The sequence below is a fragment of the Monodelphis domestica genome, chromosome 4 (assembly GCF_027887165.1).
Source record: "Monodelphis domestica isolate mMonDom1 chromosome 4, mMonDom1.pri, whole genome shotgun sequence".
NCBI lineage: Eukaryota > Metazoa > Chordata > Mammalia > Didelphimorphia > Didelphidae > Monodelphis > Monodelphis domestica.
In genome coordinates this window covers 38361795-38505973 of record NC_077230.1, presented here as the reverse complement: position 1 = coordinate 38505973, position 144179 = coordinate 38361795, and the positions used below count along the sequence as shown (strand labels likewise).

The 144179-nt window shown below is 39.9% G+C and overlaps 1 long non-coding RNA gene across 1 annotated transcript; it reads right to left on the bottom strand.

Moving 5' to 3' along the window:
• Positions 1 to 74416: 74416 nt before the first annotated feature.
• LOC103103985 (uncharacterized) lies at positions 74417 to 142633 on the bottom strand. Its single transcript, XR_474027.3, has 3 exons — positions 117891 to 142633; positions 89173 to 89262; positions 74417 to 76712 (listed from the first exon to the last, which is right to left on the bottom strand). It is a non-coding gene; the product is annotated as an uncharacterized LOC103103985 (long non-coding RNA).
• Positions 142634 to 144179: the final 1546 nt, after the last annotated feature.

The following is a 144179-nucleotide window of genomic DNA, read 5'->3' as shown; positions in this document are numbered from 1 at the left end:
GGTAAGGGCTAGGCAATGGGGGTCAAGTGACTTGCCCAGGTTCACACAGCTGGGAAGTGGCTGAAGCCGGATTCGAACCTAGGACCTCCCACCTCTAGGCTTGGCTCTCAATCCACTGAGCTACCCAGCCGCTCAATCCACTGAGCTACCCAGCCGCCCACCCACCCCCTTAGGATTCTTTACAATATCTAATGATAAATGGTTCTCACGATCAATTTAAGTGTTCATTGAGGAACTTTGTATGGAAATTGAAGTTATGGATCACGAACGAAAGCAAATAATCTCAAACTACAACTCTGCTGTGACTCAGTAAGAGTCGCCTTTAGATATTCCATTTTCAAAGAGCCATCATGGAAGTGATGAATGAGACACAGTGACTCCAAAAGCAAATGTTGACAGCAGTAATAGAAAGTACAGATTTTGGTTGGCTTGTAGTACTTGCCCAGAGTTAGAAAATGAAGAAAAGTCTGGGGTCAGATTCGAACCTACGACCTCTGGACTTGAGGCGCAGCTCTCTGTCCACTGAGCCACTCAGCTGCGCTCCAACTTCCTTTTCCTGAACTACTCAAGGGTTTGCAACTTTCCCAGGGTTGGTTGGTTTCGTTGTTTGGTAGCTAGGAGCCTGACTACATGGCTTCAAGGCTAAATGGCCACAGGTGCCCAGGCTATTTGGCTTGCTGGAGGCTTCATTCATTAGGACACTCAAAAAGCCTGCTGATCTGAACCATGGACTTCAGGAGAAGCCTGAGCTTCACAAAGCTTCCTTTGACAAAGGGCACTCCATCAACAAGTGCCTTCTTCTTCTGGGACAAGCACAATGGAGAAGCTGGGGAAATGGCTAATCGGTGCAAGTCCCAGCTGATTCAACCCTTTCTGCTGAGCCTCTCTTCCTTCCCTCCGTGGCCACAAAAAGCTCAGCTGAAAACAAGCCATAACCCTTCATGAGGAAGCTCTTCAGTGGGTTAATTTCCAAAGGTGCTGCCTGAGGATAGAAGGAAGGACTTCCCCAAAAGGTCCCCAGGGAGGTACCTGAACTAAAGAAAGAGTCCATGCTGTATCCACACCTGCTCTTACCCAGCTCTCTTTGTGGTCCCAGGATGGCTCCGATCTGAATAGAGCTCAACAGGTGGAACTGCATAAGGAGGATACCAGCAGAGACCAGCTTGACAATAGGAAAGAACTTCCTTGGGGAGCAAAATTGGAACTGCCACCTATGGTCATAGAGCCAGACAGGTAGTGGAGAGATTTCTATCATTTCCATTGCCTGAGAGGGATGTCCAATAATAATTCCTTTCTTGGCTTCTATTTTTAATATTAAAGGGATTTCTCAACCCCAGGACGAATATTTTTTTCTTTTAGATGTTAATTATATTGTTTTAAAATGTTAATTCTGTTCATCGATGCCAGTCAAGTTATTTCTTTTTTTTAAACCCTAATATATATACTGTATATTATATATATGTATATGTATATGTATATATACGTATATGTATATGTATATATATGTATATATATATATATACTGTGTATTGGCTCCAAGGCAGAAGAGTGGTAAGGGCTAGGCAATGGGGGTCAAGTGACTTGCCCAGGTTCACACAGCTGGGAAGTGGCTGAAGCCGGATTCGAACCTAGGACCTCCCACCTCTAGGCTTGGCTCTCAATCCACTGAGCTACCCAGCCGCTCAATCCACTGAGCTACCCAGCCGCCCACCCACCCCCTTAGGATTCTTTACAATATCTAATGATAAATGGTTCTCACGATCAATTTAAGTGTTCATTGAGGAACTTTGTATGGAAATTGAAGTTATGGATCACAAACGAAAGCAAATAATCTCAAACTACAACTCTGCTGTGACTCAGTAAGAGTCGCCTTTAGATATTCCATTTTCAAAGAGCCATCATGGAAGTGATGAATGAGACACAGTGACTCCAAAAGCAAATGTTGACAGCAGTAATAGAAAGTACAGATTTTGGTTGGCTTGTAGTACTTGCCCAGAGTTAGAAAATGAAGAAAAGTCTGGGGTCAGATTCGAACCTACGACCTCTGGTCTTGAGGCCCAGCTCTCTGTCCACTGAGCCACTCAGCTGCGCTCCAACTTCCTTTTCCTGAACTACTCAAGGGTTTTCAACTTTCCCAGGGTTGGTTGGTTTCGTTGTTTGGTAGCTAGGAGCCTGACTACATGGCTTCAAGGCTAAATGGCCACAGGTGCCCAGGCTATTTGGCTTGCTGGAGCCTTCATTCATTAGGACACTCAAAAAGCCTGCTGATCTGAACCATGGACTTCAGGAGAAGCCTGAGCTTCACAAAGCTTCCTTTGACAAAGGGCACTCCATCAACAAGTGCCTTCTTCTTCTGGGACAAGCACAATGGAGAAGCTGGGGAAATGGCTAATCGGTGCAAGTCCCAGCTGATTCAACCCTTTCTGCTGAGCCTCTCTTCCTTCCCTCCGTGGCCACAAAAAGCTCAGCTGAAAACAAGCCATAACCCTTCATGAGGAAGCTCTTCAGTGGGTTGATTTCCAAAGGTGCTGCCTGAGGATAGAAGGAAGGACTTCCCCAAAAGGTCCCCAGGGAGGTACCTGAACTAAAGAAAGAGTCCATGCTGTATCCACACCTGCTCTTACCCAGCTCTCTTTGTGGTCCCAGGATGGCTCCGATCTGAATAGAGCTCAACAGGTGGAACTGCATAAGGAGGATACCAGCAGAGACCAGCTTGACAATAGGAAAGAACTTCCTTGGGGAGCAAAATTGGAACTGCCACCTATGGTCATAGAGCCAGACAGGTAGTGGAGAGATTTCTATCATTTCCATTGCCTGAGAGGGATGTCCAATAATAATTCCTTTCTTGGCTTCTATTTTTAATATTAAAGGGATTTCTCAACCCCAGGACGAATATTTTTTTCTTTTAGATGTTAATTATATTGGTTTAAAATGTTAATTCTATTCATCGATGCCAGTCAAGTTATTTCTTTTTTTAAAACCCTTATATATATACTGTATATTATATATATGTATATGTATATATATATATACGTATATGTATATGTATATATATGTATATATATATATATATACTGTGTATTGGCTCCAAGGCAGAAGAGTGGTAAGGGCTAGGCAATGGGGGTCAAGTGACTTGCCCAGGTTCACACAGCTGGGAAGTGGCTGAAGCCGGATTCGAACCTAGGACCTCCCACCTCTAGGCTTGGCTCTCAATCCACTGAGCTACCCAGCCGCTCAATCCACTGAGCTACCCAGCCGCCCACCCACCCCCTTAGGATTCTTTACAATATCTAATGATAAATGGTTCTCACGATCAATTTAAGTGTTCATTGAGGAACTTTGTATGGAAATTGAAGTTATGGATCACAAACGAAAGCAAATAATCTCAAACTACAACTCTGCTGTGACTCAGTAAGAGTCGCCTTTAGATATTCCATTTTCAAAGAGCCATCATGGAAGTGATGAATGAGACACAGTGACTCCAAAAGCAAATGTTGACAGCAGTAATAGAAAGTACAGATTTTGGTTGGCTTGTAGTACTTGCCCAGAGTTAGAAAATGAAGAAAAGTCTGGGGTCAGATTCAAACCTACGACCTCTGGTCTTGAGGCCCAGCTCTCTGTCCACTGAGCCACTCAGCTGCGCTCCAACTTCCTTTTCCTGAACTACTCAAGGGTTTTCAACTTTCCCAGGGTTGGTTGGTTTCGTTGTTTGGTAGCTAGGAGCCTGACTACATGGCTTCAAGGCTAAATGGCCACAGGTGCCCAGGCTATTTGGCTTGCTGGAGGCTTCATTCATTAGGACACTCAAAAAGCCTGCTGATCTGAACCATGGACTTCAGGAGAAGCCTGAGCTTCACAAAGCTTCCTTTGACAAAGGGCACTCCATCAACAAGTGCCTTCTTCTTCTGGGACAAGCACAATGGAGAAGCTGGGGAAATGGCTAATCGGTGCAAGTCCCAGCTGATTCAACCCTTTCTGCTGAGCCTCTCTTCCTTCCCTCCATGGCCAGAAAAAGCTCAGCTGAAAACAAGCCATAACCCTTCATGAGGAAGCTCTTCAGTGGGTTGATTTCCAAAGGTGCTGCCTGAGGATAGAAGGAAGGACTTCCCCAAAAGGTCCCCAGGGAGGTACCTGAACTAAAGAAAGAGTCCATGCTGTATCCACACCTGCTCTTACCCAGCTCTCTTTGTGGTCCCAGGATGGCTCCGATCTGAATAGAGCTCAACACGTGGAACTGCATAAGGAGGATACCAGCAGAGACCAGCTTGACAATAGGAAAGAACTTCCTTGGGGAGCAAAATTGGAACTGCCACCTATGGTCATAGAGCCAGACAGGTAGTGGAGAGATTTCTATCATTTCCATTGCCTGAGAGGGATGTCCAATAATAATTCCTTTCTTGGCTTCTATTTTTAATATTAAAGGGATTTCTCAACCCCAGGACGAATATTTTTTTCTTTTAGATGTTAATTATATTGGTTTAAAATGTTAATTCTATTCATCGATGCCAGTCAAGTTATTTCTTTTTTTAAAACCCTTATATATATACTGTATATTATATATATGTATATGTATATATATATATACGTATATGTATATGTATATATATGTATATATATATATATACTGTGTATTGGCTCCAAGGCAGAAGAGTGGTAAGGGCTAGGCAATGGGGGTCAAGTGACTTGCCCAGGTTCACACAGCTGGGAAGTGGCTGAAGCCGGATTCGAACCTAGGACCTCCCACCTCTAGGCTTGGCTCTCAATCCACTGAGCTACCCAGCCGCTCAATCCACTGAGCTACCCAGCCGCCCACCCACCCCCTTAGGATTCTTTACAATATCTAATGATAAATGGTTCTCACGATCAATTTAAGTGTTCATTGAGGAACTTTGTATGGAAATTGAAGTTATGGATCACAAACGAAAGCAAATAATCTCAAACTACAACTCTGCTGTGACTCAGTAAGAGTCGCCTTTAGATATTCCATTTTCAAAGAGCCATCATGGAAGTGATGAATGAGACACAGTGACTCCAAAAGCAAATGTTGACAGCAGTAATAGAAAGTACAGATTTTGGTTGGCTTGTAGTACTTGCCCAGAGTTAGAAAATGAAGAAAAGTCTGGGGTCAGATTCAAACCTACGACCTCTGGTCTTGAGGCCCAGCTCTCTGTCCACTGAGCCACTCAGCTGCGCTCCAACTTCCTTTTCCTGAACTACTCAAGGGTTTTCAACTTTCCCAGGGTTGGTTGGTTTCGTTGTTTGGTAGCTAGGAGCCTGACTACATGGCTTCAAGGCTAAATGGCCACAGGTGCCCAGGCTATTTGGCTTGCTGGAGGCTTCATTCATTAGGACACTCAAAAAGCCTGCTGATCTGAACCATGGACTTCAGGAGAAGCCTGAGCTTCACAAAGCTTCCTTTGACAAAGGGCACTCCATCAACAAGTGCCTTCTTCTTCTGGGACAAGCACAATGGAGAAGCTGGGGAAATGGCTAATCGGTGCAAGTCCCAGCTGATTCAACCCTTTCTGCTGAGCCTCTCTTCCTTCCCTCCGTGGCCAGAAAAAGCTCAGCTGAAAACAAGCCATAACCCTTCATGAGGAAGCTCTTCAGTGGGTTGATTTCCAAAGGTGCTGCCTGAGGATAGAAGGAAGGACTTCCCCAAAAGGTCCCCAGGGAGGTACCTGAACTAAAGAAAGTGTCCATGCTGTATCCACACCTGCTCTTACCCAGCTCTCTTTGTGGTCCCAGGATGGCTCCGATCTGAATAGAGCTCAACACGTGGAACTGCATAAGGAGGATACCAGCAGAGACCAGCTTGACAATAGGAAAGAACTTCCTTGGGGAGCAAAATTGGAACTGCCACCTATGGTCATAGAGCCAGACAGGTAGTGGAGAGATTTCTATCATTTCCATTGCCTGAGAGGGATGTCCAATAATAATTCCTTTCTTGGCTTCTATTTTTAATATTAAAGGGATTTCTCAACCCCAGGACGAATATTTTTTTCTTTTAGATGTTAATTATATGGTTTTAAAATGTTAATTCTGTTCATCGATGCCAGTCAAGTTATTTCTTTTTTTTAAACCCTTATATATATATACTGTATATTATATATATGTATATGTATATGTATATATACGTATATGTATATGTATATATATGTATATATATATATATATATATATATACTGTGTATTGGCTCCAAGGCAGAAGAGTGGTAAGGGCTAGGCAATGGGGGTCAAGTGACTTGCCCAGGTTCACACAGCTGGGAAGTGGCTGAAGCCGGATTCGAACCTAGGACCTCCCACCTCTAGGCTTGGCTCTCAATCCACTGAGCTACCCAGCCGCTCAATCCACTGAGCTACCCAGCCGCCCACCCACCCCCTTAGGATTCTTTACAATATCTAATGATAAATGGTTCTCACGATCAATTTAAGTGTTCATTGAGGAACTTTGTATGGAAATTGAAGTTATGGATCACAAACGAAAGCAAATAATCTCAAACTACAACTCTGCTGTGACTCAGTAAGAGTCGCCTTTAGATATTCCATTTTCAAAGAGCCATCATGGAAGTGATGAATGAGACACAGTGACTCCAAAAGCAAATGTTGACAGCAGTAATAGAAAGTACAGATTTTGGTTGGCTTGTAGTACTTGCCCAGAGTTAGAAAATGAAGAAAAGTCTGGGGTCAGATTCGAACCTACGACCTCTGGTCTTGAGGCCCAGCTCTCTGTCCACTGAGCCACTCAGCTGCGCTCCAACTTCCTTTTCCTGAACTACTCAAGGGTTTTCAACTTTCCCAGGGTTGGTTGGTTTCGTTGTTTGGTAGCTAGGAGCCTGACTACATGGCTTCAAGGCTAAATGGCCACAGGTGCCCAGGCTATTTGGCTTGCTGGAGGCTTCATTCATTAGGACACTCAAAAAGCCTGCTGATCTGAACCATGGACTTCTGGAGAAGCCTGAGCTTCACAAAGCTTCCTTTGACAAAGGGCACTCCATCAACAAGTGCCTTCTTCTTCTGGGACAAGCACAATGGAGAAGCTGGGGAAATGGCTAATCGGTGCAAGTCCCAGCTGATTCAACCCTTTCTGCTGAGCCTCTCTTCCTTCCCTCCGTGGCCACAAAAAGCTCAGCTGAAAACAAGCCATAACCCTTCATGAGGAAGCTCTTCAGTGGGTTGATTTCCAAAGGTGCTGCCTGAGGATAGAAGGAAGGACTTCCCCAAAAGGTCCCCAGGGAGGTACCTGAACTAAAGAAAGAGTCCATGCTGTATCCACACCTGCTCTTACCCAGCTCTCTTTGTGGTCCCAGGATGGCTCCGATCTGAATAGAGCTCAACACGTGGAACTGCATAAGGAGGATACCAGCAGAGACCAGCTTGACAATAGGAAAGAACTTCCTTGGGGAGCAAAATTGGAACTGCCACCTATGGTCATAGAGCCAGACAGGTAGTGGAGAGATTTCTATCATTTCCATTGCCTGAGAGGGATGTCCAATAATAATTCCTTTCTTGGCTTCTATTTTTAATATTAAAGGGATTTCTCAACCCCAGGACGAATATTTTTTTCTTTTAGATGTTAATTATATTGTTTTAAAATGTTAATTCTGATCATCGATGCCAGTCAAGTTATTTCTTTTTTTTAAACCCTTATATATATACTGTATATTATATATATGTATATGTATATATATGTATATGTATATGTATATGTATATGTATATGTATATATATATATGTATATATATATATATATACTGTGTATTGGCTCCAAGGCAGAAGAGTGGTAAGGGCTAGGCAATGGGGGTCAAGTGACTTGCCCAGGTTCACACAGCTGGGAAGTGGCTGAAGCCGGATTCGAACCTAGGACCTCCCACCTCTAGGCTTGGCTCTCAATCCACTGAGCTACCCAGCCGCTCAATCCACTGAGCTACCCAGCCGCCCACCCACCCCCTTAGGATTCTTTACAATATCTAATGATAAATGGTTCTCACGATCAATTTAAGTGTTCATTGAGGAACTTTGTATGGAAATTGAAGTTATGGATCACGAACGAAAGCAAATAATCTCAAACTACAACTCTGCTGTGACTCAGTAAGAGTCGCCTTTAGATATTCCATTTTCAAAGAGCCATCATGGAAGTGATGAATGAGACACAGTGACTCCAAAAGCAAATGTTGACAGCAGTAATAGAAAGTACAGATTTTGGTTGGCTTGTAGTACTTGCCCAGAGTTAGAAAATGAAGAAAAGTCTGGGGTCAGATTCGAACCTACGACCTCTGGACTTGAGGCGCAGCTCTCTGTCCACTGAGCCACTCAGCTGCGCTCCAACTTCCTTTTCCTGAACTACTCAAGGGTTTGCAACTTTCCCAGGGTTGGTTGGTTTCGTTGTTTGGTAGCTAGGAGCCTGACTACATGGCTTCAAGGCTAAATGGCCACAGGTGCCCAGGCTATTTGGCTTGCTGGAGGCTTCATTCATTAGGACACTCAAAAAGCCTGCTGATCTGAACCATGGACTTCAGGAGAAGCCTGAGCTTCACAAAGCTTCCTTTGACAAAGGGCACTCCATCAACAAGTGCCTTCTTCTTCTGGGACAAGCACAATGGAGAAGCTGGGGAAATGGCTAATCGGTGCAAGTCCCAGCTGATTCAACCCTTTCTGCTGAGCCTCTCTTCCTTCCCTCCGTGGCCACAAAAAGCTCAGCTGAAAACAAGCCATAACCCTTCATGAGGAAGCTCTTCAGTGGGTTAATTTCCAAAGGTGCTGCCTGAGGATAGAAGGAAGGACTTCCCCAAAAGGTCCCCAGGGAGGTACCTGAACTAAAGAAAGAGTCCATGCTGTATCCACACCTGCTCTTACCCAGCTCTCTTTGTGGTCCCAGGATGGCTCCGATCTGAATAGAGCTCAACAGGTGGAACTGCATAAGGAGGATACCAGCAGAGACCAGCTTGACAATAGGAAAGAACTTCCTTGGGGAGCAAAATTGGAACTGCCACCTATGGTCATAGAGCCAGACAGGTAGTGGAGAGATTTCTATCATTTCCATTGCCTGAGAGGGATGTCCAATAATAATTCCTTTCTTGGCTTCTATTTTTAATATTAAAGGGATTTCTCAACCCCAGGACGAATATTTTTTTCTTTTAGATGTTAATTATATTGTTTTAAAATGTTAATTCTGTTCATCGATGCCAGTCAAGTTATTTCTTTTTTTTAAACCCTAATATATATACTGTATATTATATATATGTATATGTATATGTATATATACGTATATGTATATGTATATATATGTATATATATATATATATACTGTGTATTGGCTCCAAGGCAGAAGAGTGGTAAGGGCTAGGCAATGGGGGTCAAGTGACTTGCCCAGGTTCACACAGCTGGGAAGTGGCTGAAGCCGGATTCGAACCTAGGACCTCCCACCTCTAGGCTTGGCTCTCAATCCACTGAGCTACCCAGCCGCTCAATCCACTGAGCTACCCAGCCGCCCACCCACCCCCTTAGGATTCTTTACAATATCTAATGATAAATGGTTCTCACGATCAATTTAAGTGTTCATTGAGGAACTTTGTATGGAAATTGAAGTTATGGATCACAAACGAAAGCAAATAATCTCAAACTACAACTCTGCTGTGACTCAGTAAGAGTCGCCTTTAGATATTCCATTTTCAAAGAGCCATCATGGAAGTGATGAATGAGACACAGTGACTCCAAAAGCAAATGTTGACAGCAGTAATAGAAAGTACAGATTTTGGTTGGCTTGTAGTACTTGCCCAGAGTTAGAAAATGAAGAAAAGTCTGGGGTCAGATTCGAACCTACGACCTCTGGTCTTGAGGCCCAGCTCTCTGTCCACTGAGCCACTCAGCTGCGCTCCAACTTCCTTTTCCTGAACTACTCAAGGGTTTTCAACTTTCCCAGGGTTGGTTGGTTTCGTTGTTTGGTAGCTAGGAGCCTGACTACATGGCTTCAAGGCTAAATGGCCACAGGTGCCCAGGCTATTTGGCTTGCTGGAGCCTTCATTCATTAGGACACTCAAAAAGCCTGCTGATCTGAACCATGGACTTCAGGAGAAGCCTGAGCTTCACAAAGCTTCCTTTGACAAAGGGCACTCCATCAACAAGTGCCTTCTTCTTCTGGGACAAGCACAATGGAGAAGCTGGGGAAATGGCTAATCGGTGCAAGTCCCAGCTGATTCAACCCTTTCTGCTGAGCCTCTCTTCCTTCCCTCCGTGGCCACAAAAAGCTCAGCTGAAAACAAGCCATAACCCTTCATGAGGAAGCTCTTCAGTGGGTTGATTTCCAAAGGTGCTGCCTGAGGATAGAAGGAAGGACTTCCCCAAAAGGTCCCCAGGGAGGTACCTGAACTAAAGAAAGAGTCCATGCTGTATCCACACCTGCTCTTACCCAGCTCTCTTTGTGGTCCCAGTATGGCTCCGATCTGAATAGAGCTCAACAGGTGGAACTGCATAAGGAGGATACAAGCAGAGACCAGCTTGACAATAGGAAAGAACTTCCTTGGGGAGCAAAATTGGAACTGCCACCTATGGTCATAGAGCCAGACAGGTAGTGGAGAGATTTCTATCATTTCCATTGCCTGAGAGGGATGTCCAATAATAATTCCTTTCTTGGCTTCTATTTTTAATATTAAAGGGATTTCTCAACCCCAGGACGAATATTTTTTTCTTTTAGATGTTAATTATATTGTTTTAAAATGTTAATTCTGTTCATCGATGCCAGTCAAGTTATTTCTTTTTTTTAAACCCTTATATATATACTGTATATTATATATATGTATATGTATATATACGTATATGTATATGTATATATATATGTATATATATATATATATACTGTGTATTGGCTCCAAGGCAGAAGAGTGGTAAGGGCTAGGCAATGGGGGTCAAGTGACTTGCCCAGGTTCACACAGCTGGGAAGTGGCTGAAGCCGGATTCGAACCTAGGACCTCCCACCTCTAGGCTTGGCTCTCAATCCACTGAGCTACCCAGCCGCTCAATCCACTGAGCTACCCAGCCGCCCACCCACCCCCTTAGGATTCTTTACAATATCTAATGATAAATGGTTCTCACGATCAATTTAAGTGTTCATTGAGGAACTTTGTATGGAAATTGAAGTTATGGATCACAAACGAAAGCAAATAATCTCAAACTACAACTCTGCTGTGACTCAGTAAGAGTCGCCTTTAGATATTCCATTTTCAAAGAGCCATCATGGAAGTGATGAATGAGACACAGTGACTCCAAAAGCAAATGTTGACAGCAGTAATAGAAAGTACAGATTTTGGTTGGCTTGTAGTACTTGCCCAGAGTTAGAAAATGAAGAAAAGTCTGGGGTCAGATTCGAACCTACGACCTCTGGTCTTGAGGCCCAGCTCTCTGTCCACTGAGCCACTCAGCTGCGCTCCAACTTCCTTTTCCTGAACTACTCAAGGGTTTTCAACTTTCCCAGGGTTGGTTGGTTTCGTTGTTTGGTAGCTAGGAGCCTGACTACATGGCTTCAAGGCTAAATGGCCACAGGTGCCCAGGCTATTTGGCTTGCTGGAGCCTTCATTCATTAGGACACTCAAAAAGCCTGCTGATCTGAACCATGGACTTCAGGAGAAGCCTGAGCTTCACAAAGCTTCCTTTGACAAAGGGCACTCCATCAACAAGTGCCTTCTTCTTCTGGGACAAGCACAATGGAGAAGCTGGGGAAATGGCTAATCGGTGCAAGTCCCAGCTGATTCAACCCTTTCTGCTGAGCCTCTCTTCCTTCCCTCCGTGGCCACAAAAAGCTCAGCTGAAAACAAGCCATAACCCTTCATGAGGAAGCTCTTCAGTGGGTTGATTTCCAAAGGTGCTGCCTGAGGATAGAAGGAAGGACTTCCCCAAAAGGTCCCCAGGGAGGTACCTGAACTAAAGAAAGAGTCCATGCTGTATCCACACCTGCTCTTACCCAGCTCTCTTTGTGGTCCCAGTATGGCTCCGATCTGAATAGAGCTCAACAGGTGGAACTGCATAAGGAGGATACAAGCAGAGACCAGCTTGACAATAGGAAAGAACTTCCTTGGGGAGCAAAATTGGAACTGCCACCTATGGTCATAGAGCCAGACAGGTAGTGGAGAGATTTCTATCATTTCCATTGCCTGAGAGGGATGTCCAATAATAATTCCTTTCTTGGCTTCTATTTTTAATATTAAAGGGATTTCTCAACCCCAGGACGAATATTTTTTTCTTTTAGATGTTAATTATATTGTTTTAAAATGTTAATTCTGTTCATCGATGCCAGTCAAGTTATTTCTTTTTTTTAAACCCTTATATATATACTGTATATTATATATATGTATATGTATATATACGTATATGTATATGTATATATATATATGTATATATATATATATATACTGTGTATTGGCTCCAAGGCAGAAGAGTGGTAAGGGCTAGGCAATGGGGGTCAAGTGACTTGCCCAGGTTCACACAGCTGGGAAGTGGCTGAAGCCGGATTCGAACCTAGGACCTCCCACCTCTAGGCTTGGCTCTCAATCCACTGAGCTACCCAGCCGCTCAATCCACTGAGCTACCCAGCCGCCCACCCACCCCCTTAGGATTCTTTACAATATCTAATGATAAATGGTTCTCACGATCAATTTAAGTGTTCATTGAGGAACTTTGTATGGAAATTGAAGTTATGGATCACAAACGAAAGCAAATAATCTCAAACTACAACTCTGCTGTGACTCAGTAAGAGTCGCCTTTAGATATTCCATTTTCAAAGAGCCATCATGGAAGTGATGAATGAGACACAGTGACTCCAAAAGCAAATGTTGACAGCAGTAATAGAAAGTACAGATTTTGGTTGGCTTGTAGTACTTGCCCAGAGTTAGAAAATGAAGAAAAGTCTGGGGTCAGATTCGAACCTACGACCTCTGGTCTTGAGGCCCAGCTCTATGTCCACTGAGCCACTCAGCTGCGCTCCAACTTCCTTTTCCTGAACTACTCAAGGGTTTGCAACTTTCCCAGGGTTGGTTGGTTTCGTTGTTTGGTAGCTAGGAGCCTGACTACATGGCTTCAAGGCTAAATGGCCACAGGTGCCCAGGCTATTTGGCTTGCTGGAGGCTTCATTCATTAGGACACTCAAAAAGCCTGCTGATCTGAACCATGGACTTCAGGAGAAGCCTGAGCTTCACAAAGCTTCTTTTGACAAAGGGCACTCCATCAACAAGTGGCTTCTTCTTCTGGGACAAGCACAATGGAGAAGCTGGGGAAATGGCTAATCGGTGCAAGTCCCAGCTGATTCAACCCTTTCTGCTGAGCCTCTCTTCCTTCCCTCCGTGGCCACAAAAAGCTCAGCTGAAAACAAGCCATAACCCTTCATGAGGAAGCTCTTCAGTGGGTTGATTTCCAAAGGTGCTGCCTGAGGATAGAAGGAAGGACTTCCCCAAAAGGTCCCCAGGGAGGTACCTGAACTAAAGAAAGAGTCCATGCTGTATCCACACCTGCTCTTACCCAGCTCTCTTTGTGGTCCCAGGATGGCTCCGATCTGAATAGAGCTCAACAGGTGGAACTGCATAAGGAGGATACCAGCAGAGACCAGCTTGACAATAGGAAAGAACTTCCTTGGGGAGCAAAATTGGAACTGCCACCTATGGTCATAGAGCCAGACAGGTAGTGGAGAGATTTCTATCATTTCCATTGCCTGAGAGGGATGTCCAATAATAATTCCTTTCTTGGCTTCTATTTTTAATATTAAAGGGATTTCTCAACCCCAGGACGAATATTTTTTTCTTTTAGATGTTAATTATATTGTTTTAAAATGTTAATTCTGTTCATCGATGCCAGTCAAGTTATTTCTTTTTTTTAAACCCTTATATATATACTGTATATTATATATATGTATATGTATATGTATATATACGTATATGTATATGTATATATATGTATATATATATATATATATATATATATATATATATATATATATATATATATATATATATATATATATATATATATATATATATATATACTGTGTATTGGCTCCAAGGCAGAAGAGTGGTAAGGGCTAGGCAATGGGGGTCAAGTGACTTGCCCAGGTTCACACAGCTGGGAAGTGGCTGAAGCCGGATTCGAACCTAGGACCTCCCACCTCTAGGCTTGGCTCTCAATCCACTGAGCTACCCAACCGCTCAATCCACTGAGCTACCCAGCCGCCCACCCACCCTCTTAGGATTCTTTACAATATCTCATGATAAATGGTTCTCACGATCAATTTAAGTGTTCATTGAGGAACTTTGTATGGAAATTGAAGTTATGGATCACGAACGAAAGCAAATAATCTCAAACTACAACTCTGCTGTGACTCAGTAAGAGTCGCCTTTAGATATTCCATTTTCAAAGAGCCATCATGGAAGTGATGAATGAGACAGCGTGACTGCAAAAGCAAATGTTGACAGCAGTAATAGAAAGTACAGATTTTGGTTGGCTTGTAGTACTTGCCCAGAGTTAGAAAATGAAGAAAAGTCTGGGGTCAGATTCGAACCTACGACCTCTGGACTTGAGGCCCAGCTCTCTGTCCACTGAGCCACTCAGCTGCGCTCCAACTTCCTTTTCCTGAACTACTCAAGGGTTTGCAACTTTCCCAGGGTTGGTTGGTTTCGTTGTTTGGTAGCTAGGAGCCTGACTACATGACTTCAAGGCTAAAAGGCCACAGGTGCCCAGGCTATTTGGCTTGCTGGAGGCTTCATTCATTAGGACACTCAAAAAGCCTGCTGATCTGAACCATGGACTTCAGGAGAAGCCTGAGCTTCACAAAGCTTCCTTTGACAAAGGGCACTCCATCAACAAGTGCCTTCTTCTTCTGGGACAAGCACAATGGAGAAGCTGGGGAAATGGCTAATCGGTGCAAGTCCCAGCTGATTCAACCCTTTCTGCTGAGCCTCTCTTCCTTCCCTCCGTGGCCACAAAAAGCTCAGCTGAAAACAAGCCATAACCCTTCATGAGGAAGCTCTTCAGTGGGTTAATTTCCAAAGGTGCTGCCTGAGGATAGAAGGAAGGACTTCCCCAAAAGGTCCCCAGGGAGGTACCTGAACTAAAGAAAGAGTCCATGCTGTATCCACACCTGCTCTTACCCAGCTCTCTTTGTGGTCCCAGGATGGCTCCGATCTGAATAGAGCTCAACAGGTGGAACTGCATAAGGAGGATACCAGCAGAGACCAGCTTGACAATAGGAAAGAACTTCCTTGGGGAGCAAAATTGGAACTGCCACCTATGGTCATAGAGCCAGACAGGTAGTGGAGAGATTTCTATCATTTCCATTGCCTGAGAGGGATGTCCAATAATAATTCCTTTCTTGGCTTCTATTTTTAATATTAAAGGGATTTCTCAACCCCAGGACGAATATTTTTTTCTTTTAGATGTTAATTATATTGTTTTAAAATGTTAATTCTGTTCATCGATGCCAGTCAAGTTATTTCTTTTTTTTAAACCCTTATATATATACTGTATATTATATATATGTATATGTATATGTATATATACGTATATGTATATGTATATGTATATATATGTATATATATATATATACTGTGTATTGGCTCCAAGGCAGAAGAGTGGTAAGGGCTAGGCAATGGGGGTCAAGTGACTTGCCCAGGTTCACACAGCTGAGAAGTGGCTGAAGCCGGATTCGAACCTAGGACCTCCCACCTCTAGGCTTGGCTCTCAATCCACTGAGCTACCCAGCCGCTCAATCCACTGAGCTACCCAGCCGCCCACCCACCCCCTTAGGATTCTTTACAATATCTAATGATAAATGGTTCTCACGATCAATTTAAGTGTTCATTGAGGAACTTTGTATGGAAATTGAAGTTATGGATCACGAACGAAAGCAAATAATCTCAAACTACAACTCTGCTGTGACTCAGTAAGAGTCGCCTTTAGATATTCCATTTTCAAAGAGCCATCATGGAAGTGATGAATGAGACACAGTGACTCCAAAAGCAAATGTTGACAGCAGTAATAGAAAGTACAGATTTTGGTTGGCTTGTAGTACTTGCCCAGAGTTAGAAAATGAAGAAAAGTCTGGGGTCAGATTCGAACCTACGACCTCTGGTCTTGAGGCCCAGCTCTCTGTCCACTGAGCCACTCAGCTGCGCTCCAACTTCCTTTTCCTGAACTACTCAAGGGTTTGCAACTTTCCCAGGGTTGGTTGGTTTCGTTGTTTGGTAGCTAGGAGCCTGACTATATGGCTTCAAGGCTAAATGGCCACAGGTGCCCAGGCTATTTGGCTTGCTGGAGGCTTCATTCATTAGGACACTCAAAAAGCCTGCTGATCTGAACCATGGACTTCAGGAGAAGCCTGAGCTTCACAAAGCTTCCTTTGACAAAGGGCACTCCATCAACAAGTGCCTTCTTCTTCTGGGACAAGCACAATGGAGAAGCTGGGGAAATGGCTAATTGGTGCAAGTCCCAGCTGATTCAACCCTTTCTGCTGAGCCTCTCTTCCTTCCCTCCGTGGCCACAAAAAGCTCAGCTGAAAACAAGCCATAACCCTTCATGAGGAAGCTCTTCAGTGGGTTGATTTCCAAAGGTGCTGCCTGAGGATAGAAGGAAGGACTTCCCCAAAAGGTCCCCAGGGAGGTACCTGAACTAAAGAAAGAGTCCATGCTGTATCCACACCTGCTCTTACCCAGCTCTCTTTGTGGTCCCAGGATGGCTCCGATCTGAATAGAGCTCAACAGGTGGAACTGCATAAGGAGGATACCAGCAGAGACCAGCTTGACAATAGGAAAGAACTTCCTTGGGGAGCAAAATTGGAACTGCCACCTATGGTCATAGAGCCAGACAGGTAGTGGAGAGATTTCTATCATTTCCATTGCCTGAGAGGGATGTCCAATAATAATTCCTTTCTTGGCTTCTATTTTTAATATTAAAGGGATTTCTCAACCCCAGGACGAATATTTTTTTCTTTTAGATGTTAATTATATTGTTTTAAAATGTTAATTCTATTTATCGATGCCAGTCAAGTTATTTCTTTTTTTTAAACCCTAATATATATACTGTATATTATATATATGTATATGTATATGTATATATACGTATATGTATATGTATATATATGTATATATATATATACTGTGTATTGGCTCCAAGGCAGAAGAGTGGTAAGGGCTAGGCAATGGGGGTCAAGTGACTTGCCCAGGTTCACATAGCTGGGATGTGGCTGAAGCCGGATTCGAACCTAGGACCTCCCACCTCTAGGCTTGGCTCTCAATCCACTGAGCTACCCAGCCGCTCAATCCACTGAGCTACCCAGCCGCCCACCCACCCCCTTAGGATTCTTTACAATATCTAATGATAAATGGTTCTCACGATCAATTTAAGTGTTCATTGAGGAACTTTGTATGGAAATTGAAGTTATCGATCACAAACGAAAGCAAATAATCTCAAACTACAACTCTGCTGTGACTCAGTAAGAGTCGCCTTTAGATATTCCATTTTCAAAGAGCCATCATGGAAGTGATGAATGAGACACAGTGACTCCAAAAGCAAATGTTGACAGCAGTAATAGAAAGTACAGATTTTGGTTGGCTTGTAGTACTTGCCCAGAGTTAGAAAATGAAGAAAAGTCTGGGGTCAGATTCGAACCTACGACCTCTGGTCTTGAGGCCCAGCTCTCTGTCCACTGAGCCACTCAGCTGCGCTCCAACTTCCTTTTCCTGAACTACTCAAGGGTTTGCAACTTTCCCAGGGTTGGTTGGTTTCGTTGTTTGGTAGCTAGGAGCCTGACTATATGGCTTCAAGGCTAAATGGCCACAGGTGCCCAGGCTATTTGGCTTGCTGGAGGCTTCATTCATTAGGACACTCAAAAAGCCTGCTGATCTGAACCATGGACTTCAGGAGAAGCCTGAGCTTCACAAAGCTTCCTTTGACAAAGGGCACTCCATCAACAAGTGCCTTCTTCTTCTGGGACAAGCACAATGGAGAAGCTGGGGAAATGGCTAATCGGTGCAAGTCCCAGCTGATTCAACCCTTTCTGCTGAGCCTCTCTTCCTTCCCTCCGTGGCCACAAAAAGCTCAGCTGAAAACAAGCCATAACCCTTCATGAGGAAGCTCTTCAGTGGGTTGATTTCCAAAGGTGCTGCCTGAGGATAGAAGGAAGGACTTCCCCAAAAGGTCCCCAGGGAGGTACCTGAACTAAAGAAAGAGTCCATGCTGTATCCACACCTGCTCTTACCCAGCTCTCTTTGTGGTCCCAGGATGGCTCCGATCTGAATAGAGCTCAACAGGTGGAACTGCATAAGGAGGATACCAGCAGAGACCAGCTTGACAATAGGAAAGAACTTCCTTGGGGAGCAAAATTGGAACTGCCACCTATGGTCATAGAGCCAGACAGGTAGTGGAGAGATTTCTATCATTTCCATTGCCTGAGAGGGATGTCCAATAATAATTCCTTTCTTGGCTTCTATTTTTAATATTAAAGGGATTTCTCAACCCCAGGACGAATATTTTTTTCTTTTAGATGTTAATTATATTGTTTTAAAATGTTAATTCTGTTCATCGATGCCAGTCAAGTTATTTCTTTTTTTTAAACCCTTATATATATACTGTATATTATATATATGTATATGTATATGTATATATACGTATATGTATATGTATATATATGTATATATATATATATATATATATATATATATATATATATATATATATATATATATATATATATATATATATATATATACTGTGTATTGGCTCCAAGGCAGAAGAGTGGTAAGGGCTAGGCAATGGGGGTCAAGTGACTTGCCCAGGTTCACACAGCTGGGATGTGGCTGAAGCCGGATTCGAACCTAGGACCTCCCACCTCTAGGCTTGGCTCTCAATCCACTGAGCTACCCAACCGCTCAATCCACTGAGCTACCCAGCCGCCCACCCACCCTCTTAGGATTCTTTACAATATCTCATGATAAATGGTTCTCACGATCAATTTAAGTGTTCATTGAGGAACTTTGTATGGAAATTGAAGTTATGGATCACGAACGAAAGCAAATAATCTCAAACTACAACTCTGCTGTGACTCAGTAAGAGTCGCCTTTAGATATTCCATTTTCAAAGAGCCATCATGGAAGTGATGAATGAGACAGCGTGACTGCAAAAGCAAATGTTGACAGCAGTAATAGAAAGTACAGATTTTGGTTGGCTTGTAGTACTTGCCCAGAGTTAGAAAATGAAGAAAAGTCTGGGGTCAGATTCGAACCTACGACCTCTGGACTTGAGGCCCAGCTCTCTGTCCACTGAGCCACTCAGCTGCGCTCCAACTTCCTTTTCCTGAACTACTCAAGGGTTTGCAACTTTCCCAGGGTTGGTTGGTTTCGTTGTTTGGTAGCTAGGAGCCTGACTACATGACTTCAAGGCTAAATGGCCACAGGTGCCCAGGCTATTTGGCTTGCTGGAGGCTTCATTCATTAGGACACTCAAAAAGCCTGCTGATCTGAACCATGGACTTCAGGAGAAGCCTGAGCTTCACAAAGCTTCCTTTGACAAAGGGCACTCCATCAACAAGTGCCTTCTTCTTCTGGGACAAGCACAATGGAGAAGCTGGGGAAATGGCTAATCGGTGCAAGTCCCAGCTGATTCAACCCTTTCTGCTGAGCCTCTCTTCCTTCCCTCCGTGGCCACAAAAAGCTCAGCTGAAAACAAGCCATAACCCTTCATGAGGAAGCTCTTCAGTGGGTTAATTTCCAAAGGTGCTGCCTGAGGATAGAAGGAAGGACTTCCCCAAAAGGTCCCCAGGGAGGTACCTGAACTAAAGAAAGAGTCCATGCTGTATCCACACCTGCTCTTACCCAGCTCTCTTTGTGGTCCCAGGATGGCTCCGATCTGAATAGAGCTCAACAGGTGGAACTGCATAAGGAGGATACCAGCAGAGACCAGCTTGACAATAGGAAAGAACTTCCTTGGGGAGCAAAATTGGAACTGCCACCTATGGTCATAGAGCCAGACAGGTAGTGGAGAGATTTCTATCATTTCCATTGCCTGAGAGGGATGTCCAATAATAATTCCTTTCTTGGCTTCTATTTTTAATATTAAAGGGATTTCTCAACCCCAGGACGAATATTTTTTTCTTTTAGATGTTAATTATATTGTTTTAAAATGTTAATTCTGTTCATCGATGCCAGTCAAGTTATTTCTTTTTTTTAAACCCTTATATATATACTGTATATTATATATATGTATATGTATATGTATATATACGTATATGTATATGTATATGTATATATATGTATATATATATATATACTGTGTATTGGCTCCAAGGCAGAAGAGTGGTAAGGGCTAGGCAATGGGGGTCAAGTGACTTGCCCAGGTTCACACAGCTGAGAAGTGGCTGAAGCCGGATTCGAACCTAGGACCTCCCACCTCTAGGCTTGGCTCTCAATCCACTGAGCTACCCAGCCGCTCAATCCACTGAGCTACCCAGCCGCCCACCCACCCCCTTAGGATTCTTTACAATATCTAATGATAAATGGTTCTCACGATCAATTTAAGTGTTCATTGAGGAACTTTGTATGGAAATTGAAGTTATGGATCACGAACGAAAGCAAATAATCTCAGACTACAACTCTGCTGTGACTCAGTAAGAGTCGCCTTTAGATATTCCATTTTCAAAGAGCCATCATGGAAGTGATGAATGAGACACAGTGACTCCAAAAGCAAATGTTGACAGCAGTAATAGAAAGTACAGATTTTGGTTGGCTTGTAGTACTTGCCCAGAGTTAGAAAATGAAGAAAAGTCTGGGGTCAGATTCGAACCTACGACCTCTGGTCTTGAGGCCCAGCTCTCTGTCCACTGAGCCACTCAGCTGCGCTCCAACTTCCTTTTCCTGAACTACTCAAGGGTTTGCAACTTTCCCAGGGTTGGTTGGTTTCGTTGTTTGGTAGCTAGGAGCCTGACTATATGGCTTCAAGGCTAAATGGCCACAGGTGCCCAGGCTATTTGGCTTGCTGGAGGCTTCATTCATTAGGACACTCAAAAAGCCTGCTGATCTGAACCATGGACTTCAGGAGAAGCCTGAGCTTCACAAAGCTTCCTTTGACAAAGGGCACTCCATCAACAAGTGCCTTCTTCTTCTGGGACAAGCACAATGGAGAAGCTGGGGAAATGGCTAATTGGTGCAAGTCCCAGCTGATTCAACCCTTTCTGCTGAGCCTCTCTTCCTTCCCTCCGTGGCCACAAAAAGCTCAGCTGAAAACAAGCCATAACCCTTCATGAGGAAGCTCTTCAGTGGGTTGATTTCCAAAGGTGCTGCCTGAGGATAGAAGGAAGGACTTCCCCAAAAGGTCCCCAGGGAGGTACCTGAACTAAAGAAAGAGTCCATGCTGTATCCACACCTGCTCTTACCCAGCTCTCTTTGTGGTCCCAGGATGGCTCCGATCTGAATAGAGCTCAACAGGTGGAACTGCATAAGGAGGATACCAGCAGAGACCAGCTTGACAATAGGAAAGAACTTCCTTGGGGAGCAAAATTGGAACTGCCACCTATGGTCATAGAGCCAGACAGGTAGTGGAGAGATTTCTATCATTTCCATTGCCTGAGAGGGATGTCCAATAATAATTCCTTTCTTGGCTTCTATTTTTAATATTAAAGGGATTTCTCAACCCCAGGACGAATATTTTTTTCTTTTAGATGTTAATTATATTGTTTTAAAATGTTAATTCTATTTATCGATGCCAGTCAAGTTATTTCTTTTTTTTAAACCCTAATATATATACTGTATATTATATATATGTATATGTATATGTATATATACGTATATGTATATGTATATATATGTATATATATATATACTGTGTATTGGCTCCAAGGCAGAAGAGTGGTAAGGGCTAGGCAATGGGGGTCAAGTGACTTGCCCAAGTTCACATAGCTGGGATGTGGCTGAAGCCGGATTCGAACCTAGGACCTCCCACCTCTAGGCTTGGCTCTCAATCCACTGAGCTACCCAGCCTCTCAATCCACTGAGCTACCCAGCCGCCCACCCACCCCCTTAGGATTCTTTACAATATCTAATGATAAATGGTTCTCACGATCAATTTAAGTGTTCATTGAGGAACTTTGTATGGAAATTGAAGTTATCGATCACAAACGAAAGCAAATAATCTCAAACTACAACTCTGCTGTGACTCAGTAAGAGTCGCCTTTAGATATTCCATTTTCAAAGAGCCATCATGGAAGTGATGAATGAGACACAGTGACTCCAAAAGCAAATGTTGACAGCAGTTATAGAAAGTACAGATTTTGGTTGGCTTGTAGTACTTGCCCAGAGTTAGAAAATGAAGAAAAGTCTGGGGTCAGATTCGAACCTACGACCTCTGGTCTTGAGGCCCAGCTCTCTGTCCACTGAGCCACTCAGCTGCGCTCCAACTTCCTTTTCCTGAACTACTCAAGGGTTTGCAACTTTCCCAGGGTTGGTTGGTTTCGTTGTTTGGTAGCTAGGAGCCTGACTATATGGCTTCAAGGCTAAATGGCCACAGGTGCCCAGGCTATTTGGCTTGCTGGAGGCTTCATTCATTAGGACACTCAAAAAGCCTGCTGATCTGAACCATGGACTTCAGGAGAAGCCTGAGCTTCACAAAGCTTCCTTTGACAAAGGGCACTCCATCAACAAGTGCCTTCTTCTTCTGGGACAAGCACAATGGAGAAGCTGGGGAAATGGCTAATCGGTGCAAGTCCCAGCTGATTCAACCCTTTCTGCTGAGCCTCTCTTCCTTCCCTCATTGGCCACAAAAAGCTCAGCTGAAAACAAGCCATAACCCTTCATGAGGAAGCTCTTCAGTGGGTTGATTTCCAAAGGTGCTGCCTGAGGATAGAAGGAAGGACTTCCCCAAAAGGTCCCCAGGGAGGTACCTGAACTAAAGAAAGAGTCCATGCTGTATCCACACCTGCTCTTACCCAGCTCTCTTTGTGGTCCCAGGATGGCTCCGATCTGAATAGAGCTCAACAGGTGGAACTGCATAAGGAGGATACCAGCAGAGACCAGCTTGACAATAGGAAAGAACTTCCTTGGGGAGCAAAATTGGAACTGCCACCTATGGTCATAGAGCCAGACAGGTAGTGGAGAGATTTCTATCATTTCCATTGCCTGAGAGGGATGTCCAATAATAATTCCTTTCTTGGCTTCTATTTTTAATATTAAAGGGATTTCTCAACCCCAGGACGAATATTTTTTTCTTTTAGATGTTAATTATATTGTTTTAAAATGTTAATTCTGTTCATCGATGCCAGTCAAGTTATTTCTTTTTTTTAAACCCTTATATATATACTGTATATTATATATATGTATATGTATATGTATATATACGTATATGTATATGTATATATATATATGTATATATATATATACTGTGTATTGGCTCCAAGGCAGAAGAGTGGTAAGGGCTAGGCAATGGGGGTCAAGTGACTTGCCCAGGTTCACACAGCTGGGAAGTGGCTGAAGCCGGATTCGAACCTAGGACCTCCCACCTCTAGGCTTGGCTCTCAATCCACTGAGCTACCCAGCCGCTCAATCCACTGAGCTACCCAGCCGCCCACCCACCCCCTTAGGATTCTTTACAATATCTAATGATAAATGGTTCTCACGATCAATTTAAGTGTTCATTGAGGAACTTTGTATGGAAATTGAAGTTATGGATCACGAACGAAAGCAAATAATCTCAAACTACAACTCTGCTGTGACTCAGTAAGAGTCGCCTTTAGATATTCCATTTTCAAAGAGCCATCATGGAAGTGATGAATGAGACACAGTGACTCCAAAAGCAAATGTTGACAGCAGTAATAGAAAGTACAGATTTTGGTTGGCTTGTAGTACTTGCCCAGAGTTAGAAAATGAAGAAAAGTCTGGGGTCAGATTCGAACCTACGACCTCTGGTCTTGAGGCCCAGCTCTCTGTCCACTGAGCCACTCAGCTGCGTTCCAACTTCCTTTTCCTGAACTACTCAAGGGTTTTCAACTTTCCCAGGGTTGGTTGGTTTCGTTGTTTGGTAGCTAGGAGCCTGACTACATGGCTTCAAGGCTAAATGGCCACAGGTGCCCAGGCTATTTGGCTTGCTGGAGGCTTCATTCATTAGGACACTCAAAAAGCCTGCTGATCTGAACCATGGACTTCAGGAGAAGCCTGAGCTTCACGAAGCTTCCTTTGACAAAGGGCACTCCATCAACAAGTGCCTTCTTCTTCTGGGACAAGCACAATGGAGAAGCTGGGGAAATGGCTAATCGGTGCAAGTCCCAGCTGATTCAACCCTTTCTGCTGAGCCTCTCTTCCTTCCCTCCGTGGCCACAAAAAGCTCAGCTGAAAACAAGCCATAACCCTTCATGAGGAAGCTCTTCAGTGGGTTGATTTCCAAAGGTGCTGCCTGAGGATAGAAGGAAGGACTTCCCCAAAAGGTCCCCAGGGAGGTACCTGAACTAAAGAAAGAGTCCATGCTGTATCCACACCTGCTCTTACCCAGCTCTCTTTGTGGTCCCAGGATGGCTCCGATCTGAATAGAGCTCAACAGGTGGAACTGCATAAGGAGGATACCAGCAGAGACCAGCTTGACAATAGGAAAGAACTTCCTTGGGGAGCAAAATTGGAACTGCCACCTATGGTCATAGAGCCAGACAGGTAGTGGAGAGATTTCTATCATTTCCATTGCCTGAGAGGGATGTCCAATAATAATTCCTTTCTTGGCTTCTATTTTTAATATTAAAGGGATTTCTCAACCCCAGGACGAATATTTTTTTCTTTTAGATGTTAATTATATTGTTTTAAAATGTTAATTCTATTCATCGATGCCAGTCAAGTTATTTCTTTTTTTTAAACCCTTATATATATACTGTATATTATATATATGTATATGTATATATATATGTATACGTATATGTATATGTATATATATGTATATATATATATATACTGTGTATTGGATCCAAGGCAGAAGAGTGGTAAGGGCTAGGCAATGGGGGTCAAGTGACTTGCCCAGGTTCACACAGCTGGGAAGTGGCTGAAGCCGGATTCGAACCTAGGACCTCCCACCTCTAGGCTTGGCTCTCAATCCACTGAGCTACCCAGCCGCTCAATCCACTGAGCTACCCAGCCGCCCACCCACCCCCTTAGGATTCTTTACAATATCTAATGATAAATGGTTCTCACGATCAATTTAAGTGTTCATTGAGGAACTTTGTATGGAAATTGAAGTTATGGATCACCAACTAAAGGAAATAATCTCAAACTACAACTCCGCTGTGACTCAGTAATAGTCGCCTTTAGATATTCCATTTTCAAAGAGCCATCATGGAAGTGATGAATGAGACACAGTGACTCCAAAAGCAAATGTTGACAGCAGTAATAGAAAGTACAGATTTTGGTTGGCTTGTAGTACTTGCCCAGAGTTAGAAAATGAAGAAAAGTCTGGGGTCAGATTCGAACCTACGACCTCTGGTCTTGAGGCCCAGCTCTCTGTCCACTGAGCCACTCAGCTGCGCTCCAACTTCCTTTTCCTGAACTACTCAAGGGTTTTCAACTTTCCCAGGGTTGGTTGGTTTCGTTGTTTGGTACCTAGGAGCCTGACTACATGGCTTCAAGGCTAAATGGCCACAGGTGCCCAGGCTATTTGGCTTGCTGGAGGCTTCATTCATTAGGACACTCAAAAAGCCTGCTGATCTGAACCATGGACTTCAGGAGAAGTCTGAGCTTCACAAAGCTTCCTTTGACAAAGGGCACTCCATCAACAAGTGCCTTCTTCTTCTGGGACAAGCACAATGGAGAAGCTGGGGAAATGGCTAATCGGTGCAAGTCCCAGCTGATTCAACCCTTTCTGCTGAGCCTCTCTTCCTTCCCTCCGTGGCCACAAAAAGCTCAGCTGAAAACAAGCCATAACCCTTCATGAGGAAGCTCTTCAGTGGGTTGATTTCCAAAGGTGCTGCCTGAGGATAGAAGGAAGGACTTCCCCAAAAGGTCCCCAGGCAGGTACCTGAACTAAAGAAAGAGTCCATGCTGTATCCACACCTGCTCTTACCCAGCTCTCTTTGTGGTCCCAGGATGGCTCCGATCTGAATAGAGCTCAACAGGTGGAACTGCATAAGGAGGATACCAGCAGAGACCAGCTTGACAATAGGAAAGAACTTCCTTGGGGAGCAAAATTGGAACTGCCACCTATGGTCATAGAGCCAGACAGGTAGTGGAGAGATTTCTATCATTTCCATTGCCTGAGAGGGATGTCCAATAATAATTCCTTTCTTGGCTTCTATTTTTAATATTAAAGGGATTTCTCAACCCCAGGACGAATATTTTTTTCTTTTAGATGTTAATTATATTGTTTTAAAATGTTAATTCTGTTCATCGATGCCAGTCAAGTTATTTCTTTTTTTTAAACCCTAATATATATACTGTATATTATATATATGTATATGTATATGTATATATACGTATATGTATATGTATATATGTATATATATATATACACTGTGTATTGGCTCCAAGGCAGAAGAGTGGTAAGGGCTAGGCAATGGGGGTCAAGTGACTTGCCCAGGTTCACACAGCTGGGAAGTGGCTGAAGCCGGATTCGAACCTAGGACCTCCCACCTCTAGGCTTGGCTCTCAATCCACTGAGCTACCCAGCCGCTCAATCCACTGAGCTACCCAGCCGCCCACCCACCCCCTTAGGATTCTTTACAATATCTAATGATAAATGGTTCTCACGATCAATTTAAGTGTTCATTGAGGAACTTTGTATGGAAATTGAAGTTATGGATCACAAACGAAAGCAAATAATCTCAAACTACAACTCTGCTGTGACTCAGTAAGAGTCGCCTTTAGATATTCCATTTTCAAAGAGCCATCATGGAAGTGATGAATGAGACACAGTGACTCCAAAAGCAAATGTTGACAGCAGTAATAGAAAGTACAGATTTTGGTTGGCTTGTAGTACTTGCCCAGAGTTAGAAAATGAAGAAAAGTCTGGGGTCAGATTCGAACCTACGACCTCTGGTCTTGAGGCCCAGCTCTCTGTCCACTGAGCCACTCAGCTGCGCTCCAAATTCCTTTTCCTGAACTACTCAAGGGTTTTCAACTTTCCCAGGGTTGGTTGGTTTCGTTGTTTGGTAGCTAGGAGCCTGACTACATGGCTTCAAGGGTAAATGGCCACAGGTGCCCAGGCTATTTGGCTTGCTGGAGGCTTCATTCATTAGGACACTCAAAAAGCCTGCTGATCTGAACCATGGACTTCAGGAGAAGCCTGAGCTTCACAAAGCTTCCTTTGACAAAGGGCACTCCATCAACAAGTGCCTTCTTCTTCTGGGACAAGCACAATGGAGAAGCTGGGGAAATGGCTAATCGGTGCAAGTCCCAGCTGATTCAACCCTTTCTGCTGAGCCTCTCTTCCTTCCCTCCGTGGCCACAAAAAGCTCAGCTGAAAACAAGCCATAACCCTTCATGAGGAAGCTCTTCAGTGGGTTGATTTCCAAAGGTGCTGCCTGAGGATAGAAGGAAGGACTTCCCCAAAAGGTCCCCAGGGAGGTACCTGAACTAAAGAAAGAGTCCATGCTGTATCCACACCTGCTCTTACCCAGCTCTCTTTGTGGTCCCAGTATGGCTCCGATCTGAATAGAGCTCAACAGGTGGAACTGCATAAGGAGGATACCAGCAGAGACCAGCTTGACAATAGGAAAGAACTTCCTTGGGGAGCAAAATTGGAACTGCCACCTATGGTCATAGAGCCAGACAGGTAGTGGAGAGATTTCTATCATTTCCATTGCCTGAGAGGGATGTCCAATAATAATTCCTTTCTTGGCTTCTATTTTTAATATTAAAGGGATTTCTCAACCCCAGGACGAATATTTTTTTCTTTTAGATGTTAATTATATTGTTTTAAAATGTTAATTCTATTCATCGATGCCAGTCAAGTTATTTCTTTTTTTTAAACCCTAATATATATACTGTATATTATATATATGTATATGTATATGTATATATACGTATATGTATATGTATATATATGTATATATATATATACTGTGTATTGGCTCCAAGGCAGAAGAGTGGTAAGGGCTAGGCAATGGGGGTCAAGTGACTTGCCCAGGTTCACACAGCTGGGATGTGGCTGAAGCCGGATTCGAACCTAGGACCTCCCACCTCTAGGCTTGGCTCTCAATCCACTGAGCTACCCAGCCGCTCAATCCACTGAGCTACCCAGCCGCCCACCCACCCCCTTAGGATTCTTTACAATATCTAATGATAAATGGTTCTCACGATCAATTTAAGTGTTCATTGAGGAACTTTGTATGGAAATTGAAGTTATGGATCACGAACGAAAGCAAATAATCTCAAACTACAACTCTGCTGTGACTCAGTAAGAGTCGCCTTTAGATATTCCATTTTCAAAGAGCCATCATGGAAGTGATGAATGAGACACAGTGACTCCAAAAGCAAATGTTGACAGCAGTAATAGAAAGTACAGATTTTGGTTGGCTTGTAGTACTTGCCCAGAGTTAGAAAATGAAGAAAAGTCTGGGGTCAGATTTGAACCTACGACCTCTGGTCTTGAGGCCCAGCTCTCTGTCCACTGAGCCACTCAGCTGCGCTCCAACTTCCTTTTCCTGAACTACTCAAGGGTTTGCAACTTTCCCAGGGTTGGTTGGTTTCGTTGTTTGGTAGCTAGGAGCCTGACTACATGGCTTCAAGGCTAAATGGCCACAGGTGCCCAGGCTATTTGGCTTGCTGGAGGCTTCATTCATTAGGACACTCAAAAAGCCTGCTGATCTGAACCATGGACTTCAGGAGAAGCCTGAGCTTCACAAAGCTTCCTTTGACAAAGGGCACTCCATCAACAAGTGCCTTCTTCTTCTGGGACAAGCACAATGGAGAAGCTGGGGAAATGGCTAATCGGTGCAAGTCCCAGCTGATTCAACCCTTTCTGCTGAGCCTCTCTTCCTTCCCTCCGTGGCCACAAAAAGCTCAGCTGAAAACAAGCCATAACCCTTCATGAGGAAGCTCTTCAGTGGGTTGATTTCCAAATGTGCTGCCTGAGGATAGAAGGAAGGACTTCCCCAAAAGGTCCCCAGGGAGGTACCTGAACTAAAGAAAGAGTCCATGCTGTATCCACACCTGCTCTTACCCAGCTCTCTTTGTGGTCCCAGGATGGCTCCGATCTGAATAGAGCTCAACAGGTGGAACTGCATAAGGAGGATACCAGCAGAGACCAGCTTGACAATAGGAAAGAACTTCCTTGGGGAGCAAAATTGGAACTGCCTCCTATGGTCATAGAGCCAGACAGGTAGTGGAGAGATTTCTATCATTTCCATTGCCTGAGAGGGATGTCCAATAATAATTCCTTTCTTGGCTTCTATTTTTAATATTAAAGGGATTTCTCAACCCCAGGACGAATATTTTTTTCTTTTAGATGTTAATTATATTGTTTTAAAATGTTAATTCTGTTCATCGATGCCAGTCAAGTTATTTCTTTTTTTTAAACCCTTATATATATACTGTATATTATATATATGTATATGTATATGTATATATACGTATATGTATATGTATATATATGTATATATATATATATATACTGTGTATTGGCTCCAAGGCAGAAGAGTGGTAAGGGCTAGGCAATGGGGGTCAAGTGACTTGCCCAGGTTCACACAGCTGGGAAGTGGCTGAAGCCGGATTCGAACCTAGGACCTCCCACCTCTAGGCTTGGCTCTCAATCCACTGAGCTACCCAGCCGCTCAATCCACTGAGCTACCCAGCCGCCCACCCACCCCCTTAGGATTCTTTACAATATCTAATGATAAATGGTTCTCACGATCAATTTAAGTGTTCATTGAGGAACTTTGTATGGAAATTGAAGTTATGGATCACGAACGAAAGCAAATAATCTCAAACTACAACTCTGCTGTGACTCAGTAAGAGTCGCCTTTAGATATTCCATTTTCAAAGAGCCATCATGGAAGTGATGAATGAGACACAGTGACTCCAAAAGCAAATGTTGACAGCAGTAATAGAAAGTACAGATTTTGGTTGGCTTGTAGTACTTGCCTAGAGTTAGAAAATGAAGAAAAGTCTGGGGTCAGATTTGAACCTACGACCTCTGGTCTTGAGGCCCAGCTCTCTGTCCACTGAGCCACTCAGCTGCACTCCAACTTCCTTTTCCTGAACTACTCAAGGGTTTTCAACTTTCCCAGGGTTGGTTGGTTTCGTTGTTTGGTAGCTAGGAGCCTGACTACATGGCTTCAAGGCTAAATGACCACAGGTGCCCAGGCTATTTGGCTTGCTGGAGGCTTCATTCATTACGACACTCAAAAAGCCGCCTGCTGATCTGAACCATGGACTTCAGGAGAAGCCTGAGCTTCACAAAGCTTCCTTTGACAAAGGGCACTCCATCAACAAGTGCCTTCTTCTTCTGGGACAAGCACAATGGAGAAGCTGGGGAAATGGCTAATCGGTGCAAGTCCCAGCTGATTCAACCCTTTCTGCTGAGCCTCTCTTCCTTCCCTCCGTGGCCACAAAAAGCTCAGCTGAAAACAAGCCATAACCCTTCATGAGGAAGCTCTTCAGTGGGTTGATTTCCAAAGGTGCTGCCTGAGGATAGAAGGAAGGACTTCCCCAAAAGGTCCCCAGGGAGGTACCTGAACTAAAGAAAGAGTCCATGCTGTATCCACACCTGCTCTTACCCAGCTCTCTTTGTGGTCCCAGGATGGCTCCGATCTGAATAGAGCTCAACAGGTGGAACTGCATAAGGAGGATACCAGCAGAGACCAGCTTGACAATAGGAAAGAACTTCCTTGGGGAGCAAAATTGGAACTGCCACCTATGGTCATAGAGCCAGACAGGTAGTGGAGAGATTTCTATCATTTCCATTGCCTGAGAGGGATGTCCAATAATAATTCCTTTCTTGGCTTCTATTTTTAATATTAAAGGGATTTCTCAACCCCAGGACGAATATTTTTTTCTTTTAGATGTTAATTATATTGTTTGAAAATGTTAATTCTGTTCATCGATGCCAGTCAAGTTATTTCTTTTTTTTAAACCCTTATATATATACTGTATATTATCTATATGTATATGTATATACATGTATATGTATATGTATATGTATATATATGTATATATGTATATATATATATATATATATATATACTGTGTATTGGCTCCAAGGCAGAAGAGTGGTAAGGGCTAGGCATTGGGGGTCAAGTGACTTGCCCAGGTTCACACAGCTGGGAAGTGGCTGAAGCCGGATTCGAACCTAGGACCTCCCACCTCTAGGCTTGGCTCTCAATCCACTGAGCTACCCAGCCGCTCAATCCACTGAGCTACCCAGCCGCCCACCCACCCCCTTAGGATTCTTTACAATATCTAATGATAAATGGTTCTCACGATCAATTTAAGTGTTCATTGAGGAACTTTGTATGGAAATTGAAGTTATGGATCACCAACTAAAGGAAATAATCTCAAACTACAACTCCGCTGTGACTCAGTAATAGTCGCCTTTAGATATTCCATTTTCAAAGAGCCATCATGGAAGTGATGAATGAGACACAGTGACTCCAAAAGCAAATGTTGACAGCAGTAATAGAAAGTACAGATTTTTGTTGGCTTGTAGTACTTGCCCAGAGTTAGAAAATGAAGAAAAGTCTGGGGTCAGATTTGAACCTACGACCTCTGGTCTTGAGGCCCAGCTCTCTGTCCACTGAGCCACTCAGCTGCGCTCCAACTTACTTTTCCTGAACTACTCAAAGGTTTTCAACTTTCCCAGGGTTGGTTGGTTTCGTTGTTTGGTAGCTAGGAGCCTGACTACATGGCTTCAAGGCTAAATGGCCACAGGTGCCCAGGCTATTTGGCTTGCTGGAGGCTTCATTCATTAGGACACTCAAAAAGCCTGCTGATCTGAACCATGGACTTCAGGAGAAGCCTGAGCTTCACAAAGCTTCCTTTGACAAAGGGCACTCCATCAACAAGTGCCTTCTTCTTCTGGGACAAGCACAATGGAGGAGCTGGGGAAATGGCTAATCGGTGCAAGTCCCAGCTGATTCAACCCTTTCTGCTGAGCCTCTCTTCCTTCCCTCCGTGGCCACAAAAAGCTCAGCTGAAAACAAGCCATAACCCTTCATGAGGAAGCTCTTCAGTGGGTTGATTTCCAAAGGTGCTGCCTGAGGATAGAAGGAAGGACTTCCCCAAAAGGTCCCCAGGCAGGTACCTGAACTAAAGAAAGAGTCCATGCTGTATCCACACCTGCTCTTACCCAGCTCTCTTTGTGGTCCCAGGATGGCTCCGATCTGAATAGAGCTCAACAGGTGGAACTGCATAAGGAGGATACCAGCAGAGACCAGCTTGACAATAGGAAAGAACTTCCTTGGGGAGCAAAATTGGAACTGCCACCTATGGTCATAGAGCCAGACAGGTAGTGGAGAGATTTCTATCATTTCCATTGCCTGAGAGGGATGTCCAATAATAATTCCTTTCTTGGCTTCTATTTTTAATATTAAAGGGATTTCTCAACCCCAGGACGAATATTTTTTTCTTTTAGATGTTAATTATATTGTTTTAAAATGTTAATTCTATTCATCGATGCCAGTCAAGTTATTTCTTTTTTTTAAACCCTTATATATATACTGTATATTATATATATGTATATGTATATATATGTATATGTATATATATACTGTGTATTGGCTCCAAGGCAGAAGAGTGGTAAGGGCTAGGCAATGGGGGTCAAGTGACTTGCCCAGGTTCACACAGCTGGGAAGTGGCTGAAGCCGGATTCGAACCTAGGACCTCCCACCTCTAGGCTTGGCTCTCAATCCACTGAGCTACCCAGCCGCTCAATCCACTGAGCTACCCAGCCGCCCACCCACCCCCTTAGGATTCTTTACAATATCTAATGATAAATGGTTCTCACGATCAATTTAAGTGTTCATTGAGGAACTTTGTATGGAAATTGAAGTTATGGATCACGAACGAAAGCAAATAATCTCAAACTACAACTCTGCTGTGACTCAGTAAGAGTCGCCTTTAGATATTCCATTTTCAAAGAGCCATCATGGAAGTGATGAATGAGACACAGTGACTCCAAAAGCAAATGTTGACAGCAGTAATAGAAAGTACAGATTTTGGTTGGCTTGTAGTACTTGCCCAGAGTTAGAAAATGAAGAAAAGTCTGGGGTCAGATTTGAACCTACGACCTCTGGTCTTGAGGCCCAGCTCTCTGTCCACTGAGCCACTCAGCTGCGCTCCAACTTCCTTTTCCTGAACTACTCAAGGGTTTTCAACTTTCCCAGGGTTGGTTGGTTTCGTTGTTTGGTAGCTAGGAGCCTGACTACATGGCTTCAAGGCTAAATGGCCACAGGTGCCCAGGCTATTTGGCTTGCTGGAGGCTTCATTCATTAGGACACTCAAAAAGCCTGCTGATCTGAACCATGGACTTCAGGAGAAGCCTGAGCTTCACAAAGCTTCCTTTGACAAAGGGCACTCCATCAACAAGTGCCTTCTTCTTCTGGGACAAGCACAATGGAGAAGCTGGGGAAATGGCTAATCGGTGCAAGTCCCAGCTGATTCAACCCTTTCTGCTGAGCCTCTCTTCCTTCCCTCCGTGGCCACAAAAAGCTCAGCTGAAAACAAGCCATAACCCTTCATGAGGAAGCTCTTCAGTGGGTTGATTTCCAAAGGTGCTGCCTGAGGATAGAAGGAAGGACTTCCCCAAAAGGTCCCCAGGGAGGTACCTGAACTAAAGAAAGAGTCCATGCTGTATCCACACCTGCTCTTACCCAGCTCTCTTTGTGGTCCCAGGATGGCTCCGATCTGAATAGAGCTCAACAGGTGGAACTGCATAAGGAGGATACCAGCAGAGACCAGCTTGACAATAGGAAAGAACTTCCTTGGGGAGCAAAATTGGAACTGCCACCTATGGTCATAGAGCGAGACAGGTAGTGGAGAGATTTCTATCATTTCCATTGCCTGAGAGGGATGTCCAATAATAATTCCTTTCTTGGCTTCTATTTTTAATATTAAAGGGATTTCTCAACCCCAGGACGAATATTTTTTTCTTTTAGATGTTAATTATATTGTTTTAAAATGTTAATTCTGTTCATCGATGCCAGTCAAGTTATTTCTTTTTTTAAACCCTTATATATATACTGTATATTATCTATATGTATATGTATATACATGTATATGTATATGTATATGTATATATATGTATATATATATATAAATATATACTGTGTATTGGCTCCAAGGCAGAAGAGTGGTAAGGGTTAGGCATTGGGGGTCAAGTGACTTGCCCAGGTTCACACAGCTGGGAAGTGGCTGAAGCCGGATTCGAACCTAGGACCTCCCACCTCTAGGCTTGGCTCTCAATCCACTGAGCTACCCAGCCGCTCAATCCACTGAGCTACCCAGCCGCCCACCCACCCCCTTAGGATTCTTTACAATATCTAATGATAAATGGTTCTCACGATCAATTTAAGTGTTCATTGAGGAACTTTGTATGGAAATTGAAGTTATGGATCACCAACTAAAGGAAATAATCTCAAACTACAACTCCGCTGTGACTCAGTAATAGTCGCCTTTAGATATTCCATTTTCAAAGAGCCATCATGGAAGTGATGAATGAGACACAGTGACTCCAAAAGCAAATGTTGACAGCAGTAATAGAAAGTACAGATTTTTGTTGGCTTGTAGTACTTGCCCAGAGTTAGAAAATGAAGAAAAGTCTGGGGTCAGATTTGAACCTACGACCTCTGGTCTTGAGGCCCAGCTCTCTGTCCACTGAGCCACTCAGCTGCGCTCCAACTTCCTTTTCCTGAACTACTCAAGGGTTTTCAACTTTCCCAGGGTTGGTTGGTTTCGTTGTTTGGTAGCTAGGAGCCTGACTACATGGCTTCAAGGCTAAATGGCCACAGGTGCCCAGGCTATTTGGCTTGCTGGAGGCTTCATTCATTACGACACTCAAAAAGCCTGCTGATCTGAACCATGGACTTCAGGAGAAGCCTGAGCTTCACAAAGCTTCCTTTGACAAAGGGCACTCCATCAACAAGTGCCTTCTTCTTCTGGGACAAGCACAATGGAGAAGCTGGTGAAATGGCTAATCGGTGCAAGTCCCAGCTGATTCAACCCTTTCTGCTGAGCCTCTCTTCCTTCCCTCCGTGGCCACAAAAAGCTCAGCTGAAAACAAGCCATAACCCTTCATGAGGAAGCTCTTCAGTGGGTTGATTTCCAAAGGTGCTGCCTGAGGATAGAAGGAAGGACTTCCCCAAAAGGTCCCCAGGCAGGTACCTGAACTAAAGAAAGAGTCCATGCTGTATCCACACCTGCTCTTACCCAGCTCTCTTTGTGGTCCCAGGATGGCTCCGATCTGAATAGAGCTCAACAGGTGGAACTGCATAAGGAGGATACCAGCAGAGACCAGCTTGACAATAGGAAAGAACTTCCTTGGGGAGCAAAATTGGAACTGCCACCTATGGTCATAGAGCCAGACAGGTAGTGGAGAGATTTCTATCATTTCCATTGCCTGAGAGGGATGTCCAATAATAATTCCTTTCTTGGCTTCTATTTTTAATATTAAAGGGATTTCTCAACCCCAGGACGAATATTTTTTTCTTTTAGATGTTAATTATATTGTTTTAAAATGTTAATTCTATTCATCGATGCCAGTCAAGTTATTTCTTTTTTTTAAACCCTTATATATATACTGTATATTATATATATATGTATATGTATATGTATATATACGTATATGTATATGCATATATATGTATATATATATATATATATATATATATATATATACTGTGTATTGGCTCCAAGGCAGAAGAGTGGTAAGGGCTAGGCAATGGGGGTCAAGTGACTTGCCCAGGTTCACACAGCTGGGAAGTGGCTGAAGCCGGATTCGAACCTAGGACCTCCCACCTCTAGGCTTGGCTCTCAATCCACTGAGCTACCCAGCCGCCCACCCACCCCCTTAGGATTCTTTACAATATCTCATGATAAATGGTTCTCACGATCAATTTAAGTGTTCATTGAGGAACTTTGTATGGAAATTGAAGTTATGGATCACGAACTAAAGGAAATAATCTCAAACTACAACTCTGCTGTGACTCAGTAATAGTCGCCTTTAGATATTCCATTTTCAAAGAGCCCTCATGGAAGTGATGAATGAGACACAGTGACTCCAAAAGCAAATGTTGACAGCAGTAATAGAAAGTACCAATTTTTGTTGGCTTGTAGTACTTGCCCAGAGTTAGAAAAAGAAGAATAGTCTGGGGTCAGATTTGAACCTACGACCTCTGGTCTTGAGGCCCAGCTCTCTGTCCACTGAGCCACTCAGCTGCGCTCCAACTTCCTTTTCCTGAACTACTCAAGGGTTTTCAACTTTCCCAGGGTTGGTTGGTTTCGTTGTTTGGTAGCTAGGAGCCTGACTACATGGCTTCAAGGCTAAATGGCCACAGGTGCCCAGGCTATTTGGCTTGCTGGAGGCTTCATTCATTAGGACACTCAAAAAGCCTGCTGATCTGAACCATGGACTTCAGGAGAAGCCTGAGCTTCACAAAGCTTCCTTTGACAAAGGGCACTCCATCAACAAGTGCCTTCTTCTTCTGGGACAAGCACAATGGAGAAGCTGGGGAAATGGCTAATCGGTGCAAGTCCCAGCTGATTCAACCCTTTCTGCTGAGCCTCTCTTCCTTCCCTCCGTGGCCACAAAAAGCTCAGCTGAAAACAAGCCATAACCCTTCATGAGGAAGCTCTTCAGTGGGTTGATTTCCAAAGGTGCTGCCTGAGGATAGAAGGAAGGACTTCCCCAAAAGGTCCCCAGGCAGGTACCTGAACTAAAGAAAGAGTCCATGCTGTATCCACACCTGCTCTTACCCAGCTCTCTTTGTGGTCCCAGGATGGCTCCGATCTGAATAGAGCTCAACAGGTGGAACTGCATAAGGAGGATACCAGCAGAGACCAGCTTGACAATAGGAAAGAACTTCCTTGGGGAGCAAAATTGGAACTGCCACCTATGGTCATAGAGCCAGACAGGTAGTGGAGAGATTTCTATCATTTCCATTGCCTGAGAGGGATGTCCAATAATAATTCCTTTCTTGGCTTCTATTTTTAATATTAAAGGGATTTCTCAACCCCAGGACGAATATTTTTTTCTTTTAGATGTTAATTATATTGTTTTAAAATGTTAATTCTATTCATCGATGCCAGTCAAGTTATTTCTTTTTTTTAAACCCTTATATATATACTGTATATTATATATATATGTATATGTATATATACGTATATGTATATGCATATATATGTATATATATATATATACTGTGTATTGGCTCCAAGGCAGAAGAGTGGTAAGGGCTAGGCAATGGGGGTCAAGTGACTTGCCCAGGTTCACACAGCTGGGAAGTGGCTGAAGCCGGATTCGAACCTAGGACCTCCCACCTCTAGGCTTGGCTCTCAATCCACTGAGCTACCCAGCCGCTCAATCCACTGAGCTACCCAGCCGCCCACCCACCCCCTTAGGATTCTTTACAATATCTAATGATAAATGGTTCTCACGATCAATTTAAGTGTTCATTGAGGAACTTTGTATGGAAATTGAAGTTATGGATCACCAACTAAAGGAAATAATCTCAAACTACAACTCCGCTGTGACTCAGTAATAGTCGCCTTTAGATATTCCATTTTCAAAGAGCCATCATGGAAGTGATGAATGAGACACAGTGACTCCAAAAGCAAATGTTGACAGCAGTAATAGAAAGTACAGATTTTTGTTGGCTTGTAGTACTTGCCCAGAGTTAGAAAATGAAGAAAAGTCTGGGGTCAGATTTGAACCTACGACCTCTGGTCTTGAGGCCCAGCTCTCTGTCCACTGAGCCACTCAGCTGCGCTCCAACTTCCTTTTCCTGAACTACTCAAGGGTTTTCAACTTTCCCAGGGTTGGTTGGTTTTGTTGTTTGGTAGCTAGGAGCCTGACTACATGGCTTCAAGGCTAAATGGCCACAGGTGCCCAGGCTATTTGGCTTGCTGGAGGCTTCATTCATTAGGACACTCAAAAAGCCTGCTGATCTGAACCATGGACTTCAGGAGAAGCCTGAGCTTCACAAAGCTTCCTTTGACAAAGGGCACTCCATCAACAAGTGCCTTCTTCTTCTGGGACAAGCACAATGGAGAAGCTGGGGAAATGGCTAATCGGTGCAAGTCCCAGCTGATTCAACCCTTTCTGCTGAGCCTCTCTTCCTTCCCTCCGTGGCCACAAAAAGCTCAGCTGAAAACAAGCCATAACCCTTCATGAGGAAGCTCTTCAGTGGGTTGATTTCCAAAGGTGCTGCCTGAGGATAGAAGGAAGGACTTCCCCAAAAGGTCCCCAGGCAGGTACCTGAACTAAAGAAAGAGTCCATGCTGTATCCACACCTGCTCTTACCCAGCTCTCTTTGTGGTCCCAGGATGGCTCCGATCTGAATAGAGCTCAACAGGTGGAACTGCATAAGGAGGATACCAGCAGAGACCAGCTTGACAATAGGAAAGAACTTCCTTGGGGAGCAAAATTGGAACTGCCTCCTATGGTCATAGAGCCAGACAGGTAGTGGAGAGATTTCTATCATTTCCATTGCCTGAGAGGGATGTCCAATAATAATTCCTTTCTTGGCTTCTATTTTTAATATTAAAGGGATTTCTCAACCCCAGGACGAATATTTTTTTCTTTTAGATGTTAATTATATTGTTTTAAAATGTTAATTCTATTCATCGATGCCAGTCAAGTTATTTCTTTTTTTTAAACCCTTATATATATACTGTATATTATATATATATGTATATGTATATGTATATATACGTATATGTATATGCATATATATGTATATATATATATATATATATATATATATATACTGTGTATTGGCTCCAAGGCAGAAGAGTGGTAAGGGCTAGGCAATGGGGGTCAAGTGACTTGCCCAGGTTCACACAGCTGGGAAGTGGCTGAAGCCGGATTCGAACCTAGGACCTCCCACCTCTAGGCTTGGCTCTCAATCCACTGAGCTACCCAGCCGCTCAATCCACTGAGCTACCCAGCCGCTCACCCACCCCCTTAGGATTCTTTACAATATCTAATGATAAATGGTTCTCACGATCAATTTAAGTGTTCATTGAGGAACTTTGTATGGAAATTGAAGTTATGGATCACCAACTAAAGGAAATAATCTCAAACTACAACTCCGCTGTGACTCAGTAATAGTCGCCTTTAGATATTCCATTTTCAAAGAGCCATCATGGAAGTGATGAATGAGACACAGTGACTCCAAAAGCAAATGTTGACAGCAGTAATAGAAAGTACAGATTTTTGTTGGCTTGTAGTACTTGCCCAGAGTTAGAAAATGAAGAAAAGTCTGGGGTCAGATTTGAACCTACGACCTCTGGTCTTGAGGCCCAGCTCTCTGTCCACTGAGCCACTCAGCTGCGCTCCAACTTACTTTTCCTGAACTACTCAAAGGTTTTCAACTTTCCCAGGGTTGGTTGGTTTCGTTGTTTGGTAGCTAGGAGCCTGACTACATGGCTTCAAGGCTAAATGGCCACAGGTGCCCAGGCTATTTGGCTTGCTGGAGGCTTCATTCATTAGGACACTCAAAAAGCCTGCTGATCTGAACCATGGACTTCAGGAGAAGCCTGAGCTTCACAAAGCTTCCTTTGACAAAGGGCACTCCATCAACAAGTGCCTTCTTCTTCTGGGACAAGCACAATGGAGGAGCTGGGGAAATGGCTAATCGGTGCAAGTCCCAGCTGATTCAACCCTTTCTGCTGAGCCTCTCTTCCTTCCCTCCGTGGCCACAAAAAGCTCAGCTGAAAACAAGCCATAACCCTTCATGAGGAAGCTCTTCAGTGGGTTGATTTCCAAAGGTGCTGCCTGAGGATAGAAGGAAGGACTTCCCCAAAAGGTCCCCAGGCAGGTACCTGAACTAAAGAAAGAGTCCATGCTGTATCCACACCTGCTCTTACCCAGCTCTCTTTGTGGTCCCAGGATGGCTCCGATCTGAATAGAGCTCAACAGGTGGAACTGCATAAGGAGGATACCAGCAGAGACCAGCTTGACAATAGGAAAGAACTTCCTTGGGGAGCAAAATTGGAACTGCCACCTATGGTCATAGAGCCAGACAGGTAGTGGAGAGATTTCTATCATTTCCATTGCCTGAGAGGGATGTCCAATAATAATTCCTTTCTTGGCTTCTATTTTTAATATTAAAGGGATTTCTCAACCCCAGGACGAATATTTTTTTCTTTTAGATGTTAATTATATTGTTTTAAAATGTTAATTCTATTCATCGATGCCAGTCAAGTTATTTCTTTTTTTTAAACCCTTATATATATACTGTATATTATATATATGTATATGTATATATATGTATATATATATATATACTGTGTATTGGCTCCAAGGCAGAAGAGTGGTAAGGGCTAGGCAATGGGGGTCAAGTGACTTGCCCAGGTTCACACAGCTGGGAAGTGGCTGAAGCCGGATTCGAACCTAGGACCTCCCACCTCTAGGCTTGGCTCTCAATCCACTGAGCTACCCAGCCGCTCAATCCACTGAGCTACCCAGCCGCCCACCCACCCCCTTAGGATTCTTTACAATATCTAATGATAAATGGTTCTCACGATCAATTTAAGTGTTCATTGAGGAACTTTGTATGGAAATTGAAGTTATGGATCACGAACGAAAGCAAATAATCTCAAACTACAACTCTGCTGTGACTCAGTAAGAGTCGCCTTTAGATATTCCATTTTCAAAGAGCCATCATGGAAGTGATGAATGAGACACAGTGACTCCAAAAGCAAATGTTGACAGCAGTAATAGAAAGTACAGATTTTGGTTGGCTTGTAGTACTTGCCCAGAGTTAGAAAATGAAGAAAAGTCTGGGGTCAGATTTGAACCTACGACCTCTGGTCTTGAGGCCCAGCTCTCTGTCCACTGAGCCACTCAGCTGCGCTCCAACTTCCTTTTCCTGAACTACTCAAGGGTTTTCAACTTTCCCAGGGTTGGTTGGTTTCGTTGTTTGGTAGCTAGGAGCCTGACTACATGGCTTCAAGGCTAAATGGCCACAGGTGCCCAGGCTATTTGGCTTGCTGGAGGCTTCATTCATTAGGACACTCAAAAAGCCTGCTGATCTGAACCATGGACTTCAGGAGAAGCCTGAGCTTCACAAAGCTTCCTTTGACAAAGGGCACTCCATCAACAAGTGCCTTCTTCTTCTGGGACAAGCACAATGGAGAAGCTGGGGAAATGGCTAATCGGTGCAAGTCCCAGCTGATTCAACCCTTTCTGCTGAGCCTCTCTTCCTTCCCTCCGTGGCCACAAAAAGCTCAGCTGAAAACAAGCCATAACCCTTCATGAGGAAGCTCTTCAGTGGGTTGATTTCCAAAGGTGCTGCCTGAGGATAGAAGGAAGGACTTCCCCAAAAGGTCCCCAGGCAGGTACCTGAACTAAAGAAAGAGTCCATGCTGTATCCACACCTGCTCTTACCCAGCTCTCTTTGTGGTCCCAGGATGGCTCCGATCTGAATAGAGCTCAACAGGTGGAACTGCATAAGGAGGATACCAGCAGAGACCAGCTTGACAATAGGAAAGAACTTCCTTGGGGAGCAAAATTGGAACTGCCACCTATGGTCATAGAGCCAGACAGGTAGTGGAGAGATTTCTATCATTTCCATTGCCTGAGAGGGATGTCCAATAATAATTCCTTTCTTGGCTTCTATTTTTAATATTAAAGGGATTTCTCAACCCCAGGATGAATATTTTTTTCTTTTAGATGTTAATTATATTGTTTTAAAATGTTAATTCTGTTCATCGATGCCAGTCAAGTTATTTCTTTTTTTTAAACCCTTATATATATACTGTATATTATCTATATGTATATGTATATACATGTATATGTATATGTATATGTATATATATGTATATATATATATAAATATATACTGTGTATTGGCTCCAAGGCAGAAGAGTGGTAAGGGTTAGGCATTGGGGGTCAAGTGACTTGCCCAGGTTCACACAGCTGGGAAGTGGCTGAAGCCGGATTCGAACCTAGGACCTCCCACCTCTAGGCTTGGCTCTCAATCCACTGAGCTACCCAGCCGCTCAATCCACTGAGCTACCCAGCCGCCCACCCACCCCCTTAGGATTCTTTACAATATCTAATGATAAATGGTTCTCACGATCAATTTAAGTGTTCATTGAGGAACTTTGTATGGAAATTGAAGTTATCGATCACCAACTAAAGGAAATAATCTCAAACTACAACTCCGCTGTGACTCAGTAATAGTCGCCTTTAGATATTCCATTTTCAAAGAGCCATCATGGAAGTGATGAATGAGACACAGTGACTCCAAAAGCAAATGTTGACAGCAGTAATAGAAAGTACAGATTTTTGTTGGCTTGTAGTACTTGCCCAGAGTTAGAAAATGAAGAAAAGTCTGGGGTCAGATTTGAACCTACGACCTCTGGTCTTGAGGCCCAGCTCTCTGTCCACTGAGCCACTCAGCTGCGCTCCAACTTCCTTTTCCTGAACTACTCAAGGGTTTTCAACTTTCCCAGGGTTGGTTGGTTTCGTTGTTTGGTAGCTAGGAGCCTGACTACATGGCTTCAAGGCTAAATGGCCACAGGTGCCCAGGCTATTTGGCTTGCTGGAGGCTTCATTCATTAGGACACTCAAAAAGCCTGCTGATCTGAACCATGGACTTCAGGAGAAGCCTGAGCTTCACAAAGCTTCCTTTGACAAAGGGCACTCCATCAACAAGTGCCTTCTTCTTCTGGGACAAGCACAATGGAGAAGCTGGGGAAATGGCTAATCGGTGCAAGTCCCAGCTGATTCAACCCTTTCTGCTGAGCCTCTCTTCCTTCCCTCCGTGGCCACAAAAAGCTCAGCTGAAAACAAGCCATAACCCTTCATGAGGAAGCTCTTCAGTGGGTTGATTTCCAAAGGTGCTGCCTGAGGATAGAAGGAAGGACTTCCCCAAAAGGTCCCCAGGCAGGTACCTGAACTAAAGAAAGAGTCCATGCTGTATCCACACCTGCTCTTACCCAGCTCTCTTTGTGGTCCCAGGATGGCTCCGATCTGAATAGAGCTCAACAGGTGGAACTGCATAAGGAGGATACCAGCAGAGACCAGCTTGACAATAGGAAAGAACTTCCTTGGGGAGCAAAATTGGAACTGCCACCTATGGTCATAGAGCCAGACAGGTAGTGGAGAGATTTCTATCATTTCCATTGCCTGAGAGGGATGTCCAATAATAATTCCTTTCTTGGCTTCTATTTTTAATATTAAAGGGATTTCTCAACCCCAGGACGAATATTTTTTTCTTTTAGATGTTAATTATATTGTTTTAAAATGTTAATTCTATTCATCGATGCCAGTCAAGTTATTTCTTTTTTTTAAACCCTTATATATATACTGTATATTATATATATATGTATATGTATATGTATATATACGTATATGTATATGCATATATATGTATATATATATATATATATATATATATACTGTGTATTGGCTCCAAGGCAGAAGAGTGGTAAGGGCTAGGCAATGGGGGTCAAGTGACTTGCCCAGGTTCACACAGCTGGGAAGTGGCTGAAGCCGGATTCGAACCTAGGACCTCCCACCTCTAGGCTTGGCTCTCAATCCACTGAGCTACCCAGCCGCTCAATCCACTGAGCTACCCAGCCGCCCACCCACCCCCTTAGGATTCTTTACAATATCTCATGATAAATGGTTCTCACGATCAATTTAAGTGTTCATTGAGGAACTTTGTATGGAAATTGAAGTTATGGATCACGAACTAAAGGAAATAATCTCAAACTACAACTCTGCTGTGACTCAGTAATAGTCGCCTTTAGATATTCCATTTTCAAAGAGCCCTCATGGAAGTGATGAATGAGACACAGTGACTCCAAAAGCAAATGTTGACAGCAGTAATAGAAAGTACCAATTTTTGTTGGCTTGTAGTACTTGCCCAGAGTTAGAAAATGAAGAATAGTCTGGGGTCAGATTTGAACCTACGACCTCTGGTCTTGAGGCCCAGCTCTCTGTCCACTGAGCCACTCAGCTGCGCTCCAACTTCCTTTTCCTGAACTACTCAAGGGTTTTCAACTTTCCCAGGGTTGGTTGGTTTCGTTGTTTGGTAGCTAGGAGCCTGACTACATGGCTTCAAGGCTAAATGGCCACAGGTGCCCAGGCTATTTGGCTTGCTGGAGGCTTCATTCATTACGACACTCAAAAAGCCTGCTGATCTGAACCATGGACTTCAGGAGAAGCCTGAGCTTCACAAAGCTTCCTTTGACAAAGGGCACTCCATCAACAAGTGCCTTCTTCTTCTGGGACAAGCACAATGGAGAAGCTGGGGAAATGGCTAATCGGTGCAAGTCCCAGCTGATTCAACCCTTTCTGCTGAGCCTCTCTTCCTTCCCTCCGTGGCCACAAAAAGCTCAGCTGAAAACAAGCCATAACCCTTCATGAGGAAGCTCTTCAGTGGGTTGATTTCCAAAGGTGCTGCCTGAGGATAGAAGGAAGGACTTCCCCAAAAGGTCCCCAGGGAGGTACCTGAACTAAAGAAAGAGTCCATGCTGTATCCACACCTGCTCTTACCCAGCTCTCTTTGTGGTCCCAGGATGGCTCCGATCTGAATAGAGCTCAACAGGTGGAACTGCATAAGGAGGATACCAGCAGAGACCAGCTTGACAATAGGAAAGAACTTCCTTGGGGAGCAAAATTGGAACTGCCACCTATGGTCATAGAGCCAGACAGGTAGTTGAGAGATTTCTATCATTTCCATTGCCTGAGAGGGATGTCCAATAATAATTCCTTTCTTGGCTTCTATTTTTAATATTAAAGGGATTTCTCAACCCCAGGATGAATATTTTTTTCTTTTAGATGTTAATTATATTGTTTTAAAATGTTAATTCTATTCATCGATGCCAGTCAAGTTATTTCTTTTTTTTAAACCCTTATATATATACTGTATATTATATATATGTATATGTATATGTATATATACATATATGTATATGTATATATATGTATATATATATATATATATATATATATATATATATATATATATATACTGTGTATTGGCTCCAAGGCAGAAGAGTGGTAAGGGCTAGGCATTGGGGGTCAAGTGACTTGCCCAGGTTCACACAGCTGGGAAGTGGCTGAAGCCGGATTCGAACCTAGGACCTCCCACCTCTAGGCTTGGCTCTCAATCCACTGAGCTACCCAGCCGCTCAATCCACTGAGCTACCCAGCCGCCCACCCACCCCCTTAGGATTCTTTACAATATCTAATGATAAATGGTTCTCACGTTCAATTTAAGTGTTCATTGAGGAACTTTGTATGGAAATTGAAGTTATGGATCACCAACTAAAGGAAATAATCTCAAACTACAACTCCGCTGTGACTCAGTAATAGTCGCCTTTAGATATTCCATTTTCAAAGAGCCATCATGGAAGTGATGAATGAGACACAGTGACTCCAAAAGCAAATGTTGACAGCAGTAATAGAAAGTACAGATTTTTGTTGGCTTGTAGTACTTGCCCAGAGTTAGAAAATGAAGAAAAGTCTGGGGTCAGATTTGAACCTACGACCTCTGGTCTTGAGGCCCAGCTCTCTGTCCACTGAGCCACTCAGCTGCGCTCCAACTTACTTTTCCTGAACTACTCAAAGGTTTTCAACTTTCCCAGGGTTGGTTGGTTTCGTTGTTTGGTAGCTAGGAGCCTGACTACATGGCTTCAAGGCTAAATGGCCACAGGTGCCCAGGCTATTTGGCTTGCTGGAGGCTTCATTCATTAGGACACTCAAAAAGCCTGCTGATCTGAACCATGGACTTCAGGAGAAGCCTGAGCTTCACAAAGCTTCCTTTGACAAAGGGCACTCCATCAACAAGTGCCTTCTTCTTCTGGGACAAGCACAATGGAGGAGCTGGGGAAATGGCTAATCGGTGCAAGTCCCAGCTGATTCAACCCTTTCTGCTGAGCCTCTCTTCCTTCCCTCCGTGGCCACAAAAAGCTCAGCTGAAAACAAGCCATAACCCTTCATGAGGAAGCTCTTCAGTGGGTTGATTTCCAAAGGTGCTGCCTGAGGATAGAAGGAAGGACTTCCCCAAAAGGTCCCCAGGCAGGTACCTGAACTAAAGAAAGAGTCCATGCTGTATCCACACCTGCTCTTACCCAGCTCTCTTTGTGGTCCCAGGATGGCTCCGATCTGAATAGAGCTCAACAGGTGGAACTGCATAAGGAGGATACCAGCAGAGACCAGCTTGACAATAGGAAAGAACTTCCTTGGGGAGCAAAATTGGAACTGCCACCTATGGTCATAGAGCCAGACAGGTAGTGGAGAGATTTCTATCATTTCCATTGCCTGAGAGGGATGTCCAATAATAATTCCTTTCTTGGCTTCTATTTTTAATATTAAAGGGATTTCTCAACCCCAGGACGAATATTTTTTTCTTTTAGATGTTAATTATATTGTTTTAAAATGTTAATTCTATTCATCGATGCCAGTCAAGTTATTTCTTTTTTTTAAACCCTTATATATATACTGTATATTATATATATGTATATGTATATATATGTATATATATATATATACTGTGTATTGGCTCCAAGGCAGAAGAGTGGTAAGGGCTAGGCAATGGGGGTCAAGTGACTTGCCCAGGTTCACACAGCTGGGAAGTGGCTGAAGCCGGATTCGAACCTAGGACCTCCCACCTCTAGGCTTGGCTCTCAATCCACTGAGCTACCCAGCCGCTCAATCCACTGAGCTACCCAGCCGCCCACCCACCCCCTTAGGATTCTTTACAATATCTCATGATAAATGGTTCTCACGATCAATTTAAGTGTTCATTGAGGAACTTTGTATGGAAATTGAAGTTATGGATCACGAACGAAAGCAAATAATCTCAAACTACAACTCTGCTGTGACTCAGTAAGAGTCGCCTTTAGATATTCCATTTTCAAAGAGCCATCATGGAAGTGATGAATGAGACACAGTGACTCCAAAAGCAAATGTTGACAGCAGTAATAGAAAGTACAGATTTTGGTTGGCTTGTAGTACTTGCCCAGAGTTAGAAAATGAAGAAAAGTCTGGGGTCAGATTTGAACCTACGACCTCTGGTCTTGAGGCCCAGCTCTCTGTCCACTGAGCCACTCAGCTGCGCTCCAACTTCCTTTTCCTGAACTACTCAAGGGTTTTCAACTTTCCCAGGGTTGGTTGGTTTCGTTGTTTGGTAGCTAGGAGCCTGACTACATGGCTTCAAGGCTAAATGGCCACAGGTGCCCAGGCTATTTGGCTTGCTGGAGGCTTCATTCATTAGGACACTCAAAAAGCCTGCTGATCTGAACCATGGACTTCAGGAGAAGCCTGAGCTTCACAAAGCTTCCTTTGACAAAGGGCACTCCATCAACAAGTGCCTTCTTCTTCTGGGACAAGCACAATGGAGAAGCTGGGGAAATGGCTAATCGGTGCAAGTCCCAGCTGATTCAACCCTTTCTGCTGAGCCTCTCTTCCTTCCCTCCGTGGCCACAAAAAGCTCAGCTGAAAACAAGCCATAACCCTTCATGAGGAAGCTCTTCAGTGGGTTGATTTCCAAAGGTGCTGCCTGAGGATAGAAGGAAGGACTTCCCCAAAAGGTCCCCAGGGAGGTACCTGAACTAAAGAAAGAGTCCATGCTGTATCCACACCTGCTCTTACCCAGCTCTCTTTGTGGTCCCAGGATGGCTCCGATCTGAATAGAGCTCAACAGGTGGAACTGCATAAGGAGGATACCAGCAGAGACCAGCTTGACAATAGGAAAGAACTTCCTTGGGGAGCAAAATTGGAACTGCCACCTATGGTCATAGAGCCAGACAGGTAGTGGAGAGATTTCTATCATTTCCATTGCCTGAGAGGGATGTCCAATAATAATTCCTTTCCTGGCTTCTATTTTTAATATTAAAGGGATTTCTCAACCCCAGGACGAATATTTTTTTCTTTTAGATGTTAATTATATTGTTTTAAAATGTTAATTCTGTTCATCGATGCCAGTCAAGTTATTTCTTTTTTTTAAACCCTTATATATATACTGTATATTATCTATATGTATATGTATATACATGTATATGTATATGTATATGTATATATATGTATATATATATATAAATATATACTGTGTATTGGCTCCAAGGCAGAAGAGTGGTAAGGGTTAGGCATTGGGGGTCAAGTGACTTGCCCAGGTTCACACAGCTGGGAAGTGGCTGAAGCCGGATTCGAACCTAGGACCTCCCACCTCTAGGCTTGGCTCTCAATCCACTGAGCTACCCAGCCGCTCAATCCACTGAGCTACCCAGCCGCCCACCCACCCCCTTAGGATTCTTTACAATATCTAATGATAAATGGTTCTCACGATCAATTTAAGTGTTCATTGAGGAACTTTGTATGGAAATTGAAGTTATGGATCACCAACTAAAGGAAATAATCTCAAACTACAACTCCGCTGTGACTCAGTAATAGTCGCCTTTAGATATTCCATTTTCAAAGAGCCATCATGGAAGTGATGAATGAGACACAGTGACTCCAAAAGCAAATGTTGACAGCAGTAATAGAAAGTACAGATTTTTGTTGGCTTGTAGTACTTGCCCAGAGTTAGAAAATGAAGAAAAGTCTGGGGTCAGATTTGAACCTACGACCTCTGGTCTTGAGGCCCAGCTCTCTGTCCACTGAGCCACTCAGCTGCGCTCCAACTTCCTTTTCCTGAACTACTCAAGGGTTTTCAACTTTCCCAGGGTTGGTTGGTTTCGTTGTTTGGTAGCTAGGAGCCTGACTACATGGCTTCAAGGCTAAATGGCCACAGGTGCCCAGGCTATTTGGCTTGCTGGAGGCTTCATTCATTACGACACTCAAAAAGCCTGCTGATCTGAACCATGGACTTCAGGAGAAGCCTGAGCTTCACAAAGCTTCCTTTGACAAAGGGCACTCCATCAACAAGTGCCTTCTTCTTCTGGGACAAGCACAATGGAGAAGCTGGGGAAATGGCTAATCGGTGCAAGTCCCAGCTGATTCAACCCTTTCTGCTGAGCCTCTCTTCCTTCCCTCCGTGGCCACAAAAAGCTCAGCTGAAAACAAGCCATAACCCTTCATGAGGAAGCTCTTCAGTGGGTTGATTTCCAAAGGTGCTGCCTGAGGATAGAAGGAAGGACTTCCCCAAAAGGTCCCCAGGCAGGTACCTGAACTAAAGAAAGAGTCCATGCTGTATCCACACCTGCTCTTACCCAGCTCTCTTTGTGGTCCCAGGATGGCTCCGATCTGAATAGAGCTCAACAGGTGGAACTGCATAAGGAGGATACCAGCAGAGACCAGCTTGACAATAGGAAAGAACTTCCTTGGGGAGCAAAATTGGAACTGCCACCTATGGTCATAGAGCCAGACAGGTAGTGGAGAGATTTCTATCATTTCCATTGCCTGAGAGGGATGTCCAATAATAATTCCTTTCTTGGCTTCTATTTTTAATATTAAAGGGATTTCTCAACCCCAGGACGAATATTTTTTTCTTTTAGATGTTAATTATATTGTTTTAAAATGTTAATTCTATTCATCGATGCCAGTCAAGTTATTTCTTTTTTTTAAACCCTTATATATATACTGTATATTATATATATATGTATATGTATATGTATATATACGTATATGTATATGCATATATATGTATATATATATATATATATATATATATATATATACTGTGTATTGGCTCCAAGGCAGAAGAGTGGTAAGGGCTAGGCAATGGGGGTCAAGTGACTTGCCCAGGTTCACACAGCTGGGAAGTGGCTGAAGCCGGATTCGAACCTAGGACCTCCCACCTCTAGGCTTGGCTCTCAATCCACTGAGCTACCCAGCCGCTCAATCCACTGAGCTACCCAGCCGCCCACCCACCCCCTTAGGATTCTTTACAATATCTCATGATAAATGGTTCTCACGATCAATTTAAGTGTTCATTGAGGAACTTTGTATGGAAATTGAAGTTATGGATCACGAACTAAAGGAAATAATCTCAAACTACAACTCTGCTGTGACTCAGTAATAGTCGCCTTTAGATATTCCATTTTCAAAGAGCCCTCATGGAAGTGATGAATGAGACACAGTGACTCCAAAAGCAAATGTTGACAGCAGTAATAGAAAGTACCAATTTTTGTTGGCTTGTAGTACTTGCCCAGAGTTAGAAAATGAAGAATAGTCTGGGGTCAGATTTGAACCTACGACCTCTGGTCTTGAGGCCCAGCTCTCTGTCCACTGAGCCACTCAGCTGCGCTCCAACTTCCTTTTCCTGAACTACTCAAGGGTTTTCAACTTTCCCAGGGTTGGTTGGTTTCGTTGTTTGGTAGCTAGGAGCCTGACTACATGGCTTCAAGGCTAAATGGCCACACGTGCCCAGGCTATTTGGCTTGCTGGAGCCTTCATTCATTAGGACACTCAAAAAGCCTGCTGATCTGAACCATGGACTTCAGGAGAAGCCTGAGCTTCACAAAGCTTCCTTTGACAAAGGGCACTCCATCAACAAGTGCCTTCTTCTTCTGGGACAAGCACAATGGAGAAGCTGGGGAAATGGCTAATCGGTGCAAGTCCCAGCTGATTCAACCCTTTCTGCTGAGCCTCTCTTCCTTCCCTCCGTGGCCACAAAAAGCTCAGCTGAAAACAAGCCATAACCCTTCATGAGGAAGCTCTTCAGTGGGTTGATTTCCAAAGGTGCTGCCTGAGGATAGAAGGAAGGACTTCCCCAAAAGGTCCCCAGGGAGGTACCTGAACTAAAGAAAGAGTCCATGCTGTATCCACACCTGCTCTTACCCAGCTCTCTTTGTGGTCCCAGGATGGCTCCGATCTGAATAGAGCTCAACAGGTGGAACTGCATAAGGAGGATACCAGCAGAGACCAGCTTGACAATAGGAAAGAACTTCCTTGGGGAGCAAAATTGGAACTGCCACCTATGGTCATAGAGCCAGACAGGTAGTTGAGAGATTTCTATCATTTCCATTGCCTGAGAGGGATGTCCAATAATAATTCCTTTCTTGGCTTCTATTTTTAATATTAAAGGGATTTCTCAACCCCAGGATGAATATTTTTTTCTTTTAGATGTTAATTATATTGTTTTAAAATGTTAATTCTATTCATCGATGCCAGTCAAGTTATTTCTTTTTTTTAAACCCTTATATATATACTGTATATTATATATATGTATATGTATATGTATATATACGTATATGTATATGTATATATATGTATATATATATATATATATATATATATATATATATATATACTGTGTATTGGCTCCAAGGCAGAAGAGTGGTAAGGGCTAGGCAATGGGGGTCAAGTGACTTGCCCAGGTTCACACAGCTGGGAAGTGGCTGAAGCCGGATTCGAACCTAGGACCTCCCACCTCTAGGCTTGGCTCTCAATCCACTGAGCTACCCAGCCGCTCAATCCACTGAGCTACCCAGCCGCCCACCCACCCCCTTAGGATTCTTTACAATATCTAATGATAAATGGTTCTCACGATGAATTTAAGTGTTAATTGAGGAACTTTGTATGGAAATTGAAGTTATGGATCACGAACTAAAGGAAATAATCTCAAACTACAACTCTGCTGTGACTCAGTAATAGTCGCCTTTAGATATTCCATTTTCAAAGAGCCATCATGGAAGTGATGAATGAGACACAGTGACTCCAAAAGCAAATGTTGACAGCAGTAATAGAAAGTACCAATTTTTGTTGGCTTGTAGTACTTGCCCAGAGTTAGAAAATGAAGAAAAGTCTGGGGTCAGATTTGAACCTACGACCTCTGGTCTTGAGGCCCAGCTCTCTGTCCACTGAGCCACTCAGCTGCGCTCCAACTTCCTTTTCCTGAACTACTCAAGGGTTTTCAACTTTCCCAGGGTTGGTTGGTTTCGTTGTTTGGTAGCTAGGAGCCTGACTACATGGCTTCAAGGCTAAATGGCCACAGGTGCCCAGGCTATTTGGCTTGCTGGAGGCTTCATTCATTAGGACACTCAAAAAGCCTGCTGATCTGAACCATGGACTTCAGGAGAAGCCTGAGCTTCACAAAGCTTCCTTTGACAAAGGGCACTCCATCAACAAGTGCCTTCTTCTTCTGGGACAAGCACAATGGAGAAGCTGGGGAAATGGCTAATCGGTGCAAGTCCCAGCTGATTCAACCCTTTCTGCTGAGCCTCTCTTCCTTCCCTCCGTGGCCGCAAAAAGCTCAGCTGAAAACAAGCCATAACCCTTCATGAGGAAGCTCTTCAGTGGGTTGATTTCCAAAGGTGCTGCCTGAGGATAGAAGGAAGGACTTCCCCAAAAGGTCCCCAGGGAGGTACCTGAACTAAAGAAAGAGTCCATGCTGTATCCACACCTGCTCTTACCCAGCTCTCTTTGTGGTCCCAGGATGGCTCCGATCTGAATAGAGCTCAACAGGTGGAACTGCATAAGGAGGATACCAGCAGAGACCAGCTTGACAATAGGAAAGAACTTCCTTGGGGAGCAAAATTGGAACTGCCACCTATGGTCATAGAGCCAGACAGGTAGTGGAGAGATTTCTATCATTTCCATTGCCTGAGAGGGATGTCCAATAATAATTCCTTTCTTGGCTTCTATTTTTAATATTAAAGGGATTTCTCAACCCCAGGATGAATATTTTTTTCTTTTAGATGTTAATTATATTGTTTTAAAATGTTAATTCTATTCATCGATGCCAGTCAAGTTATTTCTTTTTTTTAAACCCTTATATATATACTGTATATTATATATATGTATATGTATATGTATATATACGTATATGTATATATATATATATATGTGTATATATATATATATATATATATATACTGTGTATTGGCTCCAAGGCAGAAGAGTGGTAAGGGCTAGGCAATGGGGGTCAAGTGACTTGCCCAGGTTCACACAGCTGGGAAGTGGCTGAAGCCGGATTCGAACCTAGGACCTCCCAACTCTAGGCTTGGCTCTCAATCCACTGAGCTACCCAGCCGCCCACCCACCCCCTTAGGATTCTTTACAATATCTAATGATAAATGGTTCTCACGATCAATTTAAGTGTTCATTGAGGAACTTTGTATGGAAATTGAAGTTATGGATCACCAACTAAAGGAAATAATCTCAAACTACAACTCTGCTGTGACTCAGTAAGAGTCGCCTTTAGATATTCCATTTTCAAAGAGCCATCATGGAAGTGATGAATGAGACACAGTGACTCCAAAAGCAAATGTTGACAGCAGTAATAGAAAGTACCGATTTTTGTTGGCTTGTAGTACTTGCCCAGAGTTAGAAAATGAAGAAAAGTCTGGGGTCAGATTTGAACCTACGACCTCTGGTCTTGAGGCCCAGCTCTCTGTCCACTGAGCCACTCAGCTGTGCTCCAACTTCCTTTTCCTGAACTACTCAAGGGTTTTCAACTTTCCCAGGGTTGGTTGGTTTCGTTGTTTGGTAGCTAGGAGCCTGACTACATGGCTTCAAGGCTAAATGGCCACAGGTGCCCAGGCTATTTGGCTTGCTGGAGGCTTCATTCATTAGGACACTCAAAAAGCCTGCTGATCTGAACCATGAACTTCAGGAGAAGCCTGAGCTTCACAAAGCTTCCTTTGACAAAGGGCACTCCATCAACAAGTGCCTTCTTCTTCTGGGACAAGCACAATGGAGAAGCTGGGGAAATGGCTAATCGGTGCAAGTCCCAGCTGATTCAACCCTTTCTGCTGAGCCTCTCTTCCTTCCCTCCGTGGCCACAAAAAGCTCAGCTGAAAACAAGCCATAACCCTTCATGAGGAAGCTCTTCAGTGGGTTGATTTCCAAAGGTGCTGCCTGAGGATAGAAGGAAGGACTTCCCCAAAAGGTCCCCAGGGAGGTACCTGAACTAAAGAAAGAGTCCATGCTGTATCCACACCTGCTCTTACCCAGCTCTCTTTGTGGTCCCAGGATGGCTCCGATCTGAATAGAGCTCAACAGGTGGAACTGCATAAGGAGGATACCAGCAGAGACCAGCTTGACAATAGGAAAGAACTTCCTTGGGGAGCAAAATTGGAACTGCCACCTATGGTCATAGAGCCAGACAGGTAGTGGAGAGATTTCTATCATTTCCATTGCCTGAGAGGGATGTCCAATAATAATTCCTTTCTTGGCTTCTATTTTTAATATTAAAGGGATTTCTCAACCCCAGGATGAATATTTTTTTCTTTTAGATGTTAATTATATTGTTTTAAAATGTTAATTGTATTCATTGATGCCAGTCAAGTTATTTCTTTTTTTTAAACCCTTATATATATACTGTATATATATATATATTAAACCCTTATATATATACTGTTTATATATATGTATATGTATATGTATATATATATATATATATATATATATATATATATATATATATATATATATATATATATATATATATATATATATATATATATATATATATATACTGTGTATTGGCTCCAAGGCAGAAGAGTGGTAAGGGCTAGGCAATAGGGGTCAAGTGACTTGCCCAGGTTCACACAGCTGGGAAGTGGCTGAAGCCAGATTCGAACCTAGGACCTCCCACCTCTAGGCTTGGCTCACAATCCACTGAGCTACCCAGCCGCCCACCCACCCCCCTTAGGATTCTTTAAAATATCTAATGATAAATTGTTCTCACGATCAATTTAAGTGTTCATTGAGGAACTTTGTATGGAAATTGAAGTTATGGATCACGAAGAAAAGGAAATTATCTCAAACTACAACTCTGCTGTGACTCAGTAAAAATCGCCTTTAGATATTCCATTTTCAAAAAGCCATCATGGAAGTGATGAATGAGACACAGTGACTCCAAAAGCAAATGTTGACAGCAGTAATAGAAAGTACAGATTTTTGTTGGCTTGTAGTACTTCCCCAGAGTTAGAAAATGAAGAAAAGTCTGGGGTCAGATTTGAATCTACGACCTCTGGTCTTGAGGCCCAGCTGTCTGTCCACTGAGCCACTCAGCTGCGCTCCAACTTCCTTTTACTGAACTACTCAAGGGTTTGCAACTTTCCCAGGGTTGGTTGGTTTCGTTGTTTGGTAGCTAGGAGCCTGACTACATGGCTTCAAGGCTAAATGGCCACAGGTGCCCAGGCTATTTGGCTTGCTCTAGGCTTCATTCATTAGGACACTCAAAAAGCCTGCTGATCTGTACCATGGACTTCAGGAGAAGCCTGAGCTTCACAAAGCTTCCTTTGACAAAGGGCACTCCATCAACAAGTGCCTTCTTCTTCTGGGACAAGCACAATGGAGAAGCTGGGGAAATGGCTAATCGGTGCAAGTCCCAGCTGATTCAACCCTTTCTGCTGAGCCTCTCTTCCTTCCCTCCGTGGCCACAAAAAGCTCAGCTGAAAACAAGCCATAACCCTTCATGAGGAAGCTCTTCAGTGGGTTGATTTCCAAAGGTGCTGCCTGAGGATAGAAGGAAGGACTTCCCCAAAAGGTCCCCAGGGAGGTACCTGAACTAAAGAAAGAGTCCATGCTGTATCTACACCTGCCCTATAGAGGAGTAGAAGGGTAAAAAACAGACTGGTGGGGAGGGAAGCAGTACAAGGGAGGGAGAAGGTGGGGGGAATTTTTAAAAAGACTACAGGGGAAAATAAGGGAGGGAATTAGAAGGGAGAGGGGTAGAAAGGGAAATACAAGGGGGACTGATTTAAAGTAAATCACTGAACTAAAAGGTAGAGCTGAAGAAGAAAGGTTAGAATTAGGGAAGGATATCAAAATGCCAGGGAGTCCACAAGTGACAGTCATAACATTGAACGTGAATGGGATGAACTCACCCATAAAACGTAAACAAATAGAAGAATGGATTAGAATCCAAAACCCTACCATATGTTGTCTCCAAGAAACACACATGAGGCGGGTAGACACCCACAAGGTCAGAATTAAAGGATGGAGTAAGACCTTCTGGGCCTCAAGTGACAGAAAGAAGGCAGGAGTGGCAATCATGATATCTGATAAAGCCAAAGCAAAAATAGACCTGATCAAAAGGGATAGGGAAGGTTATTATATTTTGTTAAAAGGGACTTTAGATAATGAGGAAATACCACTAATCAACATATATGCACCAAATAATATAGCACCCAAATTTCTAATGGAGAAACTAGGAGAATTGAAGGAAGAAATAGACAGTAAAACCATAGTAGTGGGAGACTTGAACCAACCATTATCAAATTTAGATAAATCAAATCAAAAAATAAATAAGAAAGAGATAAAAGAAGTGAACGAAATCTTAGAAAAATTAGAATTAATAGACATATGGAGAAAAATAAATAGGGATAAAAAGGAATATACCTTCTTCTCAGCACCACATGGCACATTCACAAAGATTGACCATACATTAGGTCACAGAAACATGGCACACAAATGCAGAAAAGCAGAAATAATAAATGCAGCCTTTTCAGACCACAAGGCAATAAAAATAACGATCAGTAATGGTACATGGAAAACCAAATCAAAAACTAATTGGAAACTAAACAATATGATACTCCAAAATCGTTTAGTTAGAGAAGAAATCATAGAAACAATTAATAATTTCATCGAGGAAAATGACAATGGCGAGACATCCTTTCAAACCTTTTGGGATGCAGCCAAAGCAGTAATCAGAGGTAAATTCATATCCCTGAGTGCATATATTAACAAACTAGGGAGAGCAGAGATCAATCAATTGGAAATGCAAATAAAAAAACTCGAAAGTGACCAAATTAAAAACCCCCAGCAGAAAACCAAACTAGAAATCCTAAAAATTAAGGGAGAAATTAATAAAATTGAAAGTGATAGAACCATTGATTTAATAAATAAGACAAGAAGCTGGTACTTTGAAAAAACAAACAAAATAGACAAAGTACTGGTCAATCTAATTAAAAAAAGGAAGGAAGAAAAGCAAATTAACAGCATCAAAGATGAAAAGGGGGACATCACCTCTGAGGAAGAGGAAATTAAGGCAATCATTAGAATTTACTTTGCCCAATTATATGGCAATAAATATACCAATTTAAGTGATATGGATGAATATATACAAAAATACAAACTGCCTAGACTAACAGAAGAGGAAATAGAATTCTTAAATAATCCCATATCAGAAAATGAAATCCACCAAGCCATCAAAGAACTTCCTAAGAAAAAATCCCCAGGGCCTGATGGATTCACCAGTGAATTCTATCAAACATTCAGAGAACAGTTAATCCCAATACTATACAAAATATTTGACATAATAAGCAAAGAGGGAGTTCTACCAAACTCCTTTTATGACACAAACATGGTACTGATTCCAAAACCAGGCAGGTCAAAAACAGAGAAAGAAAACTATAGACCAATCTCCCTAATGAATATAGATGCAAAAATCTTAAATAGGATACTAGCAAAAAGACTTCAGCAAGTGGTCAGAAGGGTCATCTACCATGATCAAGTAGGATTTATACCAGGGATGCAGGGCTGGTTCAATATTAGGAAAACCATCCACATAATTGACCACATTAACAAGCAAACCAACAAGAACCACATGATTATCTCAATAGATGCAGAAAAAGCCTTTGATAAAATACAACACCCATTCCTATTAAAAACACTAGAAAGCATAGGAATAGAAGGGTCATTCCTAAAAAAAATAAACAGTATATATCTAAAACCATCAGCTAATATCATTTGCAATGGGGATAAACTAGATGCATTCCCAATAAGATCAGGAGTGAAACAAGGATGCCCATTATCACCTCTAATATTTGACATCGTACTAGAAACACTAGCAGTAGCAATTAGAGAAGAAAAAGAAATTGAAGGCATCAAAATAGGCAAGGAGGAGACCAAGTTATCACTTTTTGCAGATGACATGATGGTCTACTTAAAGAATCCTAGAGATTCAACCAAAAAGCTAATTGAAATAATCAACAACTTTAGCAAAGTTGCAGGATACAAAATAAACCCACATAAGTCATCAGCTTTTCTATATATCTCCAACACAGCTCAGCAGCAAAAACTAGAAAGAGAAACCCCATTCAAAATCACCTTAGACAAAATAAAATACCTAGGAATCTACCTCCCAAGACAAACACAGGAACTATATGAACACAACTACAAAACACTTTCCACACAACTAAAACTAGACTTGAGCAATTCGAAAAACATTAACTGCTCATGGGTAGGACGAGCCAACATAATAAAAATGACTATCCTGCCCAAACTTATTTATCTATTTAGTGCCATACCCATGGAACTCCCAAAAAATTTCTTTACTGATTTGGAAAAAAGCATAACAAAGTTCATTTGGAATAACAAAAGATCAAGGATATCCAGGGAAATAATGAAAAAAAAAACACTAATGAGGGGGGCCTAGCAGTCCCAGACCTCAAACTATATTACAAAGCAGCAGTCATCAAAACAATTTGGTACTGGCTAAGAGACAGAAAGGAGGATCAGTGGAATAGACTGGGGGAAAGCGACCTCAGCCAGATAGTATACGATAAACCGAAAGATCCCAGGTCTTGTGACAAAAATTCACTATTTGATAAGAACTGCTGGGAAAATTGGAAGACAGTGTGGGAGAGATTAGGAATAGATCAACACCTCACACCCTACACCAAGATAAATTCAAAATGGGTGAAAGACTTAAACATAAAGAAGGAAACCATAAGTAAATTGGGTAAACACAGAATAGTATACATGTCAGACCTTTGGGAAGGGAAAGACTTTAAAACCAAGCAAGACATAGAGAGAATCACAAAATGTAAAATAAATAATTTCGACTACATCAAATTAAAAGGCTTTTGTACAAACAAAAGCAATGTAACTAAAATCAGAAGGAAAACAACAAGTTGGGAAAAAATCTTCATAAAAACCTCTGACAAAGGTTTAATTACTCAAATTTATAAAGAGCTAAATCAATTGTACAAAAAATCAAGCCATTCCCCAATTGATAAATGGGCAAGGGACATGGATAGACAGTTTTCAGATAAAGAAATCAAAACTATTAATAAGCACATGAAGAAGTGCTCCACATCTCTTATAATCACAGAGATGCAAATCAAAACAACTCTGAGGTATCACCTCACACCTAGCAGATTGGCTAACATGACAGTTATGGAAAGTAATGAATGCTGGAGGGGATGTGGCAAAGTAGGGACATTAATTCATTGCTGGTGGAGTTGTGAACTGATCCAGCCATTCTGGAGGGCAATTTGGAACTATGCACAAAGGGCGATAAAAGAATGTCTACCCTTTGATCCAGCCATAGCACTGCTGGGTTTGTACCCCAAAGAGATAATGGACAAAAAGACTTGTACAAAAATATTCATAGCTGCGCTCTTTGTGGTGGCCAAAAATTGGAAAATGAGGGGATGCCCATCAATTGGGGAATGGCTGAACAAATTGTGGTATATGTTGGTGATGGAATACTATTGTGCTCAAAGGAACAATAAAGTGGAGGATTTCCATGTGAACTGGAACAACCTCCAGGAAGTGATGCAGAGCGAGAGGAGCAGAACCAAGAGAACATTGTACACAGAGACAAACACACTGTGGTATAATCGAATATAATGGACTTCTCCATTAGTGGTGGTGTAATGTCCCTGCACAATCTGCAGGGATCAAGGAGAAAAAAACACTATCCAAAAGCAGAGGACAAACTGAGGGAATAGAAACACCGAGGAAAAGCAACTGCCTGACTACAATGGCTGAGGGGACATGACAGAGGAAAGACTCCGAGCGAACACTCTGATGCAAATACTAACAACATGGCAATGGGTTCAAGTCAAGAACACATATGATACCAGTGGAATCACGCGTCGGCCACGGGGGGTGGGAGGGAGGAAAAGAAAATGATCTTTGTCTTTAATGAAAAATGCATGGAAAGGAACAAATAAAATACTATAAAATTAAAAAAAAAAGAAGTATGAGACATTACACCAGAGAGAAAAGCTGTCTATAAACTCTAGAAAGCACCAGCTCTCAGAGTCTAGAAGAGAGTTACACTTAAGGGGCACTTTATTAGCAGTCTATGAAAGAAAAAAAGGACTTTTAGCCTTGGAGAAATGTTAGTTACTCATGTCATTTCTATTCCCATAACTGCAGCCAAAAAAATTCTGTAGATTCTATTACTGCTGTCAACATTTGCTTTTGGAGTCACTGTGTCTCATTCATCACTTACATTATGGCTCTTTTCAAATGGAATATCTAAAGCCGACTTTTACTGAGTTATGGCAGAGTTGTAGTTTGAGATTATTTCCTTTTGTTCGTGATCCATAATTTCAATTTCCATACAAAGTTACTCAATGAACACTAAAATTTATCGTGAGAACTATTTATCATTAGATATTTTAAAGAATCATAAGGGGGTGGGGGGTCGGCTGGGTAGCTCAGTGGATTGAGAGCCAAGCCTAGAGATGGGAGGTCCTAGGTTCAAATCTGGCTTCAGCCACTTCCCAGCTGTGTGAACCTGGGCAAGTCACTTGACCCCCATTGCCTAGCCCTTAACACTCTCTGCCTTGGAGCCAATACACAGTATATATATATATATATATATATATATATATATATATATATATATATATATATATATATATGTATATATATATGTATATATATGTATATATATATAGACAGTGTATATATATATATACAATATACAGTATATATATAAGGGTTTAAAAAAAGAAATAACTTGACTGGCATCGATGAATAGAATTAACATTTTAAAACAATATAATTAACATCTAAAAGAAAAAAATATTCATCCTGGGGTTGAGAAATCCCTTTAATATTAAAAATAGAAGCCAAGAAAGGAATTATTATTGGACATCCCTCTCAGGCAATGGAAATGATAGAAATCTCTCCACTACCTGTCTGGCTCTATGACCATAGGTGGCAGTTCCAATTTTGCTCCCCAAGGAAGTTCTTTCCTATTGTCAAGCTGGTCTCTGCTGGTATCCTCCTTATGCAGTTCCACCTATTGAGCTCTATTCAGATCAGAGCCATCCTGGGACCACAAAGAGAGCTGGGTAATTGCAGGTGTGGACACAGCATGGACTCTTTATTTAGTTCAGGTACCTCCCCGGGGACCTTTTGGGGACGTCCTTCCTTCTATCCTCAGGCAGCACCTTTGGAAATCAACCCACTGAAGAGCTTCCTCATGAAGGGTTATGGCTTGTTTTCAGCTGAGCTTTTTCTGGCCACAGAGAGAAGGAAGAGAGGCTCAGCAGAAAGGGTTGAATCAGCTGGGACTTGCACCGATTAGCCATTTCCCCAGCTTCTCCATTGTTGTTGTCCCAGAAGAAGAAGGCACTTGTTGATGGAGTGCCCTTTGTCCAAGGAAGCTTTGTGAAGCTCAGGCTTCTCTTGAAGTCCATGGTTCAGATCAGCAGCCTTTTTGAGTGTCCTAATGAATGAACCCTACAGCAAGCCAAATAGCCTGGGCACCTGTGGCCATTCAGCCTTGAAGCCATGTAGTCAGGCTCATAGCTACCAAAAAACCAAACCAACCAACCCTGGGAAAGTTGAAAACCCTTGAGTAGTTCAGTAAAAGGACGTTGGAGGGCAGCTGAGTGGCTCAGTGGACAGAGAGCTGGGCCTCAAGACCAGAGGTCATACGTTCAAATCTGACCCCAGACTTTTCTTCATTTTCTAACTCTGGCTAAGTACTTCACCCCCATTGCCTAGCCCTTACAGCTCTTCTGCTTTAGAATCAATAGACAGTATTGATTCTAAGATGGAAGGTGGGGGTTTCAAAAGTAAAAAGGAAGCCCAGTAGCTATGGCCCCAAACCCATAAGTTGGAGTTTAAATAGCAACTAGTTGACAGCTCTCCAAGAGTCTTCCCTCATCCCAACTAACTTGAATCAAGACCATTTCCCATCACTCCAATCAAGGTTCCTTGCTCCCTTCCCACAGTGCCTAATCCTACTGGACCAAGACAAGAACCCTATAAAAACCCACCAGACCCATCAGTTTTGGGTGCTCCATTCCTTTCATTTTGATTTATTTATTTATTTCTTTGTTTGGTTTAAACCCTTACCTCCTGCCTTAGAATCAATGCCATGTATTGGTTCCAAAGCAGAAAAGTGGTAAGGGATAGGTAATGGGGGTAAAGTGACTTGCCCAGGACCACACATTTAGGAAGTGTCTGAGACTCGATTTCAACCCAGGACCTCCAATCTCTAGCTAGGCCTGGCTCTCAATCCACTAAGTCACCACTCTAGGCCTTTTCACTGACTATCTCCCATGCCCAAAGTCCACTTTCTCCTTGCTTTTTGTCTTCATTCAAAACAAATCACCACCTCTCTATGAGGACCTGCCAGATTCCCTCATTACTAGTGAGTGTCCTTCCTCCTCCAACTACCTGGGATTTATTTTGTTTTTATTGTGTCTATGTGCAAAGGTGAATGCTTCCACAGACACTCCTATTAATGAAATCACAGAAGGCACAGAAACTTCTTTGATACCAATCAATAAGCAGAGTCAATTAGGTATTAAGGACTTTTCCTATAATCTCATCACAATGTGTGGACAAACTAAATCAAACTGAAAGACTCATAACACTTTGGGCCATTGGATGAAAGCATACGATGCCACATAGGAGAAACATCTTGGGCTACAGACAAAAAGAGTTGGCAAGTCCAATTTTGAGCTCAAAAACATTAGATTTTCTGCTGCAGTCAAGCCCATGAGAGAAAATTGCTCTTGGAAAGCATTCTCTCCTCTTCTTCCTCTTTCCCTCTATCCCTCTTTTCCCCTCTCCTTTCCATCCTTCCTTCCTTCCATCCTTTTCTCTCTCTCCCTCTCTCTCTCCCTCTCTCCCTCTCTCCCTCTCTCCCTCTCTCTCTCCTTGCCCCTTCCACTTTAGTGGAAATGATGTCAGAGAGACCTGGACAACAATGTATCTAGAGGACAAACTAAGGACAAATATGAGTACAGAAAAAGGACAGGGCAGCTAGGTAGATACTTTCTAGTTGTATGGCCTGGGCCAGCCACTTATCCCCAGCTGCCTAGCTCTTACCACACTTGTGACATAGAACTTATGCTGAGATGGAAGGGAAGGAAGGGAGGAAAGGGAGGAAGGGGAGGGAGGGGTGGAAGGAAGGAAACATAGTTACCCTATGAAGGAAGTAATTTTAAGTAGTATGAGACGTTACACCAGAGAGAAAAGCTGTCTATAGACTCTAGAAAGCACCAGCTCTCAGAGTCTAGAAGAGAGTTACACTTAAGGGGCACTTTATTAGCAGTCTATGAAAGAAAAAAAGGACTTTTAGCCTTGGAGAAATGTTAGTTACTCATGTCATTTCTATTCCCATAACTGCAGCCAAGAAAAATCTGTAGATTCTATTACTGCTGTCAACATTTGCTTTTGGAGTCACTGTGTCTCATTCATCACTTACATTATGGCTCTTTTCAAATGGAATATCTAAAGCCGACTTTTACTGAGTTATGGCAGAGTTGTAGTTTGAGGTTATTTCCTTTTGTTCGTGATCCATAACTTCAATTTCCATACAAAGTTACTCAATGAACACTTAAATTTATCGTGAGAACAATTTATCATTAGATATTTTAAAGAATCATAAGGGGGTGGGGGGTCGGCTGGGTAGCTCAGTGGATTGAGAGCCAAGCCTAGAGATGGGAGGTCCTAGGTTCAAATCTGGCTTCAGCCACTTCCCAGCTGTGTGAACCTGGGCAAGTCACTTGACCCCCATTGCCAAGAAATAACTTGACTGGCATCGATGAATAGAATTAACATTTTAAAACAATATAATTAACATCTAAAAGAAAAAAATATTCATCCTGGGGTTGAGAAATCCCTTTAATATTAAAAATAGAAGCCAAGAAAGGAATTATTATTGGACATCCCTCTCAGGCAATGGAAATGATAGAAATCTCTCCACTACCTGTCTGGCTCTATGACCATAGGTGGCAGTTCCAATTTTGCTCCCCAAGGAAGTTCTTTCCTATTGTCAAGCTGGTCTCTGCTGGTATCCTCCTTATGCAGTTCCACCTGTTGAGCTCTATTCAGATCAGAGCCATCATGGGACCACAAAGAGAGCTGGGTAAGAGCAGGTGTGGTCACAGCATGGACTCTTTCTTTAGTTCAGGTACCTCCCTGGGGACCTTTTGGGGAAGTCCTTCCTTCTATCCTCAGGCAGCACCTTTGGAAATCAACCCACTGAAGAGCTTCCTCATGAAGATTTATGGCTTGTTTTCAGCTGAGCTTTTTCTGGCCACGGAGGGAAGGAAGAGAAGCTCAGCAGAAAGGGTTCAATCAGCTGGGACTTGCACCGATTAGCCATTTCCCCAGCTTCTCCATTGTGCTTGTCCCAGAAGATGAAGGCTCTTGTTGATGGAGTGCCCTTTGTCCAAGGAAGCTTTGTGAAGCTCAGGCTTCTCCTGAAGTCCATGGTTGAGATCAGCAGCCTTTTTGAGTGTCCTAATGAATGAAGCCTAGAGCAAGCCAAATAGCCTGGGCACCTGTGGCCATTTAGCCTTGAAGCCATGTAGTCAGGCTCCTAGCTACCAAACAACGAAACCAACCAACCCTGGGAAAGTTGAAAACCCTTGAGTAGTTCAGTAAAAGGAAGTTGGAGGGCAGCTGAGTGGCTTGGTGGACAGAGAGCTGGGCCTCAAGACCAGAGGTCATACGTTCAAATCTGACCCTAGACTTTTCTTCATTTTCTAACTCTGGGTAAGTACTTCACCCCCATTGCCTAGCCCTTACAGCTCTTCTGCTTTAGAATCAATAGACAGTATTGATTCTAAGATGGAAGGTGGGGGTTTCAAAAGTAAAAAGGAAGCGCAGTAGCCCCAAACCCATAAGTTGGAGTTTAAATAGCAACTAGTTGACAGCTCTCCAAGAGTCTTCCCTCATCCCAACTAACTTGAATCAAGACCATTTCCCATCACTCCAATCAAGGTTCCTTGCTCCCTTCCCACAGTGCCTAATCCTACTGGACCAAGACAAGAACCCTATAAAAACCCACCAGACCCATCAGTTTTGGGTGCTCCATTCCTTTCATTTTGATTTATTTATTTATTTCTTTGTTTGGTTTAAACCCTTACCTCCTGCCTTAGAATCAATGCCATGTATTGGTTCCAAAGCAGAAAAGTGGTAAGGGATAGGTAATGGGGGTAAAGTGACTTGCCCAGGACCACACATTTAGGAAGTGTCTGAGACTCGATTTCAACCCAGGACCTCCAATCTCTAGCTAGGCCTGGCTCTCAATCCACTAAGTCACCACTCTAGGCCTTTTCACTGACTATCTCCCATGCCCAAAGTCCACTTTCTCCTTGCCTTTTGTCTTCATTCAAAACAAATCACCACCTCTCTATGAGGACCTGCCAGATTCCCTCATTACTAGTGAGTGTCCTTCCTCCTCCAACTACCTGGGATTTATTTTGTTTTTATTGTGTCTATGTGCAAAGGTGAATGCTTCCACAGACACTCCTATTAATGAAATCACAGAAGGCACAGAAACTTCTTTGATACCAATCAATAAGCAGAGTCAATTAGGTATTAAGGACTTTTCCTATAATCTCATCACAATGTGTGGACAAACTAAATCAAACTGAAAGACTCATAACACTTTGGGCCATTGGATGAAAGCATACGATGCCACATAGGAGAAATATCTTGGGCTACAGACAAAAAGAGTTAGCAAGTCCAATTTTGAGCTCAAAAACATTAGATTTTCTGCTGCAGTCAAGCCCATGAGAGAAAATTGCTCTTGGAAAGCATTCTCTCCTCTTCTTCCTCTTTCCCTCTATCCCTCTTTTCCCCTCTCCTTTCCATCCTTCCTTCCTTCCATCCTTTTCTCTCTCTCCCTCTCTCTCTCCCTCTCTTTCTCTCTCTCTCTCTCTCTCTCTCTCTCTCTCTCTCTCTCTCTCTCTCTCTCTCTCTCTCTCTCTCTCTCTCTCTCTCTCTCTCTCTCTCTTTTTTCCCCTTCCACTTTAGTAGAAATGATGTCAGAGAGACCTAGACAACAATGTATCTAGAGACGCCTTTCGCAGAATACTAAACTACTATCCTTTATCTTTATGCCCTTTATGCCCACGTGCCTGGCAACTACACATGGCTCTTAACCCTTTATTTCACACAGCCGGGGCAAGAGGAGTCTCATCAGGGGAAGGAAAAAAGAAAAAGCTGGTTGTTGAGGGAGTCTGAGAGCATTTGCCTATCTCTCTGCCAGAGATAGGACAATCTATTTCCTCTCAAACCTGTTACATTGTTACATTGGACTGGTTGATTGAAAAGGGAGGAAGGAAGGTCTCTAAAGCTAAACTCAAAGCTTTGTTAAAGGTGATTCAAAAGGCTTTTCCAGAATTCCCGCCCATGGGAGTTTTAGAGGTTAAGCAGTGGGACCTGATTGAACAAAGATTGAAAGAATATCAGAATGAGGGAAACCGAGTCAGGTAAACAATATTTAACACCTGGTCGATAGTAAGTATGATCCTGGATGATTTATCTTTTCAAACTGCTAGTGCTGGGGAGAAGGAAACTTCACAGACTCAGGAATTAAAAAGGCAGGATTTCAAACCTAGTGTTCCTGAGGCCAATGCTGAGGTAGAGGGGGAGGAGGAGTGTTCAGCATTTTGTCTGGAGCCTCCAGAGGCTCCAGGCTACAATTCTAAAGGGAGTGACACAAAAGAGTCATTTGCAACTCTGAAGATTTACCCTCCCTTAGACAATCAGGCTCCTCGTTCTCACACCCCTACCCCAGACTATGGGTTGGTTTCACGAATCTCTCTCGTGGCCTCCCCTCCCCCACCTTGCTCTCCTGAGCCTTCTCAGCCCGGTTCACTCAGGGCAGAGCTGATTTTGCCTACTCTGAAAGGCAAGGAAGAAATTTCTGCTTTGCCAATCAGGTATATTGAGGATCCTGAGGATGCCAACAGACACATCGCTCAGCATAGACCCCTGGATTGTAAGGTGTTAAAAATGCTCAGAAGCAGCATATTGAAAAATGGGGCCACTGCTCCATTCACGTTAGCTCTTCTCCCTAATCTAACCCAGCAAACTCTCACCTCAGGTGATTGGTACCTGGCGGCGGAGTCTACCCTTAGTGGGGGTGACTACTTAAACTGGAAACTAAAATTCCATGATCTATGTTCCATACAAGTCTCTGATAACAGGCAGGCAGGGATTAATGTTCCGTTTGAACAATTAGTGGGACAAGGAGAACTTGAACCAATTGCTAGGCAGATTACAGCAACAGAGAAAGTTTTTAATCAAATAGCCATCGCTGCTACTAGAGCATGGAGAGCCCTACTGGGAAAAGATTCAGAAAAATTGTACACAGAAATTATTCAAAAGCAAAACGAATCTTTTGCAGATTTTGTAGATAGGTTGTCCGTAGAGGTACATAGGAACATTCCTCAGGAAGAAGCAGCAAAGGTTTTAGTTAAAGATCTCACTTATTTAAATGCTAATGAGCAAGCCAGAAGAGCAATCACTCCGATTAAAACTACAGGGTCCTTAGCAGATTTTTTAAGGGCTTGTCAGGACATAGGCATTTGTGAGACCAGATCTATTTTGATGGTGCAAACTCAGGCGCCTAAAGGGAAGTGCCATGCTTGCGGCAGGAGGGGCCACTATTGAAAGGCGTGTCCGAAAAGGAGGACTGGAAAGGCTCCCGATGTCTGCCCCAAATGCAGAAAGGGCAGGCATTGGGCTTTTGGTTGCATGGCTGGCAATAGGCGAAGTATTCCCTACACAGGGCCTCAGCACACGTTAAACTAGATATTGGGCCTGTCTTGAGCCCAGGGATGAATCAGGGTGAGACCATGAGGTTTTTATTACGATTCCCTATAATGGCAGCTGAAAGCATTCTGTTGAAAAAGCAGGCTCTAAAGGGTTAATCTTAAGCAACCCCCAACTCATTGCAGAAGGATTAGAAATCTTTCCCACCTTTCAGGACAAGGATGCAAATGATCTTCACATCCTGGCTACTGCCAGGTCTACATTTTTCATTTCTAAGGATACTGATTTAGCTTCCTTAGAGCTGTTCCCTGAGGCTAGGTTCTCTCCAAGGAGCAAGTGGCAAACATGCTGCTCTGACTCTAAAGCCCAGGAACTATTGTGGACTCAGAAAATCACACAGGACAGATTGTTAATGACTCTGTTTGTAGAGGATAAGATTATTTCAGGCATTTTAGATTCTGGAGCAGACATCTTGGTGATCTCTGCTAATGATGATTGGCCAGAATCACGGAAAGTCATTGAACCTCACCAGAAATTAATAGGCATAGGCACTCCTGAGAAAGTTTTGCAATCAGCTTGTACTTTATCTTGGTCTGATAGCGAAGGACATAGAGGTGTATTTAAACCTTATGTTTTAGATATTGCCCAATCTCTTTGGGGCAGGGAAGTAATGTCTGGGATGAACATAACCCTGACCACATCTGACAAACTGCACACAGAATTTGTGGGTGTGGCACACACCACCCCCTTATTTGCAGACCCTATTACTTGGATAGATTCTAAGCCCATCTGGATTAATCAATGGCCTATTTTTAAGGAGAAAATGGTACATCTAGAGGAAATCATAGAGGAACAATTACGCTTGGGTCATATACGAGAATCAAACAGTCCGTGGAACACCCCAATTTTTCTAGTTCCTAAAAAGGCAGGGAAATGGAGGCTAGTCCATGATCTTAGGTAGGTCAATGAACAGCTAGTGGGCATGGGGACAAGACAACCTGGGTTACCTTCACCTAGTCCGATTCCCATAAACTGGAATCTGATAGTGATAGATTTGAAGGATTGTTTTTTCAATATCCGTTTATCACCACAAGACTGTCATAGGTTTGCTTTTTCCGTCCCTTCTATAAATTTCAATATTCCTTTCAAGCATTTCGAATGGATTTGTCTGCCCCAGGGGTTAAGGGTGAGTTCTTGTTCGTGCCAGAAATACGTAGCTAATGCTTTAGAAAACATTAGACGGAAATATACAAAAATTATCATGTAATCCAGTATGTGGATGATATTTTGTTAGCAGCTCCATCTAGTGGCGAAGTTGAGGAACTGTTGGCAGACGCTACCAAAGCCTTAACCGAGGCAAACCTTGTAATCTCTAAGGAGAAGATTCAAACCATGCCTCCTTACAAGTACCTAGGCACACTAGTATATGATCAAGAGATCAGACCTCAGAAAATAGAGATTCGTAGAGATTCCCTGAACACTTTAAATGATTTCCAAAAATTGTTAGGTGATATTAACTGGCCTAGACCTTTTCTGAAAATCTCTACAGGACAGTTAGAACACCTATATGCCACTTTAAAGGGAGATTCTGCTTTATCCTCCCCTAGAACTCTGTCTCCCAAAGTGGAGGAGGAATTAAAGGTAGTTGAAGAAGCTTTGTCAAAGGCTAGATTGTATAGAATTGATCCGGCTCTACCTTTAGTAGTATCGGTCCTACAGACGAGATACACTCCCACAGGTGCTTTGCATCAAGGAGACCACATCATAGAATGGATTCACTTAGCCAATCAACAAACTAAATCCCTCACTAGTTACTTAGAACTTAACATTTTAATTATAACTCAGATCAGAAGAAGAGCAAGACAATTAACTGGCATAGATCCTAGTACAATTCATGTCCCCATAACTAGAGAACAAGTTCAGAATTTATTTGCACGGTCATTGCCATGGCAAATTGCTTTTGCAGATTATACAGGCCAGATTGATAATCACATTCCTGCTAATAAGATATTACAGTTTGTGAAATTGACTCCTATTGTTTTTCCAAGAATGACATCCATGCATCCTATTGTAGATGCTGTGAACGTTTTTACAGATGCATCAAAGCATGGGAGAGCAGGAGCTGTAGTCCAGGATGACATGATGTTACTGGATACTACATATGCCTCTCCACAAAAGGCTGAATTAGCAGCAGTTCGCAGTGTACTTAGGGATGTAGTCCAAGCTTGCAACATAATATGTGATTCATTGTACATGGTAAATTTGGTTAACTCACTGGAAACAGCGAAGATTAAACCTGTACCTGATGAAGAGTTATATCTCTCGTTCCATACCACCCAGATGGTGATATGGCAAAGGCAAAACAAATTTTTTTTATAACACATATTCGTTCACATATTAACCTCCCTGGTCCTCTCTCAGAGGGAAACTCTAAGGTGGATACCTTAGTGGCATCTGCTTTTCAAGAAGCAGTTAATTCACATTTTTTATTGCACCAAAATGCAAAATTTCTCAAATGTCAATTTTTCATTACTAAAAAACAGGCGAAAGAGATTATTCAGCAGTGCAGCTCATGCACTCCTTTCTCCTCCACACCTCTTCCCCCAGGAGTTAACCCAAGGGGCCTCAAAGCTAACCAGCTTTGGCAGATGGATGTGACTCAGTATGCTCCTTTTGGAAGATGGAAATATGTGCATGTGGTAGTTGACACATATTCAAGGGTAATATGGGCCACAGCGCAATCAGGAGAAAAGGTTTCTCACATCACTGCACATTTGCTGGAAACATTTGCTCATTTGGGCATTCCAAATCAGATAAAAACTGACAATGGTACTGCATACACCAGCAAAAGATTTGCAGAATTTTGCAAATTGTGGAATATAATCCATAAAACTGGAATTCCAGGTAACTCCACAGGTCAAGCAGTAGTGGAGAGAGCTAATAGCACTCTCAAGAACCAAATACAAAAACAGAAAGGAGAGTACCTGACAATTTATGAGGGTGATATTTCTAAACCTCACAAATTAAGGATGGTACTTTTAACTCTCAACCATTTCTCCATCCCAGAAGGGCTGAATGCTACACCTATGGAAATGCATTTTGAGTGTCATGATAAAATGGACATGGTGCAGCAGCCCTGGGTTTTTTGGAGATTGCCAAGAGACAAAGATTACAAGGGTCTGAACAAACTAATAACAATGAGTCGAGGCTATGCTTGTGTTTCCACAGATAATGGAGACATCTGGACTCCCAGTAAGCATCTCAAACCATGGAAGGGACCGCATCCAGATGCATGGGGAGTGGAGGAGCAGGCTGACCAGTCCAGCACCACACCGGCAGCCCGAGACCAGGACGAGAAGCAGACGAGCATCGCTGCTGTCCCCAGTCAGCTACCTGATGGTCAAGTACAGGGCACCGGGATCAGATGCATTACTGGTGAATGCACACATTCCAAACACTGACATTACATTTACTCTGATGACATTCACTATTTTGGCAATGATGAACATTTGTCATGCTGAAGACTACTGGTCCATCATCCCCAAACCTCCTATTTTGAGAATGTTAACTTGGATGGACAAGCCCCCACTGGTATATGTTAATAATACGGACTGGCTACCACACCTATTTTAGCCAAACATATTCCTCTGGAATCTGAAGGGGCACTGTACAACTATTCAGGATCTACTGTGTATCCTCCATTTTGTATATCTTTTAGAAATTCTTTTATAGGTAATTCTTTCTGTATACCGCGCAGACATCAAGCGTGGATTGTCAAAAATGCCACTGACAACAGTTATGTAGGAATTGGCATGGGTATGATAGGAAAGGGAGATGAGTGACCACGTAAAGCGTTTAAATCTAGACATCCTGCTAACAGGTACTTATGTCCAAATCAGATGAGTACGGTGTACAAGGACTTGCCATGGACAGATTGTTCTGTCCGAGCTCCCAGAAAGGTTAAGATGCCAGCAACTGTAGACTTTAAAATTTACAATTGGGGACCCAGATTACGCTGTGGTAGCTCTGAACAACTGACACGTTTAGACAAATATACTATGAGAAATGGCATATGCCATGTCAGGATTTTCAGAAAATTGATGACTTACTAGAAGTTGACATGGCTGGTTCTAGACTTGCTATTGAAGTAGGTCCCATACAGAACACTCAATGGAAAATAGTGGCTGCCATGCAGCCAATATATAAATTTAAGGTCAAGGTGAAAAACTCAGGACTTGATCTTGAGTATGACAGTCACATTAATGTCACTGCATGTGTTTTTGCTCCTTATGTAATGTTAGTGGGTAAAATAGTCTTCGCATTTCTAAGAATGAGCAAGGACTCTATGAGATTAACTGCACTAAATGCCACCTCCATCAATGCCTTAGTCCTAAACACCAAGATTCATATGTTGCCATTATGTATCATCTGCCTTTACTATGGTTACCTGTCAATTTAACAGAGACGTGGGCATCTACGCCTACTGTGCATATTGTTCAAAAGGCATTTAACATGGTTATGCACCGAGCCAAGAGAATGGTGTTTGCAATTGTCGGGGCTGTAGTTTCCGTAATTGCCATGATCACGTCATTTACCACGGCAACAATGGCATTGACTTCTTCTATCCAGAATCACGAGTTCATACAGGAAGTGGTATCTAATTCTTCTAAATTATGGCACACTCAGCAGAGTATTGACTTAGCTTATAGAGATGAACTGGACAGTTTAAAAGATGCTGTATTTTGGTTAGGTAAAGAGGTTGAAGCTTTAAACACGAGAATTATTTATCCCTGTTATTACAATCAAACGGGTTATTGTATTACTCCATTGCCATATGATAATGTGTCATATGAATGGCAACTGGTCGTTCAGCACATCAAGGGTGCTTGGGGAAGTCATAACAACACATTGGATATTATTAAATTGCAACAGCAAATCAATAAATTAGACCAAATTGTATATGAGAATGAAGCTGCAAACATAGCTTCAAATTGGGAAGCAACTTTATCTTCCCTGGATCCTAAGAATTGGTTTGGTAGAACTAACTTAACCAGCATTGGTACTATTATTTTATTCATACTATTGGCTATTGATTTGATTATACTTTGCAGTAGAAGCTGCAAAAACAGAGCGTACATTCGAGGCATACAGCCAGAATTGGCACGGTCTCACCATTCACGACAATTGTTACATGAGAATTTTGAGATGAACACAACCAATATGTGAAATACTGGAGTATAATGATATTTTTCATTGAAATCTTTTCTATATACTGAGAATGTTAATATATAGTTGGTGTGTCACATGCTTGACCCTCCTGAATTGTTCAGAGAGGAAGTTTTCACTTTAGAGGGATCTCTCCCTACCAAAAAAAAAGGGGGAGAAGAATCTTACAGAGATCAGTATTTTTACATAGATATCAGTATTTCTATTTCATAGAACACTTTTTGAGTCACCTTTGCACAATTTTTCTTTTGCACAATTATTGCCAGAATTTTAAGTACAGGGAAAGTGCTGTTGATGCTCTGATCCAGAATTACAAAGGTGCAAGTATTTTGCGGTTACTGCCACGCAAAAATCTGCAACCATGAGAACATGACAGTTTTTGTTAATTTTCAGATGACTATTCTGGAAAGTGATGTCTGATTGCATGAAAAGGGACTCATAATGAATATTTCATTATGGACCAGACAGCCATAGTCACACACTGATGCATATTCCATATGAAATGGATGTTTAAGGTTGGGGATGCAGGGACATGGTGCACTGACACCCTTAGTCACTGGATGTCTGGGCATTGAACTACCAACCAGTTTCCTATGTGGCAGGCATCTGGCAGTGAGCACAAATAGATCCCAAAGATGCAGAATCAGTACAAGAGAAGGAAAGGATTTATCCTTCGTGTCCAGAGATGGTCGGTCTTGCTAATGATAATGAGATCTGACAGCTTCTCATGGTCCTGACTGGTGAAGGGTGACATGATTAACTGAGGCACACATCCTGTGAGCCAGAGAACTTCTACCTCATTAAACCAGGATCAGTAGCATGGAAAATATTTTCTTAACATTTTTATATTTACTAAGACAGTTACATTTATTTTGATAAGCAGATAGGTAGAAAGGAAGTTCAATTTTAAATTTGTTAGATTTATCACTGAATCAGTTTATGCTGATGATCACACTTGATTTTTATATTTAGGTTTCATAATCTGGGTTGGTTTTTCACCTTGGAATCATGTTATGATTATGCACCAGTGTGTTTGTATTTGTTAAGGTGTGTTTTGTTACATTTTGATATTGCACTACTTATTTGTATGTCAAACAAAAAGGGGGAGATGTAGCAGTCCAGCCCATATGTATAATTAAGAGGCAAGGATTGTGTGTGGGCACATGGCCATTCTGCGCATGGCAATGAACTCTGTTCCCAGCATGGCTAAGGTTAGGGTGCGAAATCTTACTTCCCTTTGTCTTACCCACCTGGGATAAAACCCCACCTTCACCGTGTCATAATTCACAATTATCCAATGGCAATACACTATGTAATTCATCAATATGTATTGGGTACATTTGCATGTCAAAGAGTTTAAAAAGAGAGCTCGCAGCCATCTCTCTCTCCCCCCCCCCCCCTCTCTCTCTCTCTCTCTCTCTCTCTCTCTCTCTCTCTCTCTCGGAGACCTCACAGGATTGCTTAACACTATCTATTCTCTCTTCTCTCTTCTCTCTATCTCTCACCTGAAACCTGGCCTTTGGCCAGGCCTCTTTCTTTTCCAATGCTAATATCTAGCACTCTCTAATTCATCCTACTATACTCTGTTTATTCTCCCAGCTAAGCTATATCATCCTCTGACTGGTGTGGTATTAAATTTGGATCACTGGACAGAATTAGCCTTTTTGAAAGAGGTCCAGTGGTTGGAGTATGGCTGCGGCTCCATTGTAATCAATACAGCCTAGTTTCTGACTCATTTCTGACATCTTGAACTTGGCTCCATCACGCCCTTTGCAGAATCCTAAAATACTATCCTTTCTTTATCTTTCTTATCTTGTGGCTTCTCGCTGGCAAGAGGCTACAATCAGTAGACAGTGAGCTTCAAATATTCCAGGATGGACATGAGGAGGAGGGTTTCAATACAGGTCTTCATTTCAAGAAAAGAAAATGTCTAGTTTTTTGTTTTGTTTTTCTCATTATGTCTCTAGTGTTTAGTAGTGCATTGTATATAGCCAGAGATACTTTGAATTAGTAGTTACAATGACCATGCAATAAATAAAATTAGAGGAAAATACATGTTACAATCTGCATTCAATGGATTTCAGAGTCTCTTTTATAGAGAAAATAGTAAAGCCTCATGGGCCTCCATCACATTATGTAAACCTCAAAATTTCTTAGACTTATAAATGTTGGAAATTTCACCATTGGGAAATTTCATACTTGAAAAATTTCCTATTGATAGTGGGTCTTGACTATTGGAATGTGAACCCCATTGGCATGGGAGATTCCTTCTCCTACCTTCTTAAGATTACTTTAGGACAGAAACCCTTTGCTGAACAATGGAAAGGACTTTGACCTATGCTTAAGCATAGAACAGGAATTTCTTTGAGTCATGATTGATTTTAGAATTGATACAATGGAGATACTTGGAATCAATCTCCACCCTATTCAGTCCTAACAGGATTGAGTAAGGGCTGCAGCCTAGATCAAAATTTAATTATTTCAATCTCTACCCTACTCAGGTTAACAGGATTTAGAAAGGGCTGTAGCAAAGGATCAAAGATTTAATTATTTGAAAATATGACCTTCAACAGACATGTGCAAAGCCAGAAACCTCTGGGCGGTCCTGGGTTAAGCTAGAGCCTCCATTGGCACAGAGAAATTGATGGACAGGTGATTGGTAGATGTGAGGACTGAGGGGAGGGAACTTGGATGGTTTCCTTAAGGATAGGGGGGTCTGAAGACTCGAGGAGGTGGTTGAGGAGTTTGTCTGAGTGGTGGGGGTGTCCTCTGAGAAGCTTGCTCTGAAGGAAGCTGAAGGTGGGGGCCTCTGAGACTGTTTCTCCATTTTGGTCACGTGAGTAATAGGGACTGATCTCTTTTCTTTGCCCCAGCTATCTAAGGGCTTGGGCCTTTTGGCCCAGCCTAAACAGAAGGGGTATTTAAGCCCTATTCCCTTCTCTCCATTTTTCTCTCTCTCTATCTCTAATTCCTTTCTTCCTCCTATTGTAATTAAACTCCATAAAAGATTGACTGCTGACTTGAGTTTTCATTTAGGAATTACATAGCTGAATTCCTTGGCGACCTTAAATTAATATATATCAGTCTTTTAAAGTGATTTCCTTGTCACAATTATGAGGAAGAAAGTTGCTGAATACCTTCTTATCCAAGACGTAAGAGTAATTAATAGCTGAGATGGAGGTGGAAAACAAGGAAGAAGGGTATCCCAGATGATCACTTTCAATCAAGCAGACATGCTGCCTGGGGGATTTGAAATAATTCATGTATTAGCAGTGGATGAGTTATAAGACTGGAGTTCCCAAATGGTTTCCATACTAAATTGTCTCATAAGTGACAAATAAAACCAGGCATAGAATAGTGATATACAAATTTTGGTCAACTCACCATTTATGAAAGAAGCCCTGGTAAGCCAATAAATGTTTTTAGTAAAATTCAAAATGACTATTTGGCCTGTTCAAGGGAATGTCTGAAACAGGAAACATTTATCTCACATGCATTATTATGGGCTTTTATTCATAACTTTGGTAATCATTCTCACTAGCTGTATTCTACCACTTTCACTATTGTGAACAGAACCAACATTCAATAAAATTTCATTAGTGGGGAGAAGGAAGTATATAGGAACTGTAGTCTCACCTTGTCATAGATAGCTTTGAGGTCTTTTCTACATTTACAATCTTCTATTATTTTTTTCCAATGCCACAACAACAAATTCCAGTTCTCTGTGAAGAAAAAAGGGGCAGTTACAGTACAACAGTAACAACAACAAGGGGCAGTACAACTATCAATGAAATCATCTTGGAATTAAGGAGATTTGAACTCTAGTTCTAGAGTCTAGTTGTAGTTTCCAATAATTAGTTGTTTTAATTTAGGCTCAGTGAGCCATAACATATCTTCTGATTAAATGTCAAAAAAAGACAAAGGTTACAAAAAGGGCAGCTTTCAAGGGGGAGGGGAATCAATTTTAAATCATCCAATGTCACTAATACATAGAGAAATGTTAATTTTAATGACTTCAAGATTCTACCTCATACTAATCTGATTGAAAAAAAATGATTTCAAATGAAAATTAAAATGATTGGAGTATGGGAAAAAAGTTATAATATTGGTGGAACTGTGGATTGTTATTGGCATTCAGGAAAGTATCTGAACCTAAGCATCATAAACTGTCATTAAATCTTGATCTAGTAATACCATTTCTAGACTTATATCCCAAAGAGATTAAACAATAAAAATAAGAAGGACCCATAGGTATCAAAATAATCACAGCAGACTTTTTATATTTATTTTGCAAAACCAAGGAACTAGAAACCAATAGGATGTTCATCTCTGGGAAATGGCTGAACAAACTATACATCATGAGAAACTATTTCAAGCATTCTCTTAGAGAAATCTGGGTATATTTCTATGAATTGATACAAAGTGAAAAGAACCAGAGAAAGAATTTATTACATTAACATGAAGAAATTTCACAATATCCAGAGGGTTTTGTGAGAATAACATCATGAAGAAAAAGAAGTCTGGAATATTTAAGAAACTCTATTTAATAATTAACCAGAATTCCAGAGGATGAATAGTGAACCATACTACCCACTTTCTAAATGGAGATGTGCTGAACTTAGAATGCAGAATGAGACATACATTTTTGGATAGGACCAATGTGGATATTTGTTTTGCTGGGCTCAACATGTTTGATATAATAATTTCCCCCCTTTTTATTTTTTCCTATATTTTTTGTGGGGGGACAAAAGGAAAAAAAGGAAGAGAAAGGGGTTGTTGGACATAGTGTTGCAACAAAATATAAAGAAAGAAAAAGCTAGCCATTGAAGCATTAATTACACAAAAGATGGCAGAAAGAAGCCGAGAATGAACCATATATAACCCATACAAACAGGATAGATTTGAAAGTTACGTTTTGAATTATATGCCCCCTCACCCGCCCAAAAAAAGAATACATGTTCCATAGGGTAGAGATTCTTAGTTTCATGCACAAGGCTCTTCTTTTCTACTCCATGTTCATTTTATGTAATGCTTAAGTTCATAATAAAGAAAAATAATTTAAATCATTCTATGGTACCATATAAGTAGATGAATACTTTTAAATGGATAACTAAATAATTGAGTTTTTTAACTTAAAATTACCAACAAAATACCTACCTACTTCCTATAGAATAATTCATTAGAGAAAGTATTTTTCCTAAATAACTGAATTAAATATATCTGTATGTATATATACATACATGTATATATGTCATGCCTAGAGGCAACCTAGTATGTGTATATTTATGTGTATGTGTGTGTATATATGTATAAGAACATACTAAAGGAGTCAGCTTAACATAGCGTATAGAGAGCAAGCTAAGAATACCTGGGTTCAAGTTTGTCTAGCACTACTTTAAGACAGATAAGTTGCAGAGGTGCCAGCCAGCATTGGTTGGGTAAGTTTCATTACCTGTGAACATTCTCTATTTCAATAAAATCATAAATTCAGCCCATATCTCTACTTAAAAAATATGATTTAATGAACCCTAAAGATAACATAAAAACGCACAACTCCAAATTTGTCACATGATTCTTCAAACAATTTTGAGCATTTGTAATAGCTTTGCTCTTGAATTGTGATTTTTCTCAAATGATAGATTCAAGAAAGGCCTAAGCTTGCATTTGGAACAAGTGTGATTAATTAATTTCACATAAAAGGCTTTATCTCTTTATGTCTGTCTGTCTGACTGACTCTGTTTTCATGTGAATGTCATGGTAATGGAGATGAAAAATGCTCAGAGCTGGCCTGCCTGCCTCCTATGGACCACACATAACTCAGTCCTACAAGGAATCAGCAGCAAAGGTCCATGGCCCTCTCCCCAGCATGTGACAGGATAAGGTGTCATTACATCCATTAAAAGAATGTAATGCTACCATAAGGTAGCATTACATCCATTAAAAAGAAGAGGCATCTTGTTCTCTTCCTTTGATGCTCTAGCATGTGGCAAGTAATTCTCTCTTATATGTGGATGGGCTGCCCTTTTCCTCACCCTGAGAGCCTGGCAGCTTCTTCTAAGTGGCCACAAGAGACTGAGGGTGCAACTAGGCAAACTTAAACCTGTCTGCCCGTCCTACAGAAATGATCAAAGATCAAGTCTTGAGGTGGTTGTGTTCTGTGTAAAATCAACACTATGAATTTCAGAGGTCCAGAGACCATGAAGTGAATTTAGATCTTGAGTTTATTAATCCATCTTTTGTGAGGAGGAAATTAGTAGCTGTCTCACGGAGTAGACTGAGTACCTTTCTGCTTCCTTATTTGGCCACATTTTTTTCCATTCAATTTTCCCTAGAGCTACAGGCAAACAGTGTCAAAAGGACATGAAATAAATGCTTCAGGTGGTCAGGTCTCTCCAAGATAAAAACTGATCATTAAGTGCTTAGGTCCAAAACAAGAGAGACCCCTTAGTGGAAAAGGAGAGGTAACAACATCATCCCAATTCTCAGGACCCCAGTATTCCTTGTCAGTGTTATAGTATTTAGGAAATTCCTATCACTATTTGATATTACAAATGCATGGCTGGGCTATATTTACTGTTTCCTCCAGGTAGTCAGAGCTCAAATTGTGAATATTAATGGCAGTAAGGGATAGTTAGGTGGCACAGGGGATAGAGTGCCAAACCTGGAATCAGGAAAGACATCTTTGTAAGTTCAAATCCAGTCAGATCAGATGCTAACTAGTTGTGTGATCCTAGGCAAGTCACTTAACCCTGTTTGTCTCAGTTTTATCACCTATCAAATGTATTGGAGAAGGTATTCCAGTGTCCTTATGAAGAAAACCCCAAAGGGAGTCATAGGGAGTAATACACAACTGAAAAACAACATGGCAGTAAGTTGTGACTCCAGGAAACTAAACATTCTTAACTTTGTATCTGTCTTGGAGTGACTATAGATATTTGAATATAATACTTGCCTTCTTAATGATTTATAGTTCTAGAAAAAAATGAGTGCAAAGAACTCTGAATTCCTCACTAAAACAGTCAATATTTAAGAAGTCTTGAAGAGATACACTCAGAACTGGACACTATTACCAGATGTGTATGAATAGCCTAAAACATATTGTCCATCTGAAGAAATCTAGGAAGTTCAAACTTGGTTCAACACTCTTACTAACCTAAGGAACAAGCTTGGATAGGTCATTGGTTCTAAGTGACCTTAAGACACTTCCTTGCTATATGGCCCTAAGCAAATCTCTTGACCCCAATTACCCAGCTCTTACTGCATTGTAAGTGATACTTAGCATCAATTCTAGAATAGAAAATAAAGGTAAAAAATAAAACCCCAAACATTATCTTGTGTTTTTGGTTTTTATTTTTTTATTTTTTATTTTTGGTCTTCTTCTGCTCTTTTTGCTTTACATTTATAAAGATGTGTCCAGGTTTCTTGTATTCCTGATATTTACTACTTTTAATCTGTTATATTTCATTGCATTTATAAGGCAGAAATGATTCAGCCATTCTTCATTTGTCGCACTACTTTAATAACTAATTTATATTAATATTTATATGTATTTCAACTAGTTTAGTTGATTCTGGAAAGAGTGATAGCTCTGCTTCCTCATTGTGTATTCTAATTCCTTCAATTTCTTTTCCTTCTCTTCTTTGTATAGCTAACATTTCTAGTACAATATTGAATAATGGTGGTAATAACACGTATTCTTAGTTCACTCCTTATCTTATTCAGAATGCTTCTAACTTTCCCTTACTACAAATAGTACTTCCTATTGGTTTGAGATAAGTACTAGTTATTATTTTTAAGGAAATTACCATTTATTCCTTTACTGTCTAAAGTTTTAATAGGAATGGGTGTTGTATTTTGTCAAAAGCTTTTTTGGTATCTATAGAAATTATAATATTATTTTTGTTGGTTTTGTTATTGAAATGATCAATTATGCTGATACTGTTCATAATATTGTGCTAGCCATGTATTCCTGGTATAAACTTAAAACAATTCAGATTGAATTCTACAAAATATTTAAGGAATGACTAATTTTAATCCTATATAAACTATTTGGAAAAATTGGAAAAGGAGTTCTACCAAATTCTTGTATGACACAAATATGGTACTGATACCTAAACAAGGAAGAGTGATAATAGAGAATGAAAACTGTTTTCCAATTTTCCTAAAGTGTTATTGTTGAAAAATTTTTTTAAAATACTATATTAAGGAAATTAGAATAACTTGTCACAAAAATCATTTATCTTCCCTTCCATTTTAAAAGATGTATTTCTCATCTTCTATCTGAGATAATTTAACTGTTCTAACTCCCCCTTTTCTCCCTGTGCATTCACCTTTCTAAGGCTTTATTTTTTTTACTTTCCTTGGGGGAATATCATCCTTTCATAGACAACTCACATCAATGACATCTATCTTGCCCAAATAAAGTTTTTAGTAGTTACTCATTTCATCTAACCATGCAACAATGTAAATAATTTAATTGTATTGAATCCCTTAAGATTTCTCTTTGCAGTTTACCTTTTTATGCTTGAAAATCATATTTTGATTTTCACAAACATAATTTTCAAGCATTCATGACTTTGATCTTGCATACTGAGGAGGTATTTCTTTCTCCTTGCCTCTATATTTATCCTTGATCCCCATCCGCAGCATATTCTCTTGCAGATGGGTTGTCCCAAAAATCATTTCCACTGTCTATATTTTCTAGTCTCTTATTTACTTGGTATGTCCTTGCTTCCTACAATCCCACACATATCATCCTTGTCCATACCAACAAAAACAAAAAATAAACTTCTCTTGATCTAACCATCTCCACTACTTATTGCCCTAAAAATTTTAGACTTTTTGTCAAAACTCTTTGAGAAAGCCATCTACCCTTAAGTGTCTCCACTTCCTCCCCATCTGACCTAAGCTTCTGCAATCTGACTCCTTTCCTCATCTTTCAAATGAAACAACTTTCTGTAAAATTAGGAATGATTTCTTATCTTCCAAATCTAATGGCTTTTTCTTTATCTTCACTCATCAAAATCTATGACATTGAAAATCACCACCTGTTCCAGGATACTCTCTTCTCTGTTAAGATTTTTATAAAACTGTATTCACTTTTTGGGCTCTCTTTCTATCTTTCTAATTCCTCCTACATCTCAGTTTCTTTTGTGAATTCTTCAGCCAGGTAAACCCCAAATCATTTTTATCCTAATGACTCTTTTCTTCTGTCAGTTGTTCTTAACCATATTTTTTTGTATCATTGACACATTAAATGGAACCTATAGGCCATTTCCCTAAATTAAGAAAAATTGTTATTATTATTATTTGTTAGATTTGAATTAGAGGTTCTTGCAATTTTTTTCTCTTCCAACATCACAGAATCCCTAAAGTCTATCTATAGACCATTTATGTGTTCATGTGTTCCTAGTTAAAGAGAACTTATATAAAAACTCACCTCAATCAGTTTCCAGATTTTCCAGCAGTTTTTAAAAAGAATATTAATATTATTCCTGATTCCGGTAGTCTCAGGACTTTGAGTTTATCAAACATTATCTTACAAGATCCATCTGATTCTGCATGTTGTACACCTAATCTTTTCCACTAATTGATCATTGATCTTTCTTTTTCATTTTTTTTGGTCACTTAATCATATCTGACTCTTTATTATTTGCTTTGGGATTTTCTTAGGGAAGATAATGGAGTAGTTTTCCATTTACTTCTACAGCTCATTTTACAGAAGAGGAAACTGCAAACAGGGATAAATCACTTGTCCAGTGTCACACATCTAGTATCAGAGATCTATTTCTTAAACTGCCCAAATAATTTAGATAATTTCTACTTTGTAAATGACTTTGAGATATGGAAGAGCTAGTAGTAGTTTTCCTTTCTTCTAACTTTTTTGTTTTTCATTATGTCTCCTGAGATTCTTAACCCTTTTATTCCTCCAAATGAATTATGTTCTAACTTTCTTTAATTCTATAAAAGCAATCCTCTGGTAGTTTCTTAGGTATAGAAACCAAATACATTAATTTAGATAGTATTTCCATTTCATGATATTAGCTTGGTTTCCAGAGGATTTTAACTAATGTTTATTTTTCCTCATTTAGATGCAAAATGTTTCCAATGTTTTAAAAAGAAATTTGAGTTTCGAATTTTCTCCTTCCTCATCCAATGAAACAGTAATCTCATTTTACATGCGTAGTCATGTAAAACATTTCCCCCATTTTAATCTTTTGTGGAAGAAAATTTAAACAAAAAAACTGAGTGAAAAAAGTTTGCTTTAGTCTGGATAAAGACACCATCCATTGTTTCTCTTGAAGCAGATGGCATTTTTATCAATAGCCCTTTGGGATTGTTTTGGATCATCGTTTGCCGAGAATAGGCAAGCTATTCACAGTTATTTATTACAGTATTCCTGTCACTATCTAATGTTTGTCTGGTTCTTATTTCACTGTTTCAGTTTTTGCATTTCCAATTTTTTTGAGCTCCCTTTTTCTGTCACTTCCATAAATAATCATATACCACAACTGTCATTACCCAATTGATGAGTATCTCCTTACTTTCCAATTTTTTGATTCTCCCTCCCCAAAAAAGAGTTGCTTAAATATTTTTATATGTATACTTCTTTCCCTCATTCTTTTATTTCTTTGGGATACAAACCTAGTATTGATATTTCTAGGTCAAAGAGTATGCATTGTTTTATACCCCATTTGGGCACAGAATCAAACAGCTCTCCAGAATGATTGAATCACTTCACAACATCCCCCCCAACAGTCTATTAGTGTCTCAGTCTTTCCACATCCCCTCCAAGTTTTGTCATTTTCCTTTTTCAGTCATAATTTGCCACTCTGATAGGTGTGGAGTTTACCTAATTTCCATTTTCTAACAATAATTTAGAGCATTTTCCCATAACTCTAGAGTTTTAAATACTTTTTTTCTGAGAACTTCCTGCTCACATTCATTTATCAATTGAGTAATGACTTATATTCTTATATATTCAGTTCCTTTCTTTATCTATTAGAGAAACCAGGCTCCTATAGGAGAATTGTAAATTTTTTTTACCATTAACTGTGTATTATTTTTCATATTATTTCCCCCTATTTTCTGACTAAATCTTCCTTCAATTTTTCTGCTTTTCTATGAGCCCCATTACCCTTTCCTTACTCTCTTCCCCCTTACTTGCCTGGGGTAAGATAGATAGCTATACTCAATTGATTCTGTCACCATTTCCCTCACTGAGCCAGTTCTGATGAGAATAAGGTTTACATGCTTTACTTCTCACCTTCCCCATATTCCCCCCTCTCTATGCATGTTCTTTCATGCCTCTTTCATGCATGAAAATTAATCCCATTTGATTTTTCCCTTCGCTCTCCTCCCAATGGATTCCATCTCATGCCTTCATTTTTTAATCTTACCCCATCATTTTCAACCCAGACCCTTCCCCCTCCCTCCTTCTTTCTCTCTTCTCTCTCTTTATATACTTATATATATACATATATATTTATATATTTATTCCTTTTAACCTCTCTAATAATGACAACGTTCTTTTTAGTCACAAGAATCATCTCCTCATGTAGTGAGGTACACATTTTATCCTTATTGACTGTCTTTTTATTTCTCTTTCCTGTTTGCCTTCTTATGCAAAGATATTTAAGAGTCAAAATTTCCATTCAGCTCTGATCTTCTCATCAGGAATGTCTTAATACTATCTATTTGCAGTGAATATTCATTTTTTCCATGCAAGAATTATGTTCAGTTTTGTTGGATAAGTGATTCTCATGAAGTCTTAGCTCCTTTGTCCTCTGGAATACTCTATACTAGGCCCTCTGATCCTTTCAGTTAGAAACTGCTAAATCTTTTGTTATCCAGACTATGGCTCCATAATATTTGAATTATTTCTCTCTGGATGCTTCTAGTATTTCTCCTTGACCTGGAAGTTCTGGAATTTGGCCACAATATATCCTATGAATTATCCTTCTGTAATCTAGCCCTCAAAGGGACAATTTCCTTCTGAGTAGTTGTCTGACCCCCTTAACCATCTGTGGCTGAGAGCTCTGGAATCCCCTTGCTGCTGATTATGATGTATCCATGGACTGTTTCCTTGGTGGGGCCTGCCTTGTCCTTCCAATTTCTGCCAGGCAAGAGAATTCTACCATTGTACAACTTTGTTGTCATGTATCCTCTGCCTATTATATTAAAGAACAAAACCAATTAAGGCATACTAAACTTTACATTTCATACTGTAATCTCCCATCCCCAAAGAAATACCTCATTGCTTTTTCAGCTCCTTTAACAACCTTAATACATGGAAATGATTATGGGAGCCAGAAGAGATTGGTATAACAATGCCCCATGTCTTAGGCAAAACCTCTCATGGAGATACCAGGGCCCTTATACCACTAGAGGTATTCATAACCTAGATACTTAGACATCTGAAGCCATAAGCTTTATTCCTTTCAAAAACTTTATTACTTCTTAGGTTGTATCACCTATGAAATTCTGTAATTGTCTATTGCTTTGCTTCTTCTGATATTTAAGATGTTCCCTTTGCTTTCTTATTTGTTGAGTATATATATAGTCAATTCACAATAGATCTTTCACATTCAACTTATATTACTTGTTCTTTAATTTACAAATAAAGAAGAAGTAAAGCCTAAAGTTGACAAACTTTTCAGATACACTAGTAAGTATAGTAAGTAATATAGTAAGGATATAATACTATAATAATATAATAAAGGGATAGAGACAAAGAAAAGATGTTCAATTGATGCATCTGTCAAATCAGAAAAAGTTTGAGCATCATAGATCAAGAATTTTATTGCTGGGAAGAAGCTTAGAGACCTTTTATATCAGAAGTTCTTAACATATTTTTGTGTTTCATTATTGAAGTTAGGAGCAAATAAAGGCACAGAAAAGTCAAGAAATTTTAGTGAATAGAAAGGCACTTGCCTTTAAAATGATCTCTGACAACTGCCCTTTATAAAATTACAAATTACAAAAAACTACAAAGGAATTAATTATATTGAAATACAGATATCAAAACTTAAAACAAAACAAACTCACTGACTGTTGATTAATAAATTATTTTTAGTATAATTTCATTATTCAACTTGGGAGCAAGAAAAGACACCAAAAAGTCAAGTGAAAGAATGAGTGATCAAAAAATTTGGTGAATAGAAAGGCACTTGCCTGGGGACATTAAAATGATCTCTGACAAACTGCCCTAGATGCAGTTTCTGTGTGTGTGTGTGTGTGTGTGTATGTGTATGTATGTATATATGCATGCATGTGCGCATGTGCATAGACAGAAATAAATACAGGCATAGATGCAGATATGAATATATGAATTATATATAAAAATTTGATGCCTAGATGAAGCAGAAAGCATCATCATAGCAAACCATTCCACAACAAAATAACCAAAGCAAACTCCTGTACAACACACAATCCCACTATTTATCAAACTGCCACCCTCCAAACCATAACACGTCCTACCTCGTTTTTTCCTTTTCAGAAATGATCTCCCCAATCTCCTTCCCTTATTTATCATCATCCCTCCTGTTACCTTGGTAATGTGACATAACATTATAAGTGCTCTGTGATGTAGTCATCTTTTATTGGGTGGAGTGTTTGGCCCTATAAGGGAACAACAGATCTTTTATCCTGAATAAACTCTTCTTCAAGATGTATTCTGTTACAAATTGTTTCAAGTTATATAAAATTCTTTTTTGGTAGTTTGATTAGCATGGCATGGAATAAGTAGCATTGTCATCTTATTATATTAGCTCAGTCTACCCACCGGCAAAAATGTTTTTCCAGTTGTTTATATACAATTTTATTTGTATGAAAAGTGTTTTGTAATTGTGTTCCTATAATTCCTGCTTTTGTCTTGACAAATAAATTCCCAAGTATTTTATATTGTCTATAGTGATTTTTTAAAAAAACCCTTACCTTCTGTCTTGGAGTCAATACTGTGTATTGACTCCAAGGCAGAAGAGTGGTAAGGACTAGGCAATGGAGGTCAAGTGACTTGCCCAGGGTCACACAGCTGGGAAGTGTCTGAGGCCAGATTTGAACCTAGGACCTCCCATCTCTAGGCCTGGCTCTCAATCCACTGAGCTACCCAGCTGCCCCCTGTCTATAGTGATTTTAAATGGAATTGCTCTAACTCATTGCTCATGATTTGTTTAGGTTTATTTTGTGTCCTACAACTCTGCTAAAGTTATTAATTATTTAAACTAGTTTTTTAGTTGATTCTCTCTAATTCTCTATGTAGACCATTGTAACATCTTCAGAGTGATAGTTTAGTTTCCTCATTGCCAACTTTAAATTCCTTCAATTCTGTTTCCTCTCTAACAGTGTTGATAATGGACATCCTTCCTTCACTCATGATCTAACTGGGAAAGCTTTTAACTTATCCCCACTGCAAATAATTTACTGATGATTTTAAATAAACACAAGTTATTATTTTAAGGAGAGGCTCTTTTATTCATATGCTTTCTGGTATTTTTATTAGGAATGGGTGTTGTATTTTGTCAAAGGCTTTTTCTCCTTTTTATATCTATTGAAATAATCATTTGATTTCTGTTAGTTTGCTTATTGATATAATCAATTATGCTGATAGTTTTCCTAGTATTAAACCAGCTTTGCATTCTTGTTATAAATCCCACCTGGCCATAGTGAAAAATGATTGTGATATATTTCTATAATCTCTTTGCTAGTATTTTATTTAAGATTTTCACATCATGGTTCATTAAGGAAATTGGTATGTAATTTTTTTCTCTGTTTTTGGTCCTACTGGTTTAGGTATCAGCACCATATTTGTGCCATAAAAAGAATTTGGTAGGACTCTTTCTGTTAAGGTCCAAGATTTTACCCACCACCAAGGAAGACTGCGGGCAATGCAATCAGGCAAGGAAAAGGCCCTTTATTGTGGAACTGATACGCACATCAGTGGGAGCCTCTGCCATCAGAGTTCCGATTTCCCTCCTGAGGATTCAGTCTTAAATACTTTTCAGCATGAATAATCCCCCTCCCTTCCTCCTTCCAGTCTGTTGCATGCCCTTGTTGGAAAGTTGCTTTTTGCACCTGGGGTCTTGGTGCTGAAGTTTATCAGAGACCTTGGACAGGTCCCTGCACAAGGTCCGAAGCTTATCTGTCTATAGCGAGGCCTTGGCCAGGTTTGAAGTTTATCTGTCTGTAGCGGGGCCTTGGCATTTTTCCTGGCTGAATTTCTCAAGGCAGTTTTCAATTTAGATCTCCCTCATTTCCAACTTCTTTTTCTCTTAGGGGGCAAAGGGGGTACCTGCCCGTTCGCAGTTCTCAGTCCAGGGATCAATAATGGCTAGGGGCTGGTACTGTTGTCGAAGGGCCAATATCTGAATGGCATCCAGCAGGTTTAAACTTCCAAGGCTAGGCGATTCCCTGCTCTGGCTTCTCTCACTTTTTTGCTTGTTTTAGCAAATAGTTTCCTTATTGTTGAGATTAATTGTTCTTTCAAAGTTTGATAGAATTCCCTTGTGAATCCAGTTGGCCCTAGGGATTTTTTCTTAGGGAGTTCATTGATGATTTAGATGTGCTTGTCTGAAAAATGAGGCAAAAGGCCTTGGAAGGCTTGGTTTGGAAAGGTTTGGAAAATGCCTTTTCTCTCCTGTAAAGACCTAGAGTTTCTCAGGCCAACCTTGTTTTTGAGTCTGGTATCACAGTGCCCGGCTTTATCACCAGACTTATCACCTCCAAATAATTAATGGGATTTATGTATTAATTGGGCAGGTAGGTGATATGATTAATGTAAATAACAATTAATAATTAAACTTTGTGCCAGGGCTCCCAGAACACTGGACATCATGTAGCCAGATATCCCCATGGTTGTTGCACTTTCTCACCCAAAGCCAAAAACCACAGTAATGGGCACCTGGGAACCTTGTAGAAGAGCTCCTCTCTCCCATGACAACAGCCCCAGGTTCATCTCTTCAGTTCCATGGTTCTATCAGTACCAGGAAATCAAACCTCTGATAAAGGCCTCTGTAGGTGAGTGACTCCATCCCCAGGACTCTTCCTGCTGGGGATGCTATGGGCAAGTTGAGACAACTTTCTTTGGCTTGTGTAGTCACTTCTCATCCTTGTAACATTAACCCCATTTAGAATTTAAATCTCCATACAAAGTTAATTCTTATAAAATTATAAATCCAAACTCACCATCCAAGTGTGTGGGCTGCACCTCCTTCAACAACTTCAGTAATAAAAATACTTGATTTCTTTTCATCCTTGTCTGCTGGATCAGAGAAGCTACAAACATGAAATCCTAGTTATTTTTCCCCTATAAATATAATAATAATAATAAAAGCATAAAGCATCTAAAGCAACAGTAACAATAAGATACAAGTTTATAGTTTTGCACTGTAATTATAAACTATCCACTGTTAATTCCCTTGCATTCTTTCCTTAATAATTAGCAATATCTGACTCTCTTATACCCTAGACCAGTGATGGAGAACCTTTTTGGACTTTTCAGGGACCCTGAGCCATGCCACGTCTCCAGGACTGTGTGTCATGCCCCGCCCCTCCTGTAGTGTCTCCTCCCCCCCATATAGCTAAAAAAATTAGATTTCTTCCTCCTTCTGTTTCTGTTACTCTTCCATCAATCTATCCACAAGAAAGGTCATTCAGGGGCTCATCTATATAGCAATAGCATAACTAAACTATGCTAAAGTATGCCATTCTCACAACCAGGCATTTGCCTCATTTCTCTACAAAATGTAGGTCTAGCTCCATCCAAACAATATTTTTGAGAGATACCATACTACCACCTATCACTTCTTCCCTTCTCCTTCACACTTTCCAATTCAGGAAGCAACTCAGTCATTGCCCATGGAGAAGGCATTTCAGTGTAGTCCTCTATGGTTCTACTCATCATCCCTAAAACTTTCTAACCCCAAATAGCCTTCTTTGGCCACAGCTCCCCTGTGTTGTCTTCCCCTGTTTGAATGTAAGCTCCTCGGGAGCAAGAACTATCTTTGATTTTGTACTTACTTCTTCGGCACTTGGCATCCAGCAAATGTTTAATAAAGGGCCTAATTTGTTCATTTATTAACAAATTTGAGATGATTGACAAATTCTAGATCAAGAAGGACCTTGTCCCCTTGAGTTGCCACCTTTTCTTTGTCAGTGTTTATAAACCTTGTTATGATATTTTGTGGTCTGCATACTGAACAGTGTCTGTAGAATGGGAACTTGTCAGTTAACTAAATTTCTTCATGACTTTTCAGGGCACCTCTCTCTAGTCTATTTTATCAGTTCCCTCCTCATTTTCTTCTTTTGTGTTTCCAGAGATAATAAAGTTATCTATATATGCCAACATTTCCACAGAAGTCATGGCTCCAATTCTTTTGTCCAAAAAAAAGGATCAGTGTTAAATTGGGGCCTTAAAGCATATATTGAACCTGGTTACAAATTTAACAAAGTATAAATCAAAATAATGCCATCTTAATCTGAAAAAGTTCTCTGATAGTACTTAAATGAATACAAAATTGATCATTTGTGCATGGTAGAAAGATAATACAGAACATTTTGAACTCTTGGCATAGTGTATGTACATAGTGGCATAGTGTATTTTCAGGTTTCTTGCTAAAAGTCTGGTAATAAAAATATATTCATACCTTTCCATTCTTATACTATAGAACAGATTTATGGATGAATGAGTTTATGGCCTCAGATGATCCCATTGAACATCAGTTCTTTCAGTTAGTTTAAATAATTTTTCCGTTGTGAATATTTAATTTTATTAGATCATATTTGGAATGAGCAAGGGTCAGTGACATAGATTCTTGGTGGAGTTCCTCAGGCACACCTCATGTTCTATTTATGCAATAACAACATACCTATCTATCCTCCTGCTGAGATTTTGCCTCAAACAATCCCTTCCCTTCTTCTGAAAATAAGGAATCCCCAAAGTCAAACTATTCAGAATTCTCACTAATATGGTTGAGAAGGCAGAGCTCATTTAAAAAATATTAATTAATTTTTCACAATTATATGTAAAAACAGTTTCCTACATTTTTTGTATTTAAGTGATTTCATTTTTGATTGATGTTATCTCCTTCCCTTCTTCCCTCCCTCCTCCCAGAATTGACAAACAATTCAATCTAGGTTATGCATTTATTATCACACAAAACATATTTCCATATTTCCATGTAAGTGGAAATCTTATAAAACCAAAACCCTAAATCATAAACCAAAATAAACAAGAGATAAATCATATGTTTCATCTGCATTTATATTCCAACAGTTCTTTCTTTGGAGGTGAGTAGCATTCTTTTTCATAATTCCTTTAAAATTCTCCTGGTTCATTGCATTGTAGCAGTCTATCACATTTGATCATGCCACAATATTTTAGTTACTGTCTATAATGCTCTCCTGGTTCATCATATTTCACTCTGCATTAGTTCACTTAGGCCTTTCCAGTTTTTCCTGAAAGCATCCTTTTCATCATTCCTTATAGCACAATAGTATTGCATAACCATCTGATACCACATTTTGTTCAGCCCATTCCCCAACTAAGGGGCATCCATTCAGTTTCCAATTTTTTGCCATCACAGAAAGTGCAGCTGTAAATATTTTGTACAAACAGGTCCTTTGTCATTTTTTTTTATGTCTTTGGGATACAGACCTAGTAGTGGTATTGCTGGATCAAAAGGTATGCTTTGTGTAATGATTATTCTGGGGGTGTGTTTTTGGTCTAGAGGAGGCTATTATTGATGAGCAGATGAGGTGATATAAGGTAGAAGTCTAGATGGAGTGACTCCTCCTGTGCTTGCTCACTCACTCTTCCTGGGTCATGATACAAGTGTGTAATTTAGGAATATGTGGTTCCCTGGTGGTAAGTAGGTGATGGGGAGTTGAAGGGAAGTCTCCCGTATCAGATGATGGAAGGGATACCCCCATATTCCTGTGTATAAGCTGGGCAGGAAGACAAATGCTCACCCCCATTCACCCCCACCTCCCCTTCTCTGTCTCGGCAGGGGATGGGTCCTGATCAGCACTAGTGATGGCTGGATGCACCTCAGAGATTAGTTCCCTCAAAGCTCCTTTGAATAAACCTCTTTGGTGATATCTGACTGCAGTTGAATAGTTTAATAGATGTTGGATATTAGGATAGTGGGGAGTTGGATTGAGGGTAGAGGGGTCCCTATTTTCCTAAGTCCCATAAGGTCCTTGGTTTTGATTGCTGCAAAGCAAGACCAGAATTTCACCTCCCCTTCCCGCTATATCTTACACTAAATTTAATACTAGAAGGGTCAAGGAATAAGTAGAGTAGATGCAATAGGCTGAGAGGGAGAGTCTAGCTCTCTGGCCAAGAGTCCGAAACCCTCACAGGTCTGAAGAGACCTGACACTCTTGATAGATGTTATCAGAGATACTAAGACACAGGAACACTCTTCTGAAGAAGTCTCAGGGCTAGTCACTTGGAAATCCTCAGTTGGCTCTTGACAAATCTCTAGCAAGGAAAGGTGCTTCCTTACATCTTGAGATCCAAGCTCAAAAAGTCAGAGTTCCTCTTGGAGCTTCTCCAGCTCTGTTCTTCTCTCCCATGATCCTCTGCTACCAAAATCCATTGCCCATCAATCATCTTTTCTTCCAATGTTCCAATCTTATCTTTGCATACTGTTCTTACAATTGTTTTATAGTCCTCTGGACATAATTCCAAATTGCCCTCCAGAATGGTGAATAAATTCACAACTTAACCAGCGTTGTATTGGTTACCCAGTTTTGCCATATTATTAGGGACTTATTGAAGGAGATGATATGTGGATTCTTTCAATTTCTATTTTACCCTCTTATTCAAGAACATCAGGGCAGTTTTCTTGGATAATATAATTTCTTGTAATATAATGTCTAAGTTTTTTATCATGATTTTTAGGTAGTCCAATAATTCTTAAATTGCCTCTCCTAGATTATTATTTAGGTCAGTTCTTTTTTCATGAGATGTTTCATATTTTCTTCTATTTTTCATTCTCTTAATTTTTTTTAATATTGGTTTGAGTTTCTTTCCATGGAAAGATTTTTTTAATATGATTGCACATGTAAAATCTATATCGAATTGCTTACCATCTCAACTGTTAGGGTTGGGGAGGAAGGAGGGAGAGAATTTAAGACTCAAAATTCCTTTAAAAAATACAAGAAACTGGCAGAGCAAAGATGGCAGCTTAGTAGCACTGAAAGCCAAAACCACTCGACTATCCTTCCAAACCAATTTTTTGAATCCCTTCAAAACTACAGGAGTCAAAATCCAACAGCAAAATGGAGTGAGAGGGTTTTACAGCTGAACACAACTTGAAAGGTAGGTAGAGAAAATTGATTTTCATGGGATAAGGGTGAATCAGAAGCAAAACTGCACATGAAAGAGTGCTGGCCGAAAACCCAGTTCTTTCTCTGGAAGCAGATGGCCATTTTTATTTCAAGTCCTTTGGAATTGTTTTGGATAGTTGTATTGATGAGAATAGCTAAGTTCTCAATTGTTGATTGTACAGTATTCTGGTCAGTACATACAATGTTCGCCTAACTGTGCTTATTTCACTCCGCTTCAAGTCTTTCTGGGTTTTTCTCCTGCTCACCATTTCTAACATCACAATAGTATTCCATTACAATTGTATGCCATAATTTACTCAGCCATTCCTCAATTAATGGGTAACCCCTCACTTTCCAATTCTTTGCCCCAATAAAAAGAATTGTTTTACATAATTTTGTTTGTATATGGCTTTCTCTTTTTTGTTTTTTATCTTTTTGGGCTATATACCTAATAATGGTAGTAGTAGTCTCTAGGTAACTGAGGATGACAATTGTCTTTGTGCGTTTTCATCTATGATAGATGAATGTGCACAAAGACACTTGTGCGTGAAGGAGATTTAAGTGGAAAAGTCAATGCACAGAGACAGTCCCACTCTCTTGGCGTTGGAAGCCTGGGTCCAGTGGCACGAAAAGTCATTACAGCTGGAGACTTCCTCAGCTGCATTGGATGGCCATGTTGTCTTTTGTGCTCCAACATGCCCTAAGCACTCCACAGTGCTTTGCTGCGTCGCCATCTCAGCCGTTGAACCTTCTTATTGGTTTTTTCTGTCTGTTAGGCGGAAGCAGTCTTCACATGCTGGGTGAGCAAGGCCCTGGTTCACCAAGGGTCTACGACCCGATGACTACCCTCACAAGGTTTAGCCAGACTGTCGAAGCTGTTGCCCGGGGTGTGGCCGCTGCCGCATGCTAGCAGCTACTGGGAGCCACAAGTGAGAGTTGGGTGTCAGGTGGGGGTCAGAGGCTGGAGAGCTGCCCTAGAAGGGCACGACAAGCCCTCCATACCAGAGATACTACCCCTCCCTGAACACTTCATACACCCCTAATAATGGTAATACTGTAAAAAACATGTATTGTTTTATAGCCCTTTGGGACAAGGTCTAAGTTATTCTCCAGAATGCTTGAATCAATACACAACTCACCCAACAGTGCATTATTAATGTCTCAATTTTCCCACATCCTCCCCAAGTTTTGTCATTTTCCCTTTTTGCCATACTCAGCATTTGTTTGATGGTAGAAAGCTTTAATTGCTTTGTCTGAAAACTTTCATTTAAATTTTAAAAATATATATTTTTACCATTATGATTACTGTGTATTACTCTCCATCCTATTTCACTCTGTTTAGTTTCTGACCAACAGATCCCCCAATTTTCCCTCTTTTCTATCAGCTCTACCCATCTTATCTTTACCTCTTTCCCCTTTTACTTTTCTGTAGGGGAAGATAGATATCTATGCCCAATTGATTGTGTATATTCTTCCCTCATTGAGCCAATTCTAAAATGGCAGTAAAATTCCCTTTTCTCCTCTTCCCATCTTCTCCAATTTTTAAACTTTCATGCCTCTTTGAGATAATTTACCCCATTCTACTTTTCCCTTCTCATTATATCAATGCCTTCTTCTTTCTCATGCCTTAATTTTATATTTTTAGATATAATCCCTATTATATTCAACCCACACTCTTGCCCTCTCTCTATTTATAATTGATCTATATTTTTCAAATTTTTAGTTTTTAATTCTCTCCCTCCCTCCAATTTGTCTTAAACCTCCTGAGAAGGTAAGCTGTGAGACACATCGATTATACATATGAAATCATACAAATAACCACATTAAGCCAAAAACACCCAACAAATTAAGTGAGAAAATTATGCTTTCATTTATACTCAAGAGTTCTTCAATTCTCTCTGTGGAGGTGGAGGACACTTTTTATTATTATGAGTCCTTTTGAATTGTTTTGGAGCATGATATTGACCATAGTAGCTATGTCTTTCATACTTGCTCATCATTACAATATTACTGTTCTTGTATACAATAATCTCCTATTTCTGCTCACTTCAATTTGCATCAGTTCATATAAGTCTTAACCAGATCTTTCTGAATCTATACATCTTGCCATTTCTTAGAGAACAAAATATTCCATCACAATCATATTCTACAACTTGTTCAGCCATTCCTCAATTAATGATCCTCTTCTCAGTTTCCAATTTTTTGCCACCACATAAAACTGCCATAAATATTTTAATATATTCAGCTCCTTTTCCTTTTTCTTTGATCTGTTTGGAAAAGAAACCTGGTAGTGGTATTGTCGGGTCACAGCTTAATAGTCTTTTAGACATAATTCCAATTTGTTCTCCAGAATAGGTGAACCTCTTTTCGACTCTGCTTCATTATTAGTGTCCCTATTTTCCCATATCCCCTCTAACATTTGTCATTTCTAACAGATGTGAGGTGGGACTTCAGAGTTGTCTGAATTTTGATTTCTCTAAATCAATTATGATTTAGAGCATTTTTCATAATGACTATAGCTTTTATTTCTCCTGAAAGCTGTACATCTCTGTTGACCATTTATTTTTTGGGAAATGGATCTTATTTTTTTGAATTTGACACTCTTCCCTAAATAATTCAGAAGGGCTCTATCAGAGAAATCCATAAAAAATTTGATATCAATTCACTGATTGATACCTTTTGGTAAAATGTAATTTCCCTGATTATCTATTCAATTAGATCTATTTTTTTGTTTTTTTTTTGGTCAAAGAACATGATTATTATGCCTGTGCATTTTTTCCTATCAGCCAAAAAGCATAATACATTCTGTTCCAGCTACTTATTTTAACTGTGTGTCTGTTTCAAGTGTGTCTCTTGTAAACATGGTACTGTGATGTTTAAAATGAAAATGAGGCAAAATGAAGCATATTTTTCTCAAGGTAAAATAACAGTTCATTAACAATGACACTTATAACTGTTAAAAAAAAGTGGGGTCACTGAGCAATTTTGAAAGGAAAACTTCCTTTGTATCTTTTATTCTGATTAATGAGGCAAAACTCAGGCCAAAGAAAGTTAAAAGAAGTTTTAAATAAGTATGTTAAGGTATACACAGTAACAGGAATAATGAAGAATGATCAATTGTGAATTAATTAACTATTCTCTGTGATGCAGGGATTCTGGGCATTTCCAGGGGATTCGTGACCAAAAAAAAAAAAAGGCTCACCACTGCCACAGAAGGTAGTAAGTGTGATTACAGATTGAAGCAGAACATTTACTTTCTTTCCTCCATGAATTTTTCTTTAGTGTAAACAATATGTAACTTCATTCACATGATGAACATGGAAATATATATTGTATGATAGCCCATTTACAACATATATCATATTACCTGCTATCTTGAGGAGGGGTATAGGTAGAAAAGAGTGAAAGAATATAGATTGCCAAATGCCAGAAAATTATTAAAATTGTATCAACATGTAAAAATAATAAATTTAATTAAAAAATAAGCAAGTCAGTGTAGCAACATGTTGAATGGCTGATCACTGGGGATCAGCAAGGTCTCAGGTTGCCACCAGCTCATTTTGGAAACCTTTGTAATGAAATAGAGACGATTCTGATAGATTCATTATCAGCAAAAGAGGTTGGGCCCTTACATCTTAGTTCTCCAAGTATGTGACAATCTATGGGTCATAGATAAGTTCCTGACAATGACTGCATGACAAATAAGAGGGTCATACAAAGGTACCAAGTGAGCAACACCTCCTCTCAATGCTGACTAGCAGAGTTGAGAACAATGAGTCACTGAGTTAACATAACTTTCAGTACCACTTCAGCAAAGACTAGGACCCAGATGCTGCAGAAACAGAAGAAAACAAAAGAAAATGAAACAAAAACATTTTTATTGAGACACAGTAAAGGAGAGTTCAGGATATTTGGGAAACCTCATACTTTGCTACATGCGGGGAAGCATGGCTTGATCTTCAGTTTTGGATAATCTCACCCTTCTGACAATTAATATGGGTTCATTACTTTAAGGGCCTCAACGACCTCTAGTAATCATGACTAGAAAATCAGAACCACCCCCAGCAGGAATACCCTCCTAGCCATCCTCCTGGGGAGACCAAACCACTACAATTTTTTATGACAAAGACCGAAGAAGTGTTCCTTGTGGAGGGCTTGGCCTAAACTGGTTTCAGTTTAGAGGTAAACAAAAAAGGGCTCCCAGAATTAAGAAGTTAGCCAGCAAAGTTGGGATAGGAGGGCTAAGAGCACAAGATAGATAGCACCACTATCTTTTGATCATACCTCTAAGCCAATTCAGACTAGAAGAGACCCACATTTTTGAGCAAGGTGAGTTCAGGCAGATACTGATAATTCAAAAAAAATGCAGCATAAACAGTAGAAATCACAGGTAATATGTACTATTTATCTCACACATGAGGTTGGTTTCTAAACAATTTTGCTATCACTTCCATTTTATGGGGGATTTCATTCTATTCACATAGACCTTTATGATTACTATGTATTTCCCACCATCCTATTTGCTTCCATTTATCCTTTTATTTTAACCTGCTCCTCTTCAAGTCTGTTTTGTTTTTTAATTATTTATTATTTATTATTATTATTATCTTATTCAGTTACATGTAGAAAATTTTTGAGAATTGTTCTTTGAAATTTTAGGATTCAGATATTCTCTGTCTCCTTTTACCTGTTTCTCTGTATGGTGGTAAATATTCTGATATAGGTTACATCAGTACTTGATATATATAAATATATATATATATGATATATATATATTTCCATATTGCTCATATGGAAATTGCTCATAGAGAAGATATAACGCAAATATAACAAATATCTCATGAAGGAAATAAAGTAGGTGATGTCATACTTTGATTTGAATTCAGACTCCAACAGTTCCTTCTTTAGTTCTGGATATCATTTTCATCATGATTGCCTTATTACCTTGGAAATTTGCTTTGCTTATTATGATTTAGTTCTTCACAACTGATCATTGTATAGTAGTAGCAGTCTCTCGGTAATCAAGGACGACGATTGTCTTTGTGCGTTTTCATCTATGGTAGGATAGATGAGTGTGCATAAAGACACTTGTGTGTGAAGGAGATTTAAGTGGAAAAGTCGATGCACAGAGACAGTCCCACTCTCTTGGCATTGGAAACCTGGGTCCAGTGGCACGAAAAGTCGTTACACCTGGAGACTTCCTCAGCTGCATTGGATGTTTTTTTTTGTTGTCCTTTGTGCTCCAACAAGCCCTGAGCACTCCACAGTGCTTTGCTGCATCACCACCTCAGCCTTCTTATTGGTTTCTTCCACCTGTTCTGCCAAAGCAGTCTTCACATGCTGGGTGAGCAAAGCCTTGGTTCACCAGGGGTCTACGACCCGATGGCTACCCTCACAAGGTTTAGCCGGCCTGTCGACTCTGGATTGTCCTCCTGGTTCTGATCGTTTCACTTTACTTCAGTTTATATTTGTTTTCCAAGATGTTTTTATAAACTTATTCTGTTCCTCATTTCTTATATTCTACCATAACCATACAAGACACTTGTTCATGCATTCCCCAAGGGAGAAACAATAATTCTTTCTTTGCCACTACATAAAGACCTGTAAAAATGGAGATTTGAACCCCAGACTTCAATTCCCAGGAGTCCTTGGTAGCTCCCAGAGTTCCCCAATAATCTCAGGTGAGGGTTTTTTAAAACAGATTAATGCTTCTAGCAGAGAAACTAATTTTTAATACTTCTAGCAGAGAAACTAATTTTTAATACTTCTAGCAGAGAAACTAATTTTTAACTGCCACAGTTTGGTGTAACAACTTCGGGAAAACGAAATACCCTCAATCTTCTTATCTACTGTAACTAAGTTCAGCCTTTAATAGCTAGTGCCTAGTTTGTTTTTTAAGCCATGTTTCTACAAGATGCTTTTTTAGAAAACCATCTTGATCAGCTCTGGCCTGCAGCCATCTGCTTCAGACTTTCTTGATTCAATATCTCACCTGCCCACCCTTCCTTCCAGACTGGCTCAGCTCCTGTTCCCAGTGTCCAGACCTATTTGACTCAGATCTCGATCACCTGGTGACCTGCCATGCCCCCCCCCTTCCCCCTGCCCCTGCAAACTCTAGCCTTGGAGCAATTCTGACTCATTGCCCCAGGCCCAGGACTCTCTATCAGCTGGTAAAAAATGGGGGGGGGGATAATTTTCCCTTAGGCTATGATTAGCCTCCATGTGGACTGGGGGCAGGGGATCACAGGAGGGGAGAAAGAAAGGAAAAGAAGGAAGAGACTTTTCCAAACAGGAACTTACAAGCATGGGGTATTTAAAAGGATATCTTTTAATTATATTGGTTCTTTCATTTACTTCACATGAAATTCAGGGGAAAAATTCAGCTTTCTACAACTCTTTAGCTAACTTTGGGGAGGTAGCTGGGTGGCTTAGTGAACTGAGAGCCAGGCCTAGAGACGGAAGGTCCTGGGTTGGAATCTGGCCTCAGACATTTGCTGGTAGTGTGGCCCTGAGCAGGACGCTTAAACCCCATTGCCTAGCCCATACCAATCTCTTGCCTTCTGACAATAGGCATCTAAATGGATTTTAAAAAAAATGGAACTTTAAAGAAACTGGAGGTTATATTTTTAAGGCATTTCAGATTCATGTTTTATAAAAAAATCTCTGTATTCTATTGCATTTGCTGATTGCTTTGTTTAAGATTTAACTTTGTGATTTGAAGTTCATATATTACTGCATTCAATACTCTTCTGTTACACTAAATCATTTTAATGTACTGAGTTTTTAAGTACTGTTATATTCTGTTGCTTTTTCCCTATAACCATACCAAACGAACAAACACTGAATAAGCCCATATAAAAACAGTTTTTATATTTTTGACTTTGTAAATTGTCACATAGAGGATATATAGACTGCATCAGAAACATTGCTACAACAACCTTTGGAAAATTTAATGAGTTTTACTTTGTTTCTAATTATCTCAAATCGATTTTAAGGGTTCTTTAGACATGATTTTTAGAATTTTTCTTAACTATCTCTGGTCATTTTTGCCTGCCCCTAATATGAGGTAAGGCCCACTCTAGCAGCTGAAGTGAAATACAATTTAACCCTCAACTCCCACATTTCTAAAAATGTGAATGGAAGTTGGGCAGTTAATCTCAGGGCATTTGTACCCCTAAAAAGCCTCCAAAAAAGGAACATCTCTTATTCATAACTCTTCAGCTCATTTTACTTCCACCAGAATGATATCTAGATGAGTTTTACTTTGTTTAAAAATATGTTTACCTAGGTTGAAAGATTTGCTACATTTGTAAAAATTGTGACAAATATCTATCAGTTCATAAGTTTTTTTTTAAAATGTCATACAGCAACTTATGTGAAATATGATAGTGTTAGTTTGCTATTGTAATTAATTGGTCTATTGAGAATTTGGGGGATACTGATTTCTACATATTTGTACTACTGTTCTTTAAAAATGAAAAAGGTTTCCTTGTAAAATTCATTCACAGTGGATCATGGCCAGATATGAAGAAATGGATCTCATTTTTGGTGAGAAAGCCTTTCATTCTATATTTTCTTAGCTGACACAATGTGTCAATGATTATAAGACATATTTTTTAATTAAAAAAAACTTTTATATTTTTCTTGCATGTGCAATATACTATTTCAGTTTTTTCCTCTCCTTTTATATTTGAAGCACATGTCACCAGTATTAAGGTTTTCTTTAACTTTTTTGAATCTTCTTTCTTCTTCACCAAGAAAAGTCTCAGTTTCTCTTGGCCAGCTCAACTCTTAAATAGACCACCTACTCAAAAGCTTCTCCCCTGGTCAGCTTCCACTCCTCAGAGCCAGAGAGACAGAGCCAAGTTTCTCTTCTCAGTGTCAACTTCAACTGCTCAGAGCCAGAGAAACCCCCAAAACCAAATTAGCCTCACAAAGGTCTTTCAGCCAGCTTCAAATGTCCAGGTGACTTCCAGTCAGAGACAAAGTCCAAAAGCCCAGTTTTTCTTCTCAGTATGACCAGCAAACCCCCCAACTGCCACTCCTGGGAACATTCCATTGGAACACTGGTTCTTGCATCTTGGTCCACAAGTCCTGCAAAACCTCTCTCCCTTCATGTCTCTATCACAGAACCAATACACAGTATTGATTCTAAGACAGAAGGTAAGGGTTTAAAAAAAAAAAAGATAAGACCAAGCAGTTTTTAGATGAAGACATCAAAGCTATCAATAAGCATATGAAAAAATGGTCTAAATCATTCTTGAATAGAGAAAATGCAAATTAAAACAACTCCACTTCACACATATCAGATTGGACAACATGAGAATAAATGAATATTGGAGAGGATGTGACAAAATTGGGATGCAGATGTATTGTTGCTGGAGTTGTAAACCAATTCAACCATTCCAGAGGGCAATTTGGAATTTTATCCAAAGGGCTATAAAACACTGATTTTGATCCAGAATACCAATAAGCCTGTACCTCAAGGAGCTTTTAAAAAGATGGGGGGTGGGGGGAAGGAACTAATTGTACAAAAATATTTATAGCAGTTTTACTGGTGGGAAAGGCTGAGTAAATTGTGGTATGTGATGATGGAATACTACTGTGATTTAAGAAATGAAAAGAGCTGGACAGACCTATTTGAACTGATAGAGTGTGAAATAAACAGGACCAGGAGAACATTGTACACAGTTATGGTAATGTTGTGGAATGACCTACTGTGAAAGATTTAGCTACTCTCTGCAATACAATGATACAGGAAAATTCTGAGGGATTTATGACAAAGTAAGTTATCCACATTCAGAGAAAGAACAGATGGAGTCTGAATTTAGATCAAAGCATACATATTATTTTAGTTCATTTGGGCTTTTATTTTGAAATTTTGGTTTTATGAGTGTTCTCTTACAAAAATGAACAATTTGGAAATATGCTTTGCATGACGATACATATACAATCCAGATGAAATTGCTTACCATCTCTGGAAAGGGAAAGGGAGAGAGGAAAAAAATTTGGAACACATAATTTCAGAAAACTTATGTATAAAATTGTTATTATATATAATTGGTCAAATATAAAATATCTTTACAAAAAAAAGAAAATTCCTCCATTAATTCATCTAATGAATAAACCTGTAACGAAAGACCTATTACCTAAGGAAATGGCCTGACATTTAGTGATTTTGAAGATTACATTTACATTCTTTAACATTAGAGATGATGGTACCAATGCTGGGAAAGTTCCCACACACACACACCCCAAATTTGAAGAGAACAACTAGGAAAAAAGTTTTCCTCCTTAAGGGTAAAGGGTGTGATGGTGATGATTATGTATAATGAAGTTCTACTTTAGACTATAAACTAATATAGGGAGGAGAGAGAATGGAATCTCCCCCTACTGGGTCAAGACCAGAGTGAGGTAGAGGTGGAATGGAGTCAAGTATTAAGAGAAAGGGGATGGATTGATTTCCCTCTCTCTTCTCCCTGGCAAACCCCACTCTGGCTGCCTTCAAGATCACAAACTTCTGTTCCCTCAGAGACTTGGTTGAAACCAATATGATACAAACAGCATCTCCCTCTCTGAGGAGAGAAATGTAACTTTCCAGGAATCAGCTATGTAATTCCTAAATGAAAAACTCAAGTCAGCCGTCAGCCTTTTTTGGAGTTTAATTACAATAGGAGTAAGAAAGGAATTAGAGATAGAGAGAGAGAAAAAGGGAGAGAAGGGAATAGGGCTTAAATACCCCTTCTGTTTAGGCTGGGCCAAAAGGCCCAAGCCCTTAGATAGCTGGGGCAAAGAAAGGAGATCAGTCCCTATTACTCACGTGTCCAAAATGGAGAAACAGTCTCAGAGGCCCCCACCTTCAGCTTCCTTCAGAGCAAGGCTTCTCAGAGTCCACCGCAATCACCCCGACCAAAACTCCTCAACCTCCTCCAGTCTCCAGACCCTCCTATCTTTAAGGAAACCATCCAAGTTCCTCCTCCCAGTTCTCCCATCTACCAATCCCTGTTCATCAATTTTCCTGTGCCAATGGAGGCTCTAGCTTAACCCAGGACCGCCCAGAGGTTTCTGGCTTTTGCACATGTCTGTTGAAGGTCATATTTTCAAATGATTAAATCTTTACTCCTTTGCTACAGCCCTTTCTAAATCCTGTTAACTTGAGTATGGTAGAGATTGGAATAATTAAATTTTGATCTAGGCTGCAGCCCTTACTCAATCCTATTAGGACTGAATAGGGTGGAGATTGATTCCAAGTATCTCCATTGTATCAATTCTAAAATCAATCAAGACTCAAAGAAATTCCTGTTCTATGCTTAAGCATAGGTCAAAGTCCTTTCCATTGTTCAGCAAAGGGTTTCTGTCCTAAAGTAATCTTAAGAAGGGAAGAGAAAGAACCTCCCATGCCAATGGGGTTCCCATTCCAATAGACTATCAGTAAGAAATTTTTCAAGTATGAAATATCCCAATGGAGAAATTTCCAACATTTATAAGTCTAAGGAAATTTGAGGTTTACAGGAGTCAACCAGAAAGAAAGGTATTGTCGTTCTGCTTGTTTGAGTCCTGCAAGAATCTCATTTACAGAATATGCATTTTTTCATGGACCGTGCTTATTTATGACAATGGTCCCTAAATGAGTTTTTTGTGTCTGTGTACTAGCTATGTACTATTGGATGCATATACTCAAACCTTTACAGATTTCTCCTCTTCACATCTTGCCTGTTGATTCTATCTTCCTTTATTTTTCTCTAGGGTTTGTGTGTATGTGTGTGCATTTCCTTAATGTGAACATGTCACATTAACATCACATTAAGGAAGTTCTTTTCCTATACAGTTCTTGGTTAACAGTCCTTTCCTGTATTTTGTATGTCCTTTGCAGTCTCTGGTTTTTCCTGGAAGATTTCTCAGGTCCAGTTCTCTTCCTCTATTCACTGACCCATTTTGCCTGCTGGCTTACCTTGATTGTATATTTTTCTGTCTTCTTACCAGATCTTACAGGATCATGCATGTGTGTAGGAATGACTGCCTTTTGTGTATGTGTAAGAGTGATTCAGATTGTTTGCATGTGGGTATGAATTTTTTGAAGTTTGTCTTGTTTGCTTTACATTTATGAATGTGTCATATTCTTATGTTGTGATATAGACTGATTGAGGGTTGAGATGGAGAGTTAGATGTCATTCTGTTTGTATTATGATCTGTCTGTCTTTATGCACTATTCAATTTCAGAATCACTTTCTATGAGCTTGACTTGTGTGTCTTCCTTTTGGTCACTTTCTCTTTGGGTTTGACCTTCTTGCATGTGATCTAGAACCATTTCTGTATCAGTTTTGTCTGGAGCAGTTTGGTCATGCATGTGATCTGGGGCAATCTCTGTATTAGTTTCATCTGGAGCAGTTTGGGCAAAGTGATGTTTACATGAGAAGCGTGGAACCATGGTTCATTTCCTATAATTTTAATTGAAGTGCGTGTAGTGAAAGGAACTTGGAATAGTTCATTCCACTTTGGTTCTGTTGGTGTACTTCTGGTGAAAGTTTTTCACATACACTTTATCTTATGGGCTGATGTTGTATAGTGAAAAATCCAGTTGTACCTTTTGCACTAATAATCCTAAGCTTCTCAGTTCTTTTAGCTTATCCTGTATTTCTGTCAGACAGGTGTGTAATTGGCATTCTCCTCCTAGAATGGAAATGCAAGATGATTTTTCAGTCTGGCCATGCCAAAGAGGTTGTCCAAAAAGCATCTCATATGGAGATATGTGCAAATCTCCTCTAGGCTTTGTTTTAAGATGGAACAGTGCAAGTGGGAGAACTTCTGTCCACTTTAGGTGTGTTTGTGCAGATAAATTTCCCACTGCAGTTTTTAATTCTCTGTTCATCCTCTCGACCTGCCCTGAACTTTCTGGTCAATAGATGTTGTACAGATTCTTTTATGCCCAGATTTTGATATGTTTCTTGTAGGATGTTGTATGTAAAGTGAGTTCCTCTATCTGAGTAAATACTATTTGGAATGCCATACCTAGGGATTATTTCTTTCACTACAAAGGCTGTGTTATTTTTCTTAGCCAGATATGCCTCTGTCCACCTTGTTAATCTGTCTACTACCACTAATTCATATTTATATACTCTATCACTAGGCAGGTTGGTGTACTATCTGCAAGCATTCAAAGGGTGTGAAAGCTAGTGGTCTACCCCCTGCCTTGCTTTCGAAATGATGTTTGTTGAATCATCTGCAAAGGTAACATGCCTGACACACTCTTATTGCCTGTGTGGATATCCCTGGGGCTGCCCCAAAACGTCTGATTTCATCTAAGAATGACTTCACTCCATAATGTCCTCTAGAGTGTGTGACATTGCAGAGATGTTGGTACAATATCTTGGGCAGAATGGGTTTCCCTCCTTCTGCTATCCAGATCCCATTTACTAATTTTGTTCCTAGTTGTTTCCATGACTTGAACTTCCCCTTGTGTGATATTGTGTTTTTCAACTAGAGAGAAGTTCAGCACATATATGGGACCAAATCTAGCCACATATTTTGCTGTTATGTTGGCTCTATTGTTACCCTGGGACAATAAACACATGAGAACTAAATTTGAACAGAAGTCCACAATGTATGTCCTACTTGACCGTTTTAAACTGGGTATAGATGTATCATGCAAAAAAAAAATTAAGTAGCAGAACACCAAAATTTGAAGTAAATATCTATGTAAATATATGTTTTAAAACCTCAGAATATTATGCAACACATAACTATAATTTAAAATGGTGATCATTGCTACAAAAATATCAAATGACATGACATTTACGCTTTCATTTTTAGAAGTGCTTTTAAAATTGGTCTCTGTTCTCCTATTGAGTAGTTTGAAGACTATTCCTACTCAAAGACTTTATGTATTCAAACTGTTTTGAATTAAGTTACTTTCAAAGTCCTTTTAGTGCTCAATACACATTGTTATGAGTCATGTCACTTAGTGCAGTGATTAAGTCAAAGGCACCATGGGCTGATAGATGTAGTAGATAAATGGGCTAAAATGATGTTCCTGAACCAGTATGCAAAACACTTTTAAGCATTTGCTTTAGTTAAAGTTTCCATCTAAAATTCCAGTGAAATGAAAAGTATTCATATAATCTGGGCCATGAAAATGGATAGATCCTGGGACTGAAACCTCCCTTTCACCCTTCCCTGCAGTAACCAAGAGTCCTCTCCCCTCCCCTGCACCTGCTGGAACTCCAGAACAAAGCAAGTAGTTCCACTTCATTGGGCATTGTTACTTCCCATGCTGTGACCTAACAAATCCATGATGGATTGATGTTCTATTATACTGTCTGTACCATATGAAGGATTCTACAAGTCTGGGAACCAAAAGCCCCCACCCCCTAAGCCAACCCCATTAGGGTTATCCAATTATCTGGACACAAGTACCCCACTTTAGCAACAATTTAGAGACAATTCAGATGACCTCATTCCAGACCACCACTCTATAAAAGACTGCCCCCTTCTCCACCTATGTGGAGATCCTTAGCTCCCTTCCTCCTCCTTTCCCACCTCCTTACCCACTATAAAACCTTGCTATATGATTCAATCTCTCTGTCTCTTATGCTTCGGGTCAAATTCCATTAACCAGCTCTGACAAAGCTATTTAGGGGTTACTGTACATAAGAGACATGGATTGAATTATTCTTATATGTTCATGTTCAAGAAAACATTCCAAACCCAAAGAAAATCACTGCTTCTCAAGTTTGGTCTTTAGGATCAGGCTTTTAAAACTAAAAGGAAAATATCATGAACTCTGGGCTTCTGTTTTCTAACTATGTCTGAGCTCCAATTTTATCCAGGCATTTAAGCTTGAAGGGCCTCTTCCTGAATTGTCAGCCCTCTCATCATCTTAAACTTTTTCCTAACTTCCTCTGGCTGATGATATCCCTTCCAGGAACTCCATTCACAGAGGTTACTGAAGACTTTTTAAACAGTATATTCCCTTTAAATGGAACAATAGTATCCCAAAGTCAAACAATCTTGCAAAGAATGTTGCTGATTCAGGATATTAATCACTATCCTAATCCTTTTCAAAGTCATGGAGTCCTGCACGTTATATGGAATAGGAGGAGTGATGTAGGAGAGAAGAATCTAGGTAATGAACAAGTTTTGTCCTGGAAAGGGAAAAGGCTTGGCAGGCAGGAAAAGACAAAGACATTCCTGAGACAGTCACAGTCACAAAAGTGGGGGAAAGTGATAACCATGATATCAGAAACTCCCAGATCAAGACATTTCTTCAACCTCTGTAGCTCGGGCATCCTATGCCCACATGATATTATGGTTCCACTGTGTCCCCAGCTGCCCTAATTTTTACATAGAAGTTTTTCAGACTGGAGACAGGTGCAGTTCTTTGCTTAGAGCCCCAGGCCTGAACTCAGAAAGTCCTAGGTGTAAATCTAGCCTCCAACACTTCCTATCTGGGTGACCCTGGTCAAGTCACTTAACCTCCGATGGCCTGGCAAAAAGATCCACTGGAGCCACTAGAAAAGGAAATGCCAAACCATTTCAGAATCCTTCCCAAGCACATAGCATTGGAGAGCTATGGTCCAGGACATCTCAGAGTCAGATATGACTGAAAAACAACTTTCCAAAAAGACATAACATAATTTTGTTGGTGGAGGAAAGGATAGGAGGAAGACACTGGGTTTGAGCTGAGCCTGGGGTCAGAGAGCATAGACTTAGGAGTTGGGACATCAGAGGCCATATGCTAGAGCCACCTCATCTTGTCCCACAGCTAGCAAGAGGCCCAGGTCCGAGTTGCAGGCAGGGCTTCTTGAATCCAGATGCAGCCCTTTAAGGTCCACACCTCATTCTACTCTAGTAAGACGGAGGTGAGGAGGGAATGTCTTCCAGCATGGAAACTGTCAGTGCTGACATGGAAATGGGAAATGCAGGGCAGTGTATGAAGAGCAATTGTAAGAAGTGTAGATGGATTAATAAAAATAATTATAACTAACGTTTATGCAGCATTACCATGGGCCAGATGGTGCATGAAAGGCTTTATAATTATGCTCTTATTTGATCCTCACAATAACCCTGAAAGGTAGCTGCTATTATTATCCCTATTTTACAGATGAACAAATGGAGGCAAACAAATTAATAGTGACATCCCCAGGGCCATACAGATAGTAAAAGTCTTACATCAAAATTTCAACTTGAGTCTTCCTGTCCCCCTGCCCAGTACTCTATCTACTGTACCACCTTGCTGCCCCAGTGCTTAACTATTCTTGTATGAGAAAGTAAAAATAATATGGAGAGAAGTGTAGGGTCAAATTTGTGTTGGGAAGGACTTTCAAGGGTTTCTATTTGCTCCTAGAGGTAATAGGAAAGCCACTGGAGTTTCTTGAATACGGGAGTTATTGTATTGTTAGCTTATAATCATATGTGCTTCTGGAAAATCCCATGTATTTGAAGGCTAGATTGGAGTGGGGAGGCTTGAGGCAGAGGGACTAATTAGGAAAATACTTAAACCTTCCAGCAGAAAAGTGAAGAAGGCCTGTATATATTAGGGTCCTGTTTGTATGCCTTAAGAGAACACAGATGTTGTGGAGGCAGATTTCTATATTCACAGAAAGATTTGGCAAACGATTGTATGAGGGAGAGTAAAGAGTCATTACTTGGAAGCTGTAAACATGCATGACACAAGAGTGTTTTGGGGTTTTGTTTTGGTAATATTTTTTCCCAAATTAATATATGAAATTTTAAAATTCTCTCCCTCCTATCCTTCCACCCTTCTCCCCAACAGTAAGCAATCTGATATCAATTGTACATGTGCAATCATGTACATTTTTTTCATTAGTCATTTTCTGGAAGAGATCTCAAACAAACAAGAGAACTGAAAAACAGCTTGTTTGGGTCAGCGTTTTGACGCCATCTGTCCTTTCTCTGGAGGCAGATGGTATTTTTCATCATGGGTCTTTAGGATTATCTTGGATCACCTGCATTGCTGAGAATAGCTAGACCATTCACAGTTGTTCATTACACATTTCTGTTATTACTTTGCACACTGTTCTCCTGGTTCTACTTGATTCACTTTACATCTTGTCCTGCAAGTCTTCCTGATTTTTTTCTGAAATCATCCTACTCATCATTTCTTGTAATGTACCATAACTTGTTCAGCTATTCTCAGTGGGTGGATGGATGGTCCCTCAATTTTCAATTCTTTTCTACTAGAAAAAGAGGCTATAAGTGTGCGTGTGTGTGTGTGTGTGTTGTGTGTGTATGTGTGTGTGTTTTATAAACAGGTCCTTTTTTTCCCTTTATTGGGATCTCTTTTTTCCTTATTTTAAAAATATTTTTCCATGATTACACAATTCATTTTCTTTTCCTCCTCTCTTCCATCCCCCCTCCCAGAGCCAACAAGCAATTCCACTGGGTTATAAACCTATTTTCATTATTCATTTTTGCCATAGAATTTTTTAAAGCAAGAATTCCAAATCATATACTGTATACATAGACATTTTGAACCCTAGACTTAAATCCCCAGAAGTCCTTGGTATTTTTCAGAATTCATTATAATCTTTCTTGAGTCTCCACATTGGGGAGATCACATTATTGGTATTTAACTGGCAGTAACACCTCCCAGGCTTGCTTCCTTTGCAAATGATGCAGCAAGTACAGTGGTAAGCCAAGTGTGGGGATTTTAAATGGACTAATCAGCCATAGGCACATAGTTTTTATTTTTTATTCTCTATTCCTTGATTTCTAATGATCCTAAATAAACCTCATGAAATATAATATTTTATTATTAGAGATATGATTTAATTTTTACAATACCCATATATACAAGTCATAAGTCATAGGTTTTTCTTTTGTGTTTCTATTCCCAGAGTTCTTTCTCGTAACGTGGAGAGCATTCTTTCTCCTCAGTCTTTCAGGAGTGTCCTGGATTATTACATTGCTAGTGGTAGTAAAGTACTGGGATCTCTTTGTAATACAAACCTAGTAGCATTATTGCTGGATTAAACAGTATGCATGGTTTTAAAGACCTTTGGACACAGTTCCAAATTGCTCTCCAGAATGATTGGATCCAATTCACCACTCCATAAAAAGTTTATTAGTGGAGGACAGTGTTTTTGGCATTTTGGGATGATGGGCACCTTTAGCAGTCCAATGAATCCTTTGAAGGCTGGCCTGACTGAAGCAATAATGTTTATAAATGCACGAAATAAGATGCTGCATTACAAAGAAACTAATTATATAGAAATAAAGTTATCCAAATATTTTTAAAGCAAGTTTATGAAGCCTAGTTTAAGACTTCTTGAACTGGAAGACTGCTGTAGAAAGAAATTAGGTAAAAGGGGTTATACTATTTGAGATGTCCTCAGGATTTCCAATTTGATAGTCTCAAAACATTTTTCCTGCCTTCCAACCATTGTAAGGTTTAATTCAGTCTTCTCTATTCTGAGTTGACAATGCAATGCAGAAGAGAAGGGGGTTGTGCTTAAACTTTAATGCAGGTTTCGAAAACTTTTATCTGTGCTCTGGACCCCACAGCAATAGGATGAAACCTGACCTTCTTTAAAAAATATATTTTTAAATGAATACTACAATATAATTTGTATCCCATAGGAAATTAATATGATTGAAATGGGCATTAAAATATTTCTTTATAAAATTTTTTCAATTCTTGGAGGGGAGGGGAAGAAGAGAAAAGGTACCTATGGGCAATGCTGCTAACATTGAACATAAGGAGCCCTTCCCTGAAGATGTATCAAACACTGTTTCTTGGTTAGTTCTCTGAATTTTCTAAATCCCTCCACCACCTCCACACTCACTCTTCACCATATCTCCATCAACCATTTATCTGAGAATGCAATTGATTAAACAAGAGCCAAGTCTTTGAGCGTAGAATGTAAAGTCTAACCTCCCAAATATAATTTAAGGGAACATTTCTACCTAAACCCTGTCCGCAAAAATACAAGGAATTATATAGACTATTCCTAGGAGATTTGGGATCACTAACAAATAAGAGATAACCGAGACAAGAATGGATATATGGTCTCCCTTCTATGTAGAGCATTGAAAGCATGTATCTTCATAACCTGAGTATAAAATATGGTATAAAATGGACCAGTCCAGCCAAGAGTTCCTCCCCTATCTTCCATCTCAATCATTACTCTTTGTCTTTTACCCTAAAATTCTATTATTCACCTTCTAAATGCCCTACTTTCCCTCCCACCCAATGACTTGAAAATGACCATTTTTGTACTATCTGAATGTCATTGCAGCAACTCCAAATTTGTAGTGGCCAGGAAGACTACAGCCTAGGGAAAAGGGCAGAAGGGAGAAACAATGTGACTGTGTCTTCAAATCAACTTTGTAATTCATATTCTTCTTGTTTGGTCATTCAGATGTGTCTGACTCTTGGTGACCACATCTGGAGTTTTCTTGACAAGAATACTGAAATAGTTTGTCATTCCCTCCCTGCACTCATTTTAGAGATGTGGAAACGAGGGTTAAGTGACTAAGTGTTTGAAGCCACATTGGAACTCAACTTCTCCTGACTCCAGGTCAACTGCTTTAACCACTGTGCCACATGCCATTCACAATGTACAAATAATGGAAGTAATTGTTCAATTCAGTCTAGTGGTAGTGATCTCATTAGTTACTAATCAACTATCATATCTTTGAGGATAGAATCTCAAACTGGGAAAAGATCCTTTTGGATATCCACGCCACCATCATCTTCCTTTTTCATTAAAAGAGAAACCAGGCTCACAATCTATGTTTCATGTTTGGCCCCCAAGCCGAGGCTTTATTCAGCAAATCTCGGGGCTGCTCCTGCTGAACAGAGGATACTATCATTTGCAAGATCAATAAACATTAAAGATTGCTATGTGCTAGGCAATGGGGATTAAAATACACTAAATAAGACAATCCATACTTGCACACAGTTGACGTTCTAATGGAGTCAATAAACTAGGATATACGTGTCTATAGAAAATAAAAAAGAGAAGTAAAAAGTAATTGAATTCATGGTAGTTTGAAAGGGATGACACTAGCTTTCGAGAAGTTCAAGAAAAGCTTTACATAGAGGCAGTGCTTGAGCTGCATCTGAAATGAATAATGAACGTCAACAAGGAGACATCCACTGAAATAGCCTAAACATGGCAGGTAGAACATTGTATAAAGAGTAGAACGGCTCTGGTTGTCTGTATCCTAAACTATTTGAAGTACAGTAATGTAAAATAAGTATAGTCTGTCTTTCCTGAATTAGCAGCTGCTAAATGATTCATCATTATCTGGAATATTAAGGCAACTAATATCAGAAGGGAAAAAAATAGTTTAGTGGTTGACAAGCCTGGATCATGTATTGTGACATGGTTGACAAGCCTGGATCATGTATTGTGACATTAAGAATTTGAAGCAAAAATAGGCAGAAGGCATCAATAGTCTGAAAGTATGTTTCTGTACCATTTTCCTAATTTATGAAGTTTTTTTAAAGCAGGTTTATAGTAACTTATTTCATGGGAAACACTGGAACCTGACAGTATATTCTCCAATCTTATATTCCATCTTTACCCCAAAGTTCCCAGATACGATGTTTTTTTTGTTTTTGTTTTTTAGGAAATGCATGTGATCTACTTTAAAAATACAGATCTGATCACCAAAAGAAAAGACAGTTTTTCCTATTATATAGCTTTTCTAAAGAATACTGTCCTCCTTCAAATTAATGAAATGAAATTGGAAGGGTAGATATGAAAATGTGCTAAGTAGTAACCTTGACAAATAAAACTTCAAGAAGCATATATACTGTCAAATAAAAATCTTTTAAAGCAAATTAATCATAACTCTGGCATTCTATGGTTATATTACTGCTTGACCATCTAAACTTTTAAAGAAAGCCAGCTTTGTAGTTTCAGAATAAAACTCTTCTGGGAAAATGGGCTTAGGGATGTATCACTTTAAAACTTTGTTGTTAGAAAAAAAAAAAGACAGGCACCTAGTAAATGGTATCCATGTCTGGGTCTGGTGACATGGGTGAGGTGCTTAATTAAGATTTTGAGAACTTTTACATATTTGTGGATCTATCAATCTCCAAATGTCTTCATAGAGTTGCAAGTCAATTGATCAGGGAACATCCAAAATAGTTACTTTCGAGTAATAACCAAAAAGATATAATCCAACAATACTTTCGTTATCAGATGTGCAAAGAATGTGAAAGGTACAGGGGATCTTCAAGATATGGATTCTTTTCCATAACTCACCAAGATCTACTTTAAGAAGAGGAAGGCTAAAACTGCCCAGTGTCTCATACCACATACTGGTCTATCCTGGCTGGACAAATAATAGGTTCATAGTCTGAACTTTGAGAGGTAGCTTTTCAATCAACTAACAGCATATATGGCAGGGATAAAACCCTCTATCTTTCCAGACTTATTCCTTAGCGTGTCTCAGAAGAAACACCACTGCCTTCTCTTAAACCACCTGTGCCAAAGTAATGGGGAGCCTGGAATTTTTCCTAACTTTAAGTTGAGGCTGACTTTCTTAAAAAGAGAATTTGTTCACTGAGATATCATTGTGTAGACAGTAACACAAAGTGTTTTCCTAATAAAGTGCCTTCCAGAGCAACTAGATAAGAATTATTTATAACTTACATAGAGATTCAAAGCCTAACCTAGGGATAGCCTATATTTACTTAGAATTTGAGAGCACATAAAAATAACTCAGAAACTTTAAAAAAGGTAAATTTTTTGGCAATTATGACACTCTTTGTATAAAACTCTCTTTTTAAAAAATTAAATGCAATGCAAAGGTAAATCAGCTTGGTCCTGATCAAATAATTAATAAACTGCCTAACAACAAAGGGTTATCATATCTGATACCAAATACGATGTCTTTTTCAACCCAAACATTAAAGATATGATTTCTTCACTATCACCATCTTGGGTTGAAGAGAAAAAAAGTGGTATGAAAAGGAAGGAAATATATAGAGAAATCATATGTTTCAGCAGTAGGAGGGTGGGGAGAAATGAGATATTACTGGAAATATTTATTCAATATTTAAAAGCAAAGGGCAAAGAGTGAGAAGTTAAAAATATCCCCAAAAGGAGGCATTAAGGGTAAAACATATTTCTGAGCCAAAATAGAAAATGGGGTATTAGGAACAAGATTAAGGGGTGAGAATTGTGTTCTGGAAGATTGCTTGCTGAAATGCTCCTCAATTTATAAAATTCAGGATTTAAAATTTTATGACAATATTTTCTGGTACATTCCTTTAAATTTCCCGGTGCATTCTTCTGTCACATTATACTACTATTTCCCTCACCAGGTGTTAACAATTTTTGTTGCTAATGGGATCAGTACAAAAAAAGATGTTACCTAGGAATTCTTTCTTCTATAGAAAACTCTGAAGCTGACCAGTAAGGCAAAATCTCAGACTTGAGTGAACCCCCACCAAAAGATGATTGGCAGGAATGTTGTTTCTCTACCTCATGGCCTTTACTAAGCAGATTTTAAAGTTTGTTGAGCTAGAGAGACCTGGAACACAACTATTGCTGCAAATAACCCCACCATGGAATCTCCTCCAAAGTCCTGCAACATTCTTACCTACTGTTATAATAATTAAGCTGATGATATATTGATAATAGGTATTGATGCATGGTTGGTAATGCAAAAGCTGTTATAGTAAACTAAAGCTTGTATTGATCAGCTAAAGCTGGTACAGATAAGCTAAAGCTGTCAGGGTTAAGCTAATTTGTAGATAGTGGATGGAAAGCTGGAAGCAGTTTGATACAACCCTTATTTTCTTCTAGGGAATCTCTTAACCTTATTCTAAAATCTCTAAATGAAACCTCCCCAAACTGGATACTTTCTTTGCAGCTTCTTCTTGTCTACAGAGTAGACCTCCTTAAACTATCCTCAACTATCTTAAATAATATTTCTCTATTTAAACCAACCTATGTTAAAATGAAGAACCTTAAATTTATAATAAACTCCTTAAAGTAATTTATTTAAAACCCAAAACTGCCTGAAGCCAACTGTCAGATAACTGTTAGACTCTCTTGGTGGATAGAAACTGACACAGGCCTGCATGTGAGTGAGTGGACGCTCTGGCAGCTGCTTCTTACTTCAGGAGAAAAGTTCCCCAGAACAGACTTGAACTCAAATTCTTAGATGTATCTCTAACTCTCAAAGTCACTGTCTAAAAATAACTAACAGATCTTCTGTGAGAAATGACCCAGCAACCTGATCCCAAGGAAGTCAGAGACCGGACCCAGAACTCACAGAATTCTCTCTTTTTATCATAGGCCTTTTACAGAGCTGTCTGCTCTGGCTTCTTAAAGTAACAGAATGTTCCTAAGGAGGCAGAATGAGCATTAAATAAATTTCTTATAACACTACAGACAACTGGGGAAGGGAACCTAGAATAACCATTGGAGGGAAAGTATCCAGGACCAATACAGAAAGAAGAAGAGCTATCATTTCCTTCCCCCTAGACCCTAGGTTCACTCCTATTGCTACCACTATATGCAACATTACAAGGGGAGAGGAAGAACATGATTCTCCATGCATATACCTTGCCAAATCCTTAATCATTTTTCACAGAATCTTTTATTGCCTTAATAACACTACCACCAATGCCCTTTCTGAGAGACATCCATGGGTCCTACCCTAAGTCCCTTCAATTTTGGAAAGGTGGGTAAAGATAATTTATAACTGAAAAAAAAAAGGACACTGGTCTGATAAAAGAAACCAACCAATTCAGCAAAGGTATGCTTATTATAAACACTCCCTGGTAACATTTATATATGTATATACATATATACACATATATATAAACATGCACACAAGCATAGCACATTTTGTATCAGATAACAGGAGTGTAAGAAGGCAGAAGTTAGAAAATGAGTTTTTTTTTTTCCCAAGGTCCAAAGAATGCTTTGAGAAAATGTGAATTCTGCCATATTAACTTTTAAAATCAGCAATCGAACAAAACTAAATTATCTAATTAACTAAATTAACTCAACTAAAATCAATTTTATTTCAAGATATTTCAAGTATTCAATTACAAAGGAGTCTTTTTTTTCCCAAAGTTTACAAATGAAAGGTCTAATCAAAGAGAATTAGGAGCTAGTTAACCTACTTTTGACTAGGATAGCTTGTTTATTTATTTATTAGCCCTTGGTGTTGGAACTAGCTATTTTCTACAGAAAATAGTGCAATTGTGTGCTGGCAACAGAGGCTGGGATTTTCAGAATATCTAAGCCTCATGGAAAGAAAATGCATTTGCAACAGCTAATTCGTGGAGAAAATGTACCACATGAAAATCAGGGTGTACTACAAAACTTGGTTTTTTAATGTGATCATATGAAACAGTGAATGGTAGATAAAAAGATCAATTTGTCAGAACACATGTATGAAGAGAACACAGCACCATGAGGGACCCTGTAGCCTGAGCAGATTTTCAATGTTACCCTGAGGCTTTTTACACAATTCAGTAGTCTCTTAAGAAAGAAGTTGTTTTTAAATTAACTAATTAGATTAATACTTTGGTTTCTAAAAATGTCCTCTTCTCATTCTTTTTTAAAATATCTACTTTGAGAACCTTTTCTCTAGAAAGTAAGATCAGTAGGAAGATAATCCTCTGAGTCACCTTTTCTGGTCTAACTAGTTTGGTTTGGGGCTAAGGGATTGTGATTCAAAATAAAATCCCTCAATACAAGATTTAAGGCAATGAAACACTTTAAATGACAGAAATGAAAATTTTCCTATTTAAATAATAACTAGACCCCCACGCTACGATCACTTTGCCCAAATAGTAAGGTCGTTTTTTGTTTGGTTTTGTTTTTCCTGCTCTAGTCACACGGTGACAGAACAATTTTTTCAAATTCCTTTCTTGTCTTTTAAAAGGGAGGTCTGACAGCTCTATCAGTGCAATGCCCAGCCCCCGTCTCCCCTCTATGTGAGGTCAGAGGCGTCCACCTGCTGGTTCTGGAAGCCCCAGAGTTAAGCGCCCTGGGCCGGAGGTGTTTGGCAGACTGCCCTTTCCAGTTGGATTGAGTCCGCCAGGTCTTTAAAGGCTCCTCCCTCCTTTCCTTTGGCTGTCTTCTCTCTCCTTAAGGAACAGCACCTAATCATCATTGTCTATCCCAAGTTCACAATCCTCTCTCAAGGAGACTAGTGTTCTCGGAGGAATTAAAAAAAAAAAAAGCGTTCGTCTTCTCCACCCTCCATTCCTTCTTTCTCCCCATACTTTTAAAAAAGCCAACCTGAAACGAGCCATTCGGGTCTCTATTTAAAGCGAGGATTCCAGTTCCCTGAACCTGAGAAGGAAAACTACGGCGTAATTCCTCCTTAGGAACATCCTCAAAGCTCCACCCTCAGCTGCTGAACGAAAAGGATAACCTTTCGAGAAGCTAAAAACCTAGAGACTGGGTTCTAAACCCAGTAGGGGACACCAATCTCGTTTTTTTCACTCTCTCACCCAACTGCAGCGCTGTCTTTGCTGACCAGTGCTTTGCTCCACCCATCTCAAAATCACAAAAAAGCAGAAGGTTCGCAAAGGGTCCGGGCATCTCCCTCCAGACAGACCTCACCTGCTTTGGAGAGACTTCTAACGCTTTTAGGCACTGAGGTTTCAGTCACTGGGGGTGAGTAGGTGGATGAGTGCGAAGGAAGGTAAAGAGATCTGAGGATTTCACCCAGGGGAGTCCTTCGAATCACATCAGAGTCGCCGTAATCACGTCAAGTTTCCATGCAGCACCCATCTGTCTCACCAGCTACTCCGCAGGCAGGTAATTCTCAGATTCTTGGCAGGACTACTTCGGGGTGGCCCTAGGCTTTCACTGGCGGAGAGATAGCCCCGCCCCACTGAGAGGCAAGTAAAACTGAGCCCGGTCCAGCCTTGCAACTTAAGCTGCAGATGTTTTGAGGTTAAAAAAACAAAACAAACAAAAAAAAACCCAACAACCCTAAAACTGAAACTGAGTTCTGGAGTACAGAACGAAGGAAAAGAGAAGGAGGCATAAGGCATCTTGGTTATGCTTCCTGGGGTTTCGTGTCCACTATATTCCTAGGACACGGGAAAATCACCTGACTGGGGAGCAGCTTAAGCTCGGAAAGGAAGAGGACACCTTCAGGGCAGAGGAGAATCCCGTCCAATCGCCCAGAGGAAAATGCCTTTGAAGTAAGTTGCGGAGCCGCCCGATCACATCCCATCAAATGCAGGAGCCGATCAGAGTGCCACAGCACGGCCAAAGAGGTTTTGTGCACTTGGGACTCTTACTGGTGGTGGGAGATTAGGAGGAAGGCATTGTGCCCCGCCTAGCAGATGAGAAGGAACTCGAAAAGAGAGTCCAAAATTCCCAGAGGCCCTTCTTGGGTACTTTACTGACTTCCTCTGACCCCTCACAACTTCCTTAGTGTTAATAGAGTGTGTGTGAAAGAACAAGACAGAAGAGTGTTTCCATTTTTTTACGATGGAGGTAGGGCTAATACTATTCTTTAACAAGTAAGGAAGGTTAGACCTAGAAATTTATTTATTCTTTGACTTTTAAAATATATTTATTTTTAATATCCCACTTTTTTAACATTTTGAATTCCGGATTTTCTTCTTTCCTCTACCACTCTTTGAAAAGGCAAGCAATGTGATATCAATTATACTTGTGAAACTATGCAAGACATTTCCATATTAGCCATTTTTTTAAAAAGCAAGAAAAATTAAGGAAATGAGAAAATTGTGCTTCAATTTGCACTCAAGAGTTCATCAGTTCTTTCTCTGGAGGTGGTTAGAATTTTTTCCATCATGAGTCCTTTGGAACTATCTTGGATCATTGTATTGATCAGAGTAGCTAAATCTTTCACAGTTCATGGACACATTACTCTTAACTGTGCCCAGTCATCTCTTAGCTCTTCTCACTTCACTTTGCATCAGTTCAAACAGACCTTGCCATGTCTTGTCTTCGTTTGTTCCTTTTATGAAACCACACACCACTTTCAGTTATTTCTTATATATTTCTCATATGCCACGACTTGTTCAGCCATTCCCAGGTTAATGAGTATTCCCTCAATTTCCAATTCTTCGACACCAAAAAAAAAGAGTCCCTATGAACATTTTTGTACCTAGTGGTCCTTTTCCTTTTTATTTGATCTCTGTGGGACACAGATGGATTAATCATATTGCACTTAAATTTTTCTCTTTGTAGATGATGGTGCATGTGGGTTGTGTTGTCGTCTATAAAGCCCAAGGGGAAAAAAAACAAGAAAAACGGGAAGGTTAAAAAAATTATCTTCTACTGAGTGATGGTGATCATAATGAATGTGTGACTTTCTACTTAGGCTCTAAAATATATTAGAACCAATCTGTGCAGAAGCCCAAGATATATATCCTATATGATCATTTAAAACAGTGTATAGATATTTAATGCAAAAAATTGAAATGAAACAAAAACAGAATCTGAAGTAAAATATCTCTGCAAATACGTTTTAAAACCTCAAAATAGTAGGCATTTATCATTTAAAATGGAATGGCAATTGCTACTCCATTCCATTTATTAAAAGCTCTTTCAAAATGGGCCTCTATTTTCCTATTGATCAGATATAAGACCTTTCCTACTGTCAGTCATTCCACAGATTCAAACAGTTCTGTGTCATTATTTCTGAATTGAGTGGGATAAAAAAAGGATAAATTAAAAATCTGGAGTCATCAAGTGAGAGTAGAAGAGTCAAAAGTTTATTTCTTTTTCCAGAGAAATGGCTGATGCCCTGGTGGGCAAATGCAAATGCCTAGGCATAAATACAAACATTATATTGGTTCTCCCCACCCCCTCTCTCCTCCCTTTGTCTGGAAGCCAGAATTAAATTTTAGGCTTGAAATCTACCCCAATCAGAAAATAGCAAGATACATTACATGAGGTCATCATCACTTGAGAGAGAGCTAAGAGTGTCACCTTAAATTTTTAAGAGTAAGAAGAGATAAGATGGCAGCTGCAGCTGGGCAGGCTGAGTGATATGTATACAGTGCCCCTTAGATAAGGGGCCTCCCATCCTCCCCAGGCACCAAGCCTACTTCCTAAATCTTCTAGACAAATAATCAAGAAGTCCTTGAAACTAAAAGAGACAGTTCTACACATTCCATTCTTAATTGGAGGTGTAAGCTGGATGCTCATTCTGAGAATAGCACATTTAATTCTATCTCATTCAGAAGTATTTTGAGTATTCAATACAAATGTTTAAGATCCATATAACTGTTGAGGGATTAAGTCAAATGTGCCTTGGGTTGGAAGATTTAAGAGATGAAATCTTATATTCCTGAAGCGGTGCCTAATTCATGAAACATCTCTACTTGAATTATTACTACAAAACACCTTTTCTAAGCATTTGTTTTAGTTTAAAGGCTCCATATGAAATTCCAATAAACTGAAAAATATTTCACATAATCTGGACTGTAAGAACAGTTACACATTATCATACACAAGAGACATAGATTTAATTTTTCTTATATGTTCATGTTCAGGAAAACATACTGAACCCATTTAAAGAAAATAACCACTCTCCAGAAATACGAAAGAAAAAAACAAAACAAAACTCTGGGTTTATGAAATATCTTCTGTTTCCTAACTATATTTGAGCCATAATTTTATCCCAGTTCTCTAGGCCCGAGAAGAAATTCTTCCAGAATTGTTGCTTCTCTCATCTACTTAGTACTTTTCCTACCTCACTAAGGCTGATGATATGATATCCATTCCAGAAACTGCATGCAAAGGAGTTACTGAATATTTCTTAAGCAGAAGACACCCTTTAATTAGTAGAGGATTGTCCTACAATCCTGCAAAAAAAGGTTTTCTAATAGATTTCCCATTTCAGGATATTTCTCATCATCAGTACCATAGTTTTAGAGATTAAGAGGCATAGCAGAAACTTGCAGTGTAGAACACTTTTCCACTAATTCATCCAATCAACTATACTTCAGAGGATTATTGTTTTAGGGAATTGTCTGACATTTTTATTACTCAAAATGATTTTAGGATTCACCTTTGCACTCTATCATTTATTTTTTTATTGGAGTTGATGCTCTCAAAAATGAAGAGGAGAAACCATGAGGGCTTGAATCAGATGTTAAAGATCAAGGCACAAGTGATCACCGGTAATGGTGAGCTGCTAGTTTAGCTCACAGATGCTATTAAGAATTAGCTTTTTACTAAGGACCAAATAGCAAAGTGTAAAAGATCATTTTAAATAGTGTGTGCCTGGAAGCATAACTCCATCTCCCCTCAAAAAACTTAAGGGTGAATATCTGAAAAATATTTTTGACCACACTTTAAACATGAGGCAACATTATAATAGTAGCCTTTAAAGTGTTTTTGGCCCAGCTGCCAGGATTGGAGAGGAACATCATATCCAACCCATTCAGTTTTTTTAGTGGTCTGTCCAAATGGAACTCTCTTTATATACTGATCAATTAATTAAAAGACTCCCTAGGACCTCATTGTTTTGGCTAGAGTTGATTCCAAAATCTTCTAGTTCAATGACAATGACTGCAGAGATTGATTTCTGTCTCAGGATGGAAGGCTAATAAGAATCTGATATCAGGCTTTTGTTGTGCTCTGGAAACAATACATAATTTAAGTCTAGACAGAACAGATAGGCAGCAGCTTTAACTATTTCAACATCTGAATGTGAGAGAGAATTGAGTTCAATAAACTCATTCAGGATTGTCTCTACTCTTGTCATCTTATTCTAGACCATACCTCCATCAGGGTTGTGACTACATGCCTATTCCACTGATTCCAGACTTAGAAGGCACTAAAGACTTCTGAAGGATAAGGCTCAGTTTAAAAAGGAGAGAATTAGTAGCCCATTTACCATCCCACAACATATGTGTATAATCTATTGGCAATTTCCGGATATTTCTCATCATAAGAACCATTGTTTTAGAAAAGAAATCAGTCTCCTTGAGTTCTTCAACCCCTAGGAAAGTGTGAGGAAGGGTATGAGTATTGTCCTATGTCTCCTGAAAAAAATTAGCAGCCAGAAAAAGGGAAGGATACACATGAAATAGTTAACTTTTTAGAAAGAAAAGGAGACTTAGGAAGAGGATAAAGAATGAAATTGCATTGAATTCAATCAGGAATTCCCAGATTCAAAAACTCCCTTTACTAATGAACCTGAAGTTTGGACACCTTGCCACTTTCTACTGACAGATGCCTAAAGCGACACAGATAGCTTCAAATGATGAGTTAGTTATTCAGTGTTTCAGAAGCCAGGAATTCTCACTATTTTTTGAGACTCACTTAATACCCTGTGTGAGTCTGGGTTTCATCATTACCTTTGCTGGGCTTCAGTTGTCTAGAAAAAGCTTTCAAAATGACATATATTGAGGATTTGTCTTTGTAAATGAATAATACATATCCCTAGTTAGAATATAATCTGGAAATCTAACATGAGAAAGGGACTGATGAGAACAATTTGTTCTAATGGCAATGAAGTTGGCCGAAACAAATTCTGTAGAGCACTTAGAGCTTAGACACCAAAGTCATACACTGCATGCAGAACCATCACCAGTCGTCTTGATTTTTGTCTTGCCATTGGTTTTCCATGACTTCTGAAGAGAGTGTAATGCCAAAGACTTGGTGCAATTCTACCTCATTTAAATCCGATTCATGCACAAGTTAGCACCTCATCTGGGATGGCATTGGTCCTCTTCAAAAATTAAAGATGAACAAACAAAAACCTGTGAATATTTCACAAGAAAGATTTATGTACTGGAACATGAAAGGCCAACATTGACCATATCTGTAAATTTTATCTCAATTACTCTAGAAGGGCTGTTATGTGATCCCTGATCCACACCAGTGTTAAAAACTACATGATATCTTATATCAAAGGTCCCCTTTTCAACCTTCACTTTCCTTAGACAATGGGGTCCAAGGCAACTCTAAATAACCATATTCAGGAACAGGATAGATTAGGAAAACATATGTAGATCACCCAGAATAACTTATTTATAGCATTGTAATAGTAAAGTATAAACTGCTTAAGGATAAGGGTTGTCTTGTTTTCTCTCTGGTTCTCCAGCTTTCTTGACCATAATCACAACTGAGTGGAATGGGAGAATAATGACTTGAGAATCCCATTCCTCAAAATATCTGGATTAATCTGGATTCAGAAGGCATGAGTGAGGAAGCATCAGGTTTATTTCTCTTTCATGAAAATTAATACACAATTCTATTTCACATATAACTTAGTATTTGCTATTGGTTACAAAGTGCTAACAGAGAAGTTTCAGATTTCAATCCACTTTGACAAGAATTATATGTAATTGACTTATACGTATGATAATTAAGGAGTACTCCTTTTTTTGTTATTGGCTCTGATTTTTCAGTTAAGACATTGAATTCCCAGTATGAAAAACTCTTCCATTAATTCATCCACTGCATTACACTTCCAAAACCTAATTCTTTAGAGGCATAGCCCAATATTTTGTTTTTCTCTTATTGATTTTGTAGATCACATTTAAACTCTTTTATCATTATAGATGATGGTTCCACTAATGTCACTAGTCCAAGATGACAGAAAAGATGAAAAGTAAGAATGATGATGTTAAGAGAAAATTTTTCAGGAAGACACAGAGGCTTAATATGAGTGGTGAATTTTATTTTCTCTTATAAATTGATTAGAATGTTCTTTGGGAAGATAGCAAACCTATTCATTTCCTGAAAAGTGAAGGGTTTGGCAGGTCAAAAAAAGGCAAGGGTACATATGTGTCAGTGACCTTTCAGAGAGGAAAAGAAGCTAAGGATGTTTATAGAAAGTGTGAGTGCATTGATATCCAGACTTCCCATACTGAAAAATTCCTTTTACCAATAAGTTGAACTTGGGGCATCCTCTTGCCACTTTATACTGACAGATGCCTTAAGCACATATAGGTTCAATGAGTTATTCAGTAATCCATGAATAAATGTACATGTTAGAGGCTGAAATTCTCCTTGTTCTTTAGGACTTGTAGGTGGACCCTTACTTAATTCCTATTTGACTTTAGGGATGGGGAGTGCCATTTTTTTGGACTAGAATTGTCTCAGAAGTCCATTGAGGGTTTCAGACTTGACTCTTTCTCATGTGTAGATCTTAAAAATTCCAAAGTTCTCCCCACTCTATGATATGGTGTTGCCAGAGAACAGAAACTACATTTTAAATTGACTCTCATTGGTTTTTTTGTTTATGATAAATAGGATTTCTCTGTCTTTATATTTCATATTATTTATATTATGCATTTATTTCTACATTGCATATTCTGTGAATTACTAAAAATTCTAATTCATTTTGGCCATATCCACAAACTAATGTAACATCTACATTGCTTCAATAGGACATCTAAAAGGTTTTTCATAGAATGTATATTGATAAGAGTGAAAATTTGATAAGATAGATAGGGTCTGACTCTCCCTAAGTTAACTCTCTTTCTTTTTGAGTGGTCTTTGTAAAATTTAAATCAATATCAATAACTCCAGGTTCTTATTTTTCCATAGTTTTATTAATACTAAAGATAGAGAAAGCAGATTAAAGCCTAATCTAACCTAATTGACCATATGTGTGGACTTTCCAGCCACATTCTGGGAAGTAGAGAGAGATGGCAGTGCCACAAGAAAACTTTAATCCTCCATCACCCCTAATTACTCCCCCCTCCCTATATGCATTCACATCTGTAAGCACTGTGTAAGCACGCAAATGGAATGGTGGGTAACATGAGCTGGGTTGGTTGAGCCTTGGGGAATGAATTCTATCTACACACCTTCCACAGGTAAAAAGGATAATTATGAGATAGTTTCTTATCCTAAATAATATTAATATTTATCATTTGAAACAAGGATTTATCTTATAATTAGAGAAATGTATATCAAAACAACTCTGAGGTATCACCTCACACCTAGTGGTTTGGCTAACATGACAGCAAAGTAATGAATGCTGAAGGGGATGTGGGAAAGTCAGGACATTAATTAGTTGCTGGTGGGGTTGTAAATTGATCCAACCATTCTGGAGGGTGATTTGGAACTATGCCCAAAGGACTTTAAAAGACTGTCTGCCCTTTGATTCAGTCATAGCAGTGCTGGGTTTACCCCTCAAAGAGATAATAAGGAAAAAGACTTGTACAAAAATATTCATAGCTGCGCTCTTTGTGGTGGCAAAAAATTGGAAAATTAGGGGATGCCCTTTGATTGGGGAATGACTGAACAAATTGTGGTGTATGTTGGTGATGGAATACTATTGTGCTCAAAGGAATAATGAACTGGAGGAATTCCATGGGGACTAGAACAACCTCCAGGAAGTGATGCAGAGCAAAAGGAGCAGAACCAGGAGAACATTGTACACAGAGACTGACACACTGTGGTACAATCGAATGTAATGAACTTCTCTACTAGCAGTATGCAATGATCCAGGACAATTCTGAGGGACTTATGAGAAAGAACACTATCCACATTCAGAGGAAGAACTGTGGGAGCAGAAACTTTTGGTAGTAGTCTCTCGGTAACCAAAAATGACGATTGTCTTTGTGCACTTTCATCTGTGATGTAGATGAGTGTGCACAAAGATACTTGTGCATCAAAGAGATTTAAGTGGAAACGATGCACAGAGACAGTCCCACTCTCTCGGCGTTGGAAGCCTGGGTCCAGTGGCATGAAAAATCGTTGCACCTGGAGACTTCCTCAGCTGCATTGGATGGCCGTGTTGTCCTTTGTGCTCCAACATGCCCTAAGCACTCCACAGTGCCTTGCTGCGATGCCCTCTCAGCCATTGAACCTTCTTGTTGGTTTCTTCCTCCTGTTCTGCCGAAACAGTCTTTACATGCTGGGTGAGCAAAGCCCTAGTTCACCAGGGGTCCACAACGACCCGATGGCTACTCTCCCAAGGTTTAGCCAGCCTGTCGAAGCCGTTGCCCGGGGTGTGGCCGCTGCTGCATGCTAGCAGCTACTGGGAGCCACAAGTGAGAGCTGGGTGTCAGGTGGGGGTCAGAGGCTGGAGAGCTACCCTAGGAGGGTACGACAAGCCCTCCATACCAGAGATACTACCCCTCTCTGAACACCCCATACACCCCGGGAGCAGAAACACAGAAGAAAAAACAATTGCTTGATTACATGGTTCAATGGGGATGTGATTGGGGATGTATCACTCTATTGAAAATATTAATAATATGGAAATGGGTCTTCATCAGACACATGTAAAAACCACTGGAATCACTCATTGGCTGTGGGAGAGGGTAGAAGGAGGGGAGGGAATGAACATGAATCATGTAACCATGGAAAATATATTCTAAATTAATTTACTAAATAAACAAAAATTAAATTAAATAATATAAAACAGGGATTTATATTTAAATGTGTTGTCTTTCTATTCAACTCAGAACATCTGTGATGGAGAAAATGTAGAAAAGTTCTCTATATTATTTGTTATACTTTTGAGAGACCTTTTTAATAATAAGTTTCTACTAGAACATTTTATAAAAAATATATATTCATTGGACCAATGGAGACTCAGTCTCATTTTAGTTAACACTTTTTTTTTTGCCAACAATAGCCTAATCTTTAAAAACTTTTCAAAATTAATTTAAAGCCATCTCTTTATAATGAATAATATAAAATCTTGGGCCCCAATGTCTGTTCAACAAGTACAGAACCCATCCCATTTGCTGAAGAGAGAGTGTCTGTTACACAATCCTTATCCACAACAATGGCCAAAATTATCAGCCTGAAGATGTCCCTTTTACAACTCTCAAATAAGAATAATTTTTATTAAGGCACAGAATATCTGGACTAATACGTTTGTAGATTGGTCAGAGTAACTTGTTAGACTCAAGTTACTTGAGGAGGCCATATCAAAAGTCATCTCTGTTTCCTTAGAATCCCTAACCTCAGGTATGCTCTCTTCCTATTTCTCAAAGATTATGAAGTGATACCATTTAGATTTATATTCCTTTGTACATGTAAAAAATAGACTCGAATACAGGACTACAATCCCCACAATCCTTTGCGCCACTTCCCCAAAATGCTTTGTAATCTCACAGGAATTCTGAGGTGGGCCGAGATCGAGGAAGAATTTAAGCTGGTGACAAAGGTTTTTGGCGGTCTTTTGGACTTCCGTTTTGGAGCAGAGGCGTCTCTTCCATGATGTGAGGTTATTTTTTCTAGGCCTCTGGCCTAGGCACATGTTTCTTACTTGTATATTCTTTAATCCTTAATCCTTAATAAACCTCTAAAAAATATAATACTCCTTGCAGAGAGAAACTAATTTCTACCTGCCTCAGTCTCCCAATATTACTAAATTTTAACTGTTACAGATGGCGACCCAGATGGGATGAGAACTTCTCAAATTTTTTAGCCTAGAGGATTTTTTTTAAGCCACGTATCTCCAAGATGCCTTTTAGAAAACCATCTTGATCAGCTCCTGCCTGCAGCCCTCTCCAGCAACTGCTTCTGCTCCTGGCCTCTCACCTGGTACCCGAGCTCCTGGCCCTGTTTGTCGGCACTCTGGCTCCCGGCCCTACCCACCCTGGCGGTCTGTCTCTCACCCATCTGGCCTCTGACCCAGACAGCTCATCACCCAGATCCTTGGAGCAGATCGCTCAGGACTCATTTTGACCAGCTGGTAACAGTATTGGCCACATGGGCGGAGGGGAGAAACGAGAGGGAAAGGAGAAAGGATAATTTTCCCTTAGGCTAAGCCTCCATGTGGATGGGGATATTGACCACAGGGGTTTCATAGCAGGGGAGAGAGAAGAAACAGACTTTTCAAACAGACTTTTAAGCAATGGGCTGTTTAAAAGGATACCTTTTGACTGTTCTGGTAATTTCATTGATTTCACCTGTGTGCAAGAAGAAAGATTCAGCACAAAGATTCAACTTTAACTTTGAAGGGGCAAATGGGTGGCTCAACGAACTGGGAGCCAGACCTGAGGACATGTCGTCCTGGGTTAAAATCTTGCCTCAGATACTTCCCAGCTGTGTGGCCCCAAGCAGATTGCTCAGACCCCATTGCTTAGCCCTTACCACTCTGCCTTCTGACAATAGACATTTAAATGGATAAGAACCCAAGGAACTTTGAAGAGACTAAAGGCTATATTCTAAGGCATTTCAGACTCCAATGGTTTATAAAAATCTCTGTATTTCTATTGCATTTTTTGTTATGGTTTAACTTTGTGATTTTAAGTTCATATATTACTGGATTCAATATTATTCTGCTTGAACTGAAGGTTGATTGAATTTATTTTGAATGTACTTAGTTTTAAAAATTCTGTTGTTTTCCCCCTATAACTGTGTTGAACAAATATTATTGTGAATAAGCCCATATATGAAAAAACAGCTTTTTTCTATTTTGCCGAGGATAGATGGACTTCAGAACTGATTATAATTGTATTAACAACCTTGGAAAAATTTAATGTGCTAAATACCTCAAATGATTTGATTTTAAGGGTTTTTTAAATATGATTTTTGGAATTTTTTTTAACAATCTGGTTATTTTTGTCTGCCCCTACCACGAGGTAAGACCCATTCTAGTAACTGAAGTGAAATACATTTTATAACCCCCAACCTTCCCGCATTTCTAAATATGTGAATAGGAGTTGGGCAGTTAATATCAGGGCATTTGTACCCCTAAAAAGCCTCCAAGAAAAAGGAGCACCCCTTTATTTATACTTTTCAGCTCATTACTTTACTTGCACCAGAATGATATATAGATTTCTCGATTATGTTCTTAACCCAAGATGAGTTTTACTTTGTTTAAAAAAATATGTTTAAATACCAAGGTTGAAAGATTGCTATGTTTGTAAAAATTGTGACAAATGTCCATCAATTCATAGGTTTAAAACATTGGTTTTGCTTTCTTTTCTTTTCTATTTCCTCCCTCACTATTCTAATTCCTCTTAGTAATTTGAATATCGTGTATATATATATATATACATATATATATATATATAGTTAGAAGTGCATTTAGGATTACAAATTGATTATGTTAAATGATCAATGGGAAGACAAGTCTCCCAATGATCATCAGGGGGGGATTGTAAACCTTGTAATTTCTCAGACTTGTGAATGTTAAAAATTTCCCCATTGGACTGGGAACATTCCCCATTTTGATGAGAAAACTCCTTGCTATGGGAGGACCTCTGCTCCACTCCTACTTAAGACTGCTTTAGAGGAGAAAAATCCTTGCTATGGGAGGACCTCTACTCCACCCATACTTAAGACTGCTTTAGGGGAGAAAACTCCTTGCTAAACAAAGAAAGTACTTGGACCCATGCTTATAATAAGGCAAGGAGTTCTTTGAGCCATGCCTGTTTTTTAGATTTGATACAATGAGATGCTAGGTACCTAAAAGGGTCGGGCAAGTTTTCTCTTAATGAGATTAGTTGACTCAGCTGTGTTTTCACTGGTTCAGACTTACTGAGGAGATTAGTTGACACAGTAGAACTTTTTCTGGTTCAGACTTACTGAGGAGATTTGTCGACTTAGCAAGAATTCAGATGGGCAGTCCTTTGGAAAACATCTACAGTGATTGGTAGATGTAAGGACTTAGGGGAGGTGACATAGGAGAAAAACCTCCTATATAAGAAGCAGAATCTCTTGAGAAAAAAAATCCTTTTGGAGGATCTTTGATGATGATCGCTTGGGAAGAATCTCTTGAGAGAGGCTCTGGAGAAGGGAAGCTCTTAGAGGACAGTCTCTAAGGAGATCTCGCTGGAGCTCCTCTGAGGGGACTCTGTCCCTCTGGAGGCTCTGGAGAGAGGCCCTTTGGAACTCTCTCTGGTGAAGTCAGCTGAGATGGAGCTGGCCTGGTGTCACTAGAATCCTTGCTTAGACAGACCTTGTGGTGAGTGTTAAGAGACTGACTTACTGATCTCTCTCTCTTAAGACTCAGGTCTAGGCCATGTTCACTTAAGGTCCTTCATACTTATTTCTTTTTTCTCTCTTTCTTTTTTTAATTCCACATTTGTATTAATTAAAATCTCTATAAACCCAGTTGACTTGGGTATTTGAAAATTGGGAATATTTCCTTGGCGACCACCTTACATTTGATTTAAAAACCAAGACACTGTAGTGAAACATATTTCTGTGGTCAAATTTACTCATCCTCTCTTATATCTATCACAATTTATATCTTCCACTATTTTAATCACTACAGTTTAAGACCTCAACCATTTTAAATCTAACATACACCAGTGATGACCTTTAATTGACATTATACTTTTGCAGATTAAGGAGTAATGCATGTTTTTAAAATGCTGCTACCATGAGGGAATTGCCTGACATTTCTTATTGCTATAAATTTTGAAATTCGTATTTGAACTCTTTATCACTGTAGATAATGTTACATTTGGTGCAAATGTACCTGGTAAAAGTAAGGAAGAACTGCAAATAAAAGAAGGGAGTGAACAAAATATTATTCTTGAAGGTGACAGAAGTCATCAGGGAAGGTGAGCAGCTACTTTATCCTATAGACATATATGAATCAGCTTTGAACTGAAGACTGATTTACAAAATACCCAAGACTAGACTGCTATATATACCTGCTTTAGGCAAGCAGTTACTACTCTAAGCCTGAGCATTCACATAATCCAAACATGATTTCTGGTGAGACCAACAATGATACGGAGAGTATAACTAGTCTGCCTAAGTTTTACTTCAACACTCATCATAGTATGGAGATAATCCTGCACTCTGGGGTTGTGGCATTCAAAAAAAGTTCTAATGGGTATGACCAAGTTGGAAAGAGTTGGTCTTGGAAAAAGTGTGATCCTGGCAACAAACAAAAAATCAATCTAGGTAAATATGATCTTTGTAATGTATGTTATCTGAAAAATAGACCAATTAAGTTGATCAAATTAAATGCTTATAGGTACATGGAGAAACAAATCTAGAGCAACTATGATTTTTTTTTTGAAAACAAAAAGGAAATATACATTAAAAATTGTAAAATGTTTCCTGCTCATTAATGTAGGGATCCTATTACTAGGATTAGGCCCTAAAGAATTATTAAGAGGGAGAAAAACTGTGTGTGGGTAAAAATAATCATAGGAGCTTTGTAATGACAAAATAATTGGAAATAATACAAATGTAACGTTGGAGGAAATGGCTGAATAGATTGTGATATTTTAAGGTGATGGATTATATTATGTTATTTTAAATGATGAATATTGGAAATATAAAGAAAATAAGGGAAATATCTGTAGAGACAAAAAAAGAAGAGAATAAGAATAATACATACTATGATTATATAAAAAAAGGCACAAAGAGGAAAAAAGTATCAAAGTAAAGCCAATCCAAAGGGATCTCAAAAGCAGAGGATATTTATATTAGCATATATAATGAACATACTTTGAACAAATTATAACAAGGTGGAGTTTTTGTTTTTACACGTAATTTTTGCATTTATTTAAATTCTTACTATTGATGTTATGAAGTATATAATCATTTTTTTAAAAAATTAAATGCATAAGACTAATTTAAAGTGTCTAGGGAACTAAAGAACAACAAAATCTAATGATAAATATCTCTGTAAATGATCTTTTGAAAACAATAAATAATAATTTAAAGCATTCAGAACAAAATGAGTCCTATTACAAAAATAGTAAAGGCACATAATCACCTTCCCCCCACTTTGATTTCTTAGCAGTTTCTCAAAACAGATCTTTCTTTCAATGTTGATTAATTTATACAATTCATTGACCACAGTTAGTTGTTTTGGCTAGAATTGTTTCTATAGTCTTTGGGTTCACATGACATCACTGACTGTAGGGATTAGGTCAAGTGAGTCTTGTCCTGGAAGACTGAGAGAAGAATAGGCTTTTAATGATGCTTCTAAACCATGTGATTTAGTTGATTCAACAAGATTGACCAGAATGGATGTATCTCAATCTGTAATATATTACTATGAAATACCACTAAGAATATGTTTTACGAGGTTCATAAAGAATTATATTAATAAATATTAATGTAATCAAAGCTATAAGGACTCACAAGTTGTCACTCACAACAGAAATGCACCAAAATTAATTGCTATAATTTTTATTTGTTTTCTCATTTAATTTAAATATTTTAATTAATTTTAAATTTAAACACTTTTCTGACCTCAGTGACTTTTTTGTTATTTGTTTCTAAGTCTAGAACAATATTGCCATTTATTGTGTGCCTAAAGAATAAAATATTTCTTTTCTATAACAAATTTATACTTGAAATCAGAAAACATCCCCTTTTGTTGTTCTACATGTTTTCATATTGTTAAGCTTAAAAAGTATTTCTTTGATTTTCTCTACATTTCAAAAGCTTTGAATTTTTAAAATTCTCATCTAGTTTTGTTAATACTCATAAATTTTCACTTTAATATCACAAATGTAAATAAATCTTCCAATGGTGAGCTAAATAAAAAGTGTTCAGAAGTGAAGTTATCAGGGCAAACTCGGGGGACCAATGGGATTGAGAGCCAGGCCTAGAGATGCGAGGTCCTAGGTTCAAATCTGGCCTCAGGTACTTTCTAGCTGTGTGACCCTAGGCAAGTCACTTAACTCCCATTGCCTAGCCCTTAAGGCTCTTCTGCCTTGGAGTCAATACCAAGTGTTGAATCTAAGATGGAAGGTAAGAGTTGAAAAAAAAAAGTGAAGGTTATTTTGTATGGGCTCACTCACAATCTTCTCAGTTCTTTACACATGGAAAGAATGATCTTTAAAAAAAAATCTTTCCCCCAAATTTCATATTTACCTAGTGACTATTTTGACATGAAGATCAATACATAAATGTTTTGCTTCCTGTTAAGGAAGGTCCAGGTGTGCCAGAAGGAAAAAAAGCATGTGGAGGAATCCTCTCATGACAATGGTGGTGAGATTTTATTTTTACATTCACAATTTCATTTTTAAAGTTGGAGACAATTATTGATACCCATGTACTTTTCATGAAATAAGTTTTTGACCAAGCAAACCCAATTGAGTGAAATTTTTCAGAATGATATATTGAGAAATACTTCCTTTACTGTGAATGAATAATTCCTGATCTTATTTTGTGTTCCAGTTTAGGAATATTTTAAAAAGAAACATGTAATGGAAGAACCAAACCCTACTCTGATGCCACTAGAGCCCTTCCCTTTAGCTGACACAAAACTTGTTGCTAGTCCGTCCTTTACTACACCCCACTCATCCATACCACCAAAGATGTCTTCACCTAAATTATCAACAGTCATGTTTCCATTTTCCCCTTTCCATTACTTGCCCCCCATCTCCCTCTGTTCCCTCACCCCCACCCAGGACGACATTCAAAGGTAAACTAAGGAACACTTTAAAGCTATAGTATGGATTGAGTTGACTTTTTTTTATTACTCAGAAAGCTGTTATATGTATCACTGAATAAGTAGAATGTTAACTGCTTGAGGACATGGATTATATGTCCTTACTCATCTTTACTTAGCACCTCTCGTAGAAAAGATATGAGTCTGGTTCAACTCATTCAATATAAATTAATATTCATTTCAATAGAGAAGTTAAATTTTAATTTCAAACAAATTCAATGGAAAATTTTAGAAAATCTGATACTTGCTTAGAAATAGAGTGGTAGATCAATGGAAAAGACTAGGTACACAGATACCTAGAAATAAATTACCATAGTAATTTATTGTATGATAAATCAAAAGATCCAAGCTTTTGGGACAAGAACTCACTATTTGATAAAAAAAAAACTCTTGGGAAATGTGGAAAATGGTATGTCAGACCCTGTGGATAGATCAATATTTCATACCATATACCAAGATAAGTTCAACATGAGTGCATGAGTTAGACATAAAGAGTGATACCATAAGCAAAATTAATGGAGCATGGAATAGTTTATGTGTCAGATCTGTGCATAAGGGAAGAACTTATGACCAAATAAGAGACAGAAAGAATTATGAGATTTAAAATGGACAATTTTGATTATGTTAAAAATAGTTTTTGTACAAATAAAATCAATGAATTCAAAGAAAAAAGAAAGCTGTGGGGAGGAGAGAATTATATTACTTCTTATTTTAAAAAAGTCAGGACCAGATGAATTCATAAGCGAATTCTACCAAATATTTAAAGATCAACTAAATCCAATATTAAATAATTTGAAATAGGTAGAGTTTTACCAAACTCCATTTATTCAATATATGGTACTGATACCTAAACAAAGAAGAGCAAAAATAGAGGAAGAAAATTATAGACCAATTTCAGTGTGGATACAAAAATCTTAAATAAAATAGTAGTTAGGAAATTGCAACTAAGATTATGACAAAATGGAATTTATACCAGGAATACAAAGCATGACTTAATATAAAGAAAACTAACAACAAGATTTTATTAACAACAAAAGTAATAAAAATCATGATTGTTTCAATAGATGCAAAAAAAGTCTTTGAGAAAATATAACATTAATTCCTATTAAAAACATTGGAAAGCATAGGAATAAATGGGTCTTTCCTTAAAATGATTAGTATCAACCTAAAATTACAAGTATCATCTGTAATGGGGATAAATTCGAAGCCTTCTTAAATTCAAAAGTGAAGCAAGAATGCCGATTGTCATATTATTCAACATAGTACTAGAAAATCTAGCAATATCAGTAGGAGAAGAAAAAGGAATCGAAATGAGCAGAGACAATAAAACTATCTTTCCCTACATGATATAATGGTATATATGGAAAATCCTAGAAATTCGACTAAAAAGTTAGTTGAAACTATAAATATTATTAAAGCATGAGAATACAAAATATATCCTCAATATTTTTATATATTACTAGCAAAGTGCCTCAAGAGGAGATGGGAAGAGATATTCCCTTTAAAATAGCCACAGATAAATAAAATACTGGGAAGTTTACTTGCCAAAACAAACCCAGGAACTACATGAACATATACTTTTTGCACGAATAAAATCACACCTAAATAATTGGAGAAATGCTAATTCTTCATGAATAGGCAGAGCTAATATACATAAAATGACAATCCTATCTAATCTACTCATTCAATATCATCTCAATCAAATTACTAAAAAGTATCTTATTGAGGTAGAAAAATGATTAAAATTCATTTGAAAGCACAAAAGATCAAGACTATCAAATGAATTAATGAAAAAAATGTAAAAGAAATGTGTATCAGTACCACATTTTAAACTGCATAAAGTAGTAATTATCAGAACTATCTAGTACTGGCTTAGAAATAGAAAGGTAGATCAGTAGATCAGAGCAGACATATAACAGTAGTAAAAGATTATAAGCAACTTTGTATTCGACAAAAGCATAGATCCAGGCTTTTGGGTTAAGAAAACATTATGTAGTAAAAAGTTTGGAGTCAACCGGAAAGTAGTTTGACAGAAACTAGGTATAGACCAATATCTTTACACTAGTCACTAAGATAAGATCAAAATAGCTCGTTACTCAATTATATAATGAACTGAGCCAAATTTATCAAATTCTGTGTCTCCAATTGATAAATGGTCTAAAGAATGTGAACAGGCAGTCTTCAGGCAAAGAAATAAAAACTATGTATAGCATATGAAAAAAATTCTCTAAATCACCCTTGGAGAAATGCAAATTAAAACAACTCTGAGGTAAGACCTCTTACCTGTCACCTTGGCCAATATGACAGAAAAGGAAAATGATAAATGTAGGAAGGGATGTCAGTAATTGGGACACTAATGCACTGCTGGTGGAGCTGTGATCTGATCTGGAGAACAATTTGGAGTTAAGCCCAAAGGACTCTAAAACTGCCTAGCCTTTGATCCAGCAATAACACTATAAGATCTGTATCCCAAAGGGATTCAAACGAAGGGAAAAGAATCTATTTATACAAAAGTGGTTATTGAAGCTCTTTTATGGTAGCAAAGAATTAGAAATTGAGGGGATGTCTATACATTGGGGAATGGCTAACCAAGTTGTGGTATATGGTTGTAATGGAATATATCAAATGACAAGGAATAGGATTTCAGAAAAATCCTGAAAGACTTATATGGACCATAATGCTTCCAAGTGTGTTAAATTTTCAATATCTATTGGCATCTTTTGGATTTATATAATAGGCCGCATACTTCCAATATATCTGGGTAAGTTTCCTGCTTGATTTCCTGAGTTATATAGTATCACCATTGCCTAGCCCTTACTGTGCTTCTGCCTTGGAACAAATGTAGAGTGTTGATTCCAAGATGGAAGGTTAGGATTTTTAAAAATTCTACCATATCCAGAATTATTCTCAGATAGCATAAGATAAGCATAACTCCAATCTTGCTGTATTTTTAAATTTGCTTAATTTCCTTCTAGAAATTTTTGGATTCTAATTCTGTCATTTTCTTTATTGAAGAAGCTACTATTTGGAGAGTGTTTGTCCCTTTTCCTAAATTCATCATTCTCTTTTTTCAACTTATTTGTTCCTTGAGAAATCTCATTTTCATCTTTACTTCTTAATCATCTTTACTTATGCTATGTATCGTCTGAATAATTTCAGATCTTAATGAGAATGCTTTGCTGTAATTTCTGAGGGGACCTCTTATTCTCTGTAGATTTTGGCTCAGTCTTGCTTTCATTTACATACCTATATTGTGATAACTTCTTTAATAGATTGCTGATTTTTCATTATCAAGTTTAATCAATCTTTCTTTTTCTCTTCAATGTTCTTTCTATGTTATCCTTGTTGAAATTTTTCTTTTTGCCATCAATCCTTTCACTTCTATGCTATCTAGCTTTGAAATGGGTGCTGCTATGCTTCTCTCTCCAAATTTCTGTTTTCTGCTTCTCTAAGTGTTTGAATTTAAGCAATATCTGCGGCCATCAAGAAGTAGTTATAACCAGTCGGGTCTATGTTGCAGACATGCTAAGAGAAATTCAGCTAAAACAGCTAAGATCAGATTCCTTATTTGGGTGGAAATATTGAAAAAAATTTCACCCCACTCTTTTCAGAACCATGCAGAGATGAAGTAATATCCAGTAATTTTACTTGAGAAGTATATTTAATTCCCCAAACATAGGACTGTCATTTGGGATCCAGAAGACAAAAATTAGCAGACCATATAACTAGCTGACATGTTGACCAAAGTGATAAATGGCACATCCCCCTTTCTGTGAGAGGATATGCTTATAGATATCATTTTCCATTTTTTGACAGAATTGATTGTGCCATTAACAGTAGGTAGTTACCCCCTTCCCAAAGGTGTATGATTTGATGTCATCTAATCACCACAAAACTTCTCTATTTGTATAGTTTGCAGCTGGTTTTGGAAGCAAAATGGAGCCTCTTTTTAGTGGTCAAACATCAGTGCAAACTCAGCATGGTGGTCAGAGCCTCAGCCTAGTGGCTTGGAAATAGTACAGGAATGACTTTGTTCTGTTAAATTGTTTGGACTGCTGTGCCTGATCATACAGACTAGCTGGAAGTATTCTCTGAGCATTTTGTTAATCTAGAGTTTTTCCACAGTGATCCAGATCAGGGAGATTGTTGCCTAACACCATTAGAATCTAATGTAGGACTGGGTAGTGCTGAGATGAGCAAATATACGCAGTAAGCCAATGATCAGGGCCAGGTAGAGTTATGGAAGTTTGGCCCAGGAACAAGGGCCTGGTACAACCAAGTCTTGTTAGTAAGGAAGGGCACAGATGCGCTTGAATTCCAGAGCTCCAGATAGCCTTTTTGGTGGTCCAGGGCCAATGGAGATGTTGTCCAGGGATCTGGATTCCTTTGTTTGATTGTTAAGACACAGAGATGAGGAGGTCCAGAAAACTAGGCCTCTATATAGGACAGTCAGTGCCTAATGATAGGTATCCAGTAGGGACAAGGGACTAGTGGTCGAACTCCAAAATGAACTTCATTCCATTGCTCAGGCCTAACTTTTCAATGGGACAGGCTTCCAAGGCTTATTGCAAACTCAATCTCCTCATCTCTGTGGGCTAGCAGTCACAGCCTATCACAACATCAGGGAGGTGCTGTGGACCTATATTGGCTTTAGCCCAGTGGTTGTGTCACAGTGGATTTTTATCCTAGTATTCAAGCCTAGTTGTCAGCACTTGAGATCTTCCTACTGACAAGGCCTGGTACCAATGAAACATTCTGTCCTTTTGATTAATCCCTTGGATTATGGATTTATGGCCTAGTTACTTAGAATTGGTATAACCTCAGTTTAATGGTTAATGGTTAGTGCCAAGTGCCATGAAAACAATGGCTCTTAAGTGTCCCTAACATTGTAACCAGGACCTTGCCTCTTAGAGCTTACCTTATCTGGTTAGTAACTCTGAAAAATAGTAAGATGGTTTGGGCCCACCTTTCTATTTATTGGCCAATTCTTCTTTGGCCCATACCCTCAGGTATGGCCTTTGTTTTGACCTGGTCTAGGGGACATGGTGATGGCACAGCTGTGACTGTCAATCCACATTTGTGGCAGAAAAATAATTGCTAGAAGACAGGACAGAAGGTGATCCCTCCCAAGCTTTACCCTTGACACATTTCTTCAGATTGAATGTTTTCATATCACCGCACAAGCTAAACTGAGTAGCTTGGTGGAATCACTGTGTGCCTGTAGCCCAGTGCCAGAGGTTGTGCCCTGCTGCAACCAGGCAGCTGCAGGCTTGGCCCAGCATCTCTCACTTGATGAAATCAACTTTAGTCTGGTGATTTGGTTTTATTAGGCCAGCAGTGACCCCAATCTGGGATTAAAGGTATATGAAGGATTTGTCTACAGTTCAGACTTATAGTCTTCACACAAAACAGCTTTAGCCTTGAAGTGAGGTCAATGCCTGTAGAGGTAAGCATGAGGCATCTGCGTGGTATTTGTGTGGCAGAGATGTTTCACCTATACCCTTTTCATTCAGATAAGTCATAATCCATTTTTTATACTTTGCATTAATCCTGCTCAGAGTCAGAGTTAAGTAGCTTCAAGTCCTATTTTTGATACATATTTGTGGTGGGAACCCAGGTAAGTCATTCAGAGGCTAATGTAATGTCATTTAATCTCTCAGTGCCCCAAGGAACTCTCTAAAAGTGGAAATTGCAGAAGAGGTACCAAGCTGCATTGGTAAAAGGAGTTGCCTTGCTGGGAGCTCAGTACACAAATTAAAAGCCAAGGTCCAGGCAAAAAGGTCAGGGCTGTCTCCTGGGAGTATACACTACCCAGTGGAAGCCAGATGTTGACAGAACAGTGAAAGAGCAAAGTGATTTGTTAAGGAAGAGCTTCCATTGCAAAGGATTGGTATCAACCCTGACTTGACCTGGTGACAAAAACTTTTGAGAAGGACCTGGACCAAGGCGGCTGCTGAAGACTAGACCACAAGATGCAAAAAATTATTGTAAATACCACAAGAATGGAAGAGACAACTCCATTGTTGCCTTTAGGAATAGGGAGCAGGGTTGAAGGGGAAGAAGAACATGAATCTGGCACATCTGGGGTAAACATTTTGTCTGAGGTCAAAGAAACTGAGCTGTGGGGTTGTGTCAATAGACACCCTCAGGTGGTACTTTATTCCCCTTAAAAGCAAATCATAGGATTGGTTGTAATTTAAAGGAGTCCTCCACTATTTTAGAGATTACTAATCAAAGAGAAATGTATTTTCCCACAGGACCAAACTTGATCTTTATCAGTTTCTGAGATTTTGAGATCTTCAAACTCTTCCTTCCCCACCAATCATACCTGCCAACCCCATTTCTTGTCCACTGTAGGAGCCTGGGTTCTTTAAGTCCACCTAAAAAGCTATGAAAACCCAATCTATACCCAAAGAGGCTGAATCTGCTATGGGCCCAATCAATCTTCTTTAGTGCACAAATCAATTTCTTTTCCTTCCAGTTTGGCTACTCATTCCATTTAACTTCTCTATTCTTGCAAGTGATGGAGAGAAAGATATTCCTAGCCTCTCAAAGAACCCAGTACTCCCTTTGCATCTAAATAGACTGATTAATCAAAGGAGCCATGAGGAGAAATTTAGGCATCTCTCCTTTTCCTTAACTGATTTGATTGGGTAGAATGGTTCAAGTACACCATCATAAATGGAATGGCCAATTTCACCAAGGCACAAGTCCCTGTCCAGTTATACAAGACTTGCTTCCACGTGGTCCTTCCACATGACCACCAGAGATCTCTCTGAGGAATGTTTAGGTTTGCATACTCAGGTTTGTCAGTCACATCCCAGGTCTGTGTACACTTGAGCTGTGGACTGGGACCCTGACCCATGTGCTGTGATTTCCAGAACCCATCTCTAGCCAGAGCTAAGTCTTTTTAAGAAGGTACAATAAGCTACTGTCTTATACTTTGGCTTCTGACTCTGAGATTATGTATTCATTTAAACGGAGGGGTCCATTGTTTGTGCTCCCTGTTCCACACAGATCTACATAAGATAATGAAAAGCGAAATGAGTAGAAGGAGGAGAACATTATACACAGCCACAGAACTAAAAAAGTGAAAAGAAAAATAAGACATGAAAGACTTAATTTATCTGAACATGTTGGTCTCTGACATTATCCAATGGGAATTTAGATAGGGAAGTTGGAGAAGGGCTGAGATACTTGTAGACAGGAGCTATAATAAGCTAAATATGCTTAATAATAAATAAATGCTATAATATATAATAAATAAATGAAGAAAAATAAGCTAAATATATAGATTTGTGATTTCATTTGTGTAATAACTTCTTTTTCTTTATATATGGAAATGTTTGGTTGTGTAAACATTTGGAATAATAATAATAGTAAGTAAAATAAAATATTGATCCTGTAGTTAACTGAAAATTGACACTTTTTCTCTTCTTGTGATAAAGGCACCAATGAACAGAGCATGGAAAGTAGGAAAAAGTCATCTCCGTCCATTGGCCAATACATGGTAAAGGACCAGCTGAGACTCTGGTCCAATACTTTTGACTTGTTGATTAGGACTAAATAATGGCCTAGAGGCTCTCTACAGATGTATCCCTGACCCAAAGTCTTAAATATAATGAAATTTAGGCTACACCCATCATCTTTCTGCAGTAGTCTGGTCCTCACAATTATAAAAAATTTTCCCTGGACATTAGTATGAATGAGAATTCTTCCAAATTTTAACCTTGACCAAATGGTCCACTAGATCAGTAATCTGGATAAAATAATGGGGCAAATATGCTTCTCTCCCTCTTACATCCTGAGAGGGAAACTTGGTCCTCACACTGTCCCTATTCTTTCTTGAAGCTTCAGCCTGATGCCTCATATATTAATGGAATGGCTATGGGTTAAGTTTGGGTTTTGAGGTCTAGGTTTCCTGATACCTTGCTCACTTTTCTTTTTACTAGGCTCCTATGTCTTCCCAGGACCTCACACTTCCTGAGGGAACATTCTTGAACTATGTATTTTGAGATTTAGCCAGTGTCTAGACCTCTCAAAAGGATTGCATTGAGGGAAATGGAGTCCAGGGAAACCATCAGGCAGATATATAGAATTATAGAATGTGACAGTTGGCACCTGGGTTCTGTGACTGTTGGAGTCTGGAGAAATGCACAGGTTCCTTTTGGAGGCAAACAACCCAAAGAAAATTGAGCTCTCATTCACTTTTATTACATTCCTAGGTTTTTTGGAAAAAGAGTGATAGAGAAAAAGAGAAAGGGGGGAGGGAGGAAGAGAGACAGAGACAGAGAGAGACAGAGACAGAGAGAGAATCAGGTGCCTAGTCTTTGCATTAAAATTTCAAATAGTTTACTTAAGGAAACATAACCAATTTTAAATGTAATTTTAGGGGAAAATGAAGAAAGAAAATAAATATTAATACACTTGGTTAGAAAAGAAGTATTTCAGATCGAGTAAAGGATTTTTCTTTTGTTCTGAACTCAGAATCTTACACAGGTCCCTTCACAAAAATGAGAGACTTGCTTCTTGAGAGAATTTCCTCTCTTTTTGGAGTGTGCGATGTAAACACTTCCCATGGTTCTGTCTGGATTAAGAAGTTCACAGTCTGTAACCTTTCTAATTCTAGGACATAAATGTAGCTTTAGATCAGTCCCAAACTCACAATATTCTGTTTAGACCCAACCACCACTGAACATGCTATATTTCCTATATCGAAAACTCCTTCCCTAACTGGTGTATTCTTCCCAAGTCTTCAAAATTAGGTGGTTGCTATTTTTGTTTAAGTTTTATTAAATGTTCTTTGCTTAGAACTCATGTATTTTCTGGCTTCTAAAAGTGGGTATAAAAATAAAAGCTAGTTATTATACTAGTGAATGGGATAAAAAGAACTGATACCCAGTGCTACCCACTCAAAATAAAAGAATATTTGGAATCAGAAAATGAAAGTAAAGAAAAACAGTTGTTGATTTCTTTTCCTCTTGAGAAAGGCTGATGCCCTAATGGCAAATGCAAATGCCTGGGTACAAAAACAGACATTTTATAGGTTCCTAAGGTGAGACTCCCCCCCTCCCTCCCTCCCCCTACAGTCAGGCTCTGGTCTTGAGCCTTAATTTATAATCTGAACACCAGGGGCTAGGTTCAGAGTAAGGTGAGGGCACAAAAGAAGTGTTACATTAACATTCTTTTAACATTCTTAAGAGATAAAGAAGCAACTGAGTTGTTTATTGCCCTTGAATGGGGGGGGGGGGGGGACTTTGTCTTTTATCAGTTCCTTTTCATTGTTTGTCCTACAGTCTTTAGATACACAGACAACAAAATGTCATTGAAATTTAAACTAGGCAGTCAATCCCATTCTCAATTTAGTTTATTTGGGGATTTTAAATAGATCTTTTGCTTGGGGAATCTTGGAGTACAGGTCAAATGTTTATTTTTGAGATGCATTTCATTTCATCCATTTGGCTTCAGATCATGCCAAAATAGCGACTTTCTCTGGTGACATATCAACAGGTATGGAGGTATTGCAGAAAAAGTGGAGAATAGGAGAGTTTTAGGAAGAGAATAAATGGGAAGAGAAAAGAAAGATAGAAACAAAGAAGGAAAGGGGAGGGACCTTACCTATGACTAGGATACTGATTTTGTACCATTTCAGTTTCACACAGTCTAAAGATAAATGTGTATATATATACATTTAGATGTAGATTGAGATATACATATATGTGGGATGAAATGAAGTGTGTAATTCTTAGAATAATATTTTGCTTGTAGCCCCAATTTCAAGGACCCCAGAGAGAGCTAGGAGCTTAGAATACGGCACCACCCCCACCCTTACATTTTTTAGTTCTCCTGATCTATTTTCAAAACCTTGAAAAAAGTTTATCTGTAGTCTGGGAAGGATGCCAGCTCTGGGATGGAACAGTCCAGGAGAAGCCAGGAAGGAGTAAGGGATAACTCCAAGTCAAGCTGAAGAAGGAAGGCGCAGCGAGGTTCAAATGTATCTCCTGTCCCAGACGGAAAACCGCCAGTTTTTCATTACGGGGGTTTTTAGGAGTACATAATGCTGAAAATCACACGCTCAAGAACATGTGTGGGGATGGACAAGAAAAGGGGATGGGGAGAGTTTTGCATCAATATTATTTTAAAAATAATATTGATGTTTGTACATGGACGGAGAGAGACATTTTGTCCCAAGCTTGAGCACTAAGCTTATGTAGGCAGTTTCCCATTTCCCTTCCCTTTCTCCTCCCCACCTTCCCTGCTGCTTTCTCCAATAAAGCCTAATCTGTCTACATTCTATCTGGCCTCCCTCTCTACTTATTTAGAGTGATGAAGATCTCCTAGATCTCCACACATGTAACTATGGATGGAGATGTAGTAATTGATATAGACAAATGAGACACTTAGGCATTCGAGGCCACCAAAAAGCAAAGGGGATCCCTAGAACAACTTTCTCCTTATAAGCAGACATAGGGAATAGCCAGAATCTCCCACAAAACAATCCCAGAAACACGTTTCATCAGGAGGGAGAGACATTGCAGGTCCATTCACGCAGGCTCCTAGAA